The sequence below is a fragment of the Jaculus jaculus genome, chromosome 6 (genome assembly GCF_020740685.1).
Source record: "Jaculus jaculus isolate mJacJac1 chromosome 6, mJacJac1.mat.Y.cur, whole genome shotgun sequence".
In the NCBI taxonomy this organism is placed as follows: domain Eukaryota; kingdom Metazoa; phylum Chordata; class Mammalia; order Rodentia; family Dipodidae; genus Jaculus; species Jaculus jaculus.
Window position 1 is genome coordinate 156,690,014 of NC_059107.1, and position 113,779 is coordinate 156,803,792.

Consider the following 113,779-nt stretch of genomic DNA (forward strand, 5'->3'; position numbering starts at 1 on the left):
TGTGCTATTTGGGTGGGACTCAGGTAATCGCAGGCCCCCAAAGGGAACAGAAAAACAAGGGTCAAGGACAGAGTTCTGAAGCCGTCCCACTGCTAGCCTTGGAGAGGAGGAACAGGCTCTGGGCCGGGGTGTTGGCATCAGGAGGACAGAAAAGAGCTCAGGAAGGAGCCGACCCTGCAGGCTTTGACCTTCCACCGTGACACCCATCCCAGACTTCGCCCCTCCAGATCAGAGATCTGGGTTGTTTTGTTTCGTTTAATTTTTGTTTTTGCTGCTTTTTATTTTTATTTTTTGTTTATTTACTTGACAGCGACAGACAGAAAGAAAAAGAGGTAGAGAGAGAGAGAGAGAGAGAGAGAATGGGCGCGCCAAGGCTTCCAGCCTCTGCAAACGAACTCCAGACGCGTGCGCCCCCTTGTGCATCTGGCTAACGTGGGACCTGGGGAACCGAGCCTCAAACCGGGGTCCTTAGGCTTCACAGGCAAGCGCTTAACCGCTAAGCCATCTCTCCAGCCCTCAGGAATTTTTTTTTGACGCCTCTATCAAAGACTAACTCCCGTAATTCCTCAGGAGTGGGCCTTGTCTGTAAGACTCAGGTGAGAAGAAGAAATGCCTCACATGAGGGGCCAAACCTATCCTCAAAATGAAGGCTCCAAGCCAGGCCTGATGGCGCACGCCTTTAATCCCGGCACTCGGGAGGCAGAGGTAGGAGCATCGCCGTGAGTTCAAGGCCACCCTGAGACTACACAATAAATTCCAGGTCAGCCTGGGCCAGAGTGAAACCCTACCTTGAAAACAAAAACAACAACAACAAAAGAGGTGTCCTCCCACGGGGCACCAGATGCCCAATTTGGGAAGCACAGCCCTGATTTAGGAAAACCTAACCTCTGGTACTTTCCTATCTAGAAGTAGGCAAACTGCTTCCAGGAGCAGAGCTTGGGAGGTGGGAGAGCCAGTTCCTAACCCCTCTATCTCAGGAGTGGGCCAGCTGCCTCTAGCAACTGCCTGAGGACAAAGAAACTGAGAAGTTTAGTTTAAGCCAATAGCAAACCTGCTGTGACCTTCCGCTGTCACTGCGGCTCGGATGCGCCTGAGGCTGTGGCTTCCTCTGCATACGGGTAGTCGTTGGCACTTTTATTGAATATGGGAACATTGCATGAGCAAAGGGTAAGGAACTTTGACTTTGGATCATCCTTAAACATTCATTAAAGGAAGGGATTTAGGGGCATGACCTGCTAGACTCTGCTGAGTCAGAACACACACACACACACATACACTCTCTCTCTCTCTCTGATCACAAGAGCAATCATATTAAGCCCACCTGTTGCCTTCCACAGCTCTGGGGGCCATAGTTACTGACCTCGTTCCTGTCTTCAAGTATGCGTGTATGTTTGCTCTGAGTCGAGAGTCCAACCAGGCCTCCGAGGAAAAGAGCATAGAGCGTGTCTTCAGATCAGCTGGCATCTCTAAACATGGCTTATCAATATCTGTCACCTGTGTTGTTCAGGCCAAAGGTACACCAAGGCAGAGCAAAGCTAGTCACCTTGCTTTAAGCAGGAGGTATTGCGTAGCTATAAGATTAACTTTAGGGCTGGAGAGATGGCTTAGCGGTTAAGCGCTTGCCTGTGAAGCCTAAGGACCCCGGTTCGAGGCTCGGTTCCCCAGGTCCCACGTTAGCCAGATGCACAAGGGGGCGCACGCGTCTGGAGTTCGTTTGCAGTGGCTGGAAGCCCTGGCGCGCCCATTCTCTCTCTCTTCCTCTATCTGTCTTTCTCTCTGTGTCTGTCGCTCTCAAATAAATAAATAAATAAAAATTAAAAAAAAAAAAAAAAGATTAACTTTATAGCAAGTTACAAGTAAAGACTTTAGCGTCTTACAGCAATAATATCACAAAAGCTCTTTGTAAGATCCATTAGAAATATTTCTACTGCCAGGTGTGGTGGTGCACACCTTTAATCCCAGCACTAGGGAGGCAGAGGCAGGAGGTAGGAGGATTGCCGTGAGTTCGAGGCTACTCTAAGACTGCAAAGTGAATTCCAGGTCAGCGTGGGCTACAGCGAGACCCTACCTCAAAAAGCAAAACAGAGACACTTCTAGTTCATCTCCATAGTTCATTCCCATATTTTGTTCTTATAGTTCATCGCTATATAAGACATCCACTGAGTGTGCTCTCATTTTGTTTTTATTTATTTATTTTAGATAGATATATATAGACAGAATGGGTGCACCAGGGCCTTTAGCCACTGCAAATGAACTCCAGATGCATGCACCACCTTATGCATCTGGCTTATGTGGGTCCTGGGGAATTGAACCTGGGTCCTTTTGCTTTGTAGGCAAGTGCCTTACCCACTAAGTCATCTCTCCAACTCACTTTTATTTGATTTGATTATTTATTTAGAATTTTTTTTAAGGTAGGTTCTCTCTCTGGTCCAGGCTGACCTGGAATTAACTATGTAGTCTCAGGGTAGCCCTGAACTCATGGTGATCCTCCTACCTCTGCCTCCTGAGTGCTGGGATTAAGGGTGTGCCACCACACCCGGCTTATTTAGATTTTTTTTTAGAGAGAGAAAGAGACAATTGGTACACCAGGGCCTCAGCCACTCAACGGAAACCCAGACGCTTGTGCTACCTAGTGGACACATGCAACTTTGTACTTGCCTCACCTTTGTGTCTGGCTAACATGGGATCTGGAGAGTCAAACATGGGTCATTAGGCTTTGCAAGCAACAGCCTTAACTTCTAAGCCACCTCTTCAGCCCTATTTAGACTTTTTTTTTTTTTTTTTGAGACAAGCTCAGGCTTTCTATGTAGTTGAGGCTGACTTTGAACTTCTGATCTTCCTGCCTCTACCTTCCAAGTGGGGGGATTAGGGGTGTATGACATCACATCCAGCTTTTTTGTTTTTATTTTTGTTTCGCTTTCTACTTTTTTTGGGGGGGAGGGGATAATGATTTTTTAAAATGTGAGTTTGGGGCTATGGAGATAGTTTAATGGGTAAGAGCACTTACTGCCCAGCATGAGGTCCTGAGTTCGATTTCTAAGCATCCATAGATACAACTGGCTGTGGCCAAACACACACGTAAACCTCAAAAAAAAAAAAAAAATGGTGGTGGGAGGCTGGGTGTGGTGCTGCACACCTTTAATCCCAGCACTTGAGAGGCAGAGGTAGGAGGATCACCGTAAATTCAAGGCCACCTGAGACTATAGAGTAAATTCCAGGTCAGCTTGGGCTAAAGTGAGACCCTACCATGAAAAACCACACAAAACAAAACAAGGGGGGGGGGTACGGTAGCTAGAGAGAGGGCTTAGCAGTTAAGGCGCTTGTCTGAAAAACCAAAGGACCCAGGTTCGATTCTCCAGAACCCATGTAAGCCAGCTACACAAGGTGGCGCTTGTATTTGGAGTTCATTTGCAAAGGCTGAAGGCCCTGATGTGCCCATCCTCTATCTGCCTTTCTCTCCTTCTCTCTCAAATAAATAAACAAAACTTTAAACTCGGCATGGTGGCACATGTCTTTAATCCCAGCGTTTGGGAGGCAGAGGTAGGAGGATCACTGTGAGTTCGAGTCCACCCTGAGACTACATAGTGAATTCCAGGTCAGCCTGAGCTAGAGTGAGACCCTACAAAAAAAAAAAAAAAGGAAATTCTGGTTAAAGTTTGGCTACTTGACAGAGCACTTGCCCTAGCATGTGTGAGGCCGAGTTTGAGCCCCAGTACTGGTTGGGGGAGGGGGTCAGAGGAAGGGGTAAGGCTGGGAAGGAATGGAGGAAGCTTAGAGAAAAATATTCTTGAAAGTTCCATACTTGCCGGTGTGGTGGGCCACACCTCTAATACACACTTGGGAGACAAAGATAGGAGAATTGCTGTGAGTTCAAGGCCAGTCTGGAACTACAGAGTGAATTTTAGGTCAGCCTGGGCTAGAGTGAGACCCTACCTTGAAAAACAAAACATAATGGGGAGGTAATATGATGGAGAATGGAATTTCAAATGGGAAAGTGTGGGGGTGGGGAGGGAGGGAATTACCATGGGATATATTTTATAATCATGGAAAATGTTAATAAAAATTAAAAAAAAAAAGAAAAAAAAAACAAAAGAAGGTGGACAAGGGGGAGGAGGAAGAAGAGGAAGAGGAAGAGAAGAAGAAAGGCCCACATTTGCTCTGCTCAATGTCCTAGTTTGCTATTGTGGCTGCACAGAGGAAACACAAGCTTAATGGACACAGGGAATGAAAACACACAACACGCCAGATGTGATGGCTTACGCCTGGAGGTAGGTAGAGGCTGAGGTAGGTAGATCACTACATGTTCAAGGCCAGCTTGGGTTATAGAGTGACACTGCCTCAAAAAAAGGGGGGCGTATGCGTCTGGAGTTCGTCTGCAGAGGCTGGAAGCCCTGGCGCGCCCATTCTCTCTCTCCCTCTATCTGTCTTTCTCTCTGTGTCTGTAGCTCTCAAATAAATAAATTAAAAAAAAAAATTCCTGAAACAGGGCCTCCAGCCACTGCAAATGAATCCCAGATGCATGTTGCCACTGTGCATCTGGCTTTACATGGGTACTAGGGAATCGAACTAGGGTCCTTAGGATTTGCTGACAAGCACCTTAGTCACTGAGCCATCTTTCCAGCCCCCTATCATCTTTCATTCGTTGTTTTCCCTACCCTAAGCCATGGCAATATGGGCTGTATTTTCACAGAGACTTATAGGAGTGTTCAGAACATGGTTTCTCAATAAATACCTTTTCTAATTATATATATATATATATATCCTGAAACAAGGGAAGATTTACAGCACCTCCCAGTCAGCTTAAAGGTAAGTTGACAACAGGTGTGGGGGTCTTCTCAGAAGCTCACGCCAGTGCCCACTTTTCTTTCTTTCCTTTCTTTTGGTTTTTCGAGGTAGGGTCTCACTCTGGCCCAGGCTGACCTGGAATTCACTCTATGCTCAGGGTGGCCTCGAACTCATGGAGATCCTCCTACCTCTGCTTCCCGAGTGCTGGGATGAAAGGCGTGCGCCTGGCTTCCGCTCTTCTTTCTCATCAAGCTCACTGCGTCTGCTGACAGTGCTTCTCCTGCTGCGGCATCTTCTAGTATTCCATCCACTTCTGCTGCTGTGGGGGGCCCCCCCGCCCCCTGTGGCTAATGCTCAGGCACAACTACCTGCTTCACTGAAGAGGTTTGGAGCTAAAGCAGCATAAGAGAAACTTGTGAGCTTCTGGCAATTATTCAAAAGACCTGTCCACGGTATTCAGCTCATGGGATGTTAGACTAGCGTCAGTTACCTGGAGCTAAATTTGGCTAGCTTTACAACCGTATTAAAAAAGCAAAAAGGGGGGCTGCTGGAGAGATGACTTAGCAGTTAAGGCACCTGCCTGGGAAGCATAAAGACCCTGGTTCAATTCCCCAGGCCCCATGTAAGCCAGTTGCACAGGATGGTGCATGCATCTTAGAAAACTGGTGACTGGTGAATCGTATCCTTTTCTTTTTTTAAAAAATATTTTTATTTATTTGTTTGAGAGCGGCCGACAGAGAGAGAAAGAGACATAGAGAGAGAGAGAGAGAGAATGGGCGCGCCAGGGCCTCCAGCCACTGCAAATGAACTCCAGACACGTGCACCCTCTTGTGCATCTGGCTAATGTGGGTCCTGGGGAATCGAGCCTTGAGCCGGGGTCCTCAGGCTCCACAGGTAAGCGCTTAACTGCTAAGCCATCTCTCCAGCCCTGAATCGTATCCTTTTCAAGAATGTGTTCTGCAGGTTTGTTTTCATTTTTGTTTTTGTTTTTTATGCTCTAAGGCTTTTATTTCAAACGGAGCTGGCGCTAGCTGCTAGAGAGGCTCTCTCCAGCCTCTCTGCGTACCCTTTTCTCTGCCAAACCCTCCCTTCAGGGAGGTCAGTAGGCTATTTGGGATCTGCGAGAGCAAAATAGGGGTAATGCTTTCTCCAGAGACCCAGGAAGCAACCATCAAAGTCTTCTGGCTCCAGCTGAGAATCTTCCTGTAGAAGAGGTGGGGACTTCAGCTCTCATCTTCAAGGTCTCTACAACTATACCCTGGTCATCTCTTTTCTTCTTTTGTCACTTGGGCAGTGGCTTACTAGTCCTGGGTGGCTTTGAGGGGGGCTTCCGCTTGCATAGCTGCCTTTTCTTTCTGGGCAAGGTGAATCGGCTACAAGAGCATGGGCCCTGGTGCAGTCTAGCCCTTCGTCTGCCAGCGCTCCCCGCCGCCCCCTCCCGTGCTTCAACAGTTTCTTCTTCAGCTCCTGAGGGACAGGTACGTATCAGTGGGCCCCACTCATCCATAGGGAGAGCCAACAGCTCTGGGGAAGCTGCGGGAAACACAGTCACAAGACCAACACAGTCAGCATGTGGAGTTAGGGAGTTCTGCCAAGGCGTATCATTACGATTCTTCTTTAAAATTTTTATTTATTTATTCATTTTTATTACAGACAGAAAGAGAGAGAGAGAGAGAGAGAATGGGCACTCCAGGGCCTCCAGCCACTGCAAACAAACTCCAGACTCATGCGCCACCTTGTGTGTCTGGCTCACATGGGATCATGAAGAATCAAACCTGGGTCCTTAGGTTTCATAGGCAAGCGCCTTAACCGCTAAGCCATCTCTCCAGCCCCATTATAGTTCTTCTGATCGACATTGGAATGCAGGACTCTCTGGACCTGTTTTTTACCTTCACTATAGTGATGCCTTTCCACCATATTATTCATCCCCTAAAACTTCTCCCCGGTGCCTGACCCTTCCTCTGTTCCCTAGGTTACTAAGAAACAATAAGTACGCTAACAGAGCCAGAATTGGTTCTGGGATGAAACCGAAACTCACGTCATGGTCTGCACTGCGCTGTCCCCTCTGGCTCTCATCCCGAGTGACATTCATCCTCTCAGTGCATTATATGTCCTTAGCCCCTGGCTCCACGTGGCTCCCTGCTTGTCTAACGGCACAAAATGTTACGTGTTTAAATATGATGTCCGTATTAGTTGTTAGAAGCCTGGGTGCCTGCCAATCCAACTTGCCCATGGCGTGGAGGTCCTCCTTTAGAGCATATACCCTTGGGCATATATCCGGTCAAAGATTTCCTGGAATCCTGGCAGCCTCGGGCATAGCTGCCACTGTGGTTGCTACATGCATCTGCTGTTACTGAGGCTGCCTCCGCAACTCAGTCTATCCACACTGCAACGGTCGTTAGTTCTTATCTGCAAAATGTCACTGCGGCATTGCAAAAACAAACTCATATTGATCGACAAATTCTCAAAAGATCAGGTGCCCTTGAGGCTGCAGTCCCGTGGCTTGGAGAGCTCAACAGTTACAGTGCGACACTGGTTCTCATCATCTGTGTCACTTCCTTCCCTGTTAGTTACACTCACGGATGGAACAGTATCTCGAAGCATCTTATTATGGTGTTTAGTTCTCCCTTAGAAAAAGATACCTTGAGCTGCGTGTGGTGGCGCACGCCTTTAATCCCAGCATTAGGGAGGCAGAGGTAGGAGGATCACTATGAGTTTGAGGCCAGTTTAAGACTACATAGTGAATTCCAGGTCAGCCTGGACTTGAGCGAGACCCTACCTTGAAGAAAAAGAAAAAGAAAAAAACAAACAAAACAAAGATCTCTTGGGCTAGAGAGATGGTTTAGTGGCTAAAGTGCTTGCCTGGAAAGCCAAAGGTCCAAGGCATGATTCTCCAGGACCCACATAAAGCCAGATGCACAAGGTGCATGTATCTGGAATTTCTTTGCAATGGCTAGAGGCCCTGGTGCACCCATTCTCTCCCTCTCTCTCTCTTTCTCTTTCTGTCTCTCTCTCTCTCAAATAATTAACTAAAATATTTTTAGTTTTTTTTATATTTATTTATTTGAGAAAGACAGAGTCATAGAAAGAAAGAGAGAGATGCAGAGAGACAGAGAGAATGGGCGTGCCAGGGCTTCTAGCCACTGCAAATGAACTCCAGATAGATGCACCACCTTGTACATTTGGTTTACATGGGTCCTGGGGATTCAAACCTGGATCCTTTGGCGTTGTGGGCAAGTGCCTTAACTGCTAAGCCATCCCTCCAGCCCTAAAATATTTTTTTTTAAAAAGAAAGAAAGAGGAAGATATCTTCATTCTAGACAACTGTATATTCAACTTGAAAAGCTTAAAGAAGCCAGGCATGGTGGCACATGGTTTTAGTCTTAGCACTTGGGAGGCAAAGGTAGGAAAATTGCCATGAGTTCATGGCCACCCTGAGACTACATAGTGAATTCTAGGTCAGTCTGAGCCAGAGCAAGACACTACCTCAAAATAGCACCCCCCCCCCAAAAAAAAAAGGCTCAAAGAAGAAGCACAAAGTATGTCCTTATCTAAACTTCAAGAAGTCATCAATTGGTTAAATGTTTCTAATGGGTTTTCTGGATTGAATTTAAAGATGAGGTTCTTTACAGGAATAGCTGTTCTATTTGTTTGCCTCCTGTCCTGTCTTGCCTCTGCAGCCTCTTCCGAAGGATCATCTGGACAAAAGTGAAGCTGGTCTATACTGCACCCCAGAGCACTCCAGCCCCACCAGACCACCTCAACCTGAGATGACTCTGACCCATTTGCTTCCTCAATAAACACAAAACGGGGATGTACTGGACAGATGGCTTAACAGTGAAGGCACTTGCCTGCAAAGCCTACGGACCCAGGTTCGGTTCCCCCATACCCACATAAGACAGATGCACAAGGTGGCGCATGTGTCTGGAATTTGTTTGTGGTGGCTAGAGGTCCTAGGATGCTCATTCTCTCTCTCTCCCTCCCTCCCTCTTTCTCTCTCTCCCTCTTTCACTCTCTAATAAATAAACATAACAATTAAAAACTTAAAAAGAGGGAACTGTGGTGATGAGCTATAAGAACAATGGTAATTAACTATGGGAAGGAACTAGAAATATTTCTTTTTGCCTTCTTTTTAAATTAAATTTACCTTTTTTGAGACAGAAATAGAGAGTGGGTATGCAAGAGCCTCTAGCCACTGCAAACAAACTCCAAATGCATGTACCACCTTATACATCTGACTTATGTGGGACCTGGAGAATTGAACCTGGGTCCTTAGGCTTCTCAGTCAAGCATCTTAATCACTAAGCCATCTCTCCAGCCCAAGACCTAGAAATACTTCTAATGGATCTTACAAATATCTTTTGTGGCTCAGGGTCCATTGTGGAAGAGGTGGCAGAAAGAATGTAAGAGCAAAAGGAAGGGTAGGACTCCATATAATGTGCTCCCTCCAGACACAAAATGGCCTGGATATCTATGACCTCACAGTGCCTGACACTACCTACACAAGACCATCATAAGAGGAAGAAAAGATCATATCAAAATTAATTAATTAATTAAAAAATAGCTTTTGTGATATTATTGCTGTAAGATGCTAAAGTCTTTACTTGTAACTTGCTATAAAGTTAATCTTACAGCTACGCAATACCTCCTGCTTAAAGCAAGGTGACTAGCTTTGCTCTGCCTTGGTGTGCCTTTGGCCTGAACAACACAGGTGACAGATATTGACAAGCCATGTTTAGAGATGCCAGCTGATCTGAAGACGCGCTCTATGCTCTTTTCCTCGGAGGCCTGGTTGGACTCTCGACTCAGAGCAAACATACACGCATACTTGAAGACAGGAACGAGGTCAGTAACTGTGGCCCCCAGAGCTGTGGAAGGCAACAGGTAGGCTTAATATGATTGCTCTTGTGATCAGAGAGAGAGAGAGAGAGAGAGAGAGAGAGAGTGTGTGTGTGTGTTCTGACTCAGCAGAGTCTAGCAGGTCATACCCCCTAAATCCCTTCCTTTAACGAATGTTTAAGGATGATCCAAAGTCAAAGTTCCTTACCCTTTGCTCATGCAATGTTCCCATATTCAATAAAAGTGCCAACGACTACCCGTATGCAGAGGAAGCCACAGCCTCAGGCACATCAGAGCCGCAGTGACAGCGGACGGTCGCAGCAGGTTTGCTAATGGCTTAAACTAAACTTCTCTTCAGTGTATGAGCAGTTAGCTCTTCTATCTCCCAGGCTCTGCTCCTCGAAATAGTTTGCCCACTTCTGAATAGGAAAGTTCCAGAGATTAGTCTTTCCTAATCAGGGCTATGTTCTCAAAATAGTGCAGCCTTGTCTTGTTTTGTTTTGTTTTGAGACAAGGTCTCACATAGCACAATCTGGCCAGGAACTCACTATGTAGCCAAGGGTAGCCTTGAACTTCTTCCTTAAAAAAAGGGGGGGGGGGCTGGAGAGATGGCTTAGCAGTTAAGGGCTTGCCTGTGAAGCCTAAGGACCCCAGTTCAAGGCTTGATTCCCCAGGACCCACGTTAGCCAGATGCACAAGGGGGCACACGCATCTGGAGTTCGTTGGCAGTGGCTGGAGGCCCTGGCGCGCCCATTCTCTCTCTCTCTATCTCTATCTGCCTCTTTCTCTCTCAGTCTGTCGCTCTCAAATAAATAAATAAATTTTTTTAAAAGATTTATTTATTTAAGAGAGAGGGGCAGAGAGAAAGAATGGGCATGCCAGAGCCTCCAGCCACTTCAAACAAACTACAGATGCATGCATCACCTGACATGGTTGACATGGGTACTGGGGAATCAAACCTGGGTCCTTAGGCTTCACGGGCAAGCACCCTAACCACTACCACTAAGCAATCTCTCCAGCCTGACCTTTTTTTTTTTTTTTTAAAGAAAATATTCTTTTGCTGGACATGGTGGCACTTGCCTTTAATCCCAGCACTCAGGAGACGGGGGTAGGAGGGTTAGCATGAGTTTGAAGCTATCCTGAGACTGTATAGTGAATTCCAGGTCAGCTTAGGCTACAACTAAACCATATCTTAAAAAACCAATACATATATAGATATAGATATATAGATATATCTATTATTTGCAAGCAAAAAGAGAGAAAGAGTATGAGGGTGCCAATGGTTGCTGCAAGGTGCCACTTTCTGCACCTGACTTTTACACGGACCCTGGAGAGTTGAACCCAGGCCAGCAGGCTTTGCCAGCAAGTGCCTATAACAGCTAAAACGTCTCCTAATCCAATAGCCTTGAACTTCTAACCCTCCTGCCTCCTGGGGGGGGGAGGGGGGGAATTACAGGTGTGAGCCACCACGCAGTGCTGGGCTTTGTGGCTGCCAGGCTAGCCCTCCACCCAGTGAGCTGCATTTCCAGCCCACTTACTGTATCGTAAGTCACAGAGTCTCACAACTACTCCATGACAAAGGTACTTAACACTGGCTCTGCTTTTCAGATGGGGACTCCTGAGGTTCTGAGTTCTGTGATGGGCCCAGGGTCACCCAGTAAGGAACAGCCAGGGCATGTCTAGAAATCACCCGTCAGGCTCTTAGAAGTATCCTCGTGGTGTTAAGTAATAGTGAAAGAGGAAGTGTGGCCCTGACCCGAGCTGGGCCCTTCTCAGGACCTCCAGCAGGGCCCTGAGCTCCCAGCACCGCAGGACACAGAATCGATCCTTGGCCTGAGCTTGGCTTGGTTTGCCCCAGTCCGGTCACGTTTGCATCCCCGGGAGGCCCAGGTCCAGCTGCACAGCCCACCGGGCTCAAGGTGTGTGACTTAGGTGTCAGAGCCTCTGAGTTCAGGGGCTGTGTTGTGGCTTTGAGCCAGTGACTGCCAAGGACCACAGCTTTCTCCCCTGTGAAGGAGCCCAACAATGACACCTCCTGGGCTGTGACAGGCCCCTGTGAGGGAACACCATGTGGACAGAGCTTGGAAAGACAAGCGAAAGCCTTTAAGAAGCTCGGGTCTTGCCGGGTGTGGTGGCACGAGCCTTTAATCCCAGCACTCGGGAGCAGAGGTAGGAGGATCACTGTGAGTTCGAGGCTACCCTGAGACTACAGAGTGAGTGCTGCTCAGGTCTGGACTCACGTGGAGATGGTCTTTGACTTTGAAGAGCAAGGGGCTCTGGAGAGGGGGCTGAGAGGCAGAAGATGGCCCTGACCACCTGAAGCGGGGAGGACTTCCTGAGCAAAGCCCTCCCAGGGCCAAGGATATGACAGAGCTGGCAGGGAGCCATCTGGGGAGGAGGGGGCTCTATAGGGGTTTTCTGAGAGGAAACGGAGGTGGAGACTGAAGTCAGGGTTCAGCTGACCTGAAAGATGATTCCTCCTAGTCCCGTCGGTCATTAGCCTGCCCAGGAAGACAGACCATCCTCAGACCTCTGTGTCGCCAGCCCGTGGTCAGGCCTGGGCTGCCTGATGCCCCCTGTGCTGACTCATGTCCGCCCTGCTGGCCCTGGCAAGAGAGCGGGGGCGGACCCCACTCCCTGCTTGACCTTATCAGGTCTTGCTTGTGTCCAGCCGCCTGGACATGGGCAGGGCTTCGGCCCTTCCCCCTCATGTGGCCCTGGTCGGGCAAAGCTCACATGAGCTCATGGGAGCCCAAGGCAGGGGAGGCCAGGCGGGGCGGTGGCCCAATAAGGGATGAGGGCAACAGCCCGGATGGGATGTCCTCTAGGGCTTGCTTTCTGGCCCTCTTTCCCCCAGGACAGGGCTGGGCATGGGCTATTTTTAGTTCCCAAATGAGGAATGGCAGAACCCGGATGTAGCAGCTGTTACACACAACTTTTCCTGCTGCAGCCTGGCTCTGGGCACACAGGGGCATGCCCCCAGTGTGAGGGCACACCCAGGCCGACAAGCATGTGTGTGGGCATGGTGATTCACAATAGTGTGGACTTGAGAGCGTGGCCCATACCAACAGCTATTCCTGCGGACGCCGCAGCAGTACACACAGGTGCGCACACCTGGAACAGACGCCCTGACGTGCGTGGAAACCTGCACACTCGCGGCCGGCTGCCTGGGCCCCGGTCACCCAGCTGTGTGAGAGCAGAATTCTGGGGGGTCTGGGGTAATGACTCACGAAGCAGCTGAAGGTGCATGTTTGCAACGCCCCAGGTTCAATTCCCCAGTATCTACATACAGCCAGACTCACAAAGTGGCAAATGCATCTGGAGTTCGTTTACACTGGCAAGAGGCTCTGGTACACCCGTGCTTGTGTTTTGTGCGTGGAGTGTATCTCAAATAAAGCAGTCTCAGGCTTAGTGGTTAAGGCACTTGCCTGTGAAACCAACGAACTCGTGTTCAGGGCTGGGGAGATGGCTTAGTGGTTAAGACATTTGCCTGCAAAGCCAAAGGACCTCAGTTCGATTCCCCAGGACCTGCGTAAGCCAGATGCACAAGGCGGCACATGCATCTGGAGTTATTTTGCAGTGGCTGGAAGCCCTGGCGCACTGATTCTCTCTCTCTCTCTCTCTCTCTCTCTCTCAAATAAATTAAGATAGAATATTAATAAAAGAACTCATGTTCAAATCTCCAGGGCCCATATAAGCCAGATGCAAGTGATGCAAGCATACAATGTCACACATGCACACAAGAGGACAAGGGAGCATACACATCTAGTGTTTGTTTGCAGCATCTGGAGACCCTAGTGCAGCAATTCTCACTCTCAGTCTTTCAAATTAAAAGAAAAAAAAAAAAAAAAGGAATAGCGTCTCAAGGTTGGGGAGATGGCTCAGCTGTTAAGGGTGCTTGCTGAAAAAAAAAAAAAAAAAAAGCCAGGCGTGGTGGCACGCACCTTTAATCCCAGCACTCGGGAAGCAGAGGTAGGAGGATCGCCATGAGTTCTAAGCCACCCTGAGACTACATAGTGAATTCCAGGTCAGCCTAGGATATAGTGAGACCCTACCTAGAAAAACCAAAATTAATTAATTAATTTAATAGTCATTCTGGGTGTGGTAGTTTAATTCAGGTGCCCCTATAAACTTAGGTGTTCTGAATACTAGATTCCTAGCTGATGGAGATTTGGGAATTAACGCCTCCTGGAGGCAGTGTATTGTTGGGGGCGGGCTTATGGGTCTTATAGCCAGTTTCCTCTTGCCAGTGTTTGGCACACTCTCCTGTTGCTATTGTTGGCCAGGGGGTGATGTCCACCCTCTGCTCATGCCATCATTTCCTCCTGCCATCATGGAGCTTTCCCTCGAGTCTGTAAGCCAAAATAAATCCTTTTTTCCCAAAAGCTATTCTTGGTCGGGTGATTTCTGCCAGCGATGTGAACCTGATTGCAACACTGGGCATGGGGGCGCACGCCTTCAATCCCAGCACCTTGGGAGGCAGAGGTAGGAAGATCACTGTGAGTCCAAAGCCAGAAAAAAAAGCAGTCATGGAGCTGGAGAGATGGCTTAACAGTTAAGGCACTTGCCTGCAAAGCCTAAGGACCCATGTTCTACTCTCCAGATCCCATGTAAGCCAGATGCATAAAGGTAAGGCAAGCAAAAGGTCGCACATGCCTGCTAAGTGGCACAAACATCCAGGGTTCGATTACAGTGGCTGAGGCCCTGGCATGCCAATTCTCTCTCTAAAATAAAATAAAATAATAAAAATTAAAAAGCAGTCATGTGTTGGGCTGGAGAGATGGTTTAGTGGTTAAGCGCTTGCCTGTGAAGCCTAAGGACCCCGGTTCAAGACTCGATTCCCCAGGACCCACGTTAGCCAGATGCACAAGGGGGCGCACGCGTCTGGAATTCATCTGCAGTGGCTGGAGGCCCTGGTGCGTCCATTCTCTCTCTCTCTCTCTCTGCTTCTTTCTCTGTCTGTCACTCTCAAATAAATAAAAATAAACCAAAAAAAAAAAAAAAGCAGTCATGTGTTTTCCTCACAAATCTGGAAGTTGAGGTAGTCTTGTCAGGGAAGGCAAGACTCTCATCTAGGTGGCTTTGGCCAAGGCCACCAGACCGGCTCGCTGTTCTATTAGCTCTATTAGTAAAGTGGACAGTTAGAGCTCCTGCTGCTCCCTGCAAGGGTCTTGCACGGGGCCGTGGCGCTTCCTCACAACATAGTGGCCGAGTTTCCATAGCTGGGCAGCAGGAGTGGCCGTTTCTTAGGACCCGGACCCAGAAAGTCACTCAGCAGCGCTGAAAAAAAAAAAAAAAAGCACCTTGGAGGCCAGTCTCCAGAGAGGGACGAGCACCCCCCCCCCTCAGAAAGACAAGGGGCAAACAATTAGAGAGTGGGTGTTCTAGAACTACCACAGTGGGCACGGAAGGGGCCTCAAGGGAAGCAACTGATGGCTATGACCCAGAGCCTCACACTCACCAGACCAGCGCTCACTCCATGGTGGTGCAGGCAGCCCCCTTTCCTCTGCCCCCACCTCTGCCCTTTCCATCCACAGTTTCCTTTGTGCCAGGCACAGAGAGGCCATTGTGTACAGCTACAGAGACCCCACTGGCCTGGCACCTCAGCTGGAAGGCAGCCCGAGGGGAACGGGGGGGGGGGGGGGTGGGAGGGACAGAGGAACAGCATATTCAGGCTGAGCAGAGCCCCGGCTGAGGTCCTAAGGAAGCACCCCCAGGACCTCAGGGCTCCTATCCCAGCTACTCTGCCTTCCTCTCGCTCACCTCTGGGAGTTAGAATCCCTGGAGAGATGGATTAGCAATTGAAGGTGCTTACTTGAAAAGCTTGGTGGCCCAGGTTCAATTCCCCAGTACCCATGTAGAGGCAGGTGCACAAAACAGAGCACGTATCTGGAGTTTGTTTACAGTGGCAGGAGGCCGGGTATGCCCATTCTCTCTCTCTCTCTCTCTCTCTCTCTCTCTCTCTCTCTCTCTCTCTCTCTCTCTCTCTCTTTCTCTCTGTCTCTCTCAAATAGATACATAAATAAAAGTCTAGCCAGGCATAGTGGCTCACACCTTTAATCCAGGCACTCAGGAGGCAGAGGCAGGAGGATTGCCATGAGTTTGAGGTCATCCTGAGACTACACAATGAATTCCAGGTCAGCTTAGGCCAAAGTGAGACCCTACCTCAAAAAAAAAAAAGTGGGGAAATGGCTTAGTGGTTAAGGCATTTCCCTGTAAAGCCTAAGGGCCCCAGTTTGATTCCCCAGAACCCACAAATCCAGATGCATAAGGGGGAACATGAGTCTGGAGTTCATTTGCAGTGGCTGGAGGCCCTGGCACACCCATTCTCTATCTGTAATTGCCTCTTTCACTTTTTCAAATAAATAAATAAAATATTTTTTTAAAAAAGAAGCCGGGGCTGGAGAGATGGCTTAGCGGTTAAGCGCTTGCCTGTGAAGCCTAAGGACCTCGGTTCGAGGCTCAGTTCCCCAGGTCCCACGTTAGCCAGATGCACAAGGGGGCGCACGCGTCTGGAGTTCGTTTGCAGAGGCTGGAAGCCCTGGCGCGCCCATTCTCTCTCTCTCCCTCTATCTGCCTTTCTCTCTGTGTCTGTCGCTCTCAAATAAATAAATAAATAAATAAAAAAGAAGCCGGGCGTGGTGGCGCACGCCTTTAATCCCAGCACTTGGGAAGCAGAGGTAGGAGGATCACTGTGAGTTCAAGGCCACCCTGAGACTACATAGTGAATTCCAGGTCAGCCTGGGCTAGAGTGAAACCCTACCTCAAAAAAAAACAAAAAAAAACAAAAAAAAAACAAAAAAAAACAAAAACCAGGGCTGGAGAGATGGCTAAGCGGTTAAGCGCTTGCCTGTGAAGCCTAAGGACCCCAGTTCGAGGCTCGGTTCCCCAGGTCCCACGTTAGCCAGATGCACAAGGGGGCGCACGCGTCTGGAGTTCGTTTGCAGTGGCCGGAGGCCCTGGCGCGCCAATTCTCTCTCTCTCCCTCTATCTGTCTTTCTCTCTGTGTCTTTCGCTCTCAAATAAATAAAATAATTTAAAAAAAAAAGAATAAGATGGGGCTGGAGAGATGGCTTAGAGGTTAAGCGCTTGCCTGTGAAGCCTTAGGACCCCGGTTCGAGGCTCGGTTCCCCAGGTCCCACGTTAGCCAGATGCACAAGGGGGCGCACGCGTCTGGAGTTCATTTGCAGAGGCTGGAAGCCCTGGAGCGCCCATTCTCTCTCTCTCCCTCCATCTGTCTTTCTCTCTGTGACTGTTGCTCTCAAATAAAAAAAAAAAATAAAAATAAAAATAAAAAGAATAAGATGGAAAGTGATTGAGGAAGACACCTGACATTGACCTCTGGTCCATTCATACTTACTTGCATACACACATACACACGTGTGTGTCCACATGCATATAAGCATGTATGTACACATGCATGCACACAATACACATATACATTTTAAAAAGGATGCTATGCCAGGTGTGGTGGCACACGCCTTTAATTTGGGAGGCAGAGGTATATGAGGATCACTGTGAGTTTAAGGCCAGCCTGAGACTACAGAGTGAGTCCCAGGTCAGCCCGAGCTACAGTGAGAACCTACCTTGAAACAAACAAACAACAACAACAAAAAAAAAAGGATGTTATGTTCCTTGTACATTTTTGAATTTATTTATTTATTTAAGAGCGACAGACAAAGAGAGAAAAAGGCAGATAGAGAGAGAGAGAGAGAGAATGGGTGTGCCAGGGCCTCCAGCCACTGCAACGAACTCCAGATGTGTGCGCCCCCTTGTGCATCTGGCTAACGTGGGACCTGGGGAACCGAGCCTCAAACTGGGGTTCTTAGGCTTCACAGGCAAGTGCTTAACCGCTAAGCCATCTCTCCAGCCCTCCTTGTGCATTTTGACTCAGTTTTGCAATGCCCATCAAATTGTGCATGAGCTTATCCTGTTGACCCAGTGACTGCCCTAAGGAGGCCTCTAGCCTCTGGAACCCAGCATGTGCAAACAGCAGAAACGCTCATTGTTCTCCATAGGAGGCTGAGGCAGGAGGATCATGACTTTGAAACCATCCTGAAGTATATAATGAGACTCTGCCTCAGGAACAAAGGGGAGGGGCTGGGCGTGGTGGTCCACACCTATAATTTTAGCACTCAGAAGGCTGAGGTAGGAGGATTGCCATGAGTTTGAGGCCAGCCTAGGCTACAGAGTGAGTTCCAGGTCAGCCTGGCCAAGAGAGAGAGAGCCTGTCACAAAAAAAGAACAAAACCAAGTTGGGGACATGAGAAATGTCCACTGTAGCCAGGTGTGATGGCACACACCTTTAATCCCAGTACTTGGGAGGCAGAGCTAGGAGGATTTCTGTGAGTTGGAGGTCATCCTGAGACTACATAGTGAATTCCAGGTCAGCCTGGGCTAGAGGGAGATCCTACCTCAAAAAAGACAAAAACTTGGGGACTTCCAGGTAAGATGGCAGCATATTAGCCACACCAAAGCAGCTAAACAGAAACACAGCAAAATACACTCTTCTACTGAAAGTTATTATCAACCACAGCAGAGAAGCAGGAGAGACCAAGATCTTCCAGAAAGGCCAGAATGCCGCCAAGGCACCAGCAGCCCTGACCTGCAAGACCGCCTGCCCAGCGGCGCAGAGCAGCAGGACCAGAAACAAGGTGAGGGGCTTTTCCACTCACATCAGCCTCCTCACTAAGGCAAGAACCCAAAAGGGAAGACGGCAGAGACCAGCTGAGCAGCTGCTGAAGGAGACACAAATGGGACCAGCTGGGCAGCTCCAGTACGACGCCAGGCAGCTGCAAAGTCTCCCATCCCTCAACCATCAGGCCCCTGAACATCCACAGAACTCATTCACCCCTGCCGCCCAGCACTGAGAGGAGTCAAGATGGCCGTGACCTTGTGATGACTCAGAAGACATCATGGTGCTGAGAAGAAGTGACAGAGGAGTGCTCAGCACTGAAACATCTGTATCACATCTTCAAAGGCTCAGGGTCCATTGCAGAAGAGGTGGCAGAAAGAATGCAAGAGCCAAAGGAAGGGTAGGACTCCTTACAACGTGCTCCTCCAGACACAAAATGGCCGGGATCATTGCCAAGGCCCTTGGTTTCCCACCAGGAATAGATGATAAGACCCTATTGCTGAAAACTCCACATACCTGGGCTACAAGGTCACTGAGAAATCCTGCTGGAACTGAGCTGAAAACCTCCTCCATGTAGAACAGCTGACAGAAAGCTGGAAAAAGCCACACTGCATGCAGTTCAATGGGAGAGAGAGAAATCACCAGTGAAGATACTCAACAGTGGACACTGCAAGCCTTATATTCAGCCAGCCAGACCAAATGAGCCAACGGGTGCAATAGTGCCATGTCTGTTATGTGGGAAACCAACTGCTCTCTAATCAGACTGGAGGCCCGCTCCATGAGAGGGAATACATCCCTGATACTGAAAACCTTCAACAGGGGAAGTCATGAGCCCTAGGGGTGTAATGTCTGCTGCTGTTTGGCTAAATGTATATACTATGCTCACCAAACTGCCCAGTAAGCACTTCTCTTCATGTTCATACCCATATATTAATGCTACTCTCAGTTTTGGTTAGAGAACCTTACCTTTTCAGATGGCAGTAACCTTGGGATGACTCAGAAGGCATCATGGTCCTGAGAAGTGACAGGAATGCTCAGCATTGAACTTATCACACCTTCCAAGGCTCAGGTCCATTGCGGAAGAAGTGGTAAAAAGAATATAAGAGCCAAAGGAAGGGTAGGACTCCTTACAACATGCTCCTCCAGACACAAAATGGCGTGGATACCCATGACCTCACAGTGCCTGACACTACCTACACAAGACCATCATAATAGGGAAAAAAAGATCAAAATAAAAGAGATAGTTATTGTGGGGAGGGGTATGATGGAAAGTAGAGTTGCAAAGGGGAAAGTAGGGGAAGGGAGGGAACTGCCATGGGTTATTATCTACAATTATGGAAGTTGTCAATAAAAATAAATAAAATTTAAAAGTCCACTGTGGTATTCTTGTGTAATCAAGATTAGCTGAGGGCTGGAGACATGGCTTAGTGGTTAAAGCGCTTCCCTGTGAAACCAGAGGACCTATGTTTGACTCTCCAGATCCCACATAAGCCAGACACACATGGTGATGCAAGCATGCAAAGGCAAGCATGCATACAAGTTGGTGCACGTGTAGAACTCAATTGCAGTGGCTGGAGGTCCTGGCATGCCAATTCTCTCTCTCTCTCTTTTCTTTTATTAATAAAAGGGCTGGAGCCGAGCATGGTGGCGCATGCCTTTAATCCCAGCACTCGGGAGGCAGAGGTAGGAGGATCACAATGAGTTTGAGGCTACCTTGAGACTCCATAGTGAATCCCAGGTCAGCCTGGGCTAGAGTGAGACCCTACCTCAAAAAAACAAAAAAAAGAAAGAAAGAAAGAAAAGAAAAAGAAAGGGGGGAGGCTGGAGGAATGATTTAGCAGTTAAGGCATTTGCCTGCAAAGCCAAAAGACCCAGGTTCAATTCCCCAGGACCCACGTTAGCCAGATACACAAGGGGGCGCACGCGTCTGGAGTTCGTTTGCAGTGGCTGGAGGTCCTGGCGGGCCCATTCTCCCCCACCCTCCTTCTTTCTCTGTCAAATAAATAAATAAAAATAAAATATTTTATAAAAAGAAAAAAGCATAGGCTGAAGAGATGGCTTGGTGGTTAAGGCACTTGCCTGCAAAGCCTTTGGTTCAATTTCCCAGTACCCACATAAGCCAGATGCACAAGGTAACACATGCATCTGCAGTTTGCAGTGGATAGAAGCCCTGGTGTGCCCATTCTCTCTCTCACTCTGCCTTTTTCCCTCTCTCAAATAAATAAATAATTAAAAAAAAAAAACCATTAACAGGACTGGAGAGATAGTTTAGCAGTTAAGGTGTTTGCCAGCAAAGCCAAAGGATCCCAGTTCAACTCTCCAGGATCCACATAAACCAGATGCACAAGGTGGCGCATACATCTGGAGTTCATTTATAGTGGCTGGAGGCCCTGGTGTACCCATTTTCTCCCTCTGTCTCTCTCAAATAAATAAATATATTTTTAAAAAAGAGATTAGCTGGGCTGGAGAGATGGCTTAGCGGTTAAGCGCTTGCCTGTGAAGCCTAAGGACCCCGGTTCGAGGCTCGGTTCCCCAGGTCCCACGTTAGCCAGATGCACAAGGGGGCGCACGCATCTGGAGTTCGTTTGCAGTGGCTGGAAGCCCTGGCGCGCCCACTCTCTCTCTCTCCCTCTATCTGTCTTTCTCTCTCTGTGTCTGACGCTCTCAAATAAATAAATAAAATAAATAAAAATTTAAAAAAAAAAAAAAAAAAAGAGATTAGCTAAGATACTCTTCTATCCAATAGTGGGGGCAGTACAGCCATATAATGGGCTAGGGGTTGCCCTGAAAGGTCTTGAGTCAGACTCACTCCACCTGAGCCATGTGACCTTTGGTGAGTCCTTCCTTTCCTCTGGACTTCAGAAGACAAAGTCATGTCCCAGACACTTGTGAGGCAGGGTCAGAGCCACTAACAGACCACAGCCTGTGTGGTTTGCTTATCCACATTTTAAAATGTTTTATTTAGGGCTGGAGAGATGGCTTAATGGTTAACGCACTTGCCTGCAAAGCCAAAGGACCTGGCTTTGAGTCCCCAGGACCTACATAAGCCAGATGCACAAGGGGGCAGGCGTACACACATCTAGAGTTCACGTGTCCCTGGTGCGCCCATTCTCTCCCTCTCTCTTTCTCTCTCTCTCTCTCTCTTACTCTCTCAAGTAAATAAAACAAAATTTAAAAAAAAAATTTAAGGGCTGGAGAGATGGCTTAGAGGTTAAGGCATTTGCCCATGAAACTTAAGGACCCAGTTTTGACTCCCCAGAACCCACATAAGCCAGATGCACATGATGACACATGCATCTGGAGGTCATTTGCAGTGGCTAGAGGCCCTGGTGCACCCGTTCTCTCTCTATATATGCTTCTTTCTCTCTCTCTCTCTCTCTCCCTCTCTTTCTCTCTCAAAATAAATCATAAGTAATTTAGAATAATAAATAAGATTAACATGTTTTGCTTATCTATTTTTGCATGTGCAGAATGTGTGGTGTGTGTGTGTGGCATGTGCAGATGTGTGTATGTAGGTTGTGCAAATAGTGCACGTGGGAGTAAAAGTCAAAGGGGACTTTGTTCTTCCCTAAGCCAGAGTCTTTCACTAACCTGGAGCTCTCCACTTCTCTGTTAAGCTGGCCACCCGAACAGGGAGCCCCTTAGCACTGGGGTCACAAGCATGTGTGGCCATCCCTGAGGTTTTTTGTTTGTTTGGTTTTGGTTTGAGTTTTTTAAAATACTTTATTTATTTGAGAGTGAGAGAAAGCAAGAAGCAGATAGAGGGGGGGGGGAGGGTTATTGGTTTTTTCTTTTCTTTTTTTTTTTTTTTTTTTTTTGGTTTTTCGAGGTTGGGTCTCACTCTGGTCCAGGCTGACCTGGAATTAACTCTGTCATCTCAGGGTGGCCTCCAACTCACAGCAATCCTCCTACCTCTGCCTCTCGAGTGCTGGGATTAAAGGCGTGCACCACCATGCCCGGCTGGTTATTGGTTTTTTGAGGTAGGGTCTTGCTCTAGCCCAGGCTGACCTGAAATTCACCATATAGTCTCAGGCTGGCCTCAGCCTCGCAAGTACTAGGCATGTTGCCACTGCGCCGGGCAGAGGGAGAGAGAATGGGTACACCAGGGCTCCAGCTCCTGCCAATGAACTTTAGACATATGCCCCACTTTGTGCATCTGGCTTTATGTGGGCACAGGGAATTGAACTCGGATCATTAGGCTTTATGGGCAAGCACCTTAACTGCTGAGCCATCTCTCCAGCTTCTCCCTTCCCCCTGTTTTGTTTTGTGTCTCCCCCGCCCCCAGCCAGGTAGGGTCTCAACTCTAGCACAGGCTGACCTGGAATTCACTATGTAGTCTCAGGGTAGCCTCGAACTCATGTCTGTTTTCAAACGTCCCTCTCTTTTTTTTCTTATAAGGACTCTTCTGTATTTCAACCCCTCTTTATCCAGTATGACCTCATTTTGATATCCTTCCTCTAACTACACGGGTAGAAGCCCTTATTCCAAATAAGGTCACACTCTGAGATGCTGGGTAGACAGGAACTTGGGGGGATCCTATTCCACCCACTACAGGGTAGGAAGGTAAATGAGCCTTCCGTTCTGGTCTTGACAGAATGAAATTATGTTTTTGACTGTTTTTCTTTTCTTTTTTCTTTTTTTTTTTTTTTTTTTGCCATGCTGGGGATTGAACCTAGGGCTTTACACTAGGCAAGCACTCTACCCTGAGCAACATGTTGTATCCTTTCATTTGAATTTTATTTTATTTATTTATTTTGAGATAGGGTCTCCCTATGCAGCCCAGGCCGGCCTTGAACTCCCAGCAATCTTCCTGCGTCAGCCTCCCAAGCGCTGGGATTACTGGTGTGACCCACCGTACGAGGTTCCTCATTTGAATTCTTTTTAGGACAGAGATTGAGCCAGGGTCTCATGTAGCCCAGGCTGGCCTTGAACTCACTATGTAGACAAGGATGACCTTGAACTACTGCCTCTACCTCCCAAGCACTAACATTAAAGGTACTTACTGTGTAGCCTGTCACAAAGGAAGCTCTGAACCCATTTCTGACCTTCTCTGACCCTTTGCAGCTTTAGCCTCAAATTTCTTCACCTGTCCTATTCTTTTATTCCTCATATAATGATGGAAAAATTAATCTCTAGAAGCTGGAGAGATGCTCAGCAGTTAAGGTATTTGCCTGCAGACCCTAATGGCCTGAGTTCGATTCCCCAGTACACACATAAAGCCAGATGCACAAAGTGGTACATTCATCTGGAGTTTATTTGCAGTTGCTGGAGACCCTGATGCACCCATATTCTCTCTCTCTCTCCCTCTGTCTCTCTCTCTCCTTGCAAATAAATGAATAAAACTATTTTTAAGCCTGGCATGGTGGCTCACGCCTTTAATCTCAGCACTTGGGAGGCAGAGGTAGGAGGATTGCCAAGAGTTCAAGACCACCCTGAGACTACATAGTGAATTCCAGGTCAGCCTGGCCTAGAGTAAGACCCTACCTCGAAAAACCATAAAATAACATAAAAAGAATGAATCTGCAGGCAGCAGTCAATGTGTGTGGAGACTTAAGGGGGGGGACTCCTGCTGAGAAAAGGTGGGGGACACACCTTGCCAGTCTTGCTACCCCATCTAGAAATTCTTGATCTTGGCCCAGATCCATGAATGTTCAGGACACTAGAGGAGACTATAATGGAAGAATAAGTCTTTCAGCCGGGCGTGGTGGCGCACGCCTGTAATCCCAGCACTCGGGAGGCAGAGGTAGGAGGATAGCTGTGAGTTCGAGGCCACCCTGAGACTCCATAGTGAATTCCAGGTCAGCCTGGGCCAAGGTGAGACCCTACCTCGAAAAAAAAAAAAAAAGTAAGTCTTTAGTGTGGGGTGTACACAAACCTGACCGCAAGGGCTGGGGGCGTCCTGGTAGTCTCAGCCCTACCCTCTCTCTCTCTGTCTTCGCCCTGCTCACACTTCGCCCTGCCCCCTCCCGGATCTAGAATGGAGACAGTCTGTCAAGACCAAGGTGCTCTGGCCTCCGTCTGTGTAGCTGGTGGGCCACATCTGTGTGTTGCCCTCTCGCCCTGGCAACAGGGATGGGGCAGGGTCTAGAGGACAGGGGAAGAGGGCACCCTGGCCTCAGGCACCAGGTGCATTCAAGCGACCCCTGGGGCCTGGGTAATTAATTAATCATTGGATATTTAAACATTAACAACAGCAGAACGGCGGTGGGTGGATGGCTTAATGCATGGCGATGGGAATACAGAGGGGTGCTTTCCTGTCCCCTGGCTGTCCCTGGACCCTGAGGCACAGGAGGGGGTGCAAGAGAAGCTGGCTCTGCTCCCCCAACTCCACCTGCCTCGGCCTCCAGCCTCCACTGATCTTCCAGGAAGGGGAATGTTGCAGTCAGATTCTCATTGCTGGTAGAAATCACCCAACCGAGAGCAGCTTATGGGAAAAAGAGGTTTGTTTTGGCTTACAGGCTCAAGGGGAAGCTCCACAATGGTAAGGGAAAACGATGGCATGAGCAGAGGGTGGACATCACCCCCTGACCAACATAAAGTGGACCATAGCAACATGAGAGTGTGCCAAACACTGGCAAGGAGACACTGGCTATAACACCCATAAGCCCGCCCCCAACAATACACTCCCTCCAGGAGACATTAATTCCCAAATCTCCATCAGCTGGGAACCTAGCATTCAGAACACCTGTGTTTATGGGAGACACCTGAATCAAACCACTACAGCGACTTAACTCCAAGGGGGCAGAGGCTGAGCAGTATAAACCAGGCCAGAAGACCACTGAGAAACAAGAATAGCGTTCTTGGGTCAGACCTCCCTCCACCTGGGCCTTGTGACCTTCAGCAAGTTCCTCCTTTCCTCTGGACCTCAGTTTCCCCATCTGCAAAATGAGGACACTGACAATTTTTAGATTTGACATGAAATGACATCTGCAGAGGGAATGTTACAAGCCTGACACTTAGGTGCTCAGTGATATACTCTTCAGAGAGCTGAGCTGGGCTGGAGAGATGGCTTAGTGGTTAAGGCATTTGCCAGAGAAGCCTAAAGACCCAGGTTCGATTCCCCAGTACCCATATAAGCCAGATGCATAAGGTGGCGTGTGCGCCTGGAGTTTGTTTGCAGTGGCTAAAAGCCCTGGTACATCCATTCTCTGTCTCTCTATCTTCCTCTTTCCCTCGCTCTCAAATAAATTAATATATTTTGGGGGCGGGGAAAAAAGAGGGCTGAGCAATTGTATCAGTTAACTTTCTGGCTGCCCTAAGAAAATATTTGAGAGCTTGTTTGGAGGTTCTAGCAGGGGAGCGCAGCTACTTGTATGCCCTTGACCAAAGACCGGTCGTCCTCTATTCGGGGAAGGTCGTCCTCTTCGACTGAGCGTGCAGCTTTGGGAGGGACACACGTGGAGTGGTGAGGGAGGAAGGAGACACCCCCCCCCCAGCCAGATCAGCCGAATCAACCCTGCTGATCAATGGCGTGACAGATGTCGCAGCCAGATCGCCCTCACATCCCCTAACAAAATATTTGACCTGGAGGAGGCTTGGGGAAGGAAAGATTTTATTTTCAACTTACAGTTTCCAGGGGAAGTCCATCAAGGAAGGGAAATGTGGCCGGAGCAGGACGCTGGGAGTCATACTGTCACAAGCACGGGGAGGCAGCAGCGATGAGATTAATGCTGCTGCTCAGCTTGCCAGCCTTCTCCTTTCTCTGCAGTCCATGACCCCCAGCCCATGAAATGGTGCCATCCACAGTTAGGGTGGTCTTCCCACTTCAATTCATCAATTAACCTTATCTAGAAAAATCCCTAACAGACATGCCATGAGATTTGTTTCCATGGTGATCTTAAATGCTGTCAAGTTGACAACCAGAGGTGAATCACCCCAGCAAGCCTCTCTCTTCTGAGACTAACAATCAAGTTCAAGGTCAGTTCTGGCCCCTAGGGAAATAGAAAGTGGCCCTTTCTCTAGGGCCTGGTGAGAGATGGATGAGTCAACGTCTTCACTTGGATCATTCCACATTTGTGCAGGTGGAGCTGAAAGGAGAGGGGTCATCTTCTCTCCTTCCCACTGATGTAGCCACTGCCACAGGCCGTAGCGTGAGTGTGTGTGTGTATGTGTGTGTGTGTGTGTGCGTACATGTGTGCACAGGGGCGCACGCAAGGGGGAGAATAGAGACCTTTTACAGGGGTATCATGATCGTGGTTCCTGAGGCCCAGAGAGAGGGTCAGGAATTGCCTTCATCACAGAGTATCACGAAACCACACTAATCGGGGTACCCTCTACTTCCTTTCTTGTCCATCATCTAGCAGAGCCCAGATCTTCCCAGCCTGGCTTCCTAGCTAGGCGGGCCACCTCCCCTTCCTTCAAAGGTGCCACAGGGCCATTCTCTGAGCCATGATGAGTCAGGTGTGGGAAAGACCCATGAAGTCATCAGGCAGCCTGGGTCACCTCAGGGGGCCAGTCTCTGGACGCATCAGCTGGGGAATCCCCGAAAAGGGTGGTGTCTGCTCCTCTGGATCCAGGGGGCGGGGGGACATTGCTGCTGAGCTCCTGGACCCTGAAATGTAATCTTAGGCAAGCTGGCCCTGGATACCCAGCCCCTTCTCGCCTCACCACCTGGAGAGAGGAGTGAAGGAGATGCCTGGAGCAGAACGCGGCTTGGGCACAGCGCCCGGCCCTGGCGGGGGGAGTCGTTCTGTCACCCACTGGGCATTCCACCTGAGCTCTCTAAGCTTTTATGGTCGTAACAACAAGGACCAAAGGCCCGGGCACCTGAGCGCCAAAGGACAAGGGCTCAAATGTTGGCACCTCCAGCAGTGGGACCTAGGGCCCTCTGTAGCATCACATCCCTGGTCCTCAGTTCCTTCTTCTGGAAAGCGGGGGACATGAGAGATGCCCAGGTTGACAGGATCAAGCAAATAGACATCATGTCCAGGCAGGAAGCACACATATCTGGGATCTGGAAGAAGAAACCTTAGGGGGCACCTGAGATGGTCAAACTCTCAGCCAGGACCGAGGAGGGGCTGAGGCCTGAAAGCCAGTGAGTGTGGGAAGCAGGGAGAAAGGCCAAGGGAAAGCCGGGCGTGGTGGCACACACCTTTAATCCTAGTACTCCGGAGGCAGAGGTAGTAAGATCACCATGAGTTCAAGGCCACCCTGAGACTACATAGTGAATTCCAGGTCAGCCTGGGCCAGGGTAAGACCCTACCTCAAAAAAACAAAAAAAAGAAAGAAAAATAAAATAAAAGAAAGAAAGGCCAAGGAAGACCAGCCACAGTGAAGAGTGTGAGGAGCTAGGAGGGGTCAGGTAGAAAGGTTCAGCGGACCTTGCCACCAGAACTCCATTCACGGGGCCCTCGAAAAAGGAATGGAGGGGGCTGGAGGATTGCTCAGTGGTTAAGACGTTTGCCTGCAAAACCAAAGGACCTCGGTTTGATTCCCCAGGAGCCACGTAAGCCAGATGCACAAGGTGACACATGTGTCTGGAGTTCCTCTGCGATGGCTGGAGGCCCTGGCATGCCCATTCTCTCTCTCTCTCTCTCTCTCTCTCTCTCTTCATAAATAAAAATGTAAAGAAAGAAAAGAAGAGGAGGCAGCAGTTCTGAAGTACAGGGCAAGGCCCTCAGGCAACATTGGTTTGCTAGCTTGAGCTGGGCCAAAGTGAGGCTTTGTTGTGGCCCAAGGGACAGTGTCCTCATCATGGTGGGCCAAGTGTCCTCTCTGTAAGCAAGGAAGGAGGTAGAATGAGGAAGTAATTAAGCTTCGGAAGACCCCTCATAATAGTCACAGGCTATTTGCAGGGATGGGGAAACTGAGACCCAGAGGCAGGGACGTGGCTGCAGTCTGCCAGCAAGACAGAGGCACATCGAAGCTGGCATCCCTTTTCTTATCATCCCTCTGGGGCACAAAGAGACTGCTCAGGCTTGGAAGAGGAACCTGGGAAGGCCTGGCATGCCACACTCTTCCCCAGCCTGATGACCCTTCCCTCTGCTATTCCGGGGCTCTGACCCCTGACTGGCAGCTCCCCTGTGGGCATGCCGCCAGCTGAGGGAGCCCACCACAGGGGAGCCAGCCAGGGGGAGTGAGGCACTTGCATTCCCAGACAGGCCAGGAACATTCCTGCCGGGGTGCCACTCTGCCTCTCCAATGCCCCACCCGTGTCCTGCACACAGTGCCCATTGTCTGCCCCAGACACTTTGAGCTGCCGCTGCCTCCAGCTTCCGACACCTCCTACACCCTTCCCTTCCCAGGTGGGGCCCCACAGGCACCCATTTCTGGTTTCCAGACCCCAAAAAGGCAGCCATTTCCATTTATTTGGGAACCAAACAAGGGTCAGAGAAGGAAAATGGCTTATCCCAGACCACACAGGCTCCCCCCAGAGCTCCTCACTGCCTCCCTCTTCATGCTTTCTCCCGCTCTACGTCTAGCTGAGCATGCTTCCTTCACCAACTCGGGGCCTGGAGCCCCTGCATATTACCGGCTACTACTGCGGGGACCCATAGTCCAGCCCCCCTGTTTGCACCCCCATTTTACAGACCAGGCAGCCTACTCATGGAGCCTAGCTGCTTGCCAAGGCCACCCAGTGAGGAAGCAGCTGAAATGGGATCTGGCCCAGGTCAACAATGTGAATCCCCAGCCCACGCTCTTTCCACCTCCTGCGGGGAACAGCTCAGTGCGGGCGGGGCCGAGGCTCTGCAGCCAGGGGAGAAAGTAGGTGCCACCGAGCGTGGCAGGAAAGTGCCTAATGCACCAAGGCAGGGCAGCTCGGCTGAGCCAGCGGGGGGCCGGCATGCTTGCTCACCCACCCATCACATACAAGGGTGTCAAGCCCAGCCAGAATGGAGAAGCACCCAGCTGAGACATGGGGAAGGGGGCAGGGGAGCCCCACCTTTAGGGAGATGAAGGGGGAGGGTAGAGTGAAGAGCTGCAGCATTGGAGCCCACCCAGGGCACACCTCTCCTAAGTGCCAGGGAAGATCCTCGGATACCCACTCAGCCTGCCTGTGACTTGCTCTTCTCTCCTTGGAGACAGTTCTTGACAGTCTTGTTTCTTCCTTCAAGACTGTTCAGACTTGAGCACTCTATAATAAAACAACAACTCTGCATCCCCCAGCTCCCAGAGCCCCCAAGCACCCAGCTCGGCCCAGCACCCAGTACTCAGCACCCCTCATAAGTAGGTCTAGCCAACACACACCTAACACCCAGTTTCCTCTAACACCCAGCACTTACCTCAGCACCCCCAGGCATCCCGTTCTTGACCCCCACTCTTTTGGTTTTTCAAGGTAAGGTTTCACTCTAAGCTCAGGCTGACCTGGAATTCCCTATGTCGTCTCAGGGTGCCCTTGAACTCATAGCGATCTTCCTAACTCTGCCTCCCAAGTGCTGGGATTAAAGGCATGTGCCATCATGCCCAGATCTTTAAAAAAAAATCTTATTTTTATTTATTTATTTGAGAGTGGCAAAGAGGTAGAGTGAGAGAGAGAATGGGTGTGCCAGGGCTTCTAGCCACTGCAAATGAACTCCAGATGCATACCTTACCTTGTGTATCTGGCTTATGTGGGTACTGGGGAACTAAACTGAGGTCCTTTGGCTTTGCAGGCAAGCACCTTAACCACTAAGCAATCTCTCCAGCCCACCCCCTTTTTTTTTGAGAGAGAGGGAGAGAAACAGACAGACAGACAAATAAAGGGAGAGAGAATTGGCTTGCCAGGGCCTCAGCCACTGCAATTGAACTCCAGATGCTTTTGCCACCTAGTGGGCATGTGCAGCCATGCACTTGCCTCACCTTTGTGCATCTGGCTTGCATGGGATCTGGAATGTCTAACATGAGTCTAACAGGCTTCACAGGCAAATGCCTTAAGTGCAAAGCCTTCTCTCCAGCCCCAACCCTGCCCACTCTCACCTGTGACATGTTGACTTGCTTCTATATAATGTCTGTCCCTCACTAGAAAGGGAAGCACACAGGGCTGGGATCCATGACACCACATCCCAGTAATACTGGCTCCAGGATCCCCTTCAGCCAATAGCAGCACCAAGGGCATCGGCTCTGACTCCCTTGCCTGAGCCCTTTTGCTACTGCTCTTGACTTGCATGTAAACAGGCCAGTGTGGAAGGCCACCAGGGTGCACAGGCTCTCTGCACTGGGTGAGATGCCACCTTGCTCTGTGAGGCAAGGGGACAGTTTAACTTAAGTGATCAGTTGGACAGTAATACCAGCCCGTGGGAAGCCACAGTCTTATTTGGGCCAAGAGAAGTCTTAAAGAGATTGCAGGAGGCAGCTAGATCCAGGCCCTGGCTAGTGATGACAGGTGGGCAATGTCAGGTACTGGTGACATTTCAAGTCCTGAAAGTCAAGTTATGTACATTGCCCGTGCTATCACTAAAATCATTTCATGTTGCCTCAAGCTCCAGGGCCATGTGCTCTGGGTTGGCCCTCCTGCCTCCACTCCACCAAGAGGATCCCAAAGGACCAGCTTTGGAAATGCACCAGCGGGCTCGAGAAATGGCTTAGCGGTTAAGGCACTTGTCTGGAAAACCAAAGGACCCAGGTTCGATTCCCCAGAACCCATGTAAGCCAAAGGTGGCGCATGTGTCTGGAGTTTGTTTGCAGTGGCTGAAGGCTCTGGTGAGCTGATTCTCTCTCTCTCTCTCTCTCTCTCTCTCTCTGCTCTTTCTTTTTCCAAAATAAATAAATAAATAAATAAAAGGAAATGAACCAGCAAGGAAGTGTGACTTTCCCAAGGCCACCAGGCTGGCTAGGGCTGAAAGCTGAATCCTGTTCTGCCTGGAAGACTTCTGCTCTGCCAAGACCCAGGGCTATAGGACTGCTTAGAGCGGTCAAGCCCACACCCCTCAAACAGGACCCACACTCATACTAAATCTCCAGGTGAGCTGAGAGGTGCTCAGAAGAGAAAGTTGATGCTTCCTGGAGGAAGCAGGCCTGGCCCTGAGCCAGAGGAGCCTAAGGCAAGGTAACCCCCACCTGAATCACCGTCTCCCCAACAGTGACATCACTAGTAGGCCAGACTGCTGCAAGGCGGCACAGCTGGAGGATGGGACAAGCTGAGGCAAGGCCAGGTGGTTGTCTAGAAATATATCACTGGGTAGGGGGAGGGGTGGAAAAAAAACTAGAGGAAAAAAATAGAGTAATACATCACCTACCCAGTACGAATCCACATCAAGGCCCCAGGGCCCCACGTGCCTTGGAAATCAGACTGGGAGGCCATCAGGGTGGAAAAGGTGCTTCATTTTGGAGATGGGGAAACTGGCCCAGGGAGGACAGTTACTCGCCCGAGGCTGTACAGGCCCAGAGTGGGAACCCAGGCCTCTGCCCCCCTCGCACAGTGCTCTGCCCTGGACGAGAGCTCCCTGGGACCTCCTCTGTTCCTGCTGGAATTCTGGTGGTGGGTGGGGAGTATCACTCAGAATTTTCCAACCCAACAGGCTCCTCCCACAACCTTACCGCCAGGAATGTTATAAGCCAGCTTTGAAACACAATCATTTTCAGGCATTAAAGTCTTTAAACATACATGCATATGAACCTTCACTGCTCAGCCTCTCCTAATACTTGACCACACCCTCCCATCTATCATCTAGAGGTCATGGGGATGCATAGCCTCTTGACAGGGGCCACGCGATATAATGATGTACCCTCTGCTGGTCTCTCCAACTCCAAGCTAGACCCTCACTCTAAGGGTTTGAGGTTGATCAACTATTTAGACCAGAGCTGGAGAGATTGGCTTGGTGGTTAAGGCGCTTGCCTGCAAAGCCTAAGGACCTATGTTCAATCTCTCTCCAGATCCCACATAAGCCAGACACACAAAGTGAGAGCAAGATTGCACATGCCCACTAGGTGTCACAAGCATCTGGAATGCAAAAGCAGTAGCTGAGGCCCTGGTGTGCCAATTCTCTCTCTCTCTCTCTCTCTCTCTCAAATAAAAAATAAATGTATTTATACCACAGCAATCAGCAAACACTATAAACCCAGGATACGGCCTCTCACCTAGGACTGGACATTAACCAGCATGGTTCTGCCAACATGCAGTCCAAGTACAAGACTCTCCCTCAGGAGACCCCAGAAATTGCCGCCTCTGTCCCTCTGGGTCCCATCCTGTATCCCCACTTCTCCTCTGAGCCTCCTACCAGCCCATCCCCCACCCCGTAGCCGGAAAACAAAACTTAAGGGGTGAATGCTGTCCGGCTCTCCTTCCTCTGCCCTTCGTCACATGACCTGTCCAACCCACGCATGCTCCTGAGGTCAGTTTGAGCTCTGTCCCCCACCTCTTCACCCCTCATCATTCATTTCCCAGCCAAGGTATCCCCACCAAGAGACTACAGTCCGGCTCATCTCCCTTCTGAAGCAAGCCTCAGCTGCTCTCTGCTCTGGCACCCCCAGGCTGCACCCTCCCATGAGGCGATCCCCTCCATATTCCCCTCACTGGATGGTGACTCTGTGTGAACAGGGCTTCTCTATTCCTTCCACAACTGTGTCTCAACATCTCTACGCCTAGAGTATGGCCAGTAGGTGTTCAATGCACACGTGGAGGAGCAGATGAATCCAGGGAAGGGCACTGTAGCCCGGGAAGGTCTGGAGTGATGGACTAAGAAGGGAAAGGTTGGAAGACAAGGTCAGAACAGTCCCCTCCTCCTCCACCTGCCAGTATTACCTGGCATGGCTTCCTTTCTTCCCTCCTTCTGCCCTAGCCTTTCCTATGACACCCTCTTGCCCTGAGGCTTGAGGGGAGCAATCTGGAGGAATTCCTGGCCCTGAGTCAGTGGAGGTGCCCCAGCAGGCTGGCGGGACAGAGTGCGCACATGCCAGGGGCAGCTCCAAATTCCAGCTCCCACAGCCTGCTCAGAGCCTGCCTGGTGGGGCCAAGAGGAATGGGAGCCCCAGAATCCAGGGGGCATGGCATGGGAGAGGCTCGCGGTGAAGTAGGGTGAGCGAGGCAGGTACTGAGTGGACAGGTGGTCAGTAGCGGTCCCCAGTGTTTCCAGAGGCCAAAGGAATCATGGGGACAAAATTGTGGGGGAGGGTGTCTGTGATCAAAGGCCAACATCCAGGAAAAAAGAGTACCCGGGGGCCTGATTCATGGGATCTCATGGAAGGGGCCCTGACCAGCCCCAAAGAGCCCCCTGACTATGCCTGGACACCCCCCGCAGTGTGTTTAGTGGGGTCCCCAAGGCGGCTCCAACATGCACAGCTACTCTGTACTCTATGGCTCCAGGAAGGAAAAGGGGTGACGAAACTAGTACCAGACTCTGGGTCTGGCCTCTGGGCAACCTTCTGTCCTTGTCACTCCCTTTCCTGGGTCAGAGCCAGGTGTGATAGGCTCAGGCAATAGCCCCTACCCAAATGTCAGCACCAAGGCTACTGCCAACGCCCACAGCAGCACACGTGGCCTGCCACCCTTCTCGAGCGCATCTGGCCCAGCGCTGAGACTTTTGCAGCCTGTAGTATGGCGCCAGAACCCGACTTGCAGAACCACATTGCCTCCTCACTAGAAAAGTCAAGGGAGCTGGGCATGGGGCCACTCTCCTTTAATCCCTGCACTTGGGAGGCTGAAGTAGGAGGATCCCCATGAGTTCGGGGCCAGCCCGGGATTACACAGTAAATTCTAGTTCAGCCTGGCTAGAGCGAGACCCTACCAAAAAAAAAAAAAAAAAAAAAAAAAGATAAATAAATAAAGAAGAAAAAGTCAAAGGACCACAGGTACCTACAACCAGAAAATCCCAGGACCATAGAGTGTTGGACTATTTTCCATTCCAGTCCCAAGAACTGAAATCCAAACAATCTCAGAAGTCCACTGTCTTGCAAACGAACAAACAAAAAACAGAACCAGGGCTGGAGAGATGGCTTAGCGGTTAAGTGCTTGCCTGTGAAGCCTAAGGACCCCGGTTTGAGGCTCGGTTCCCCAGGTCCCACGTTAGCCAGATGCACAAGGGGGCGCACGCGTCTGGAGTTCGTTTGCAGAGGCTGGAAGCCCTGGCGCGCCCATTCTCTCTCTCCCTCTATCTGTCTTTCTCTGTCTGTCGCTCTCAAATAAATAAATAAATAAATAAAAACAGAACCATAGAAGTTTGGGTGTTGAGAACTTAGAACCAAAACTTCCTCAATAACAATCACCGTGATCCAGAGGCAGGGGTTCCGTGACCTTCCCCAGGCAGCAGGAGAACAAGCCAGGGACTGGTTGGTTGGGGACGTCGTGCTAACCCTGTGAGCCTGGGCTACAGACAGGAGAAGGGGCACTTGTGAGCTAAGCCCAGGGCGCTGAGGGCCTCTCCTCCCACCTGGGTGGCTCCCTCCACCAGGCCAGGTGAGGCCCAGGGGAGAAGGAATGCGGTCTATGCCCATGGGCTGGCAGTGAGTGTGTGGTCACTGGGGGTGGCAGGCTCTTTCCTTTCCCACTGCTAAGCTTGGAGCTTGGAATTTTCTCCTGGCAGGAAGGGCCCACCTTCCTGAGAGTGGAAAACAATCCTTGGCATCTGGCCCCTGAGGCTACAAGGTCTTTGACAATGCCATCATTATCCTCCCTGCCTCACCAAGTCTGGTGTGAGGGGAAATTGAGGCAGGCAGATGGGATCTGGGGTGGAAGTCCAGAATCTGAACCTGCCCCGGGGCAGATTCCAGTCATCTCTGTCCCTGACCACAGAACGTCAGAGCCGAGAGACACCCTAGGGGAGGGGCTACACTGCTGGAAACAGACCAGAGAGAGAACACAGTTTATCCAGAGTCACCAGCAAGCTGTTCTTTTCTGTTGGCTTTTGCTTTTTGTATTGGTATTTTGTAGGGGACTCTTGTTTTCTTTTTTGCCTGGAAGTGTGTGTAAGGTGGTGTGTGTGTGTGTGGTGTGATATGTGTGCCATATGCATGTGTCCATGTGGTCATCTGTGGTGGGGTGTCCCTATCTGAGTGGCCGGAGCAGGAACAGTGGGTGGCCGGGCCATTGGTCTTCATTCAGCCTGTTCTTACTTGAGCCAGATTCTCCTGCTGACCCCAGCACTTGCAGGTTTTTTTTAAATGAGCCCCAGCAATTCTTGGATCCCTGCTCCCCACAGGACAGGGATTATAAGCATCCATGGCCATGCCCAGCTCTTTATGTAAGTACCAAGCCCCTGGCTTTACATGGATAGTGGAGAATTGAACTTGAGTCCTTTGGCTTTGCAGGCAAGCACCTTAACCACTAAGCCATCTCTCCAGTCCCTTTTTTTTCGTTTTTAATTTACTTATTTGCAAGCAGAGAGAGAGAGAGAGAGAGAATGGGTGTACCAGGCAATGGGTGTGCCAGGGCTTCTTGCCACTGCAAACAAGCTCCAGATGCATACACAACTTTGTGCATCTGACTTTATATGAGTGCTGGGGAATTGAATCCAGGTCGTTAGGCTTTGCAGGCAAGTGTCTTAACCACTGAGCCATCTCTCAGCCCCTCTAGCCCAGGCTGACCTGGAATTCACTATGTAATCTTAGGGTGGCCTCAAACTCACAGCGATCCTCCTACCTCTGCCTCCTGAGTACTGCGATTAAAGGCGTGAGCCCCTTCCTCTTGGAAGGCTTCAAGGCTCACCACTTAGGCTCCTGCCACACCTCAGAGGTAAAGCATTCTCACACCTCCCTTGACTCCCCCGCCGCCCCAGGACAAAGTCCAAGCACCCTGCTGCGAGCCACAGCCGCTCACACCTTTGTCCCACCAGGCCCTGCTGTTTCTCTCTGCAGGCTGGGCCCTCTGCGGGTCCCTGCAGCCTCTTGCCCTCCTCCCTCATCACGGTCCAGCTTGTCCTCTTCCCAAAGCTCTCCCCTGGGCTTCACTGGGACCTTCTGGTGGTACCTCTGCCACCTGCCTTGCTGACATGGAGCCACCTTTCAGCCAGTCTGCATCTGTTAAGCTCACCAACTTCAGTTCCACAACTGCCTGAGTTCTGCAACTGGCAGGGAACCCTGGACATCCAGTTTCAGAGCGGCCATGTTGTCCAGTTAGGCCCCAAGCATGATGAGGAGCAGGCCCAGGCAAACCCCACAGCCCTGGGGAGTCTCAGAGCATCTGCAACCCAGGCTTGCTGAGCCACAGACCGACCACCTAACTCAACACCCACCCTCAGTGTTCCAGAGCCACCCAGAAGGTTCCAAAGTTCCAGAAGCCACCCTCCAGCACCACCCCACAGACACACGGTCACACTCAGATGTAGGCCCTGTCCCCGGGGACAGGCGACGGGAAACAGCTCGCTGCCCAAGCCTTTTTCACTTCAGTTTTTCCTAAATTTGCTTTGAGGAAGTTGTCCCGGCCTTGGCACTCTCCCCGCACCTCTCTCTCTCACGCTCCCAAGCTCATTCTGCCCACCCCGACTTCTCTGGAAGCGTGATCAGAACCGAGGGCTCTGCCCCTGTGGGGACCTCAGGGTAACTACAAGGAACAGGGTGGGGTGGCTGCTAGGGATGGAGAGAGGCGGCAGAGCCCGGCAGTTCAGGAAGAAGTGGTAGCCTGGGACATGGCACATTTCAGAGGTGAGCAGGCCCTGAGGCCTCTGCCTGCTTCCTCAGAGGAACAGAGGTGTGGCCATGGCTGAGGGCAGCGGGAGTGACATCCCATCACGCACCCTTCAACTTGCTAACCCAGGGCCTCACTCATTGCATCTTCCAACACATGTTCCATGCTCACAGGCACAAGAACAGTTGGGCAGACATGCCTGGCCCTGACTGAAGGAGGACGCATGTGGCTGGCAGGATTCAGATTACAGACACAGGTGGCCACACCCAGCTTTGTTCCATGGGGGTCTGGAGACTTGAACTCTGGTAGTGCTTAGTCTCAGAATCCCAACCTCTTGGGCCGGAGGAATGGCTTAGAGGTTAAGGCATTTGCCTGCAGAGACAAAGGACCCAGGTTCAATTCCCCAGGACCCACATAAGCCAGATGCATAAGGGGGCAACACACATCTGGAGTTCATTTGCAGTAGCTGGAGGCCCTGGCACACCCATTCTCTCTCTTTCTCCCTCTTTCTCTGTCAAATGAATAAATAAAATATTTAAAAGAAAGAAAAGAATCCTAACCTCTTGACATGGTCTCAGGCAGTCCTGCTTGCTCAGGAAGCACACTTAACCACTGAACCATCTCTCCAGCCATTTTGTTTGTTGAGACAGGGTCTCCCTCTGTCCTCAGACTGATCTATGTACCTCTACCACCAAGTGGTAACAGATTCTTCAAGTAGTAACCCTGAAGATACTGAGGCGTGAAGCACTCAGGCAACAGGGCACAGGAGACATCCAGGTTCCTGGGAGCAGGCCAGGGGCTGCGTCCCGGATGGGGCCCTGATGTGGAAAGGTGCACGGACCTCAAGAGGGTTATTGCTGGAGGGCAGAGCAAGCAAGGGGGCCACAAAGCCTCAGACAAGTAGCTGCAAGCTGAGAACTGGAAGAGGGTGAGGTGAGACTGCCAGCAATGCTGGGGAAGGGGGGGAACACCCTGGTCCCCACCCTGACCCTAGCAAGACTGTCACCAAGATCAGGGCCAGAGTACCTTGGGGTGAACCCCTGAGGTGGCAGCCAACTGGCCACTTCCTAGCCTCCTTGGGCCATCCCCTGGTGACCTCGGTGAAGACACTGGCTGTCACGCCTTTTAAGGCAATGACGGCTCCTGTCACAATCTCCCTGTTCCCACTTGCTCAGAAATTTCCAGCAGTTTTTTTTTTTGTCAGGAAGATTGGAATGAGACTACATGTCCTGTCTCTACAGGGTTCCTGGGAGGCCTGTCTGGGGGTTCTGATGAAAGTGCGACGGGAAGTACATGCACGCCACTGCCACAGGGGACACACCCTCAGTTATGTGACCCAGCCACCTCATCCCACAGCCTACAGAAATGCTGGGGACTCCCATCCTGCGACGTCAAAGCAGGGTCACCCCCCTACACACACACAAATGTATTGAGCAACTGTGTTCCTAGCTAGGAAGCTCAGAAGATTGTGCAGTTAACTAGGGAGACACAGGTGCTTAAAGGAGCCAGAAGGCTCACCCAAGGCCTTTGCACTATGCCTCTGCCTGGGTGTTCCAACAGAGCTTCACCAGATCTACCTTCACACCCTTGAGCCTAAGACCCTATCTGCACCCAGGGGCCTGTTTCTAGCTGTCCTAAAACCATCCCAGAGTGTGGTGGCGCACACCAAGGTAGGGGGGTCACCGGAGACTACATCGTGAATTCCAGGTCAGCCTGGGCTAGACCATCTTGTCCCATCTGTGGGGCTCCAGGGTGGTTTCCTGTGGCACTGATAAAGAACTGAGCTTCCCAAGTGGGTTAAGGGAGGCACCATACATTGAGACTGTTGTTCTTTGAACTCCACATTCCAGGCAAGCCTGACCACAGATGTCACAGGAAGTTGTCTGCACCAAGCTAGCCATAGGGCTCAAGGTGGAAGGGGTGAGAACAAGGCTGGCTGACATCCTCAGTTTAAGTGGACTCACTGGCCCTGTGCAGAATCTGCAAGCTTAAGGTCTTCTGAGGGTCAGCACACCACAACCCAGTCTGTGAACTTTATTCAGAACTCCCGAAAGGCTGGCACCGGCATGCGCAGCACCCACCCCCTGGTGGCCCCAGCCTGAAGTGCAGCCTGTGGCTATGCAGTGGACAGTGTGCTAGAGGAATTCCCACACGCCAAGGACACTGACAAGTGACCTCCCACCTTCTGCCGGTGATTAACCTCAGGCAGGCCTGTCCTAGGGAGGCCAGGACTGCTTTATTTAGATATGGCCTCAATCAAGGCTGACTTAGAACCGTGTTAGCCTACCTCTGCCTCCCAGTGCTGAAAGTAAAAAAAGGCCAAACTAGGATATGGCTCAGTGGTAGGCACTTGCCTAGCTTGTACATTCTGGGATCCATCTCCCTGCATCAGCCAAGAGGGTCATGGCAGAATAACAATTTTACTGCAATGCAGCAAGGGTGGCATGCCCTCACGCCTGCTCCATCTACGTCTCATGCATACCATCTGTGACAGGCTCTCCTGGGTGCGCATGACACCCCCTCCTCCTGCAGTGCCAGACCTTGATGCAACTTATAAAGGACCTGAACAAGTCTTGACTGGAAGATGCTCTGAGAGGATTAAGCTAAATTATCTTCTTGTAACAGGGTTAAGGTGTTGTACCCTTGCCAATCAGTGCTGTCAGGGACCAGGGAACATCAAGTCCTTCCCCTTGCCACAACCCTGGTGTCACCCAAGCTACGCAAACAGACTTCTATAGCAGACCCACCCTAACACTAACCCAAGACTGTCTTTCAGTAGTTTGAGACAAGCTTTACACACCTATGTATTTCAGGCACAAGGGCTGTTAGGCAAGCCAAGTGTAGCCAAGAGATACAAAATGCAAACATCTTTCCTGTCTTAAAGAGACCACCTGCTTCCCAGGTCTAGCTATTGTCCAAGAGGGAAAAAAAAGCAAGGCCATGTCACTGGAAAAGCTTTTATTAAGACCCCACCAGGTGGGGACTGTGCTGATATTAAGCACCCTCCTCCTTGGCAATCCGGTCTTTCTTGAGTGGTCCCTGTAAAGAGAAAGAATGTCGTTAGAGGTGCAACACCAAACATACCCAAAACACCTGCCCAGTCCCCAAGCCCAGGTGGAAGCTCACCATAAATGCTTTCTTCTCTTCCATGGTCTGGAAGCGGCCATGGCCAAACTTAGAAGTTGTATCAATAAACTTCAAGTCAATCTTCTCCAGAGCCCGCCGTTTAGTCTGCACCAGCAAGGACTGCGGAAAAAGAGAGGCAAGTCAGTACTGACAGAAACCAGCCTTTGCCAGTCCATCTGTGTGTTATATAAGGCTTCCTTCCTCCCACAACAGGACACCTAAAGCAGCAGCAAACCAGAAGGTTCCTCCTTCCCATGACTTCAAAAGCAGTTGTCCGTGGGGCACCAAGCAAGTCTCCCATGTTATATTAATTCTCCCAACTCAGCCTTGTGATCTATCTTCCCCACAGAACAGCATCTAGCCTCACCTTGCGGAGGGTGAGCACCCGCTTCTTGGTTCCTACTACACAGCCTTTCAGCATCACAAAGTCATTGGTCACTTCACCATAATGGACAAAACCACCCTGAGGATAAAAACAAGGTTATTGGGTCAGTACAAATTAAGCATGGGGGCACTTGCCCACACCAGACAGTACCGTTCTCAGAAGGAAGGCAACAGGGAATGGTTCCTCATTTGCACTCGGGCGCTGTGCCCAGCGCACATTCCAGAGTCTCATCACAGAACGGCTAGGCTTGCTTTCCATAAACCCCAATCAAAATGTACTCAAACAGTACAGAGCCCACTTAATGACTTTACAACCAGTCCAGCAAACAAACAGAAGTTGACTACAGGCCCAGGGATCAGCTCTTACCAGTGGGTTGATACTCTTGTCAGACAGGTCATAGTCAGTGGAGGCATTGTTCTTGATCAGCTTGCCATCCTTGATAAGGTAACCCTGACCAATCTTGTAGATCTGAGGAAAATAAATAAGCCACATTAGGAAGGTCAAAAGATCATCAGCCCATACAGGCAGAGCAATCTACATGCTTGCAAAGATCAATAGGTCAAAGTCAATTCCCCGTTACCACATCAAGCCCAGCCACAAAACAGCACGTGTGAAACCTGCACTGGCTAGACCTAGACAATCTCTAATAAAATTTAGGGCTGGAGAGATGACTTTGCAGTTAAAAAACACTTGTTTGCAGAGAGCTTGAAGACCCATGTTTGACTCCAGATCCCACATAAGGCAGATGTACAAGGTAGTGCATGTGGAGTTTGACTGCAGTGACTGGAGGCCCCGGCAAGCCAGTTTTCTCATTAAAAACTACAAGTGGGCTGGAGAGGACAGAGGTTCAATTCTCCAGGTGCCACCTAAGCCAGAAACACATGTTGGTGCACGTGTCTGGAGTTTGCTTGCAGTGGGCTGCATGCTCATTCTGTGTGTGCAGTTTTAATGAAAAAAACTACAGCCAGGTGCCTTCTTCCCAAGTGCTGGGATAAAAGGTGCACACCACCACAACCAGCTCACTATTTTTGACAAAGTACCAAACCCTCCTGCCCTCCCCTACCCCAGGCCATGGGATGTGAGGGAGGACCCCATGTCTCCGTGGAGAGCCACCCCCAGAGGCCCACCTTCTTGTTGATCTCGGTACGATGATGGTAGCCCTTCTGGCCAGCTCGAGCCACAGAGAAAGCCACACGGGCAGGATGCCAGGCTCCAATACAGGCAACCTTGCGCAGCCCTCGGTGGGTCTTGCGGGGCAGCTTCTTGGTGTGCCAGCGGCTGGTGACGCCTGGAAAGAACATGCTACTGCCAATGCCCAGGGTCAGGCACTTACCCCCACCAGCCATTTTCCCTGGCCAACCGTAGCACTATTTATTTACCACCCAACGGGTAAACAAGGAGTCTGCTGACCAAAATCCTATCAGCATCACCCATCTACAAAGCTGGATATCCTCACTTCCTAAGCACTAGGTGCACTCCTCTGCAGCTGGTGCACAGGCACTTGCCACCACAAGAGACGCTGCTGACAAGTCCCATCCTGTCCCCTAGAATCCCAGCCACGCTGGTCAGCAGTCTCTCGGGCACTGTGCCCAGCACACATTGCAGGGCCCCACCATAGAAAAGCCAGGCTGGGAGGCGATCTACCTGTTAGCCACTTCAAAGCTCACCTTTGTAGCCTTTGCCTTTGGTCACCCCAATGACATCAATCATCTCATCCTGGCCAAACACCTGGTTCACGGGGATCTGCTGCTCCAGCCTCTCCCGGGCCCAGTCTAGCTTCTCGGCCACAGTGCCCCCGTTCACCTGGATCTCCATCAAGTGGGCCTTCTTCTGACGAAGAGGAAGCAGGCGCATCTAGAAGAAGCAGTTACAGCTCAGCTCAAGTGGTCCTCCATGGATGGGCAAGCAGACTGATACCAAGTTTCTCCACAGCAATCCCACTCTGAATTATAGTTCAAGTTGCCCTCACAAAGCAGCCCAGGCAGTAGCTAGCACTTAGAATTACGGTACTTGGAAGACTAAGACAGAAGCATCCAAGTGAGCTCTAGGCCAGCCAAGGGCCTCTCTCCACAAAAAGGGAGGGTTTAAGCAGTTAATAGCTCAAAATTAAAAAGCTCCAAGAGCCTTCACCACCTGTGTTAACATAGCCATCTCTGACCACACACTGATCATTTGATACACACACAGGATACTGAACGGACAGTCAGAGGTCCAAATGACACCGGTCCCAGCACCTTAACAGACCACATCAGGCTAACATTTGAGTCATCCCACTTGTGAGTTCAAAAAGTCATTTACCCTAGAGTATGCTCTTTACTAAGAAATGACAACAATGCCCTCTGCTGGCAAGTCAAGGAATACATAGATGTAAATGTTTCATCCTGTACCAAGACAAACCAGCATAACCCAGGCCCTGAGGCAAACCTCAAGCAACATGGAATCTCCCTCGTTGCCCATCTCCTTTGTAAATTTAGGACAGTAATTCCTGAAGAAATGCTTGGCACAAAAATCCTCTGCACCAACAATGAGGTGCTTTGTACCACGCCCAATACTTGCCTAGCTGAGACGTATGAAGCCCTGGGCTTGTTCAGTACTAATGCACATCACCTAACTACCACGCAACAACAGCTCAGGGCTTACCTGGGTGTGGGCGATAATTCGGATGACCTGACAGTACTTCTTCATGCTGCTGAAGTCCTTGTCCAGCTGCTTCTTGCCCATGTCGTCCTGCCATTTCTTGCAATATTTAGTGAAGGCCTTCTTCTTAGATTTGTGCCTTCAGGAGCAGAGCAGAGTTGGGGAGGGGCCAGGCGCAGGGCTTCATCGCCCCTCAATGGGGTGAGCGGAAGGCACGCTGGCACCATGTGGGGATGTGGCTCATTGCCGGCTTCTAAGGAGCCTTTTCCACCGGCAAGCGGAGCCTGGATGGAGCTCATCGGACAGAGCCGAGCGGAGCTGAGCAGAGGCGCACAGGTTAATGTAAGTCATACATTCAGATACAATTCTTGCTCCAGGGTGCTAGAAATCTCCCTTTTCCGTGGAGGAGAGGGTTTAATTCCAAGCGCCAAATAGAAATTCAGAATCCTAGCTAGGGCCAGGTGAGAAAAAAATGGCCATCCCTGGCTTCAGGCTGGATGCAATTAATAAATGATAAAGGTTTCCCAGTAACCAATGGAACACCAGGTGCTCAGCCAGCCAATACCCACAGGCTGAGCAGAGTAAGCTTGACTCAAACCAGTGGCTGAAGGGCTGTCTCCTCCCTCCCAGACTGAAGCCCTACTACAGGGTGTTCCCAGCTCACCAGCCCAATCTAAGGACCACAGGGCCTCCCTTACCAGTTCTTATAGAAGCGCCTTTTGCACTCATCACTGATATGCTCAGCAAAAACTGTCTTGAAGGTTCGGAGGCCTCGAGGGGTTTCCACATAGCCCACGATGCCTACAACCACCATGGGCGGAGTCTCTACAATGGTCACAGCCTCCACTACTTCCTTCTTATTCACCTCTGTGAAGAAAACAAGCAGACTTGAATGAGTAGGCTGACAAGAACGATCGAACATTCCAGCGCCTTTTTCTGAGGCAAGCCCTTTTTGAGGGAGGATTGGCACCCCAGGGCCTCCAGCCACTACAGTGAAACTACAGATGCATATACCACCTTGCACACATGTGCAGTCTTGCCATCTCAAGCCCTCCAGTAATTTTTTTTTGGATTTTCGAGGTAGGGTCTCATTCCAGCCCAGGCTGATCTGGAAATCATTATGTAATCAAGGAGGCCTTAAACTCATGGCAATTCTACCTCTGCCTCCACCAAGTGCTGGGTGGGATTAAAGGCATATACCACAGCACCCAGCTTCTAGCACTTTAATGCATCTCAGGTTTTTTGGAAATGTTAGCCCAAGCTAGTCCCAAACCCACAATCCTGCCTCAGCTCAACATTAAGAGGCAGATGTAGTAGCACATGCCTCTGATCTCAGCACTAGGGAGGATGGCAGATCAGAATGAGTTGAGGCTATACTGTGTTCCAGTTCCTCCTGGGCTAGATTGAGACCCTACCTCAAAAAAAAAAAAACAAGGGGGAGGGCATTACCATGAGATGTTTACAATCATGAGAGTTAACAAAAAATTAAAAACAATAAAATGCCAGCCATGGTGGCGCACACCTTTAGTCGCAGCACTCAGGAGGCAGAGGTAAGAGGATCACCAGGAGTTCGAAGACACCCTGAGACTACACAGTGAACCAGGCAAGCCTGAGCTAGAATGAAATCCTACCTCCAAAATAAATGGGAGAAAAAATTAGGCAGGGCATGGTGGCGAGCACATCTGAGCTCGAGGCCAGCCTGAGACTACACAGTCATCCTGAGCTACAGTGAGACTCTAGTGCGTGGTGACACACAAACCTGGGTGGCAGAGGTAGGATCGCCATGAGTTCTAGGCCACTGAGAATACTCTGTGAATCTTCCAGGTCAGCCTAAGCTAGAGTGAAACCCTACCTCAAAACTCAAAAAAAAAAGGGGCTGGAGAGATGGCTTAGTGGTTAAGCGCTTGCCTGTGAAGTCTAAGGACCCTGGTTCGAGGCTCGGTTCCCCAGGTCCCAGTTAGCCAGATGCACAAGGGGGCGCACGTGTCTGGAGTTCGTTTCAGAGGCTGGAAGCCCTGGCGCGCCCATTCTCTCTCTCTCCCTCTATCTGTCTTTCTCTCTGTGTCTGTCGCTCTCAAATAAATAAATAAATAAAAAATAAAATAAAGTTTAAAAAAAACCAAAAAAAGGAAAAACTGAGCTGAAGAGAAAATAACATAGGTCAGTATGCTTGCCCATGAAGCCAAGGACCTACATTCAGCTCCCCGTAACCCAGACACAAGGTGACGCAGGCACACAAGTCCACAGGAGGACATGGCATGCTCATTCTCTCAAATAAATGACTCTTAATGAACATAAGGGAAAAGAAGCACCAATTTGCCATCAGATTGCTCCAGAAATATCTGAGGCAAATTTCATTACTTGTCTGAATCCACTGAGTCCTTAGTATTACCTGTTTAGCTTTTTATCTCCCATAGCTCAGCCACTGCCTTATTTTATTTTACTGCATGAAGGTGGGGAGGCAAAATGTGCAGTTTGCATTCCAGGATCAAACCCCCAAGTTAGTGTACACTGTTGTGACTGGGCAAATGGAACACGCTCAGAGTCGGAAATATTCCTATTTCCCATACACTGCTAGACAAGAACGCATGTACATACTGGATCCTGGCCGATCGACTTCTCGGACGATGTGGGTCATGCCTGCCTTATAGCCCAAAAAGGCTGTAAGGTGGACCGGCTTGGAAGGGTCATCCTTGGGGAAGCTCTTCACTTTGCCCCGATGTCTGCTGCTGCGCTTCCGAGGCAAGAAGCCCAAGGACCCATGTCTGGGAGCGGAAAATTTCCTGTGAGACTAAGGAGGGGAGAAACACCCTATTAGCAGCCAAACTAATAGGCAGTTACCATTTCTGCTTTCCAGGTTGTGCATAAAGACAGTTTCACACTTTTATGTTATCAGAACTGACACTACAGAATTACAGACCTTCCTCTCCTAACTTTAAAGCTTTTCTTTTACAAATAAATCTTTTTAATAAATACTGCCACACCAAAAAAAAAAAATAGTAATTGCTCGGTGGCTTTGCGTATGAAGCAGACAATGAAAGGTGCGCTGGAGACAACTGAGCTAATAGCGCCACAGGCCTGGTCAGCGCCCGCACACGTAGGCCTCTGGAAGTCCGAGCCAGATCAGAACTTTGACAATCAGCACAGAGTTTTCTGTCCGCCCGTCAATAGGTTCATCATGTGTGGTTTGTGGGAACTCCAGAGGCCCTTCACTAGGAAGACAACCGGCTTCTGGAGCCTTCCGAACTACAGTTAACTGTAGCCGCCAATGCACCACTCCTCAAAAAAAAGAGCCTCCGAGCCAAAGTGCTCATGAGGCGAGCGCTAAAATATGGCTTAAGTCTAAATCCAAAACCGACCCACGTCTTAAGATGAGAGGCCTCTACGCCGACTCCCGCCCCAAGGCCTCTCCCGCGGGCTCCAGGCCGGTTCACCACGCGCCTTCCTCTACAAACCCCGCGCAGTTCCAAAAAATAGGCATGACGGCGGCTGCCGCTGTGTCCCGTCTCCCTAAAGTAGGTTCCCGGTGCCCGCCAACCCGGGATGGCGACGATGCACCACGGATCCAGCTAGGCCAGCGTCAGCGAGAAAGAAGCCGCCATGCCTCGACTCACCATCTCGCCGTCAGATCCCGCCTGTAGAGGTCGGCCTGGCTCCGGTGCAGAGTATATAAAGACACGCCGGGCTCCGCCCCTTCCGGCGTGCGAGCGCGCGCCCGCGGCGGACGTCGGGTCACGGGGCGCGTACCGGCCGCCATTTTTACGCACTCTGTCTCGCGCCTAGCGTTAGCCCTGGGCCCGCTCCGGAATGACATATAGCGTGGTTACGGCGAGTGGTTGGGTTCAAACTTAGTGAAAAGCCGCGGAGTTGCTGTAGTTGTGTGAAGAGTAATCGATCTACGGCGTTCCGCAGCAGCCAAATTTGATAATGATTTTTTTTTTTTTTTTTTTTTTTTAATGGCCGCGTTGCTACTTTTCGTGTTGCTACTTTTCCGCGGTGGTCTTCATTTCCCAGGCACTTTCCTAGGTGCCTGTTTCAACTCCGCCCAGATCAGCGAAAGCAAGGTTGTTGCAGCAGGTTCAGCGAGGTGGAGGGCGGTTCTCGCAAGCTCTTGAGTTGCGAAGACTGAAACGCTAGTTTGCTGGCTGCCAAACCAGTGTTTTTATTTTATTTTTGTATTTTTCGAGGTAGAGTTTCTCTCTAGCCCAGGCTGACCTCAGAATCCGCTATTTAACCTCAGGGTGGCCTTGATTCTACCTCTGCCTCCCAAGTGCTGGGATTCCACCACGCCCTGATTAAAACCAGTGGGTTTTTTTTGTTTGTTTGTTTGGTTGGTTGGTTGGTTGGTTTTTCGTGGCAGGGTCTCACTCTAGCTCAGGCTAACTTGGAATTCCCTATGTAGTCTCAGGGTGTCCTTGAACTCACGGCGATCCTCCTACCTCGATCTCCCAAATGCTGGGTCTTAAAACCAGTGTTTTACATGGGCTTCTGTGTCATCTGGCTGGCCTGGAACTCAAAGTAATCCTCCTCCTCCTCCTCCTCAGCCCCCCATCTGCTGGAATTACAGTCAGGTGCTCCCATGCCTGGCTAGTTGTACAGGAATTATTGAAAAATTTAATCTGTAAGTGGGGAATTTGATGTCAATATATACTTACATGTAAATTTTAATATGTTCAAATAGTTAATACTGTGAAATTTCCAAGTTTTATAATGGCCATGTGTTCAATAATTTGAATTTACTGTTTGAGTATGTGTATGTATGGACGTGTGTTTGCAGATGCATGTGCTCTGCACACATAGTGGCCAGAGAAAGGTGTTAGGTGTTCTCCTGTGTCACTATTCTGCCCCATGTCCTTGAGACAGAGTCTCTGTGTTTCAGACTGGTTGACCAGTGATCATCCTGTACACACACACATGTGCTTCCCTGTTGTGATTACAGGCATGTGCCTGGCTTTTTACATGGGTGCTGGAGGTGGAACTCTGGTCTTCATGACCACACAGCAACTACCCTTACCACTCATACATCTCCCCAACCCTTGATAACTTTGAAAGTCTATCATTATATTTAGGTGACAAGTAAGGATCTTTGTTTTGTGTGCCAAATGCCTGCATTTTTGTGTGTGAGTGGGTGTGTGCTTGTGCCACAGCAGACGATTTTCATCTTGGGCCTCATAGGTTCACCTCCTTGAGGCAGTTGATCACTCTGAATTCTCCCTTTGTTCTTCCCTGCTGAGCTTGGCATGAGTTTCTGGGAAATACTCCGCCTCCCATCTTGCCCTCAGCTTCAGCATGCAGGGGTTACGGAAGCCTGCCACGGTTTCTGGCTTTTTATGTGAGGTCTGGGGATGGAACTCCAATATTCCCACTTGAGCGACTTGTGCTTTGAGCCACCTCTCCGGTCCCATTTTTTTTTAATTGTAAATATTTGTGAACTATAAACAAGTCTTTCATGTACAAGTCTGAGTTACAGAACATTTCTTAGTTTGTTTCAGAGAAGGCTTATTTAAAAAATAATTCCTGTACTATTATGTATTAAGCATAAGGTACTCTTAAGTATCAGTTATGGTAGTTCGTTTTCAGTAGTCTGTACTATGTTAGAACAAACATGCATCTTGTCTTCTAGGGAATCCATGTGTATATCCCCTTGCATTGCTCTGCTGCATAGGTTCTTTTGATGAAGACTTCTGTCTTAAACTTGGCTGAAATATTTTGTTCTGTTTTTTTTTCTTTTCATTCAGTTAATTATCTAAAAAATTATGTCAATTCGGTTTTACATTCTAGTTGTAACGAGATTATGTTGATTTCCTGTACAATAAATACAAGAATTACTGGGAAAAAAAAACAAAACAGTGTTTTGGATAAGGCATCGACTCACCTTAATCACTCCTCCCTGGAGCTATGTCTCCTCCAGTCAGTACCCCGATGCAGTGTTCCTCCATTTTGAGGGTTTCCCAAGGCTGCCTCATGGCGTCTGCTTTCTAAATCCTTCCAGGAATCAGTTTTATCTCATATTTCCCGATGTTTCCTGACTGCATGCTTCTCACCATCAGTGGGTACTAGGGAGTTGAACCTGTGTCTTTACGCTTCCCAGGCATGCGCCTTAACACCTAAGCCATCTCTTCACCCTTTAAAATTTTAATTTTGGGCTGGAGAAATGGCTTAGCAGTTAAGCGCTTGCCTGTGAAGCCTAAGGACCCCGGTTCGAGGCTCAATTCCCAGTACCCACGTTAGCCAGATGCACAAGGGGACACATGTGTCTGGAGTTCGTTTGCAGTGGCTGGAGGCCCTGGCGTGCCCATTCTGTCTCTCTCTCTGCCTCTTTCTCTGTCTGTCACTTTCAAATAAATAAATAAACATAAAACAAAAAAATTAAAATTTTAATTTTAATTCCTTTTTTGGGGGCGGGGAAGGTGGTTCGAGGTAGTCTCGCTCTAGTCCAGGCTGACCCAGAATTCACTATGTGGTCTCAGGTTAGCTTTGAACTCACAGCGATCCTCCTACCTCTGCCTCTCACCTCTGCCTCTCAAGTGCTAGGATTAAAGACATGTGCCAGGGGCTGAAGGGATGGCTTAATGGTTAAGGCATTTACCCAGGTTTGATTCCCCAGAACCCATGTAAGCCAGATGTACAAGGTGGTGCATACATCTGGGGTTTGTTTACAGTGGCTGGAGGCCCTAGTGCACCCATTCTCTGTCTGGCTGCCCGTCCCTCTCTCTCTCAAATAAATAAATATCTTAAATAATTTTATTTTTCGAGGTAGGGTCTCACTCTAGCACAGGCTGACCTGGAATTCACTATGGAGTCTCAGGGTGGCCTCGAACTCACGGCAATCCTCCTACCTCTGCCTTCCGAGTGCTGAGATTAAAGGCGTGTGCCACCACTCCCAGCTCTTAAATAATTTTTTTAAAAAAAGCCATGCACCACCACGCTCGGCTATTTTCATTTATTTCTTTACAAGCAGAGAAAGAATGGGCACACCAGGGCCTCTAGCAGCTGCAAACAAACTCCAGATGCATGTGCCACTTTGTGCATCTGGCTTTACATAGGTACTGGGGACTGGAAGTCCAGTCATGAGCATTTACAGGCAAGCACCTTAACAGCTAAGTCATCTTTCCAGCCCAAGTCTGAGTTTTTGGCCAGCCTGGGCTACAGAGTGAGTTCCAGGGACTAGAGTAAGCCCCCTCCACCACCACCCCCAAAAGGAAAAAAAGATTCTTGCTGAAGGCTTGCCCTATGCCAGGTACACACTTGGGAAAATGTTAAATGTATAAAAGGCTGTTGATTTGGGGTTTTGTTTTGTTTTTCAAGGTAGGATTTCACTCTAGCCCAGGCTGACCTGGAATTCACTATGTAGTCTCAGGGTGGCCTTGAACTCATGGGGATCCACCTACCTCTGCCTCCCAATTGCTAGGATTAAAGGTGTGGGCCACAACATCCAGCTAAGGCTGTTGATTTTGATGATCTGCCCTCAACAGATTAAACTAATATGGAGTCATTCATGCTGAATGAGACGCAAGTAGATGAATTTCAGTTGGTTACAGCAGCTAAGTTCTCTGGTCAATCATAGGCAGCCAAGTGAATCAAATAAAGCAAAATAATGGGACTCTAGCCCTCAGTTGTTTTCTTTTGATATTTTAACTTATTTATTTGTGAGCGAGAAAGAGAACACGGGCATACCACATTCTCTTGTCTCTGCAAATGAACTCCACATGCATGTGCCACTTTGTGCACTCAGCTTTACATGAGAACTAGGAAATCGAACCTGGCTTGGCAGGTTTTGTGACCAAGTGCCTTTAACCACTGAGCCATCTCCCCATCCCATTTCATTTATGTTTTGTGTCCAGAAAAGCTGCCTGGCTCTGTGGCAGTCCTCGAGTTCTTTGAAACTGTTCCAAGGGCTACCTTCTTTTAAAAATGCTGCAGATGGGCTGGGGAAATGGTTTAGTGGTTAAGGCATTTGCCTGCACAGACTAAGCACCGGCCTCAATTCCCTGGGACCCGCGTAAGCCAGATGCACAAGGGTGCAAATGCATCTGGAGTTCGTTTGCAGTGGCTGGAGACCCTGGCACGTCCATTCTCTGTTTCTCTCTGCCTCTTCCCCCCCCCCTTCTCTCTCTCTCTCTCTCTCTCAAATTAATAAATAAAATATGTTTAAAAAATAAAAAAATAGCCGGGCGTGGTGGCACGCGCCTTTAATCCCAGCACTCGGGAGGCAGAGGTAGGAGGATCACCGAGAGTTCGAGGCCACCCTGAGACTCCATGGCGAATTCCAGGTCAGCCTGAACCAGAGTGAGACCCTACCTCGGGAAAAAATAAAATAAAATAAAATAAAAATAAAATAAAGTTGCTGCTATTTTCTGCCTGCTAAGGCAGAGATGATGGCCAGTCTCTGCACAGGCTATGTTTTCCCCTGCCATCATGAATGAAGCTTCCCCTGGACACCATAAACTAAAACTTTTCCCCCCATTTGCTATTTTTATTTATTAATTTGCTTGAGAGAATGGGCACTAGGGTCTTTAACTATTGTAAGCAAACTCCAGATGTACGCACCACCATGTGCATCTGGCTTACGTGGGTACTAGGGAATTAAACCTGGGTCCTTATGCTTTGCAGGCAAATGCTTTAGCTGCTAGGCCATCTCACCAGCCACGTTTGCTGCTTTGGGTTGGGTGTTTAGTACTCGGGAGGCAGAGGTAGGAGGATTTCCATGAGTTTGAGGCCACCCTGAGACTACAGAGTGAATTCTAGGTCACTCTGGGCTAGTGGGAGACCCTCCCTCAAAAAAAAAAAAAAAAAAAGTGAATAAGGCTGAGCATGTTGTTTGTTTTACTAGGTAGGGTCTGCCTCTAGCCCAGGCTGACCTGGAATTCACTATGTATTGCTCAAGGCAATCCTACCCACGCCTCCTGAGCTCTGGGATTAAAGGCGTGCACCACCATGCCTGGCTTTTGTTTTTTCAAGGTAGGCTTGCACATTAGTCCAGGCTGACCTGGAACTCATTCTGTAGTTCCAGGCTGCCCTCAAATTCACAGATCCTCCCACCTATGCCTCCTGAGCACTAAGATTATAGATGTGCACTACCACACCCGGTTTTCATTATCATTAAGGATTTCTTCTCAGTGCTCCAGCGCTTTTCAGTGGTCTACCGCTTACTAGGAGCCAGGCTCTGCTTTAAGAATGTATTGTCCTCTCCTCTTCCTCTTTCTGCAGGTGTTAATTGGAGCCACAGAGAGGCAGTAGTGAGAACAGAGTCAGGCCCAAGGAATCTGGCACAGTCCAGGCTCTACGGCAGGGGGCGACAAACACTTTCTGCTTTGGGCGAAGAGCCAGACAACTATTTTTTACCTCAGGATGATAAGGAACCAAAATGAACTTCAGGTGCTAAAACATCTGCACAAAACCGGGGACAGTAGGATTAAAGATGTGCACCACAATCTCAGGACCCAGACATATTTGTAAAATTCAATTTTTAAATTTATTTTTAATGTTTTTGGTTCTTGGAGGTAGGTTTTCACTCTAGTCCAAGCTGACTTGGAATTCACTATGTAGTCTCAGGGTGGCCTCGAACTCACGGCAATCCTCCTACTTTTTTTTTTTTTTTTGAGGCAGGGTCTAATTATAGCCCAGGCTCACTTGGGACTCACTTTGAGTCCAGACTGGCCTCAAACTCACTTCAATCCTCCTAGAATCTTAGCTTTCTAAGTACTGGTATAAAGGCATATGCCACCATGCCTGGTTTAGTTGTGTGATTTTTAAAATTTTTTATTTACTCATTTATTTGTTTGTGCACGCATGTGTTTGCATGTGAATGTGAACATGCGCATGTGTTTGTGTATTTGCCACTGCAAACACCTGTCCAGCTTTATGAGAGTGGCTGAGGCATTGAGCCCCTCTCCCCTGCATGCAGCTTTGCAAGCACCTCTATTTATTTATTTATTTATTTTGATTTTTAGAGGTAGCGCCTCAGTCTAGCTCAGGCTGACCTGGAATTCACTATGTAGTCTCCGGGTGGCCTCGAGCTCATGGCAATCCCCCTGCCTCTGCCTCCCAAGGCATGTGCCACCATGCCTAGCTCAGCAAGTGCCTTTAATTGCTGACACACCAGCAGTTAACTCCCCATCCCCACTTGTGCTGTTTATTTGTTTTGTTTATTTATTTTTATTTATTTATTTGAGAGTGACAGACAGAGAAAGAGGCAGATAGAGAGAGAATGGGAGTGTCAGGACCTCCAGCCATTGCAGACGAACTCCAGATGCATGCGCCCCATTGTGCATCTGGCTAATGTGGGTTCTGGGGAATTGAACTGGGTCCTTTGTCTTTGCAGGCAAATGCCTTAACCGCTAAGCTATCCCCCCAGCCTTCATATATATATATATATTTTTTTTTTTTTAATTTATTTATTTATTTATTTATTTTGGTCTTTTGAGGTAGGGGAGTCTCACTCTAGCCCAGGCTGACCTGGAATTCACTATGGAGTCTCAGGGTGGCTTCAGACTCAAGGCGATCCTCCTACCTCTGCCTTCCGAGTGCTGGGATTAAAGCATGCGCCACCACCCCAGCTTTTCTTTTTTACTTTTCAGTGTGTGTGTGTGTGTGTGCGTGTGTGTGTGATGTGCACTTTTGCATGTTCATGTGTTTGAGTGCAGGTGTGCACGTCATAGTTCACATGTGGAGATCAGAGGACAACTTTTTTTTTCTGGGTACTATCTCATTATATCCCAAGCTGACCTGGAATTCACTAGGTAGTCTCAGGGTGGCCTCAAACTCATAGCAATCCTCCTACCTCTGCCTCCTATGTGATGGGATTAAGGGCATGTGCCACCATACCCAAACCTACTTGTGTAATTTTTTTTTGTTGTTTTTTCGAGATAGGGTTTCACTCTAGCCCAGGCTGACTTGGAATTCATTATGGAGTCTCACGGTGGCCACCCTGAGACTCCATAGTGAAAAAAATTTTTTTAACTCCTGAAAGGAAAAGAAAACAAAAAAAAAAAAAAGAAAAGAAAAGAAAGAAAGAAAGAAAGAAAAAGACAGAAGCTGGGCATGTTGACATATGCCTTTGATCCCAGCATTTAGAAGTCTGAGGTAAGAAGTTTGCTGTGAGTTTGAGGTCAGCCTGGGACTAGAGGGTGAGTTCCAGGCCAGCCTGGGCAAGAGTGATACCCTACAACAAAACAAAACAAAAGAAAAAAAAAAAAAAAAGAAAAAAAGGGGGGGAAATCTACTTGGTTTTTTTCAAATTTAGATGCCTGCTGGCCTGCTGTGTCAGAAGCTAGAGGCAGAGGAAAAGGCATGCATAGAGATCTCAGGGCAATGCCAGAGAAAACAGGCTAAACTCCACCTATCTAGAGAGAGCTTGAGCAAATTGTGCTTAGAGTCAAAGTAAGCACGCCAGAAAGTTCGAGTCGGGGAGGGGGTGGTGAGGAGATAGTTCAGTGGATAAGGTCCTCACCATGAAAGCATGATGACCTGAGTTCAGATCCCCAGAACCTACATAAAGCTGGATGCTGGGGCTGGAGAGATGGCCTAGCGGTTAAGGCATTTGCTTGCAAAGCCAAAGGATCCAGGTTCGATTCTCCAGAACCCACGTAAGCCAGATGCACAAGGAGGCACATGAATCTGGAGTTCGTTTGCAGTGGCTGGAGGCCCTGGCGTGCCCAGTCTCTCTCTCTCTTTCTCTGCCTCTTTCTCTCTTTATCTGCCACTCTCAAATAAATAAATAAAAATGAACAGAAAGATTAAAAAAGAAGAGCCATGGAACAGGACATCCAAGGTTCCACTTCACCACCAAAGAGCATCGGGGGCACAGCAAGGGCCCATACATGTGCTACACCCCCAACTCAAATTCCAGGGCCTTCCGGCGCTTGCCTGTGAAGTCTAAGGTCCCTGGTTCAAGGCTCCATTCCCTGGGACCCTCGTAAACCAGATGCACAAGGTGGTGCATGCATCTGGAGTTCCTTTACAGCGGCTGGAGGCCCTGATGCACCCATTCTCTCTCTCTCTTTCTCTCTCTCTCTGTCTGTCTCTCTCTGTCACTCTCAAATAAATAAACAAAAAAATAATTTTTTTAAAAAAGTCACGCAAGCTGGATGTGGTGGTGCATACCTTTAATCCCAGCACTTGGGAAGCAGAGGTAGGAGGATCATCACAAGTTCAAGGACACCCTGAGACTATATAGTGAGTTCTAGGTCAATCTGGGCTATTGTGAAACCCTGCCCCTAAAAGCCAACCAAAAAAAAAAAAAACAAAAAAAAACAAAAAGGAAGAGGAGGAGGGGGAAGAAAGAAAGTCATGCAAGGATCTGGCATTTGTTTGCAGAGGCAAGGGACCCAGGAGCATGAGCACACACATACACACACAAATCATTTTTTTATTTTGAGGCAAAGATGAATGCTTTTATTTGAGAAAAACACGAGCTGCCAGAACTGTCTCTCAAGAGTGGAGCACAGACCACAGTGCTCAGCACTGAAATATCTCTATCACACCTTCCAAGGCTCAGAGTCTAATGTGGAAGTGGTGGCAGAAAGAATGTAAGAGCCAAAGGAAGGGTAGGACTCCTTACAACGTGCTCCCCCCAGACACCAAATGGTCTAGATACCCATGACCTCACAGTGTCTGACACTACCTACACACAAGACCCTCATAATAAGAGGAAAAGATCATGACATCAAAATAAAAGAGAAACTATTGAGAGGGGGAGGGGATATGATGGAGAATGGAGTTTCAAAGGGGAAAGTGGGGGGAGGGAGGGTATTACCATGGGATATTTTTTATAATCATGGAAGTCGTTAATAAAAATTTGGAAAAAAGGCTGGAGAGATGGCTTAGCGGTTAAGCGCTTGCCTGCGAAGCCTAAGGACCCCATTTTGAGGCTCGCTTCCCCAGGACCCACGTTAGCCAGGTGCACAAAGGGGCGCATGCGTCTGGAGTTCTTTGCAGTGGCTGGAAGCACTGGCGCGCCCATTCTCTCTCTCTCTCTCTCTCTGGCACTCTCAAATAAATAAATTTTTTAAAATGGACAAAATTTTTTTTAAAAAATTGGAAAAAAAATGAAAAAGAATTCCCTAAAAAAACAAAAGAGTGCAGCACAGCCAACCTGGGATTCCAGATAGCCTTAACTGCTAAGCCATTCCTCAGCCCTGTGTTTTTTTATTGTATTGTATTGTATTGTATTGTTTTGTTTTATTTTATTTTATTTTATTTTATTTTATTTTATTTTATTTTATTTTATTTTATTTTATTTTATTTTATTTTATTATTGTATTGCATTGTATTTTGAGAATGAATGACAGAAAGACAGAGACAGGGAGAATGGGAGCGCCAGAGCCATCAGGCACTGTCAACAAACTCCAGATGCATGCACCACCTTGTGCATCTGGCTTACATGGGTCCTGAGGAATCGAGCCAGTGTCCTTCAGCTTTGCAGGCAAATGCCTTAACTGCTAAGCCATCATTCCAGCCCTCCCCCCCCCCCATTTTTTTTTGAGGTAGGGTCTCACTCTAGCTCAGGCTGATAAGGAATTTGCTTCAGGGTGGCCTCGAACTCACTATGATTCTCCTACCTCTGCCTCCCGAGTGCAGGGATCAAAGGCGTGCGCCACCACTCCCAGCCAGGAATTGATTTTTTTTTTTTTTTTTTGTTTGTTTTGGTTTTGGTTTTCCAAGGCAGTGTCTCACCCTAGTCCTGGCTGACCTGGAATTCACTGTGTAGTCCCCTGGGTAGCCTCAAACTCATGGTGATCCTCCTACCTCTGCCTCCTGATTGCTCAGATTAAAGGTGTGCACCAACTTGCCCTGCATGGTACTGGGGAATTGAATCCAGGCAGACAGGCTTTGCAAGCAAGTGCCTTTAACCACTGAGCAATCTCCCCAGCCCCAAAGCTGACATTTGCTATCATTGCACTGATCAAACAACCACAAGCCTGCTCATATTCAAGGGGCAGAAACCTGAGTCCTTGTTCCAAAGCTTCCAAGAATCTGCAGCCATATCTTATTACCACCACTTACTTTTTTCCCTTGACCTGTGAGATCCCTCAGGGGAGAGACTTGTTTGGCCTCTGGGGTCTTCAATGACAGGATGTGTGGCAGTACTCCACACATATTGAATAGATGACTAGGTGAGTGTGGGACACACACACTTGGAGCCAGCTTCATCTGGGTGCCCTACCTTCAATTATTCCTTGAAAAAAGAATGGAAGCGGGCATGGTGGCGCACACCTTTAATCCCAGCACTCAGGAGGCAGAGGTAAGGAGGTTCGCCATGAGTTTGAGGCCACCCTGAGTCGACATAGTGAATTCCAGGTCAGCCTGAGCTACAGTAAGACCCTACTTCAAAAAACCTAAATAAATAAAAGTGGAATTATTTGGTTTGATAAGAGAAAAATTCTGAAGCTGGGTGTGTTTAAATGGGGAAGAGGAGGCCTAAAGATCAAGAGTTCAAGGTTGCATGCAGTAAGAGGCCCTAGTACACCCATATACACACACCACATACACACACACACACACACACACACACACACACACACACACAGGGGGATTTTTGTTTTTCTTTTTTGATAGTTTTTATTTATTTGAGAGAGAGAAAGAGGCAAATAGAGAATGGGAGTGCCAGGACCTCCAGCCACTGCAAACGAACTCCAGACACATGCGCTATCTTGTGCATATGGCTTATGTGGGTACTGGGGAATTGAGCAAGTGCCTTAACTGCTAAGCCATCTCTTTTTGTTAAGATGTGAAAATAGCTGATTGTGGTGCCCTTTAATCCCAGCATTTGGGAGATAGAGGTAGGAGTATCATTGTGAGTTTAAGGCCAGCCTGAGACTGAGACCTGTATTCCTGTATTCCAGGTCAGCCTGGGCTAGAGTGAGACCTTACCTCGAAAAGAAAACAACAACAAAAAAGCAGTGAGAGGCTGATTCTGAGATATCCTTTTTTCCTCACTTAGGAATTGAATTCAGGGCTTTGGCAGGCTAAACACATACTCTACCACTGAACTGCACCCTCAGTCCAAAACTGTCCTGTTTTATGATCAGGGAGGAGGAGAGAGGGGAGGAAAGATGCAGGAGGCTAATCAGCAAATAGAGACAGACCCAAAACAATAAAAGATAACTGTAGGGTTGGAGAGATGGCTCAGGGATTAGCGTGTATGAGGTCCTGTGGAGATCAGAGTTCTCCAGATCCCAAGTAAACATCTGGGTGTGGGCAGGCCCCAGTCTGGTTGGAGAGCAGACTCCTAAATCAACAAAATGATTTTTAGGAAACAAGAAGAGCCACATGGAGGGGCTGGGAAAGCCAGAGGATCCGGGTTCTACTCTCTAGGACCCATGTAAGCCAGATACACAAGGGGGGGTGCAGGCATCTGGAGTTTGTTTACAGTGGCTGGAGGCCCTGTAAAATAAAATTTTTTATATATATATTTATTTATTTATTTTTAAAGAAGGGCTGGAGAGACGGCTTAGCGGTTGAGCGCTTGCCTGTGAAGCCTAACGACCCGGGTTTGAGGATCGATTCCCCAGGACCCACGTAAGCCAGATGCACAAGGGGGTGCACGCGTCTGGAGTTCGTTTGCAGTAGCTGGAGGCCCTGGCACGCCCATTCTCTCTCTCTCTCTGCCTCTTTCTCTATCTGTTGGCTCTCAAATAAATAAATAAAAATGAACAGAAAGATTAAAAAGAAGAGCCATGGAACAGGACATCCAAGGTTCCACTTCACCACCAAAGAAGAGCATCGGGGGCACAGCAAGGGCCCATACATGTGCTACACCCCCAACTCAAATTCCAGGGCCTCCCCTGCCCCTGAGATGTCACCATCTTACAGTACCAACCAACCCGGAAGCAGCAAGGCCATCTCCCCGTGCTGGTCTCCCTTCTCAAAGCTTCCCATTCTCTGTCGACCCCCTGCCGTCTCCCGCTCTCCCCGCTCCTGTCAGTAGCCAGTGAAAGTCGAAGATTAACAACTCATGCTTTCTTTTAACAAATCCTTAAATTTTTCTTTCATTTATCCATTTTTAGATACACACACACAGAGAATGAGTATGGGTATGCCAGGACATCCAGCCAGTGCAAAGGAACTCCAGACACATGTCCACTTTGTGCATCTGGCTTATGTGGGTCCTGGGGAATTAAACCTGAGCCCTTGGGCTTTGCAGGCAAATGCCTAAACCATTAAGCCATCTCTACAGCCTCCCTCCCCCCCCCCTTTTGTTTTTTTGGGTTTTTTTTTTCTGTTTTTTCAAGGTAAGGTCTCACTCTAGCTCAGGCTGACCTGTAATTGGTCTCAGAGTGGCCTCGAACTCAAGGTGATCCTCTTAGCTCTGCCTCCCAAGTGCTGGGATTAAAGGCATGCACCACCATGTCCCATCCTTTTTTCTTTAAAAAAAAAAAAAAAAATTATTTATTTATTTTTTTTTTTAAGAATCAAAGAAAGGTTTTATTCTGACTTATATTTTCAAGAGATACATTTTGTCATAATGGAAAAGGAATGGCAGCAGGAGCATAAGGCCAGCTGGTCACATGACAGCCATAAGCAGGAATCAGAGGGCTAATCAGGCTGCAAACCTCTAGACCCACCCCAGTGACTTCCTTCCTTCCGAAAGGGTCCACCTCCTAAAACTTCCATATCATTCCTAAACAGCACCATCATCTCTGGTCCAAGTATTGAAACACAGGAACTTATGGTAGACATTATATGTTCATAACACCTCACAAAAATATGTGCTTATAAAATGAGTTTAAGGAGATAATTTTTTTTCTTTTCACAACTTTTATTAACATTTTCCATGATTATAAAATATATCCCATGGTAATACCCTCCCTCCCCCCCCACACTTTCCCCTTTGAAATTCCACTCTCCATCATATTACCTCCCCATCACAATCATTGTACTTACATATATACAATACCAACCTATTAAGTACCTTGTACATGTGGGTTTTGGAGGTACTGTAGGGGAATAGGACATTGTTATTTAGGCTTTACAAGCAAATGCCTTAACCACTGAGCCATCTCTCCAGACCGATCAGGTCTTTTTTTTTTTAAATTAATTATTTATTTATTTGAGAGCGACAGACACAGAGAGAAAGACAGATAGAGGGAGAGAGAGAGAGAATGGGCGCACCAGGGCTTCCAGCCTCTGCAAACGAACTCCAGACGCGTGCGCCCCCCTTGTGCATCTGGCTAACGTGGGACCTGGGGAACCGAGCCTCGAACCAGGGTCCTTAGGCTTCACAGGCAAGCGCTTAACCGCTAAGCCATCTCTCCAGCCCCCGATCAGGTCTTTTTTAAAAAATATTTATTTATTTGAGAGAGAGAGAGAGAGAGAGAATGGGTACACCAGGGCCTCTAGCCACTGTGAAGGAACTCCAGATGCATGCGCCCCTTTGTGTATCTGGCTTATGTGGGGCCTGGAGAATCAAACTGGGATCCTTTGGCTTTGCAAGCAAACGCCTTCACCATAAAGCCATCTCTCCAGTTTGATCAAGTTTTTTTTTTTTCCCTTTGGTTTTTCAAGGTAGGGTCTCATTCTAACCCAGGATGGCTTGGAACTCATGGCTATCCTTTTGTCTCCCAAGTGCTGGGATTAAAGGCATGAGCCACCAGACCTGGCTCATTTTAATAAGTGAAATTAATTTTTAATTTATTTATTTGAGAGACAGAGATAAAAATATGGGCGTACCAGAGCCCATTGCCATGACAAACCCCAGACACATACATTACTTTGTGTGTCTGGATTTTTTTTTCCCTCAGATAGGGTGTCACTCTAGCCCAGGGTGACCTGGATTTCACTATGTAGTCTTAGGGTGGCCTTGAACTCACAGCGACCCTCCTACCTCTGCCTCCTGAGTGCTGGGATTAAAGGTGTGCGCCACCACTCCCAGCATGTGGGTCTGGCTTGATGTGGGTATAGGGGAATGGAACGCAGGCTGTCATACTTTACAAGCAAGTGCTTTTAGCCATTGAATCATCTCTTCAGTCTGAGACTTATTTTATTTTATTTATGGTTTTTAAATCCTATTTTACTTTATTTTTGTGTTTTGCAAGGTAGGGTTTCGGCTGTAGCCCAGGCTGACCTGGCCTCAAACTCACAACAATCCTCCTACCTTCCTGAGTGCTGGGATTAAAAGCCTGCAACATAAACTGGGCATGGTGGCACACGCCTTTAATTCCAGCCCCTGGGAAGCAAAGGTAGGAGGATTGCAGTGAGTTCCAGGTTAGCCAGAGCTAGAGTAAGACCCAACCTTGAAAAAAAAAAAGTGTGCACCATGCTGAGGCCCTTGGCTTCCTACTAGGAATAGATGGTAAGACCCTATTGCTGAATACACTCCACATACTTGGGCTGCAAGGCCACTGAGAAATCCTGATGGAGCTGAGCTGAAAACCTCCTCCTCCATGTAGATCAGCTGACAGAAAGCTGGAAAAAGCCATTCTTCTTGCAGTTTAATGGGAGAGAGAGAAATCATCAGTGAAGATACTCAACAGTGGACACTGCAAGTTTTATATTTGGCCATCCAGGCCAAATTAGCCAACGGGTACAATAGTGGCACATCTGTCATGGGGAAACCAACTGCCCTCTAATCGGACTGGAGGCCCGCTCCATGGGAGGGAATACATCCCTGATACTGAAAACCTACAACAGGGGTAGTCATGAGCCCTAGGAGTGTAACATCTGCTTCTGTCTGGCTAAATGTATATACTATGCTCACCAAACTGCCCAGTAAGCACTTCTCTTCATGTTCATACCCATATATTAATGCTATTCTCACTTTTGGTAGAGAACCTTCTCTTTTCAGATGGCAGTAACCTTGGGATGACTCAGAAGGTATCATGGTGCTGAGAAGTGACAGGAGTGCTCAGCACTGAAGTATCTCTATCACACCTTCCGAGGCTCATCGTCCATTGTGGAAGAGGTGGCAGAAAGAATGTAAGAGCCAAAGGAAGGGTAGGACTCCTTACAACATGCTCCTCCAGACACAAAATGGCCTGGATATCCATGACCTCACAGTGCCTGACACTACCTACACAAGACCATCATAATAGGTGGAAAAGATCATGACATCAAAATAAAAGAGAGACTGATTGAGGGGAGGAGATATGATGGAGAATGGAGTTTCAAAGGGGAAAGTTGGGGGAGGGAGGGAATTACCATGGGATATTTTTTATAATCATGGAAGTTGTCAATAAAAAAAAAGCATGCACCACACAGCCCTTTCCTTGTATTTGGGGTAGAGAGAGCCACAGGAAACAGGCAAAAAAAATTAATGGTTTCATGCAGAAGCGACAGCTCAGAGGGCATTGGCATATTGAGATTGTATGTTTGCACCACCAACATCCAGTTCAAGGACCTGGAGTTCCTAATTTTGATAAAGTCCAATTAATCGATTGTTCCTTTTATGGATCATGCTCCTGCTATGGACTAAGAATTCTTTGCCTAACCCCCAAATCACAAAGGTGTTCTTTTGTTTTCTTGGAGAAGTTTTATATGATCACAGAAGCTGTCTCAAAACTTTTTCAACTAGGGGCTGGAGAGATGGTTTAGCGGTTAAGGTGTTTGCCTGCAGAGCCAAAGGACCCAAATTTAATTCCCCAGGACTCACGTAATCCAGACACACAAGATGACGCATGCATCTGGAGTTCGTTTCCAGCGGCTGGAGGCCCTGGCATACCCATTCTCTCTCTCTCTCTCTCTCTCTCTAATAAATAAATAAAAATAAGTGGAGTCTGAGATAGACATCTGTCTTCTAATTCTTCAGAAGAGGTGCCTCTGCCCAGACCTGGTATTGTCATCCAAGTGGCAAGAGCCTCTTCAGATATCCTTGTCCAACTTGCTCCTTGGACTGGGCAGATAAAGAGCAGCTCAGAAAGGCCATCCTCCAAGTCAGCAGTCAGCAGGGGAGGCAGACCTCTGGGGAGGTGGCCTCTCCTTACTGCAATCACTGGGATGATGGGGACTTAAGGCTATTGCGAGGCTCTTGGATAGAGCAGTGAACATGACAGAAGAAACCTGGACAGTGAGAACCCACAGTCTAGCAGAGGAGCCAATGGACAAATACTTACATAAGTAGTTACTGGATTAAGGAAAGGGTAGAGGGAGAGGGGGAGCCTCTCAAGGAATCTAGGGCCCTTCCTCTCTGTCCTTCCAGGTGGGGACATGAGTGAATGATGTCATCATAGGAGGTGGTGGGAAGGTGGTCCTGGAAGGTTGGAGCTCTCAAAGAGTTTGAGAGAAGGTAGTCATTAGTGGTTTGTTCATTCATTCATTCAGCAGAGCCCTGGTCCGTCCACTCCGAGTGGACAGATGCAGCCCTTTCTTGTATTTGGGGTAGACAGAGAGACAGGATTAATAAATAACAAGTATATAAGCCGGTGCAAGGCCACTGAGAAATCCTGCTGGAACTGAGCTGTGACCTCCTCCATGTAGACCAGCTGACAGAAAGCTGGAAGAAGCCATTCTGCATGCAGTTCAATGGGAGAGAGAGAAGTAACCAGTGAAGATACTCAGCAGTGGATACTGCAAGCCTTATATTTGGCCAGCCAGGCCAAATGAGCCAACGGGTACAATAGTGGCACGTTTGTCAAGGTGGAAACCAATTGCCCTCTAATTGGACTGGAGGCCCGCTCCATGGGAGGGAATACATCCATGATACTGAAAATTTAAAACAGGGGTAGTCATGAGCCCTAGGGGTATAACATCTGCTGATGTCTGGCTAAATGTATATACTATGATTATCAAACTGCCCAGTAAGCACTTCTCTTAATGTTCATACCCTTATATTAATGCTACTCTCACTTTTTTTTTTTTTTTTTTTGGTTTTTCAAGGTAGGGTCTCATTCTGGTCCAGGCTGACCTGGAATTAACTCTGTAGTCTCAGGGTGGCCTCGAACTCATGGTGATCCTCCTACCTCTGCCTCCCGAGTGCTGGGATTATTATTATTATTATTATTATTTTGGTTTCACTTTTGGTAGAGAATGTTCTCTTTTCAGATGGCAGTGACCTTGGGATAACTCAGAAGGCATCATGGTGCTGGAAAGAAGTGACAGGAGTGCTTAGCAATGCAGTATCTCTATCACACCTTCCAAGGCTCAGGGTCCACTGTGGAAGAAGTGGCAGAAAGAATATAAAAGCCAAAGGAAAAGTAGGACTCCTTACAATGTGCTCCTCCAGACACAAAATGGCCTGGATATCCATGACCTCACAGTGCCTGACACTACCTACACAAGACCATGGTAATAGGAAAAGAGGGGACATGATGGAGAATGGAGTTTCAAAGAGGAAAGTGGGGGTAGGGCGGGCATTACCATGGGATATTGTTTACAATCATGGAAGTTGTTAATAAAAAAGGAAGAAAGAAAGAAAGAAAGAAGGAAAGAAAGGAAGAAAGGAAGAAAGAAAGAAATTAAATAAGTAAATATATAAACCAGGCTTGGTGGCGCACGCCTTTAATCCCAGCACTCGGGAGGCAGAGGTAGGAGGAGCGCTGTGAGTTCGAGGCCACCTTGAGACTACATAGTGAATTCCCGGTCAGCCTGGGCTAGAGTGAGACCCTACTTTGAAAAACCAAAAGTAAATAAATAAGTAAATAAATAGATAAATAAACAAACGGTTTCATGCAGAAACGCCAGCTCCGAGGGCATCGGGGAGGCTGAACCCCACCACTAACCCCACTTTGCAAAGAGGTCACCTCGCTGGCGCAGCCCGCTCCCTGCACGGCGCCCCCTAGCGGGAGCCGTGGGCCACACCTGCCGCGCGCGCGCAGGGGAGGGAGGTGGGGGGAGGCGGGCGCGCCGCGCACGCGCACGGGCCGGCGGCGCGCGCCAAGCGGGGGGCGCCGCGCGGTGCAGCCACGATGGAAGGGGGTGCGTACGGAGCGGGCAAAGCCGGGGGCGCCTTCGACCCCCAAACCCTGGTCCGACAGCCGCACACCATCCTACGCGTAGTGTCTTGGGTAAGGAGATAGGGGTGTGGGCGAGCACGGCGCGCCCGGACCGACCCCGACCTCACCTGGCCCCGCAGGGACGCGGCGGCCGGCCGGAGCTGCCCCGGGTGTGTGTGTGTGTGTTGAGGGGGGACACTGGGGAAACCGGCGGCTCCCTCTGTCTGCTTCCCCTGCACGGATGAGGGGCGTCCGCTCCCGGGGCCCCCGTTCGTGCGCCCCCGCCCCCATCGCCGTGACCTCCAGGCTGCCGCCGCTCTGCAGCTCGCGGCTCGGCTTGCGCACGAGCGTTGGGGACGGAGCTCGGGTGCGGGTCGCCCCTTTGGGGTGCGGATCGGGGCGTGGATTACCCCGAGGCAGGGGGTGGGGGGGATGCACACCTTGCCTGCCGTGGTCGTTCGGGGAAAGGACAGGAAACCGGTTCTGTTGCTTGACATTCCCCCCCCCCCCCCCCGGTCCCTCCCGCCCCGGGCGGCGGGTACGGAGCGGTGACGAGTCTGGAGCTGATCTTGGCTTCCACCGAGAACTGCATCTCCTTCGCAGCCGTGACCTTGTCCTGGGACCCACCCAGGAAATGTCCAGGGAAACGAGGAATTCGAGTTAGGATTTGGGGAGCGTCATCTCGGCTGTCATGCCTCAGTTTCTCGATTTATAAGAAGGGAGGAGCCTCCCCGAGGCCCCCTTGGGTGCTGGTATTTTTTTTATGAATCCAAAACACTCCCCACCCCCACCTCCTAACATACACCTGGATGCTTACCGGCTGTTGTCTGAAAGGCTCCCTCCACACAGTGAAAAGCGAGATCGTTCTTAACCGGCAGCCTTAGGGGCGGGGAGGGCAAGACCCCCCCCCACTCAGGTCTGAGTGGGGCTCAGTGGAATCTTGGAGAGAAGGCTTCCGGTGGCCTTGCATCCCGGGGAAAGGCCTGTGAGTGATGGATCCCTAGAGTTGGCTGGCTGTTGCTGAAGCACCCTTATGGAGGGTCATGCCTCTCTGCAAGCCTGAGCCCCATTCCTGGTGGGCTCAGACCCAGAAGGGTCTGGATTGGAGACACAGGGCAAGGGCTCTGTTAGGGGCTGTAGGGGGCTGTGCCTGAAGCCATCTGTGACCTAGGCATGCAGAGCTGCCTTCCTTTCCTGTTCCTCAGTGCCATGTCGTGATCTTGTGGTTGGGATAGTTTGAAATTACTCTGATTATTATAGAAATGGTGACCAGGTTTAAATGTTTACCTGGCAGAGCGCAGGGAAGGCCGGTGTTGTTAGTCTTTGTATCTCTGCTCCCAAGTCATGTCCACAGGGTTTTGTGACACCGTACTCATTCATCTATGACAGTTCCCAGCTTCCCAGAAGCCCCCACAGGCCCCAGGTAAAAGTGGAAACGCCTGGAGGGTACCTGCCTGGTCAGGTGAGCTGGCTTTGTGTGTCTGCCAGCCACGGAGGTGGAAGCTTCAAGTGTTGTGAGTGGGCGTGGGTGTTTCGTGTGCCTGGGTCATTTCTGCCTGTGACGGCTTCATTTAGCAGAGCGGAATTGAGTCTGCCAGGCCCAGAGGGAAGACAGCATGACTCAGACGCAACCCTGGTGCTCAGGGAGCCTGCAGCCCGGCAGGAGAGGGGGCCAGGAACCAGGACAGGGTCTCCCTGCCGTGGAATGAAAGAGCCTCATGGAGGTGATGTCACATTGGGCTGAGGGAGACCAGAGGGTTACACTTGTGTACATCTGGGTGAGAGCAGGACATTCCACATAGGAGAAAAAAACAATTTTTTTTTTCATTGAGCACCAACAGTGTGTAGGAGTACAGAGGTCCCCAGTTTGCTCCCTGGTGCTGAGGGAACCTAGGCTCGGAGAGGCCAGGTTACTGAACGTAAAATTCCTGAGGAGACAGGCGTTCAAACCCAAGCCTTCCTGTCTTGAAAGGACAGTGCTTCTGCGGAAGGGGCAATTGGGACCCCTGGAATTTCAAGATTGAAGTGGTCATCTATGCCAGCCCCTACCTCAAGACCCCCACAATCTCCTAGTCCTGATCACGCACCTGGATCCCAGGTGCTCTCTACCTTTGAGGTCAAGCATCTGATACAGGCTCACTGGTGCCTTGAAAAAAATTTTTTTTTAAATTTATTGGAGAGCGACAGACAGAAAGAAAGAGGCAAATAGGTAGAGAGAATGGGTGCACCAGGGCCTTCAGCCACTGCAAACGAACTCCAGACGCATGCGTCCCCTTGTGCATCTGGCTTACGTGGGTCCTGGGGAATCGAGCCTTGAATGGGGGTTTCCAGGCTTCACAGGCAAGCGCTTAGCTGCTAAGCCATCTCTCCAGCCCTCACTGGTGCCTTTAAGGAATAGGCAAAAACTTGGCCAGGCGTGGTGGCACCTTCCTTTAATCCCAGCACTCAGGAGGCAGAGGTAGGAGGATGGCTGTGAGTTCGAGGCCACCCTGAGACTGCATAGTGAATTTTAGGTCAGCCTGGACTACAGCAAGACTCTACCTCGAAAAACCAAAATAAATAAATAAATAAATAAATAAAAATAAAATACAAAAGCCTGGGTGTGGTGGTACACATTGTAATGCCAGCACCTGGCAAGTGGAAGAGGCTGGATCAAAGGTAAGTTCAAGGCTAGCCTAGGCTACATGAGGACCTGTCTACATAAATCAGGGATTTTTTTCCCCCTGATCACTAGAGTAGTATTTGCTGATTATTGGAAAATTCAAAAATTATACTTAGGGTTGGACAACCACATGGGTGTGATGAAAATCGCTTAATTTCACACTTGAAAATAGTGAAGATGGGGCTGGGAGTGACGCCCAGCGGTAGCACATTTGTCTGACATATGCAAGGTCCTCACAGACCTACAAAAAAGAAGAAAAAGAAATGGCAAAGAGGGAAAATTTCATGTCGTGTATTTACCACAATAGAGAAAATTGGAGGAGAAAATCACATATGGTAACTACCATACAGGCAGTACACACATACATACATACATATATACATACATACATACAGTTAATGCTGTGTCGTGCTTCTAGCCTTTTGTTTGTTTGTTTGTTTTTCGAGGTAGGGTCTCACTCTAGCCCAGGCTGGCCTGGAATTTTCACTATGTAGTCTCGGGGTCGAGAGGGACTGATTAATCCAGGTTTGCCAGAACCTTTCTTGGCTCTAGCACTGAAAGTCTGCGGGGCTCCTTGGCTTTGTTGGGACAAAAACAGTCTTCCTAGACTCTCACTTGCTCTTCTCTGTCCTTTTCCTACTTTCTGTCAGACCTGGGCCTTCCTGCCCCAGACTCAGTGGAGATGGCTATGTTGGGCATTGTCTGGGGCGGACTGCAAGCTGCTCCAGCCAAAAAAAAAAAATTTTTTTTGTTTGGTTTTTTGAGGTAGGGTTTCACTCTAGCCCAGGCTGACCTGGAATTCACTCTATAGTCTCTGGGTGGCCTTGAACTCATAGTGAGCCTCCCGAGTGCTGGGATTAAAGGCGTGCGCCACCACGCCCGGCTCCAGTAAAATTATTTTTAAGAAAATTAGAAAAGAGGAAGAAGCAGCTTAATCACAAACATCTGAGCCTATGGGGCATTCAACATTCAAACCAGCACTTTTTTTAAAACAATTTTTTCTTTATTAGTTATGTCCCTACTCAGTGTGTGAACAGCACATGTTGGTATCATCCTTACCCTCATCCCTGTCCTCCCCCCTCTGAAGGGACCTCCTCTTTTTTTTTGTTTTTTTGAGGTAGGGTCTCGCTGTAGCTCAGGCCGGCCTGGAATTCACTATGTAGTCTCAGGGTGGCCTCAAACTCACTGCGATCCTCCTACCTCTGCCTCCTGAGCACTGGGATTAAAGGCATGCGCCACCATGCCCAGGCATCTTTTTTCTTTATAAAGACATTCTCAGCGTGCCTTTAGTCTCCCAGTGTAGCTGAAGCTGACAGTGAATTTTTTTTTTTTTTTTTTGATGTAGGATCACCACACCATGCCAAGCAGCTTCTGGCTTTTTTTTTTTTAATTATTATTATTTGCAATCAGAGAGAAGAGAGACAGATAAAAGGCACGCCAGGGCCTCTAGCCACTGCAAACAAACTCCAGACACATGTTCCTCCTTGTGCATCTGGTTTACATGGGTCCTGGGGAATCAAACCTGCATCCTTTGGCTTCACAGGCAAACGCCTTAACCTCTAAGCCATCTCTCCATACCTGATAATGAATTCTTTTTTTTTGTTGTTGTTTTTTTTTTTTTTGGTTTTCTGAGGTAGGGTCTCACTGTATCCCAGGCTGACCTGGAATTCACTCTGTCATCTCAGGGTGGCCTCGAACTCACAGCAATCCTCCTACCTCTGCCTCCTGAGTGCTGGGATTAAAGGCGTGCGCCACCAAGCCCGGCCTGATAGTGAATTCTTGATCCTCCTACCCCTACCGCCCAAGGGCTGTGATTACAGCTGTGTGCCATCATACCTGGCTTATGTGGTTTTGGGGATGGAAGCCAGGGCTTTGTGCATGCTAGGCAAGCACTCTACCGAGTACATCCCCTGTCCCCACCTCCCCGCTCTTTTTAATTTTTTTTGTTCTGAAGATAGGGTCTCAGTTCATGCTGACCTGTACTTTACTCTGTAGTCTCAGGGTAGCCTTGAACTCACGGTGATTCTCTACCTCTGTCTTTCAAATGCTAGGTTTTTTGTTGTTTTTTTTTTCAAGGTAGAGTCTCACTCTAGACCAGGCTGGCCTGGAATTCACTATGTAATCTCAGGGTGGCCTTCAACTCATGGCGATCCTTCTACCTCTGCCTCCTGAGTGCTGGGATTAAAGGCATGTGCCACCATGCCCAGTTTTTATTTGTTTATTTATTTTTTAATTATTTTTTCACTTTTTTAAAATTTTATTTATTTATTTATTTGAGAGCGACAGACACAGAGAGAAAGACAGATAGAGGGAGAGAATGGGCGCGCCAGGGCTTCCAGCCTCTGCAAACGAACTCCAGACATGTGTGCCCCCTTGTGCATCTGGCTAACGTGGGACCTGGGGAACCGAGCCTTGAACCGGGGTCCTTAGGCTTCACAGGCAAGCGCTTAACCGCTAAGCCATCTCTCCAGCCCTATTTTTTCACTTTTAAAGAGAGAGAATTGCCATGCCAGGGCCTCAGCCACAGAAAACTCCATAGGCCTGTGCCACTTAGTGGGCATGTGTAACTGTGTGTTTGCCTCACCTTTGTGCGTCTGGCTTACGTGGGATCTGGAGAGTTGAACATGGGTCCTTAGGCTTTGCAGGCAAGCACTTTATACATTAAGCCATCTCTCCAGCTCTTTATTGGTTCTTTGAAGTAGGACTTGTTGTAGCCCAGGCTGACTTGGAATTCATTATGTAGTCTCAGGGTGACTTTGAGCAATTTACAGTGATCATCCTGCCTCTGCCTCCGAAGCGTTGGGATTAAAGAAAGGCATGTGCTATTTATTACGCCTGGCCACTTTTTACTGTTTTTGTTTTGAAACAGGCTGGCCTCATTATGTAGCGGAGAATGACAAATTTTATTTATTTATTTATTTATTTTTCAGAGGTAGGGTTTTGCTCTATCCCAGGCTGACCTGGAATTTACCCAAGTACTGGGATTAAAGGAGTGTGCCACCGTGCCTGGCTCTTTCTTTCAATCTTTGTTTTTCAATTTTTTAAAAATTTATTTATTACTTGAGAGAGAGAGAATGGGCATGCCGGGGCCTTTAGCCACTGCTAATGAACTCTCGACTCATGCTCCACCTTGTGCATCTTGCTTTCATGGGTCCTGGGGAATCGAACCTGGGTTCTTTGGCTTTGTAGGCAAGCACCTTAACCACTAAGCCATCTCTCCAGCCCCATGTTGAATTTCTTATCATCTTGCCATCGCTTTTGAGTCTTGGGATTATAGTCATAAACCACCATACCCTGTTTATGTAGTGCTGGGCATACAATTTAGGGCTTTTTGCATGCAAGGTGTGCAAACAGGACCTACTTGCCCCTGCTAAGCCACATTCACAGCCCTTATTATTATCTTTTTTTTCACAGCCCTTATTTTTTTATTCTGAGATAGGTCTCATGTAGCCAGGCCTGCCTTGAACTCCTGATCCTCTGCCTCCGCCTCCAAGTGTTGGATTATTATAGTTGTGAGCCATTATGCCTGGCTTAGTGTCCGCAGCCCCATGACCCACAGAGCCAAGCTGTTAGGCAAGCCTGAGCCTGGGGGAGAAAGAACAGAGGCCAGGAGGTCACTGGGGAGGAGGAAAAGCCAGGAGGGGAAGGAGGAAAAGAGAGGCAGATGGCAGGGCAGTTGGAGGAGCAATATTTGGCACCCAGACCTGAAAAACCAGCTACCTTGGTGGGTGGGGGAAGGCAGGCAGGGTGCAGGGAAGTGCCTTATGGCACCCTCCTGCAGTCCTGGGCTGGCTCTGTGACTTGAGCCAGATGATCTCTGGGTCTCAGTTTCCCCATTTGTGAAAAGGGAAAAGGACAGAAGCAATGTCAGGCCGGCTTGGTGGTGCATGCCTTAAATCCCAGCACTTGGGAGGCAGAGGTAGGAGGAGGAGTGCCGTCAGTTCGAGGCCACTCTGAGACTCCATAGTGAATTCCAGGTCAGCCTGGACTAGAGCGAGACTCTACCTGGACCAAAAAGAAAGAAAGAAAGAAGGAAGGAAGGAAGGAAGGAAGGAAGGAAGGAGGGAAGGAAGGAAGGAGGAGAAGCAATGTCGGCCTAGAGAGCTAGCTGAGCTGGTACAGTGCTGGCCTTCTCGGGGCCCCCGCATGCTGGAAGTCTGCGGCAGCAGTGTGCGTATGAGAAGAGCAGCATGTCACTGAAGTCGATACGGTGGCCTCGTCGCTTTGTCTCTGGGGAAGTCTTCTCTTCCCTCTTCCAGACATGGAAGTTCACTCACCATTTCTCTTGCTTTCCCTTTGAAAGGAGAGAGCAGGAGAGAGGGCTGGAGGATGGATGCTCCAGGACCTCTTGCCACCACAAACCCCAGATGCATGCAGTGCTGCTTTGTACAGCTGGCTTTACGTGTGTACTAGGAATTTGAACTTGAGTTGGCAGGCTTTACAAGCAAGTGCCTTTAACCAGTGAGCCATCTCAGTTCTCACTCACCTCTTCTGCTGGGGAGGCAGATGCAGGGCTGGGGACTTGGGGGAAAGAGGTAACTCTTTGGTTGGGACAATCTCAACCCTGACATCCTGGGGTTTCTCTTCCTGGCCTGTGCCCCCAAGTCTTTAGCCCCCTCTTGAGTTTCTGCCTTCGTTATGTAAGTTACGCTGTAACCTGGCCTATCCCCCCCCTCAGCCCCTGTACCCAGCAGGGACTGACCAGCGACAGGGTCCACCTGGCCTCGGAGGCCGTTGCCAGACCCTCCTCCTGCATGAATTCTGTGGCCCTCTGCTTTTCTGTCTTGGACATGGTGCCCACTTCTTTGGTTTTTCTCATCCCTTCCCCTCCCCTCCTGCATAGTCCTGTTCTCACTGACTCAGCCACACCAATGACCAAACCCTAGGCTGGGGGATCCTCAGTCCATTCCTCCCTGTCCCTGCTTTCTGTCCTGCTCCACCCCACCTGGTTCCCAGACTCCTTGCTCCTAGACCTCTGACGCTCCCTGTGCCTGACTCTCATCCCTGGATCTACCCACCCCATAACTCCCAACCCCACATACACCTTTTTTTTTTTTCTCTCTGAGGTAGGGTCTATCTCAAGCCCAGGCTGACCTGGAATTCTCTATGTAGTCTCAGGGTGGCCTTGAACTCATGGCAATCCTCCTACCTCTGCCTCCCGAGTGCTGAGATTAAAGGCATGCGCCACCATGCCCGGCTCACCTTTTTTTTTTTTTAATTAATTTACTTAAGAGAGGGAAAGAGGCAGACACAGAGAGAGAATGGGTGTGCCAGGGCCTCCAGCCACTGCAAACGAACTCCAGATGCGGGCCTCTACCTTGTGCATCTGGCCTAGGTGGGTCCTGGGGAATGGAAATGAGGTCCTTCAGCTCCCTCCCCATACACCTTTTGTGCACTTGCCCCCACCTGGCACAGCTCTGCTAAATCCAGTCCCAACCCTCTTGAGCCAGCCTGGTGGCCCAGGTTTCTAGGTACTGTCTCTCGCCTGCTCAAGGACACGGCTTCTCCCCTTTGCCTCTTCCCTCTCTCCTTCGTCCTCAGTTTCCCTGCCCTTATTTCCTCCCATCATCACAGGAAGCCGCTTCCCAGCTGGTTTCCCTTGGTCCTTTTCCGGGCTGGGTACACGTGTCACTCCTCACCTCTCCCTCTGGTCAAGTTCATCAGTGACCTTCACGTCGCCAAATCCTGTCATCGATAGTTATTAATGGATTTCTGTGGTCAGGCTGGCAGTGAGGCTGTTCGCATTTGAGTCCTCCCGCTGAGTCCACACTGCCCGAACACATGCAGCATGGAGTGTGTCTTGGGTGCTTTCCCAGGCAGTGGGGGCTCCCACTCCAGTGAGAAAAATATGTCCTGTAATTCAGTAAATACGGAGGGGAGCAGAGACCCGGAGTGAGGGGATGCTACTCATAGCCCAAGGACAAGGAGGTGACATTAGAGTTGATAGGGCAGAAGCCTGTCAGGCAGAGAAAGGGAAGGAGACCCAGTCTGAAGGAGCTTGTGGCAGAGGCTGAGGGGTGCCGTGTCACCTCCCCTGTGAGACTTCCTGGGTTCTCCAGATTGCTCCCCATTTTCTGCTTCCCTTGTGCTCAGGCCAGATGGCTGAGAACGCAAAGCAGGGGGCCTCTCCCATTCTGGACTTCTCTGAAGGTGAGGCATTGCTCGGAGACACAGAAAGTCTTGACAGAGCCGGGAGGCAGAGGTAGGAGGATCGCCATGAGTTCGAGGCCACCCTGAGACTACATAGTGAATGCCAGGTCAGCCTGGGCTAGAGCGAGACCCTACCTCAAAAAAAGAAAAAGAAAGGCTTGACCGGTTGGCATTCGTCCGACTGGATCAGAGCCAGTGACTGGGTGATGAGACCTTTCCACCCCAACTGAGGGATCCAAGAGTTTTGGATGTCCATCACTAAAGTGGGTTTAGCAGTGCCCACTTCCCTGGTCAGACAGGGTGCTGAGGTCCAACAGTGTGAAGGGCTCAGGTGGTATGTGGTTGGCATGGACACTTCTCCATGTAGTGACGCTGCTACCCTCCCCCTTGCCCCCCCCCCCCGAAAGAGCGAGATTCCGCTCCGTGGGAGGTGCTGGCCACTCCAGTCAGGCCTCTGGGTGCTGTCAGGTTCAGGGAGGCTTCCGTGCCCTGTGTGCTCGCAGCCACACGAGGGACAGGGACGGGACGATCTGATGCACCTCAGCACCTGAGGAGACCCGGTCGTGCCCTGGCCCAGCACAGCCCGCGCCAGCCAGCCCCCACCCCTACTGCGGAGACCTGAGTAGGGACAGCCTGCGGGAAGATTACTGCCTAATCCTCAGTGGCCACGCCCAAGGCTGACGAGGAAAGAAGCCCAAGCTCTTTAGGCAGTCCAGCACTGTGGTCACACGACCCTGGGCCCGCTCACATGATGGTTCTGGGGGCCGTGGGGCCTTTGACAGCCTGACTCATCTCAGCATGGCTGCCTGGCCCGGGCCCTGGAAGCAGGACTGCAGCTCTGGTGGATGTGTGTGTGTTGGGGGTGGGGGGGCGGCTGCAGCTGGATGCTGACAGGAAGCTGGGTTCTGTTCACAGTGAGTTGTTTTTTTTTTTTCCTCACAGTTTAGGAAGTGAGCGCCCCGTGCTCAGTGGTGGGCATTGGGAGTTGTAGGCTTGCGATGCTGAGGAGGAAAACCTCCTCCTCATAACCGCGCTGCCTGCGCCTGATCTCTCAGACTGGCCCCGGCTTCCCCTTGACGCCTATCTTGACCTTTTCTTGGGATCCCAAGAGACTTCACTCTCAACCGAGCAATGGGGAGACTTGATACAGCGTTGTTACCAAGGAAGCCAACTGGGTTACCATAGGATGCTTTGGATCGCGGGGGGGGGGGGGGTCCTGTCTGGAAGCTTCTATAAGGAGTTGTCTTTCCCATGGAGATTCAGACACGGAGGAGCCTCCATGGGAAGAGCTGGGGCCAAGGTGGGTTGAGGGAAAGCCGGTACAAAGGCCCAGAGGTAGGGTGGGCGTGAGGAGGAGCCAGGAAGCGCAGTAGGAGGGAAAGGCCTGCGGGAGCGTGGTCGGCTTCTGGGATGGGTGAGCATCATTCACCGGATGACCAACACGGCCTGCTTAGGTATCAAAGAAACCCCCTGGGGGCTGGAGAGATGGCTTAGTGGCTAAGGCACTTGCCTGCGAAGCCTAAGGATCCCCAGGTTCGATTCTCCAGGTCCCACATAAGCCAGATGCACATGATGACGCCTGTGTCTGGGGTTCATTTGCAGTGGCTGGAAGCCCTGGCACGCCCATTCTCACTCTCTCTTTGTCTCTAATAAATAAATTAAAATAAATCTTAAAAAAAAATAAGGGCTGGAAGGATGGCTTAGTGATTAAGACATTTGCTTGCAAAGCCAAAGGACCCAGGTTTGATTCCCAAGAACCCATGTTAGCCAGATGCACAAGTGGGGCATGCGTCTGGAGTTTGTTTGCTGTGGTTGGAGGCCCTGGCATGCCCATTCTTTCTCTCTGTCAAATAAATAAGTAAATAAAAATAGAATATTTTTTTTAAATAAATAAGCCAAAAGACCTCAGGTTCAATTCCCTAGGACCCAGGTAGGCCAGATGCACAAGGAAGTTCATGTATATGGAGTTCGTTTGTAGTCTGGAGGCCCTGGCGTTCCCTCTCTCACTACCTACCCCTCTCTCAAATAGATAAATATATTGTTTTTCAAGGTAGGGTCTCACTCTGGTCCAGGATGACCTGGAATTCGCTATGTAGTCTCAGAGTGGTCTCAAACTCATGGTGATCCTCTTACCTTTAATCCCAGTACTCAGGAGGCAGAGGTAGGAGGATCGCCATAAGTTCAAGGCCACCCTGAGACTACATAGTGAATTCCAGGTCAGCCTGGGCTAGAAAGCTAGAGCGCACCTCAAAAAACAAAAAGAACAAAAAAAAAAAAAAATTTAAGCAAAAATATTAAAAAATAACCACCTGGGATTGGAGAAATGGCTTAGCAGTTAAGTGCTTGCCCATGAAGACTAAGGACCCTGGTTCGAGGCTCAATTCCCCAGGACCCACGTTACACAGATGCACAAAGGGGCGCAGGCATCTGGAGTTTGTTTGCAGTGGCTGGAAGCCCTGGCACACCAGTTCTCTCTCTGCCTCCTTCTCTCTTGTCTGTCACTCTCAAATAAATAAATAAAAATAAACAAAAAAAAATAATAACCACCTGGTGTGAGTGTGCACAGACTAACTCATTGCCTGCAGAATGGTGATGGTGACCTGGACCAAGGGTGGACACATGGAACAGCTGGAGAATTGCTTGGGGGAAGCTGAAGAAACAGGCCAGTCAGATTGGTCGGAGTTCAAGGACAAGCCTAGGACTGGGGACTGGGCAGCAGGTGGGGGCCCTGTGGTGAGTCAGGGGTGGCTGTGGGGGTCATAGGAGAGGCTGGGGCAAAGATCCATTCTTCAGCTGCCTTAGGATGGGGATTTGGGGTTAGTGAGGGGGTCTGCCTGGTTGCTGCTTAGGGCCTGCTTGGAGGAGGCCACACCATGGGAAGTGGCCAGATCTTGAGAGAACGGTTGAGCTGGCTGCCTGTAGGAAGGGTGTGGACCAGCTCTTCCCTGCTGTCTGGCTTGGAAACATCATAGATGTCTGTAAGACCAGGAGCTAGGAGGACAGACAGGGGTGTGGCTTCTGTCTGCAGCTTATCTGGGTAAGCCTGGCATTTGTCTAAAGACCTTTATGGTCAGCTGTGGTGGCACACACCTGTAGTTCCAGTACTGGGGAGGTTGATGCAGGAGAATTGTGAGTTTTAGGCCAGACTAAGCTACATATGTGAGTACCAGACCAGCCAAGACGTCCAAAAAGCCAAAATGGTGGGAGCTGGGGAGATAGCTCAGTGGTCAGCTTGGGATTCAGTTTCCTAGCACCACATAAAGCCAGATGCAAAAGTGGTACATGTGTCTGGCCTTCATTTGTGGTAGTCAGAGACCCTAGCACTCCATACACACACATATGCAAATAAATACATAAAAACAGGGCTTTTTTTGTTTGTGTGTGTGTGTGGTTTGGTGTGTGGCATATGCATATATATGTATGTGCCCTGGCAGTGCCCTGTGCATTTGCTTGCAGCAGGGCACTCGCCTGTGGTGGCCAGTGGCAGGCAGCTGGAGCAGAACACGGTGTTCCACGCCATTGTGCTTCCATCCATCCTCACTTTGAGCTAGAATCTCTTACTGATAGTGGACCTTGCTATTTTTTGGGGGAAGGAGGGTTTGAGGTAGGGTCTTGCTCTAGTCCAGGCTGACCTGGAATTCACTATGTAGTCCCAGGGTGGCCTCAAATCCACGATGCTTCTTCTACTTCTGCCTCCCAAATTTTGGGATTAAAGGCATGCGCCACCACACCTGGCTGGACCTTGCTATTTTTTCTGCAAGCCGGGGCAATTCCCTGTTTCTGCTTTCCTCTGCAGTGCATGTAGTCACCTGCTGTGTGCAAGTGATCTGGTCCCCTCAGACCTTCATTCTTGTCAGGAAGTGCATTTAACTGCCAAGCCATCTCTCCAGCCCATAAATAAAGGAACATTTAAAAAATAAATAAAAGCCAAGTGCTGGAGAGAAGGCTGAGCAGCTAAGGTGTTTACCTGTGAAGCCTAAGGACCCAGGTTTAGTTCCCCAGGAGCCCACATAAGCCAGATGCACAAGGTGGTGCATGTGTCTGGAGTTCCTTTGCAGTGGCTATTGACCCTGGTGTGCCCATTCTCTCTCTCTCTGTGTCTGCCTCTAAATTTCGCCCTCTTTCTCTGTTGCTCTCAAATGAATAAATAAATGGTCAAGTCTGAGGTACTTCCAGTCGTGCCCCGCCCTCCCAAGACTCAGGGCCTCGTGAGGAGACAGTAAATGAATAGGGTCAGTGGGGGAGAGCCACGGGAAGGTGTGCGTCCCAGAAGGTGCCTGGGGCCACCGCATCTCAATAGGGCCTCAAAGACCGAGAGGCTATTTGCTCCTGTCAGATGGAAAAAGTAGGGATGGCCTTCTGGGGGGTCACAGCAGGCTTAGATTTCTGGGGTGTTTGATTCTCTGCACTTCTGGATCTAGTTGCCTAGGATCCTAAAATGCCCTTGTTCTGAGCTTTCTCCCAATTTGCTTCTTTGGGGTTGGCTGTGGTTCTCTCTATGCTGAGAACCATCTGGACTGTGTTTCTAAAGACAGGATGGATCCAGGAGCGGGGAAGAACCATGACCGAGGCTTGCTGTTTACTGGGGCTTGTTCTCAGCATTTTCTCCAGTTTGAGGGAAGGAGGTTGGTTCTTTTCTGAGCCTGTCACTGCCCAGTGGCCTCTCTGGATCCTGTCCAGGCTGTTCCCTGGCTCTGCCTATGCAGACCGGTCACTCTTCCTCTCTGCAGAGTCACTGCCTACTACACAGTCGCCCCCGGTGCCCGGGCTGCCCAGTAGAGTTTCCTTCTGGTGTCATGTCCAGTTCTCCCATGTCTCCTTGCTCTGCTCTTTGTTGACAATCCCTGCAGATCCAGCCTTCAAAAGCCCAGGGAGGCTTCCTGGCACAGGCACCAGCTTTGGATTCAGAGATTCTGGAGCTCAAGTCCTGCTTCCACCCCAGGCAGCTTTGTGACCTGGGCAGGTCTCAACCACAGCTGTACGGTGGGAATGAGCGCGCGACCTGGAGGATCAGAGCACACTTCACTGCACACTGTAGACCCTGAGCAAGGACCCCTCTGCGAGGCCTAGCAGGCCCTGTGTCCTGTTCTGGACACTCCCACTGGTGGGCAGCTAGATGAGAAGCTAGGTCATGGCAGAGGTAGCCGAGAAAATCAGGTAGGGGGCTTTGGAGCCCATCAGAAATTAGTTGTAGAGCTGGAGAGATGGCTTAGCGGTTAAGGCGCTTGACTGAGAAGCCTAAAGGCCCACGTTCGATTCTCCAGGTCCCACATAAGCCAGATGCGCAATGTGGTGCATGCATCTGGAGTTGGTTTGCAGTGGCTGGAGGTCCTGGCATGCCCATTCCTCTCTCTCTGTTTCTCAAATAAAAATAAATTTAAAAAAAATAAAAATAAAAATAAATTTCAGCTGGACATGGTGGCGTACACCTTTAATCCCAGCACTCAGGAGGCAGAGGTAGGAGGATTGCCATGAGTTCAAGACCACCCTGAGAGTACAAAGTGAATTCCAGGTCATTGTGGGCTGGAGTGAGACCCTACCTCAAAAAAAAGAAAGAAAGAAAGAAAGAAAAAAAGAAAAAGAAAGGAGGGAGGGAGGAAGGAAGGAAGGAAGGAAACTGGTTATGGGTTCTTCTCTCCTAGTCTTAGTTTCTTCAACCATAGACTCCCAGGACTTCAGGGACGTGTCGTTTTCAGGTGAATGCCTGCCTCAGTGACCCATTGTCATCTAGTCTGTGTCCCCCTTCTGTCTTCCTCTCTCTCCCCATGTCCTCTTCCCTCTGTGTGGAAGGGCTTCCCTGTCTCTGCTGTCCCTTGTCCCTAGCCGTCTCCCTCCCTGGGCATCACAGCAGCTCCCTGGAGTCTTTCAAGCTACCCGGCTGATTCTTTGCAACCTAGATCAGATCAGGTCACTGACTGCTCCTGCCTTCAGTGGCTCTTGGACCCTCACCCTAACCCTAGGGGGCAGTCCCTGCCTCCTAGTGACTGCTCTTCTGTAGTCTCAGGGTGGCCTCGAACTCATGGCGATCCTCCTACTTCTGCCTCCCGAGTGCTGGAATTAAAGGCATGTGCCACCACGCCCGGCTAATCTGTCTTTTTTTTTTTTTTTTAATTTTGTTCATTTTTCTTTATTTATTTGAGAGTGACAGACAGACAGTGAAGGAGGCAGAGAGAGAATGGGTGTGCCAGAGCCTTCAGCCACTGCAAACGACACGTGCGCCCCCTTGTGCATCTGGCTCACGTGGGTCCTGGGGAATCGAGCCTCGAACCGGGGTCCTCAGGCTTCACAGGCGAGCGCTTAACCGCTAAGCCATCTCTCCAGCCCTAATCTGTCTTTTCTTATACTGCCTTATGCTTCTTCCTGTCACTTGTCAAGACTTGAGTCTATGTTTTCCTTCAGTGAGAACAAGGACCTTCCTGTGCTGTTCTCAGTACTGGCCTCAGCACAGGTTGGCACATACCAGGTGCTCAGAAATTGGTGTTAAATGAGTGAAAAAATGTTGTCAAGCTCAGTGCCATGACCTCCAGCGAGAGGCCACCCAGGCCCTGCCTGCAGAGTAGGCCTGTGGATACAATGCAGGGAGCTCTCCCCATATCATATGCCTGTGGCGTGGCCGTTCCTCCTGCCCCATCACAGGCACCAGAGTTTCTCAAGTTCAGGTCATGACCTGTGCTGGGAACCATGTCTGGGCCTAGGGTGGAAGAAGGTGGTGGGGGAAGTAGATGGGTTGCTACCTAAGGGTCTCCCTAGCTAACCCACATGGCAGTGAGGAGCCACAGAAGTGCCCTTCAAGCTGAGGGCGGTGTGGGCAGGACCATGAAGAAGGTTTCTGTGCTCCACAGAGCCAGACCTGGTCCCTTTCCTGGACACCCTGTAACTTCCTATTGCACATGAAGCCAGAGTCCTTTGCACAGTCCAACAGACCCCTGTCCCTTCTCCCTCTCCCAAGGGCCTTGTTCCCTGCTCACTGCTCCTGCTGCCCACCTGCCCACTCTGCCACCCCAGCCTTGTTCCCCTCCAGCCTCTGTGCTGTTTCTGTGCCTGGAACATGTGTGCCCCCGTCCGTCGGTGCTGACCTGCTGCTTCAGGACCTTCCCCATCACCCCTGTGCCCTCCTAGCATTTACCAGGGCCTGTTATTGCCCTAAGTGTCCTCATTATCCTTTGAGCATTAACTGAGGTCTCCTGCAAGTGGGCCGAGCATGCAGCAGATCTTCCGGCCTGTTGCCGCCTCCCTTGACTGATGCGCAGCACGGGCTAAGTCACACAGCCAAGGCTGCTCCAGGGCCCATGGCTGGTGTGGGCAACGCCGCCCATAATCCTGCGCTGCATGGTTGCTCCCTGCAGCAAGATCTAAGTGCCCCAGCCTGCAGCAGCTGTGAGGCCAGGCTCTTCCTCAACCTTGCCAGGGTGTTTTGATCTTGTTTCTCTCCCTTTTGGGGACACATCTCCAGCACTTTCCTCCTAGCCTCTCTGAGGACTTCTCTGCCTCAGTGCCCCTAGAGACCTAGTCTAAATGGCTCTTCCTCTGCTATCCCCAAGGTCCTCACTTCCTCTAGCCAGCCTCCCTCCTAGCCTTGAGGAGCCCATTTTCCCCTGCTTTGGGGAAGGGGTTCACTCCTGTTTTTAGCTCCTGCCTCGGTAGTGTCTTTTCCAGTCCATGAAGCATGCGTCTGTCTGTCAAGCCGTGTTGCTCAATTTATTTATTTAATTTATTTTTGGTCGCTGGGGACAGAACTCAACGCCTCCTGCATGGTACACCCTTTGCTGAAAGGAGCCTTTTGTTTTGAGGTAGGGCCTCACTTCAGCCCTGGCTGACCTGGAATTCACTATGTAGTCTAAGGGTAGCCTGGAACTCACAGCCAAACTCCTCCCAAGTGCTAAGATAAAAAGTGTGTGCTACCACACTCAGCCTACATTAGAAAAAAAAAAAAAAAAAAAAAAAAAAAAATATATATATATATATATATATATATATATATATATATATATATTTGAGAGGCCAGGGCCTCAAGCCACTGCAAACAAACTCCAGATGCATGCAGCACCTTGTACATCTGGCTTATGTGGGTACTGGGGAATTGAACTTGGGTCCTTAGGCTTCATAGGCAAGAGCTAAGCCATCTCTCTAGCCCCTAATTTTAAAAAAAAATTATTTTTTGTTATTTATTTGAGAGAAAGGGTGAGAGAGGGAGAGAGAGAAAATGGGTGGGCTCAGATTCCTGACTTAGCCGTTTGCTACTGAGCTTCCTCAAAGTGGCAGTGGTGCAGGATGGGTATGAACGGCAGCTGGTCCGTGGGGCTGGCATCCCAAGCCTGCCTGGCTGTGTTAGCCTCTCAGAAGGCCTGAGCCGTGGCTTTGAAGCCCTAGCTTAGGTTACCCCTGTGCCCCTGAGTGCCAGACTTGCCCCCGTCTTGCCGCTCCGGCAGACCTCTCTCACCCAGGTCTCTGGCAACGTCTACCATTTTCAAGGCCACCTCCCGAGGCTGACCTCAGCAGAGAGCCGTGGCCTGCTGCCAACAACAGTGTCACTTTGCTTTCTGAGCCTCGGTTTCCCTGTGTGTCAGTGAGGCAGTCTGGGTTGCCCTCTGGGCTTGTGGCGTGCTGGTGAGGACGCAGAGCCAGTGGACGTGCATAGCTGCCTGGGTCTGTGGTGCCCTGGCTATAAGCTGCCCTCCTCTAGACAGGCAAACGTGTGCCCAAGGCCGGCCCAGGACGCAGCCTCCAGAGCTCTGTTGTCATGTTTTCTTTGTTTGTTTGCTTTTTGAGGTCGGGTCTCACTCTAGCCCAAGCTGACCTGGAATTTGGAATTTACTATGGAATCTCAGGCTGGCCTTGAACTCCTAACTCTGCCCCCTGAGTGCTGGGATTAAAGGCGTGCACCACCACTCCCAGTTTTTGTTTGTTTGTTTATTTTGTGGTAGGTAGGGCCTCGCTCTAGCCCAGGCTGACTTGGAATTCACTATGTGGTCTCAGGGTGGCCTCGAACTCCTGTGTGCACCACCGGGCCCAGCTCTGTTGTCAGTTTTTATATCACAAACAACTTCCCATAGCATCCAGCTAGCTACTAGCTCTCCAGCAGTGGTGAGAGCATTCACAGAGGGCCGCAGCCCCGCCCTTTCTACTGTAACAGCCTTGTTATCACCCAGGAAAACGCCCAGTGCCCGTTAGGCAGACGCCCTTGTCTGCCTCTCCCTGACCTCGGTAGCCTGTGTTCAGCTTTCTGTCACTCTTTTTCCTTTCATCACAACATCACATAAAAGACACCCTATAGTATGTGCTCCTTTTGTGTCTGGAATTTTTTTCCCCCCAGGTAGGGTCTCACTCTAGCCACCATACCCGACTAGCTGTCTGCCTCTTTCTTTCTCTCAAGTAAATAAAAAAATAAGAGCCAGGCGTGGTGGCGCACACCTTTAATCCCAGCACTTGGGAGGCAGAGGTAGGAGGATCGCCGTGAGTTCGAGGGCACCCTGAGACTCCATAGTGAATTCCAGGTCAGCCTGGGCCAGAATGAGGCTCTACCCTACCTCGAAAAACCCAAATAGATAAATAAACAAACAAATAAATAAATAAATAAAATAAATGGATTCTTAGGCAGACCTGCCACTATACAAACTTCACAAGGTGCATTTAGCCAAACAGCTAGAACGTCCCTGAGCAATATGGAACCCTGTCTATATGTGGCCCATCCTTGACACAGCATCATTCTGTGCCACGTGATGGCATAGACGTGCCAAAAGACAAGAGGAAAGTAGCCTGCCCAGAGCTGCACACCTCGAGCTCACGCCTGGGCCTCCCCTGCAGGTGTTTTCCATTGTGGTGTTTGGCTCCATCGTGAACGAGGGCTACCTCAACAACCCCTCGGAGGAGGAGGAGTACTGTATCTACAACCGCAACCCCAACGCCTGCAACTACGGAGTGACGGTGGGCGTGCTGGCCTTCCTCACCTGCCTGCTCTACCTGGCCCTGGATGTGTACTTCCCGCAGATCAGCAGCGTCAAGGACCGGAAAAAAGCTGTGCTCTCTGATATTGGCGTCTCCGGTGAGTCCTGCCTGCCTGCCTGGCATCAGCCCTCAGCAGAGTCTGGAGGGCTCCCCCACTTCCTCACGGGGCAACCGAGTGCAGGCAGTGAAGGCTCACATGTCACGACCGTCTGGCAAAGGGAGAGGCTGGATAGAGTTAGCCTTGTGTCCCCTCCTTGAGGAGCCTCCAACTCTTCCTCCTCCTTGTCCTGGGCAGTTTGCTGTGACCTGTCATCCTTTGCCCTTGTCAGCACTGTCCTGCCTCCGTGTCTGAAGTCCCCAGAGAGCTTGGTGGGCACTTTGGCTGTGATTAGGACTGGGAACCTTGGCCATTCTAGCTCAAGACTGACCCCTACTTCCAGGCCTCCAGAAGGCACAAGGACTAAATAATGGCTCTCCAGTTTCCAAGGAACCACAAAGGTTCTCAGCAGTGCCTCTAGCTGGATTCTGACCACCCCATGCTCTTGGTTTATACCCACTCTATCCTGGGTGGTTTTGTTTATTTGTATTTATTTATTTGAGAAAGAGAGAGAGCGCACATCAGGGCTTCCAGCCACTGCAAATGAACTGCAGACACATGCACCCTCTTGTGCATCTGGCTTACATGGGTACTGGGGAATTGAGCCTCGAACTAGGATCCTTAGGCTTCACAAGCACGTGGTTAACTGCTAAGCCATCTCTCCAGCCCATATCCTGGGTGGTTTTGAGTAGACCCTAGGTACCCACCAAAGAGCACACCCCTGTGCTCATCCTGCAGACCTCAGCTCTCAGAGGGCACTGGCGACCTGAGGAGGCAGCGCACACGTGGGACGTGGAGGCTGAGAGCCCCAGGCTGGGCTGCCACCCTTGCTCTGGTTGCCCCTCTGCCCAGTTCTCTGGAAGTCTAAGCAGGGCAGCGGCATTCTCATCCCTGCATAGCTGCTGGCCTTGGGTGGTCTGTGGAGCCAAGCCAGGGACGTGGCAGGGGTAGAGATGCCACCTGACCTGATTGCCCCTAACTCTCTCTCTCTCCCTCTCTCCTTCCTCCCCTACTCTGCTCTCCCACTCCATGGCTTGTTCTGTGCCCCTGTCCGCTTGCCCTTGGCCCTGCCCTTTCTGTGGTCTCCCTTGCTTGTGTGGTTCCTGCCTGGTCCTTCACTCTGTCCCTCTCTCTGTCCCACCCCCTTGCCTCACCCTGGGTGCTCTCGCATGTCCCTTTGTCCCTCATTTCCCCGTTTCGTCTCCTGTTCCCCCATGCTCATCGCCGTCCGTGTGTCCCGGCACTGGGCGCCGCAGCCTTCTGGGCCTTCCTCTGGTTCGTGGGCTTCTGTTTCCTGGCCAACCAGTGGCAGGTCTCCAAGCCCAAGGACAATCCACTGAACGAAGGGACGGACGCAGCCCGGGCTGCCATCGCCTTCTCCTTCTTCTCCATCTTCACTTGGGTGAGTCCAGCGTCCAAGGAGCCCCACTGTCCTCACCCTCAGGCCGGCCCCGGGCTTGGGCTTGTCGGGTAGTCGGGTCTGGCCCTGCTTGCTGCCTGCAGCGCTCTTGCTCCAGCCTGGGCAGCAGCCTCAGGCAGGCACCCTCACTGGACGAGGAGTGCAGAGCCGTGGCTGCCCGGGCTTTCCCAGGCAGGGCAAACCCTCGCTTTTGTGTCGAGCCTCCTTCCCAGGGTTGAGGCCTAGAGCTCATTACGTAAGTCCAGGCTGGCCTCGAACTCAGAATCCTCCTGCCTCAGCCTCCAGCGTGCTGGGCTCACAGGTATTGCCACCACACTAAGTTCTGCTGTCACCTTTTCCTAAAGGAGATGAGGTCTTGGGGTTCTTAGGCTGGAAAGGAGCTGCCTCTGGCTTTCTTTCTTCTTCTGTCTTCCCACTGGGCAAGGGAGAGGCTTGGCCTGGGGAGGGGCCCACGCTCACAGGCTTGGGGTCCAGGCAGGGCCTGAGGGTGAGTGCACCAGATGGCATGTACGCGCCCATCCTGTTGCCTGTTGCCCAACACCGATGGATACACATGGGCCAGGACTTGGCAGTTTTTCCAGAGAAGCCAGAAATCTGAATTCCTTATCTTATTTTTATGTGTTGGTAACTAATCCAACTTTAAAAATATAAGAGCTGGCGGGCACAGTGGCATATTCCTTGAATCCCAACACTCCGAAGGCAGAGGTAGGAGGATCACTGTGAATTTAAGGCAAGCCTGGGACGACAGAGTGCCAGGGCAGCGTGGGCTAGAGTGAGACCCTACCTCGGTGGGGAGGGGGGCTGGGGAAGCTAGGCATGGTTATGCATGCTTTTAATCCCAGTACTTGGAAGGCAGAGGTAGGATGATCACAGTGAATTCAAGGCCAGCCTAGGACTACAGAGTGAATTCCAGGTTAGCCTAAGCTTGAGTGAGACCCTACCTCGAAAAATCCAATATATATATTGGATATGGCTCAGTGGACAAAGGCTCGCTTGCTACACAAGCCTGAGGACATGAGTTCAGATCCCCAAAACTCATGTAAATGCCTTGGGGTACAGTGACCTCCTGTAATCAAACAGTCAGGAGACAGTCAGGGGGCCCCTAGGGCAAGCTGGCGGCCATACTAGCCACATTGATGAGTTCTGAGTTCAAGTGAGAGACCCTGGCTCAGTAATAAGAAAGAGGTGGAGGCCAGGCGTGTTGGCGCACACCTTTAACCCCAGCACTCAGGAGGAGCAGTAGGAGGATCGCCATGAGTTCAAGGCCACCTTGAGACTACATAGTGAATTCCAGGTCAGCCTGAGCTAGAGCAAGACCCTACCTTGGAAAGAAAAAAAAGATTGTGAGAGAGAGAGAGAGAGAGAGAGAGGGAGAAAGATACCTCTGGCCTCCACCTGTACACTCACACGTGTGTGAATACTCATATACATGTGCACACATAACCACCACATGTACACGAATCAAGGAAAGTCTGTTCTTGGGCCTGACAGACAGGACTGACCTTTGCAGGGCTGGTTGTAATCTTGAGGGCCCCATACACCACAGTGAGGCTGACCCCCCCTGCTTTGTCTGTGGATCAGTGGATTTTGGTCATGCCGGCTTCCTCCTCTCTTAATGTCCCTCCTGCAGAGAGAGACCAGGGTGACAGCTCCCCCATCTGAAGGGCTCTCTACTCCCTCATGGTGTCAACCTGTACGCAGGCTGTCCAGCCCCTGAGCCCTGCCCTAGGTGACTTCCTTCATTTTCTCTCTCCCTGTCTCTCTCTCTCTTCTTTTTTTTTTTTTTTCCGAGGTAGGGTCTCACTCTAGCCTACGCTGACCTGGAATTCACTATGTAGTCTCAGGGTGGCCTCGAACTCACGCGATCCTCCTACCTCTGCCTCCCGAGTTCTGGGATTAAAGGCGTGCACCACCACACCCAGCACTTTTTTCTCTTTTCGAGAACTCCAGTGCCCATCTTTTTCTGAGATTCCTCACGTATTAGGACCTAGTTTGGAGTGATGACCTGTGGACACTGCAACCCTGATGCCCTCAGGACTTGGCAGGGAATCTAATTTGGAGATATTGTACTGCAGGAGTGGGAGCCCCCTCCCCCAGTTGTCAGGGAGTTTGGAAGCCCCAGCCTTGAGACGGGCAGGGCTCACAGAGTGCATGGTGCCTGGGCCCAGAGTCTGCAGGGGTGCTGGGGCCCAAGCCAGCCTCCGCCCCAGCTGGCCCTCCCCACCTCCCCAGCGGTCTCACCCTGCTCTCTCCAACAGAGCCTGACCGCAGCCCTGGCCATGCGCCGGTTCAAGGACCTTACGTTCCAGGAGGAATACAGCACACTGTTCCCCGCCTCAGCACAGCCATAGCCTCTACCTTCAGGGCAGAGAACGTGCACACCCCAGCAGGGCCCTGTTGTACGAGTGGGCCAGTGCTGGGAATGCCTGGCTGCCAGGGTGGGCAGGGCAGGAGGGAGCTGGCTAGAGGAGCTGGCTGAAGTTCGCCACCTCCTCCTTGCCCATCTGCACTGCCTCCTTCATTTATTGTTCGTGTTCATTCATTCACTCAGTAAACGTTTATTGAGCAGCTGTTTCATGCCTATGATGGATTAGATGGGTCCCTGACCCCAAGAGCCCACAGGCTGAGGAGGGGAAGACAGCCATCTCGACCTTCCCTTAGATGGTTGGGGTTGGCTCCATGAGAGGGCCTAAGCTGTAGACAATGTGATAACTTGTCCATAGCTGTGTCCCGAAGGATCATCTTCTTGTCGTCTCCCCCACTCCCCCCGGGCTGGTGGCCCACACTGGCCTGGCCTGGGATATTGGAGCTTCGGCCTGGCTCAGCTCAGCTGTGCTGGGGTGTGAACAGGCCCGTGCCCTTACGGATGGGGCTGTCTCCATCCATCTCCATGAACTGACAATGGGCCACCTGCTCAAGGTGGATAAGAGAGAGCCAGCACTAAGCTTGGCACAGGGATGCTCAATAAATGTCATCTTCCATGCTCATTCATTCATTACTCATTCATCCTCTTGAGTCAGGTTCACCCCCATAAGCTCTCCTTGGGGAGTAAGTCTCACGTGGTAAATCCTTGTTCTGACAAAGGACTTTGGCCTCCGGCTCTACACTGCTTCCCTTGGGTCCTCAGAGCCTGGGCAGCACCCACTTGGGTCTTCACTCTCGGCAGGAGTTCAGGAGGCAGTGGGTGCAAGCAGGCCACCCAGCCCACCTCTGCCGCACTAGAGCTGAACACAGCCTTGGAGGGGCAAATGCAGACAGCCCACCACCCTGGGAGATGCCACACAGAGTGCACTTGCTCTGAGAGGGTTGGTGGACCCCAGGTCCCAGGGCTCTGAGCAAGCTTTCCAGACTCTTCTCCACCACCTCACCTGGTCAGGCCTTCCTCTTGTTCTCACACATGGCCGCTGGTACAGGTTGATCACCGGATGCCTTGACTTGGGAGTGGCAGGGGGCAGGGAGCAGGCAGAGGTTCTGGCCACAGAAACATTCCCCAGGGCTTATGGCCAGAGACCTCTCCCAGGAAGATCCACAGAGGTCATCTGCTCCAGCCCCCTGCATGCTGGGCAGCAGAGCCAGGGAGTAGGGAGAGTCCGGCCTACAAACCCTCGGGACTCATCCAGCCTGCCACCCATGGGAGGTGCGTGCTCCTCTGCCTTCCCTGCTGCTTCCGACTCCACCATGGAGCCCCCAGCGACGTCTCTCTGTGGTAGAATAGGCAGACCCCAGAAGGCCACACTACTCCTTGGCCCTTCCAGGCCAGGTTGTCTGATTGGGGCTGAGTTCTGGCACTCTCAGCCTCGGCCTTTCCAGCCCTGAAGCAGGGCAGTGGACCGCGGAAGGCTTTGCCTGCAGCCCTCAAAGCTGGTTTTCGTGATTTACCTCCTGGCTCCAAGGTCAGCGACATTGTCCTGACTGCACGTGGCTGGGCCCACTCCCAGCCGAGGAGAGTAAATTGCATAATCAAGTAAGCCTGGCTTGTTCACGACCATCATTTCTCCATGGGGAATGCATCTGGAATAATCAAGGCTGTGACAAGTCTTGTGATCTTGTGTTTTTTGGTTTTTCAAGGTAGGGTCTCGCTCTAGCCCAGGCTGATCTGGAGTTCACTAAGTAGTCTCAGGGTGGCCTTGAACTCACAGCGATCCTCCTACCTCTGCCTCCCAAGTGCTGGGATTAAAGGCATACAGCCACCATGCCTGGCTATTGTTTTATTGTTTTGCTCAGTTTTCCAAGCTTGTTTGATTTAGTGTTTTAGCTAGAATTAGATTTAACAGCAAGTGATCCAGCCTCCAATTACAGTGATTTACACAAAATCCACTTCTGGAGAGGCCCTACCAATGGCTCCAAGGGTCTTCAGTGACCCTGGATCTTTTGTTCCCCCAGTTTGGCTTATGGTCCTCATCCATTTTAGCAGCCAGCATCCCATCCATCACGTCTGCATCCAGACTCTGAGGGTGGGACAGAGACCAAAGTTAGTCACATGACTAGGCCTAGCTGCAAGAGAAGCAGAAGGATGACTTTTTGTTGTTGCTGTTTTTTTGGTTTTTTCAAGGTAGGATCTCACTCTAGCCCAGGCTGACCTGGAATATTTGTCTGTTTTTTCAAGGGTCTTGCTCTAATCCAGGATGACCGGGAATTGGACTTAGACTGGTTTTGAACTCACAGTAGTCCTTCTACCTGTGCCTCCCAAGTGCTGGCATTAAAGGTGTGCTCCACCCTGCCTGGCAAGGATGACTTTTTACTTATTTGTTTATTTATTCTTTTTTGTTTTTTTGAGGTAGAGTCTCGCTCTAGCCCAGACTGACCTGGATTTCACTAAATATTCTCAGGTTGGCCTTGAACTCTTCCTACCTCTGCCTCCCAAGTGCTGGGATCAAAAGTGTGTACCACCACCACACCTGGCTTATGGGTGACTTCATAAAACATTTTTTATCTGCAAGCAGAGAGAGAATGAGCACATCAGAGCCTCCAGCCACCACAAACTCCAGATGCATGTGCCACTTTGTGCATCTGGCTTTACATGGGTACTGGGGAATTGAACCGGGTGCATTAGGCTTTAGACAAATGCCTTAACCTCTGAACCATTTCTCCAGCCCAAGGATGACTCTTAGGAGATCCCAAGAGCTCTCGTGCTACTTAGAAATCATTTTCCCCCATTCCACCCAACACCCCCGAGGACACGGTTTGAGAGGGAAGCTGTGTGCAACGCGTTGGGCTGTCTTGACCTTCTGCAGTGCAGTGGTGTCGACCTGGCAGACCTACAAATGATCAATCAAGGTCTTTGTGGCTGGATCATGTGATCTGGGCCACAGGAGTAGTGTCTATGGGGACAGTCCTTCTGCCCTAGTCAAGCTTGATCCTTTGAGAATCTTTAAGTCTCTGCAGTCTATCTCCTGTCACTAACCACTACTAACCCATTGTTCTTGTCTGTCTCTCCCCTAACCATCCCTCCCTGTCCTTGTCCCCACTGGCCCCCATCCCAGGCGGGCCAGGCAGTGCTGGCCTTCCAGCGGTACCAGATTGGCGCCGACTCGGCCCTCTTCTCCCAGGACTACATGGACCCCAGCCAGGACTCCAGCATGCCTTATGCCCCCTACGTGGAGCCCAGCGTTGGGCCAGACACCACTGGCATGGGTGGCACCTACCAGCATCCAGCCAACAGCTTCGACACTGAGCCCCAGGGCTACCAGTCACAGGGTTACTGAGCTCTGGTGATGGTGACAGTGATGATCTGCCCTGCCTGCCGGTCTTTCCACCCCTGTCCCCCATCTCCCTCCCCCCCTCGCAGTTCCCAGCTCCCGACCAGGTGGCCCTGCCTAGCACCTGCTCAGCCTCCGAGTTGTCCCACTGAGTGAGGTCCACTGTGGCTGGGGACAACGAGGTGGGTGGTGTCCTCATGTGTGTGCAAACGTGTGTGGAGCCTGTGCCCAGCAGGTGCCTGGAGGATGGGGACTGGGGGTTGCATTCACTCATTGTGGTCTCGAGCATTTATTGAGCACCTACTGTGTGCCCGACCGTACTCATTAGAGAGGTGAGAAAGATGGTGGGGGGAGACGGTGTGTGGAGGCCCAGTCATTCAGTATCAGAGGTAAGACAGATGGGGCAGGGTGATGTTGGGATGCCTGGCTACCTGGGGCTCAGTCACAGGATGAGTGTGGACAACCACAGGACGTGGCTGTCACCCTTAGTGCCCTTCATTTACAGTAGTCCTGTTGGAATTGCCAGGGATGCAACCAATTTTGGTTTGAAGAAACCGAGGCCTGAAGGATCAAGGTCCCTTGCCACATCAGTCAGACAGTTGCTGAGGGAGATGAAGCCATGCCAGGGTGGTCCAGATGCAGAGCGTCTGCCTGCCCTCCCTTCTCCTCCCTCTGTGCCCTGTCCCTACACCTGGGCCCTGCTACTCAGCATTGATCTGTCTTGGGGCCCTTCAGGAACCTCAGCCCCGTGAAGCACCCTGATCTGCTGCAAGCCAAGGGCCTGGTCTGACCAGCCGCTTGCCTCCATGCAGGTCCCCCTCCTGAGCGTTGCTGTGTGTCCGGCATGCCCCACAGGGGGGCTCATTTGAAGTGTGTCAGGAATCCTTTTTGCAGCCTCTCAAAGGAGTGGTGGCTGTTGCCACCTCTGGCAAGGCTCCCTGAGCCCTCGTCCAGGGCTGAGTGGACAGAAAGCCCAGGCAGCGGTGGGGACTGGCCCAGGGTCTCAGGGGCCGAGTAGCAGAGCAGGTCTTCCTGTCTGGATTTCTTGGCTTCGGTCACTTACAGGTGACTGAGCCACTCTTGTCACTGTCCCCAGGACATGACATCTTCTCTCTTCTTGCCTGAGTCAGCGTCACCATGGAGGGCAGAGTGGCCAGGACAGAAGCTTTGAGTTACAGGGTCAACTTGTGCACCAGAGCCACGGGTCACAACCGCCCCAGATGATGTAGGAGCGAGCCCTGCACAGAGTGGGTCAGGGAGACCCAGCCACAAGGGGAGAGAGTCGCAGTTGACCTCAGAGACAAGGAGGGTGGTGAGGCCTGAGGGGGCAGCAGGGAGTTCTTGTACAAGGTGAGCTCCGCCCTGAGGCAAAAGAATGCAGAGAGGGGCATCGGTGCCACCTGTCTGTCTCTCAGGGCCCAGGGTGCACCAGCTGGTCACTCTGGGGAGCAGGGCGGCGGGTTCCGGGGCTGCTTCGGCAATGACTGTCACCATCACCTTCACCCCTCGCCCCCCTCAGGACCCTGCTCTTACACTACTTGTTCTTCGGCCCGCGTTGGGAACACTTCCAGGCGGTGTGGACCCTGTGAGGACAGAGTCCCCGCACTGAGACATGCCCCAGGATAAGGGCACGCCTGAGGAGGGCAGGAGTGAGGTGGGGAGCGGGAACTTCCAGGGCCTAGGTGTATCCCCTCCTCATGGGCAGAAAGGGAAACAGGCTCCTGGAGCCCAGGGAGTTAGCAGCGGAGTCTGAATCTGAACAGGGGCCTCCAGGTGTCAACCCCGGGCAGCTGGCTTCTGTTTCCATGCCTGTGTACACTATTCCTCAGTGTCCCTGGGTGGGAGATCTGCTGGCCTGAGCAATGGGATGTGAACCAGACCAGAGGAGGTGTGTTTGAGTCCACCACAAGGAGCTGTGACAAGTCCTGCCCCTTGCTGATAGGCCCTGGGTCCCTGGGCATTGCCCTGCAGGGGTCACCATTAAGCTCTTCTCAGCCCCGGGGGTCTGTCACGGACCCTTCCTGCCACCCAGGCTAGGTGAGTTTACAAGACCAGGAGCTGGGCTGCTGGAGCCTCAGCAAGTGTCTCCCCATCTTCCTGGGGCCCAGCAGGGATGCATGCTGCTGCTGCTGCGGGGCGGCCAAGACAGGGTCCTGCTGCAGTGGAGACAAGTGGGTGAGAGAAGCTCGGGGGCAGGATTTGGATGAGTCTCAGGCTCCCACCTCCTCGGCTGGGAGGCTCCTGGCCACTGCGCCCTTTTGTGGATGGAGCACAGCCCCTGGGGGACCCAAGCCAGCAGCACTCCACAGCCCTCCTCTGCCTCCACCTCTGCTGTCCCCGCTCCTACACTTGGAAAGTGCCCTCTACAGCTCAGCCCTGTGGGACTGGGACTCCATCTTCCTATCAAGCACAAGAGAAGGGTTGGAGAACTTGGGTTCCACATGAATTTAGAGCCGCAGGGACCCTTCGAGTTGAGTTTGCATAAGTTCAAGCGCAGATCAAGCAGTTTGGGGGCCTGGTTGGTCTTCTACCTTCGGAGACAATGCGTTCTGCAAAATCATAGGCCGTCTTGCCTGGATGGCTCCTGAGTAGTCCAGGGTATAGCAGTGGTGGGGCTCATTCCCAAGGGGACTCCAGATCCCTTGCTCCATCCTTCTCTAGTGATCTTCAAAGATTTGGCTTCCCCCATGTAACCAGAGCTCTCACTTGTTAACCCTGGGGCACCACTAACCTTGGCCCAAGACCCTTTTGATTCTCTAAAGTATGCAAAACAGAGTCCCACGCCCACCTTGAGTTTATGGAAGATGGACTGGCCTAGCCATCTCCCATCGCCGCCCCCAACCTGACACCCCCACCCCCTGGTGCCCACAGCTCTTGTTTGGGTGCCCCGGCCCCTCCCGCAGCGTTACTGCCTGTGTATAGTATAAATATATATATTTTCTATATATAAGATGTATAATATAAGGCTCCACAAATATGTTTGTGTGTATGTGTGCGTGAGCGTGTGTGTGGTGAAAGGTGGCCCCCAAAAGGGCCCCCACTCTAGCCCTCCCTACCTGGTTAAACCTTTCCAGAGTGGATCTAGTGGCACCTTCGTCTGTGACATCCATCCATCTGTGGTGAACCAAGTGAAGATGGTAACTTCTGGTGACATAGTAATAAAGTGAAGCCTCGGACCCCGCAGTGGACTGCAGCGTGTCACGATTTTCTTTGTTCATCCTGAGTTTGGCTTGGGTTTGCCCAGCCCCAGCCTCCCCTGACCTGAGCCATTTTATTTTTGTTTACTTTATATTTAAGTTCATTTATTTACTTTTTTTTTTTTTTTTCCCAAGGTAGGGGCTCACTCTAGCCCAGGCTGACCTGGAAATCACCCTGTAATCTCTGGGTGGCTTTGAACATACAGCGATTCGCCTACCTCTGCCTCCCAAGTGCTGGGATTAAAGGCCGCCATGCCTGGCTGTTTATTATTATTTTTTCTTGGACAGAGTTTCTTGTACCCCAAGCTGGCCTTGAACTTGATGTGTTGCTGAGGACGACCTTGAACTTCTGCTCCCCCTGTCTCTCATCTCATGAAGGCCAGGGGTTTCGTACGTGGACCGTCATCATAGCTGGTTTATGCCTTGCTGGGGTTCCAACCTGGGGCTCTGTGAATACTGTGCAGACACTGATCAACTGAGCCATCCTCGGCCCCTTGTCTGGTGGATTTCTGTTTTGTATTTGAAGCAGGGTCTCACTAGCCTAGGCTCACCTGGAACTCACTGTGTAGCCCAGGCTGGCCCCTCACTCAGTGATCCTCCTACCTTAGCCTCTCATGTGCTGGGATTAAAGGTGTGCCAACACACCCAGCTTGTTTGTTTAGTTTTTTTTTTTTAATTTTACTTATTTATTTATTTCAGAGAGAGAGAGAGGAAGGAGCAGATAGAGAGAGAGAGAGGATGGGCACACCAGGGCCTCCAGCCACGCAAACAAACTCCAGATGCATACGCCCCCTTGTGCATCTGGCTTACCTGGGTCCTGGGCAATAGAACCAGGGTCCTTTGGCTTTGCAGCAAATGCCTTAACTGCTAAGCCATTTACCCAGCCTCTTGTTTGCTTATTTATTTATTTATTTATTTTCTGAGGTAGGATTTCACTAGCTCAGACTGACCTGGAATTCACTCTGTAGTCTCAGGGTGGCCTCAAACTCATGGCGATCCTCCTACCTCTGCCTCCTGAGTGCTGGGATTAAGGGTATGCACTACCACACCCGGCTTTGTTTAGTTTTTAATTACACAATGAAACTATGAATAGAATATTTTTTAAAAATAATTTTATTTATTTATTTATTTGAGAGCGACAGACACAGAGAGAAAGACAGATAGAGGAAGAGAGAGAGAATGGGCATGCCAGGGCTTCCAGCCCCTGCAAAAGAACTCCAGACGCGTGCGCCCCCTTGTGCATCTGGCTAACGTGGGTCCTGGGGAATCGAGCCTTAAACCAGGGTCCTTAGGTTTCACAGGCAAGCGCTTAACCGCTAAGCCCATGAATAGAATATTTTTATTTATTTACTTATTGGTCAGGAGAGAGAGAGAAAATGGGTTTACCAGGTCCTCCAGCCACTGCAAAGGAACTCCAGATGCCTGTGTCACTCTGTGAATAGGTCCTTTTAAAAGAAGTCACCAGGCGTTGTGGCGTACTCCTTTAATCCCAGCGCTCAGGAGGCAGAGGTAGGAGGATCGTCAAGAGTTTGAGGCCACCATGAGGACTACATAGTGAATTCCAGGTCAGCCTGGACTAAAGTGAGACCCTACCTCTAAAAACAAAACAAACAAAAAAAGGCTTGGTGGCACATGCCTTTAATCCCAGTATTCAGGAGGCAGAGGTAGGAGGATTGCTGCGAGTCCTGAGACTACATTGTGAATTCCAGGTCAGCCTAGTCTAGAGTGAGACCCTACTTTGGAAAAAAGAAAAAAAGAAGACAGGGCTTGAGGAATGGCTTAGCAGTTAAGGCATTTGTCTGCAAAGCCAAAGGACACAGTTTCGATTCCCCAGGACCCACGTAAGCCAGATGCACAAGGGGTCACACACGAATGGAGTTCCTTTGTAGTGGCTGGAGGCCCTGCCACGCCCATTCTCTCCACCCCCCCTTCACTTCTCAGTCAAATAAATAAAAGTAATATAAGAAAAAAAGGGCAAAGTCCCCACCTGACGTTCACACGCATCTTCCTTCTCCATCCAGAGGTCACCTCAGCCAGGATGATGGGTGTGGCCGAGCTCTTCTGGGTGCACGTTGTTGGCGAGCTCTGTTGGCACACCCTTTATACAGAGCACAGGTGATACCAGACACTGTACATAGCAGTTAACCTCTCATTGCTGGGACAAAATGCCCAATCAGAAGCAGCTCATGGGCTGGAGAGATGGCTTGGCGGTTAGGCGCTTGCCTGTGAAGCCTAAGGACCCCAGTTCGAGGCTCAGTTCCCCAGGTCCCACGTTAGCCAGATGCACAAGGGGGCGCACACGTCTGGAGTTCGTTTGCAGAGGCTGAAAGCCCTGGCGCGCCCATTCTCTCTCTCCCTCTATCTGTCTTTCTCTCTGTGTCTGTCGCTCTCAAAAACAAAAAAAAAAAAAAAAAAAAAAACAGAAGCAGCTCATGGAAAGAAAGGGTTGATTTTGGCTTTCAGTTTCCAGGGGAAGTTTTCATGACGGCGGAGAAACAATGATAGGAACAGGCAACAGGGCCTCACATCACATCAGCTTGGAGGAAGTAAGAGTAAGCTAGCCAGCTATGGCGAGGGAGGCTCACCTATGTAATCCTAAAATCCAACCCCAGTGACACACCTCCTAGCAAGGTTCCACTTCCCATCCCAAGGGCTCCACCATCTGGGGATTAACTATGAGGCTTAATCACAAACACAGGAGGCTATGGGAGACATTTTACATTTAAAGCACACATTGCTATGCCCTGAGACTCAACATGAAACAAAGCAAACAATCCCCTCAGAACTGGTCAGGGCAGAGGAGTGCTCAGCAGTGAAATATCTTAATCACATCTTCCAAGGCTCAGGGTCCATTGCGGAAGAGGTGGTGGAAACAACGTAAGAGCCAAAGGAAGGGTAGGACTCCTTACAACGTGGCCCCCCCCCCTGCAGACACAAAATGGCCTGGATATCCATGACCTCATAGTGCTTGACACTACCTACACAAGACCATCATAATAGGAGGAAAAGATCATGAAATCAAAATAACAAGCTGATTGAGAGGGGCCGGGGATATAAATGGAGAATGGAGTTTCAAAGGGGAAAGTGGGGGGAGGGAGGGAATTACTGTGGAATATTGTTTACAATTATGGAAGTTTTCAATAAAAAATATTAAAATAAAACTGGTCAGGGACTGGAGTGATGGCTTAGCAACTAAGGCACTTGCCTGTAAAGCCTAAAGACCCAGGTTTGATTCCCCAGTATCCACATAAGCCAGATGCACAAGATAGTGCATGCATGTTTGCAATGGCTGGAGGCCCTGGCTTTCCCATTCTCTCTCCCCTCCACCTCTCTCTGCCTTTCTCAAATTATTAAATATTTAAATAAATATTTAACAAAAGAAAAAAGGGCTGGAGAGATGGCTTAGCGGTTAAGGTGCTTGCCTATGAAGCCTAAGGACCCATGCTCACTCTCTCCAGATCCCACATAAGCCAGATGCACAAAGGTGAGATAAGTGTAAGGTCACATGTGTTCACTAGGTGGTACAAGTGTCTGGAGTTCAGTTGCAGTGGCTGAGGCCCTGGCATGCCAATTCTCTCTCTAAACAAACAACAACAACAAAAACCCCAGTGGTCAGCCCATGAGGAGGTCAGCATCAAATTAACATGGCCAACAAGCTGCCAGTATAAAATGGGTATAGGGGTGCAAGCCTGTAATCTCAACACTGGGAGGCTTGGGCAGTAAGGTAGGCTAGAGCATTTGCCTAGCATTTGAGGCCCTGGGTTTCATCCACATAAACCAGATGGGGTGGCTCAAACCTTTAATTCCAGCACTCTGGAGGCTGAGGTAAGGGGAACTCTGAGTTTGAGGCCAGCCTTGCCTAGAAAGCTGTGGGTTATTCTAGGCTGCAGTGAGACCCTACCTCACACACAACAAAGAGCCCCCCTTGCTAACCATGAAGCAGTACAGAAACAGTTACTTTCTGTAGAATGTAATGTTCTTTCCATTTAATTTCGATGTGCGATACTTGCTTTGCAACATAATGGTTCTCAAAACCAGAGATTGTAGCCATCAACCCTTTCTTCCCTTTTCCTGCTTTCTTTCCTTCCTTCTTTCTTTTTTTTTTTTTTTTTGGTTTGGTTTTTTTGAGGTAGGGTGTCATTCTAGTCCAGGCTGACCTGGAATTCACTATACAGTCTCAGGGTGGCCTTGAACTCATGGCAATCCTCCTACCTCTGCCTTCTCTGGCCCTCTATTTATTTATTTGTGAGCAACAGAGAGAGAAAGAGGCAGATAGAGAGAATGGGCACGCCAGGGCCTCCAGCCACTGCAAATGAACTCCAAATGCATGTGCCACCTTGTGCATCTGGTTTAGGTGGGTATGGGCAATCAAGCCTCAAACTGGGGTCCTTAGGCTTTGCAAGCAAGCGCTTAACCGCTAAGCCATCTCTCCAGCCCCTGGCCCTCTCTTTTTAAAATGTTTTTATTTTTATTTATTTGAGAGAGAGAAGAAGATAGAGATACAGATTGAGAGTGGCCTCCAGCCACTGCAAATGAACTCCAGACACATGTGCCACCTTGTACATCTGCCTTACACGGGTTCTGGGGAATCAAACCTATGTTCTTTGGCTTTGCAAGCAAGTGCCTTAACCACTAAGTTATCTCTCCAGCCAACACCCCCCCGCCGCCATCTTTCTTGCTGCTGCAAACAAATACCACTTTGCATCCAGCTTTACGTGATGCCTGGAGAATTGAACATGGGCCAGCAGGCTTCTCAAGCAAGTGCTTTTTTTTTTTTTTTTTTTTGAGGTAGGGTCTCACTCTAGCTCAGGCTGACCTGGAATTCACTATGTAGTCTCAGGGTGGCCTCGAACTCACAGCGATCCTCCTACATCTGCCTCCTGTTGCTGGGATTAAGGTGTGCACCACCACGCCCAGCTTTCAAGCAAGTGCTTTTAACCACTAGGCATCTCCTCAGTCTCTCTCTCTCTCTCTTCCCCCCACCCCTCTCTTCCTCGTTCTTAGAACTGAACCTGGTGGTTTTACTGCAGCCTTCAGCTGTGTGCTTCTGTTTTCTAATTTGCTGATAAAGGTCCCTGCCCCGATGTCATGTTGCCCCAGCTCCTGATGTCAGAGCCATGCTTCTGCACATGCTGCAGGGACAGACTCATCCACAGGGTGTCCCTTCTCTTATGACCTCAGTGGGCTGCTGCCAGTGTGGGCACAAATACTGCCTTTAGCCAGGTGTGGTGGTGCACTTATTTCATCCCAGCACTTGGGAGGCACAGGTAGGAGATTCATTGTGACTTTGAGGCCACCCCAAGACTACATAGTGAATTCCAGGTCAGCCTGAGCAAGAGGAGACCCTACCTCGAAAAATCAAACCAACGACAACAACAACAACAAAAGAATCAAGTTCAAAAGTGAAATTTAGTGCTTCAGGATGGCAAATGCAAATCATTACAGCGAGTGCCAAGTGGACTGGAGAGATGGCTTAGTGGTTAAGGTACTTGCCTGTAAAGCATAAGGACCCAGGTTTGATTCCCCAGTACCCATGTAAGCCAGATGCACAAGGTGGCCCGTGAATTTGGAGTTTGTTTGCTGTGGCTACAGGCCCTGGTCTGTCCATTCTCTCTCTCTTTTTCCTCTCTCTCACAAATAAGCAAATAACACATAAAGCAAATGCCAGTCCATTTTGTGACAACCCAGGGGCATGTCTGTGATTCTGTACCTGCTCAGAATCCAACTAAAACCTTGTCCATTTCTCCTTTATTCTGTTCCAAATATGTGTCCTAGAAATGCTACCTCAAACATTTAAATGGTTTCAGATCTGGAGTTCACCATGTAGTCTTAGGGTGGCCTCAAACTCAGAGAGGAAAAATGGAGGTGATGGGAGTGGTGGCTCATCTCTTTAATACCAGCACTTGGGAGGCTGAGTTAAGAGTGTTTGCTGCGAATTCAAGGCCAGTCTGAGAGTACATAGTGAATTCCAGGTAAGCCTGGACTAGAGAAAGACCCTACCTTGAAAAACAAAGCAAAAAAAAAAAAAGAAAAGAAAAAAGAAAAGAAAAAAAGAAAGCTCACTACTGCAGGCATACTCACATTTGTGACCAGATGCTGATGTGATCAACAGTCATGCAGAAGGGGACACAGCTCAGAATTGCCACCAGCAGCCTAAGGCATTCCCTTAATCTTTAGGGACCTCCAGTCAGGTAAAACCAGATCCTCTGATCCTTGGCCATGCTACAAAAAGGGATTTCAGAACCAGCCATGGTGGCACATACCTTTAATCCCATCACTCAGTCATCTTTCCAGCTCTAAAAAGACTTAAAAAAAAAATTTGAGGGGCTGGAGGAATGGCTTAGCGGTTAAGGTGTTTTCCTGCAAAGCCAAAGGACCCAGGTTTGATTCCCCAGGACCCATGTAAGCCAGATGCACAAGGGAGCACATGCATTTGGAGTTAGTTTGCAATGGCTGGAGGCCATGGCACACCCATTCTCTGTCTGTCTCTCTCTGACTCTCTCAAACAAATAAATAAGATTTAGGAAAAATATTTTTTTAATTATAAAAAAAAATATTTGGGCCAGGAGTGGTGGCACACACCTTTAATCCCAGCATTTGGGAAGCAGAGGTAGGAGGATCATCATAAATTCAAGGCCACCCTAAGGTCACATAGTGAATTCCAGGTCAGCCTGAGCTAGAGTGAGACCCTACCTCAAAAAAAAAAAAAAAAAAAATGGGGACTCTGGAGAGATGGTTTAGCAGTAAAGGTGCTTCCCTGTGAAGCCTGAGGACCCAGGGGCGATTCCTGAATTCCCACATAAGCCAAATGCACAAAGTGGCACATGCAGCTGGAGTTCATTTGTAAGAGTATTGCTGTGAGTTCAAGACCAGCCTGGGACTAAAGTGAGTTCCAGGTCAACCTGGGCTAGAGTGAGACCATACCTTTAAAAACTAAAAGTAAAAAAGATTTTTTCACTGTCTGCAGACAGAGAAGGTTCAAGATACTAAGAAAAGTGTGGCCGCCCTCTTGGTGTAGGGAGTAGAGTTTGTAAGGGAGTTGAAAAGGGAAGAGTATGTTGGAGGCTGGCAGCTGCTTTAGGAAATCCTTAGACTGACGGTTGTAGACATGTTAGTCAAAAGGGGACTGCTATTTTTGTTCTAGGACATGGCTGTCTGAGTTTGTTCCTTATCTGGCTCTTGTAAGTTGCTAGTTCAGCAAGCCCCAGGCCAGATGTTCCTGAGCTGTCTCAGTATTTCTCCACCCAGCTAGAACTTCAGTGAGAGGGCCATAATGGGAACATTGTCAGGGCTCCTTAGTCAGTGGTAGGAGTTAAGTAACATTTAAGGCACTGTTAGGACTGGAGAGATGGCTTAGCGGTTAAGGCGCTTGCCTGCAAAGCCAAAGGACCTCGGTTCAATTCCCCAGGACCCATGTAAGCCAGATGCACAAGGGGGCATGTGCATCTAGAGTTCATTTGTAGTGGCTGGAAGTCCTGGCATACCCATTCTTACTCTCTTCTCTCTGCCTCTTTCCCTCTCTCAAATATAAAAATAAAATATTTTGCATCTATGGGACCTATTTTTTCATTCAGTAGTTTGAACTATATATAAACTGTACAATCCATAAAAGTTTTTATAGAATATCCAGCTATGAAAACTGGTTAAATGAAATGAATATTTCTTAACAAAAATAAAATAAAATAAAGTTCTACTTTAAAAAACAATAATATGGGGGGAGGGTATTACCATGGGATATTTTTTATAATCATGGAAAAAGTTAATAAAAATTGAGAAAAAACAATAATAAAGGACTGTTAATGTTAGTATAGAACTATTGCGAACACACGTTTTGATATATTTTGTTTGTGTTAAGATGGAATTGTACTCTGTAGCCCACATTGGCCTGGAATTTGCTATGTAGCCCAGGCTAGCTTTGAACTCATGACAGTACTCCCACTTCAGCCTTCTGGGGTTTGGGATTATAGGTGTGAGCCACCATGTCCGGATCCTTTTTATAATTTGTATTATTGTTATCCTTTTATTATTATTCTGGGGGGCGGTGAGGTATAGGGTTTCTCTCTAGCCCAGGCTGACCTGGAATTCACTATGTAGTCTCAGGATGGCCTTGAACTCATGGCGATACTCCCACCTCTGCCCACAAGTTCTGGGATTAAAGGCATGTACCATCATGCTTGGCATATTTTTATTTTTTTTATTTTTGAGAGAGAGAGAGAGAGAGAGAGAGAAAATGAGCATGCCAGGCCTTTCAGTCACTGTGAACGAACTCCAGATGCATGTGCCCCTTGTGCACATGTGTGACATTGCATACTTGTGTCACTGTGTGTCTGGTTTTGTGGGACCTGGAGATTCAAACAAGTGTTCTTAGGCTTCGCAGTCAAGCTCCTTAACCACTAAGCCATCCTTCCAGCCCCTGGATCCTTTTTAAAAAAATATTTTGCGGGCTAGAGGGATGGCTTAGTGGTTAAGGTGTTTGCCTGCAAAGCCAAAGGACCCAGGTTTGATTCCCCAGGACCCGTATTAGCCAGATGCACAAGAGGGCACACATATCTGGAGCTCATTTGCAGTGGTTGGAGGCCCTGGCGGTGCCCATTCTCTGTCTTCTCTCTCTCTCCCTCTTTCTCTATCAAATATATAATTTATATACATATATATTATATATATAATATTTTGCAGGCTGGAGAGTTGGAATAGCAGTTAAGGCACATGCCTGCAAAACCAAAGGATCCAGGTTCAACTCCCCAGGACTCACATAAGCCAAATGTACAAGGGGATACATGCATCTGGAGTTTGTTTGCAATGGCTGGAGGCCCTGGTGTGCCCATTCTCTCTCTCTTAAATAAATAAAAATAAAATATTTTTAAAAATATTTTGCATCTGGAATCTGATTGCAGAGGCTGAGGCCCTGGTGTGCCAATTCCCTCTCCCTCACTCTCTCTAAAACAAAAACTTATTTATTTGCAAGCAGAGAGAGAGGGAGATAATGGGAGCACCAGGATCTTTAGCTGCTACAAGTAAACTCCAGATGCATGTGCCACTTGTGCACCTGGCTTTATGTTGGTAGTGGGGAATTGAACCCAGGTAGCTAAGGTTTGCAGGCAAACGCCTTAACCACTGAGCTATCTCTGCAGTCCTTATTTATTTATTGTTTCTTTTAAAAAAATTTTTGGTTTATTTTTATTTATTTCTTTGAGAGCGACAGACAGAGAAAGAGGCAGAGAGAGAGAGAGAATGGGCGCGCCAGGGCTTCCAGCCACTGAAGACGAATTCCAGATGCATACACCCCCTTGTGTATCTGGCTAACGTGGGTCCTGGGGAATCGAGCCTCGAACCAGGGTCCTTAGGCTTCACAGGCAAACGCTTAACCGCTAAGCCATCTCTCCAGCCCCTATTTATTGTTTCTTTTGTTGTTGTTGTTTTTAGAAGCATGGTCTGGCTCTAGCCCAGGCTGACCTGGAATTCACTGTGTAGTCTCAGGCTGGCCTCAAACTCATAGCAGTCTTCTTACCTCAGCCTACTGAGTGCTGGGATTAAAGGTGTGTACCACCACACACAGCTATTGTTTTTCCTTAAAGTAAGCTCTTAGGGGCTGGGTGATTTGACTTCCTAATAGAACCTTCACCGGTGCGTCATCTGCCTTGAGAAGAAGGTGGGCCACCAAGCATCTGGCCAGCCGTGCTGCCCGTAACATCCGTTAAGCTCCCTGAGGAAGCTACGCTGCAGCACAGCTGCTTGCTGCCAAAGTGCAGCTCTGGCTCCTGCAGGCACTGTCCCAGCCACAGCTGTTTCAAACAGTGTGTGTCAGACCTTCTGGCCATCCCAAGCCTTGATGGACTCTAGCAGATGTTTTCATCCAGGCCAGAGGAGCACTTTCCCTAGTGGCCCCGTGGAAAGGTTGTCATTGGTTTTATGAGGTAGGGTCTCACTTTAACTCCGGCTGACCTGGAATTCACTGTGTAGTCTCAGTGTGGTCTTGAACTCACGGTGATCCTCCTACCTCTGCCTCCGAGGGCTAGGATACACACCAGCACACACACACACACACACACACACACATGTACATACAAACAGGTTAGGAATTAACTTCTTGTGCCTCCACCTGGTGTTACATTAGGCCCAATAAAAGCTCACCAGTGGGGCTGGAGATATGGCTTACTGGTTAAGGCACTTGCATGTGAAGCCTAAGGACCCATGTTCAATCCCACTTTAACCAGACGCACAAAGGTGATGCAAACTCAAGATTGCACATGCACACTATGTGGCACAAGTGTCTGGTGTTTGATCACAGTGGCTGAGGCTCAGCCATGCCAATTCTCTCTCTCTCAAAAAAAAAAAAAAAAAAAAAAAAGAGGGCTGGAGAGATGGCTTAGCGGTTAAGCACTTGCCTGTGAAGCCTAAGGACCCCGGTTCGAGGCTCGGTTCCCCAGGTCCCACATTAGCCAGATGCACAAGGGGGCGCACGCGTCTGGAGTTCGTTTGCAGAGGCTAGAAGCCCTGGCGCGCCCATTCTCTCTCTCTCCCTCTATCTGTCTTTCTCTCTGTGTCTGTAGCTCTCAAATAAATAAAATAAAATTTAAAATATATATAAAAAAAGAAAAAGAAAAAGAAACTCAACTGACCAGTGGTTGGAGAGATGACTCAGTGATAAAAGGCATTTGCTTCTGAAGCCTGAAAGACTTGGCCTGGGTTCACTTCTCTATTACTTACATAAAGTCAGGTGCACAAAGTGACACACTTTAATTTGTCTGGAGTTTGTTTGCAATGGCAAGAGGCCCTGGCATGCCCTTTTTTTTTTTCTCCCTCTCCTTGCAAATAAATAAATAAAATATTTATTAAAAGAAGCTGTCACCAGCCAGACGTGGTGGCGCACGCCTTTAATCCCAGCACTTGGGAGGCAGAGGTAGGATTATTGTTGTGAGTTCAAGGCCACCCTGAGACTCCATAGTGAATTCCTGGTCAGCCTGAGTTAGAGTGAGACCCTACCTTGAAAAACCAAAAAAAAAAAAAAAAAAAGAAGCCAGCACCCTGACACTCTGGCTGTGTGAGCAGTAACACTCCACTGTGGGGCAGAGTCCCAAAACTAAGGCTTAGTCAGGACCTGCTGCAGCCACCACCACTGTTCACTGCTGTTGGGCCGTTGGTAGTTAAAGCCAAGGCTCATTAAGCCTGCAGCCTGATTCTCCGGAGCCAGAAGTCCCTGGCTTCTAGCTCTCAGGGAGTGAAGTCTTACCTGGATCTTGCAGCCCCTGGGCCTTGGGTACTTAAGGGCCCGAGCCTGCCTGCACTGGAAAAGCTTCTCTGCCTGCTCACAATCCCTAGCCCAGTGGAACAGAATGATCTCATCCAGATGACTGGTAACATCATCACCTGAAAATACCTCGTGTGTTGAAGGCCTCCTCACAGAGGGGAGGGCAGGGATCTGCCATTGCTTTATGCAAATACAAAAGTACCGAATATACAGTTGGTGCTTACTGGAGTCCTGATGCCCTGATATGAATCCTCCCACCCAAACTTCCTCCTCTCACCCCCTCACCTGCCCACTGGGTTCACTCTCTTGGTGTCTTTTTAATAATTTTTTTTTTTTTTTTTTTGGTTTTTTGAGGTAGGGTCTCACTCTAGCTCAGGCTGACCTGGAATTCACTATGTAGTCTCAGGGTGGCCTCGAACTCACGGCGATCCTCCTACCTCTGCCTCCCGAGTGCTGGGATTAAAGGCGTGTGCCACCACGCCCGGCATAAATTTTATTCATGTTTATTTTATTTATCTGAGAGAGAAAGAGGGAGAGAGAGAATGGGTATGCCAGAGCATTCAGCCATTGTAAATGAACTCCAGACACATGTGTCACCTTGTGCATCTGGCTTACGTGGGTCCTGTGGAATTGAACCTGGGTCCTTTGGCTTTGCAGGCAAATGCCTTAACCACTAAGCAATCACTTTTTTTTTTTCTTTTTTTCTTTTTCTTTTTTAGCGAGGTAGGGTATCTATCACTCTGGCCCAGGCTGACCTGGAATTCACTATGTAGTCTCAGGGTGGCTTCAAACTCATGGCGATCCTCCTACCTCTGCCTTATGAGTGCTGGGAGTAAAGGTGTGTACCACCTTGCCCAGTCTTTGTTTTGGTTTTGAGTCAGGGTCTTACTGCAGTTCTGGCTGGCCTGGAAATAACTCTGTAGCCCCAGGCCGGCCTTGGCCTCATGGCAATCCTCCTATCTCAGCATAGCAAGTACTAGGATTAAAGGCATGTGCCACCAAGCCAGGTACTTGAAGTGTCTTTTAGGCACCACTATTCCCCTGGGGATAAACCTAGGTTTCTTCCTGTGTTCAAAAATCTAACATCTAGCAGATCATGTTGATTCAACTTCCTAAGTATTTTCCAAACCACCCACTTCCCTGGGGCATCGGTCTCGGTTCCTCTTCCACCACATATGCCTGAAGTGCATTGGTGGATGCACTGAGCTTTGCAGCGTGAATTTTCCAGTCTCCACTCTGTCCCATCTCGTCTTTGCCCAGCATGCCCACTCCCTCCAGGCATGCCCACTCTTCCTCTGGCCTCCACCATCCACAGCGCTGCCTGAGCCAGGAGTCTGGGGTTGGAGTTGTTCCCAGTTCATCTTTGTCTTATTTATTTATTTTTATTTATTTATTATTTATTTATTTTTTTGGTTTTTCGAGGTTGGGTCTCACTCTAGCTCAGGCTGACCTGGAATTCACTATGGAGTCTCAAACTCACGGCAATCCTCCTACCTCTTCCTCCCGAGTGCTGGGATTAAAGGCGTGCACCACCACGCCCGGCTTTGTTTTTGTTTTTTGAGGTAAGGTTTCACTCTAGCCCAGGCTGACCTGGAATAATTCAGTATGTAGTCTTAGAGTGGCCTTGAACTCACAGCAATCCTCCTACCTCTGCCTTGCATTTTGTGCGTCTGGCTTACATGGGTCCTGGGGAATTGAACCGAGGTCCTTTGGTTTTTCAGGCAAATGCCTTAACCACTAAGCCATCTCTCCAGCCCTAGTGCCCTCCTTTTGCCTCCCAACTGGCCCATGCTGATCTTTCTAAATCCAGATATGATCACAAAACCCCAACTTTACAAGGTAAAGCTCATTCCTTCTGGGACGCCCACTTCCCATCCATCCTCCCCAGCTTTCTCACCCCACTTGGCTTCTTCCATTGCCCACACCCCCATTTTAATTCTTCTGGTACCTTGGCCTGACCTGCTTTTTTCCACCTGTTTTCCCCATCTCTTCTCTGCCCCTCCCCCAGGCCCAACTCCAAGAAGCCACCCCTGGCAGAATCAGTGCCCCTCCCCATCTGCCCCAGCCTCAGTAAGCAAGATCACCTTGGCTGATGTGGCAATAAACCAAAAGCTATTTGGGACCTAACAGGCTTTTAGAAACACCTTGTGATCAGATTGGCTGCCAACCCCCCACGGTCAATGGGCAGAAGCAGATGGCATGGGGGGAGAAAAGAACCAATATGCGTGGAGCAGCCTTGCTGAGCTTTCAGCAATAACGCAGGACAGCCATGGGAGGTGGAGATTTCTAAAACAAAGACATTGTTGTGTTGGATTTATAAAGCCAATAAAGGTAGCATTTCCAAGTAGCGGGAGGGGGGAAGAAACTATTCACAAGATGAATTTAATAAGAATTTGGCTCTGTGTATGGAAACAATAAGGCTGGATCCATTACATTGCATTAAAATTCCAAATAGAATGAAGATTATCACTTATGAGAGCATTTGTATGAATTTTAGGTAGAGAAGGCTTTTCCCAGGTAGTAATGTGGCCGAGTGGTCTTAATACTAGGATGGGAGAAGGGTGTCCTCAACAGCAGGCAGAGAGAGAGGAAAACACAGGTTTGGCCATGCAAATGTGTTCGGTACACCAAAAAGTCAAGGCCAGCCTGAGAAGACTCCATAGTGAATTCTAGGTCAGCCTGGGCTAGAGACCCTACCTCAAAAAACTAAAAAACAAAAAAAACTAAGGTGGAAAGTGACTGGGGAAGGCATCTAACATCAACCTCTGGCTTCCTTACATGCATATTCTCATGTGTGTGCACCTATACATGCATGTGCCCATAAACATAAACACATACACACACAGAAAGGAAAAGAAATACAAATGGGCTAATAAATGTGTCCCCACAACTTTATTTTTCGAGGTATTGTCTCACTCTGGTCCAGGCTGACCTGGAATTCACTGTCGTCTCAGGGTGGCCTCGAACTCACAGTGATCCTCCTACCTCTGCCTCCCGAGTGCTGGGATTAAAGACATGCACCACTATGCCTGGCCAAGTTTAATTTCTTTTTTTTTTTTTTTTTGGTTTTCTGAGGTAGGGTCTCATTCTAGCCCAAGCTGACCTACCTGGAATTCACTATGGAGTCTCAGGGTGGCCTCAAACTCATGGCAATCCTCCTACCTCTGCCTCCTGAGTGCTGGGATTAAAGGCATGTGCCACCACGCCCGGCTAAGTTTAATTTCTTAGTAATCAGTAATCAGAGAACTGCAGATCAAACAGATCAAAGCATATTTTATTTTGATTTTTAATTCTTTTCTGATTTACTTATTTTTTGTTTATTTATTGGAGACAGAGAGGAGAGAAAGAGAGTGAGAATGGGCATGCCAGAGCCTTTAGCCACTGCAAATGAACTCCAGATGCATGTGCCACCATGTGCATCTGGTTTATGTGGGACCTGGAGAATCAAACCTGGGTCCTTAGGCTTTATAGGCATGTGCCTTAACCACTAAATCATCTCTCCAGTCCTTGCTTTTTATGTCTTTTTTTTTTTTTTTTTTTTTTTTTTGAGGTAGAGTCTCTCTCTAGCCCAGGCTGATCTGGAATTCACTGTGTAATCTTAGGGTGGCCTCGAACTCATGGCGATCCTTCTACCTCTGCCTCCCGAGTGCTGGGATTAATGGCATGTGCCACCCATGTCCAGCTTTGTTTGTTTTTTAAGATAAAGTCTTGCTATATGTAGCCCAGGTTGGCCCCAAACTCAATCCTTTTGCTTCTGCCTTCTGAGTGCTGGGAATACAGGAATGTTCCCCCACGCTCAGCCCAAAGTGCCTGTGTGTGTGTGTGTGTGTATGTGTGCGCATGTGTGTGCATGTGTGATGTGGTATTTGATATACATACTGTGCACATGTGTGTGGAGACCAGAGAACTTGCCTCCTGTCTCACTCTTCTGTACTGTTTCCTTGAGAGTGAGTCAGCCTCTCACTGAACCTGGAGCTGCCGTTTGTGATCAGATTGGCTGTCCAATGAGCCCCCATGATTCTCCTTTGCTGCCCCTCTCCCCCAGAACTGGAATCACAGGCATGCGTAATCATGCCTGGCTTTTTTTGGGGGGGGTGGGCCGTTGGGGCTTCAACTCAGGTCCTCATGCTTGCATCAGGGCAAGTGCCCTTATGCGCTGAGTCATCTCCAGTCCCCTGAAGTGCCGTTTTAAATCTGCCACGTCATCAAACGTGTTCGAATGAAAGGACTCCATGGGGTTCCAGGAAAATTGCACTCTGAAGCTCCTAACCTGAAAACTGCCATTGTGAAGGTGCCAGGCAGTTTGGCATTAACAATGGGGGAGGGGGAATTAATTTCCTGAGAAGATCCTCTCTTTGTTCTCAATAGGCACTTTGACAGGCGCTCTGCCTGAGGGTTTGGAAGTCCAAACTTTAGACTGAAATGTTAACTATTCTATATAGGTATATAGACTAGGAATGTTAAAGGTTAAAAAAAAAAAAATAGCTAGGCGTGATGGCACATGCCTTTAACCCCAGCACTCAGGAGCAGAGGTAGGAGGATTGCTGTGAGCTTGAGCTTGAGGCCACCCTGAGACTACATAGTGAATTCCAGCCTGGGCTAGAGTGACACTGTACTTCCAAAACCCAAAAACAAAAACAACAACAAAAAAGATTCAGCTATATGATGTTTTTTTGGTTTTTTTTTGAGGTAGGGTCTCGCTCTAGCCCAGGCTGGAATTCACTATATAGTCTCAGAATGGCCTCAAACTCAGAGCAATCCTCCTACCCCTGCTTCCTGAGTGCTGGGATTAAAGCATGTATATGTTCTGTGTGCATGTGTGTGTGTGCGTGCGTGCGTGTGTGTGTGTATACCATTTTTATACAAGCGGATGGCTGGAGGAAAGCTGTGAAGTTTAGCAAGGACCTGCGCTCCACCACAGAGCCTGCCTGACCTTGGAAGATGGACAGCTGTTTACTGTGATGGTTGTGGGAGAAGGAGCTGAGGGGAAGCTGAGGGGTTCTATGTTGACTAGTGTGGATACAGCGAAGAGCATTTACACTTGTGGAGGTCGCTGGTCTGTCTACAGAAGCCGGCAGAACTGAGAAGATAGACAGCTGGTATGGTCTGCCCAGGAGATGCCCGGCCACCACCACTTTTGGCAGTAGCTCTTCTGGTCATATGGGCCTCTGATCACCCTGAAACTGTAGGAGGCATTCAGTTTCTTTCTTTCTTTTCTATTTTTTGAGGTAGGGTCTCAATGTACCCCAGGCTGACCTCAAATTCACTATGTAATCTCAGGATGGCCTCGAACTCACGATGATCCTCCTACCTCTGCCTCCTGAGTGCTGGGGTTAAAGGCATGCGCCACCACGGCCAGCTTGGAGTCATACTCTTTTATTTATTTATTTGAGAGAGAGAACAAGGCAGAGGAAGAAAGAGAGAGAGAGAATGGGCATGTCAGGGCCTCCAGCCACAGCAGACAAACTCCAGAAGCATGCGTCACCTTGTGCATCTGGCTTACATGGGTCCTGGGGAATTGAACCAAGGTCCTTTGGCTTTGTAGGTAAATGCCTAAACCGCTAAGCCATCTCTCCTGCCCTTGTAGTCATACTCTTAAGGACTTCAGGGAGCACTGCTGATAGAAGCCACCCTGAGCTAAGGCCTGGAGATGTTACCAGCCATTTCAGGGGTGTGGGACAGTGATCCAGAGTAGAAGTGGCCAAGACGACCAGCCACAGTCAAGTCAGAACAGAGAACAGGAAACCTATATGAGAGTCGGTCTGTGTCGTCAGCTTGCCTGGATTTAGAACCACCTAGGAGGGGCTGGAGAGATGGCTTAGCGTTTAAGCGCTTGCCTGTGAAGCCTAAGGACCCCAGTTCAAGGCTCAATTCCCCAGGACTTACGTTAGCCAGATGCATAAGGGGGTGCACGCATCTGGAGTTTGTTTGCAGTGGCTGGAGGCCCTGGCACACCCATTCTCTTTCTCCCTGCCTTTGTTGCTCTCAAATAAATAAATAAAAATTAATTAATTTTAAAAAAAGAGAATCACCTAGGAGACATACCTCTAAGCGTATCTGTGAGGGTGTTTTCAGAGAGGTTTAACTGGGGAGGGAACCCTCGTCCTGTATGTGGGTGTTACCCTCCCGTGAGCCGGGATCCCAGCCTGGATAAAGAGCTGAGCACCGTCATTTGTCACTCTACTTCCTCACTGTGGACTGAAAGGGACCAGCTGCCTCCTGCTCTTGCCACCACGAGGACCTGCATCCCCACAAATGTGAGGCAAAATAAACCCCTTCCTCCCGCCCTCCCTTCCTTGACATGCTTCTTTTAGCTACTTTGCCCTGGCAATGAGAAAAGTAACAAATATGAGACATGGTGCCTGTCAAAGCCTGGGCTCACGGGCTCTGGTTGTTCTTGTTGAAGGTAAAAGAGAATAGGCAAGGGAAGGAGAAGCTGACAGCCCCTGACTGCAGGCAGGAATGGGGCTGGCCTTTTTAAAACACTGAGTGACTGGAAATTCAGTTATCATCTACTAGGCCACTTTCCAAATGCTGTCAAGACTTTAAAATGTGCTGGGTGTGGTGGTGCACGCCTTTAATCCCAGCACTTGAGAGGAAGGTAGGAGGATTGCTGTGAGTTCAAGGCCTCCCTGAGACTCCATAGTGAATTCCAGGTCAGCCTGGGCTGGAGTGATACCCTCCCTTGAAAAACCAAAAAAAAAAAAAAAAAAAAAAAAAAAAAAAAAGACTACATAGTAAATTCCAGGTCAGCCTGAGCTAGCGTGAGATCCTACCTCAAAAAAACAACAACAAAAAAGAGAAACTTTAAATAAAATGTGCATATCCTTTGACCCAACAAAATCATTTTTAGGAGCTGGGACATGGTAATGTATGCCTTTAATCCTAGCATATGGGAGGCAAAGGTAGGAGCCAAGGCCAGCCTGAGACTACAAAGTGAATTCCAGGTCAGCCTGGGCTAGAGCAAGACCCTACCTTGAAAAGCCAAAAAAAAAAAAAAAAAAGTCCTTTTTAGTAGTATATACTCTAGACAGAGTTATTATTCAAGAATCTGTAACAAAGACTAATTGACTAGAATCTTTACATGAAACTCAGCAGAACTGGCAATACCAACCAAATCATAATTGTCGCAGAGCTCTTGGGCATTCGTCACTTCTGGGCATTGGAAATCTGAATGTGCAAATATGACTGCCAACCTCAAGTCCGGTCTTGCTACTCTCATTTTGCAGAGAAGGATAGAGACTCAAGAGGGTGTTCAAGGACATGCAGGTGACAGAATATGGAACTGACACTGGAATTGGGTGGGGTTAGAACCCCGGTCCTGACTCCAGAATCTTAACATAAAACCACCCAGTCCCAAACCCCTTTGTGTCCCTGGGCTCTGTTACAGCCAGCAAGACGTAAATGGAGAGGAATGGAGAGATGACTCAGTGGTTAAGATGCTTGTCTGAAAAGCCTATTGACTGGGGTTTGATTCCCCAGTACCCACATAAAGGCAGATGCACAAAGTGGCACATGCTTTGAGTTCGTTTGCAGTGGCTACATACAGGCCCTGGTGGACCCATTCTTTCTCTAATAAATAAATAAATAAAATAAAATATTTTCTTAAAAAAGATGTAAGTAGAGGCATCATGTAGAACCAGTGGAGACCTCTTTAAAAGAGGAGAAGGGGGCTGGAGAGATGGCTTAGCAGTTAAGTGCTTGCCTGTGAAGCCTAAGAACCCTGGTTCAAGGCTCAATTCCCCAGGACCCATGTAAGCCAGATGCACAAGGGGACATATGCATATGGAGTTCATTTGCAGTGGCTAGAGGCCCTGGCACGCCAGTTCTCTATCTATCTGTCTCTTTCTTTGTCTGTTGCTCTCAAATAAATAAATAAAAATAAATAAAAAGAGGGAGGGAGCTGGGCGTGGTGGTGCATGCCTTTTAATCCCAGTATTTGGGAGGCAGAGGTAGGAGGATCGCTATGAGTTTGAGGCCACCCTGAGACTACATAGTTAATTCCAGGTCAGCCTGGGCCAGCCTGGGGCGGGGGGCCGGGGAAGCAGAGAAGAGAAACTGCCATTAAACAGAGAGTTGGGGAAGAGAAGTTGCTAAACTTGTTACCAGGCCTGCTCCTCCATGCTACCACCCATGCATGAACTTCAGTTCTTAGCATTTACAGCTACATGGAACGTCTTCTGTAATTGCCATTAGCTTCGGTTCAAAGGTCAGTTTTATGAAAGCTAGTTTGGTCCACTAAGGCCTTCACTATAAGGCTAGGTAGGTACAGTCACCCACTATGAGCATTTGTTAACGTTCCTGTGATCGTAATGAGCCCTAATCGGGACCTTATATGAAACCACCCTGGGGAAAGTGCATGCATAAAGACCGGGGGGCGGGAAGCTGGGCGTGGTGGCACACACCTTGAATCCTAGATCCTAGCACTAGGGAGATTGAGGTAGGAGGATCGCCATGACTTTGAGGCCCGCCTGTGACTAATTCCAGCAAGATTCTACCTGAAAAGTAAGACAACCAAAAAAAAAAAAAAAAAAAAAAAAATCCTGGTGTAGTGTTGCAAGCCTTTTAATCCCAGCACTCGGGAGGAGAGGTAGGAAGCTCGCTGGGAGT

General features: G+C 49.6%; 2 protein-coding genes and 3 non-coding genes across 6 annotated transcripts; 1 reads left to right on the forward strand and 4 right to left on the reverse strand.

Moving 5' to 3' along the window:
- Nucleotides 1–39,677: 39,677 nt before the first annotated feature.
- Rpl3 (ribosomal protein L3) lies at nucleotides 39,678–46,560 on the reverse strand. Its single transcript, XM_004650323.2, has 10 exons — nucleotides 46,497–46,560; nucleotides 45,481–45,673; nucleotides 43,581–43,749; nucleotides 42,886–43,021; nucleotides 41,913–42,099; nucleotides 41,373–41,533; nucleotides 40,612–40,713; nucleotides 40,228–40,323; nucleotides 39,861–39,980; nucleotides 39,678–39,773 (listed from the first exon to the last, which is right to left on the reverse strand). The coding sequence occupies exons 1-10, from the start codon at nucleotides 46,497–46,499 to the stop codon at nucleotides 39,729–39,731; spliced, it is 1,212 nt and encodes a 403-aa protein (XP_004650380.1). The 5' UTR covers nucleotides 46,500–46,560; the 3' UTR covers nucleotides 39,678–39,728.
- On the reverse strand, nucleotides 40,394–40,487 carry LOC123461978. The gene has a single exon (XR_006638020.1). It is a non-coding gene; the product is annotated as a small nucleolar RNA U83B (small nucleolar RNA).
- Nucleotides 43,022–43,075, reverse strand: LOC123461989. The gene has a single exon (XR_006638027.1). It is a non-coding gene; the product is annotated as a small nucleolar RNA U82P (small nucleolar RNA).
- On the reverse strand, nucleotides 46,002–46,067 carry LOC123461924. The gene has a single exon (XR_006637969.1). It is a non-coding gene; the product is annotated as a small nucleolar RNA SNORD43 (small nucleolar RNA).
- An 18,132-nt stretch (nucleotides 46,561–64,692) lies between the features above and the next one.
- Nucleotides 64,693–93,907, forward strand: Syngr1 (synaptogyrin 1). Of its 2 annotated transcripts, none has more exons than XM_004650325.2 (4): nucleotides 64,693–64,823; nucleotides 83,368–83,605; nucleotides 84,862–85,007; nucleotides 90,509–93,907. In XM_004650325.2, the coding sequence occupies exons 1-4, from the start codon at nucleotides 64,725–64,727 to the stop codon at nucleotides 90,728–90,730; spliced, it is 705 nt and encodes a 234-aa protein (XP_004650382.1). In that variant the 5' UTR covers nucleotides 64,693–64,724; the 3' UTR covers nucleotides 90,731–93,907. The 2 variants fall into 2 exon arrangements, with proteins under 2 accessions (XP_004650382.1, XP_004650383.1); XM_004650326.2 differs by lacking the exon at nucleotides 90,509–93,907 and adding an exon at nucleotides 87,284–88,012.
- The last annotated feature ends 19,872 nt before the right edge of the window (nucleotides 93,908–113,779 follow it).

Coding starts and splice junctions, on each gene's coding strand:
- Rpl3 (XM_004650323.2), bottom strand. Junction 40,324..40,611: donor ACAAGAGTATCAACCCACTG/GTAAGAGCTGAT, acceptor TTTTATCCTCAG/GGTGGTTTTGTCCATTATGG. Junction 39,981..40,227: donor GGGTGCTCACCCTCCGCAAG/GTGAGGCTAGAT, acceptor CTTTTTCCGCAG/TCCTTGCTGGTGCAGACTAA.
- Syngr1 (XM_004650325.2), top strand. CDS start 64,725: ATGGAAGGGGGTGCGTACGGAGCGGGCAAAGCCGGGGGCGCCTTCGAC. Junction 83,606..84,861: donor CTCTGATATTGGCGTCTCCG/GTGAGTCCTGCC, acceptor TGGGCGCCGCAG/CCTTCTGGGCCTTCCTCTGG. Junction 85,008..90,508: donor TCTTCTCCATCTTCACTTGG/GTGAGTCCAGCG, acceptor CCCCCATCCCAG/GCGGGCCAGGCAGTGCTGGC.